This window comes from Arctopsyche grandis, chromosome 2, assembly GCF_051622035.1.
Source record: "Arctopsyche grandis isolate Sample6627 chromosome 2, ASM5162203v2, whole genome shotgun sequence".
In the NCBI taxonomy this organism is placed as follows: Eukaryota; Metazoa; Arthropoda; class Insecta; order Trichoptera; family Hydropsychidae; genus Arctopsyche; species Arctopsyche grandis.
In genome coordinates, this window is record NC_135356.1 from 21606366 (window position 1) to 21750544 (window position 144179).

General features: G+C 33.0%; 3 protein-coding genes across 12 annotated transcripts; 2 read left to right on the forward strand and 1 right to left on the reverse strand.

Moving 5' to 3' along the window:
* The first annotated feature begins 13733 nt into the window (after window positions 1-13733).
* LOC143922734 (metallophosphoesterase domain-containing protein 1) lies at window positions 13734-18001 on the forward strand. Of its 3 annotated transcripts, none has more exons than XM_077446071.1 (5): window positions 13852-14177; window positions 14804-15050; window positions 15124-15350; window positions 16700-16781; window positions 16884-17425. In XM_077446071.1, exons 1-4 carry the CDS (start codon window positions 13910-13912, stop codon window positions 16744-16746), a joined length of 789 nt encoding a protein of 262 aa, XP_077302197.1. In that variant the 5' UTR covers window positions 13852-13909; the 3' UTR covers window positions 16747-16781; window positions 16884-17425. The 3 variants fall into 3 exon arrangements, with proteins under 3 accessions (XP_077302195.1, XP_077302197.1, XP_077302196.1); XM_077446070.1 differs by lacking the exon at window positions 16700-16781 and having other exon boundaries at window positions 16884-17054; window positions 17127-17425; XM_077446069.1 differs by lacking the exon at window positions 16700-16781 and having other exon boundaries at window positions 13734-14177; window positions 16884-18001.
* Window positions 17396-20168, reverse strand: Adat1 (Adenosine deaminase, tRNA-specific 1). The gene is made up of 2 exons (XM_077446068.1): window positions 18612-20168; window positions 17396-18444 (listed from the first exon to the last, which is right to left on the reverse strand). The coding sequence occupies exons 1-2, from the start codon at window positions 19475-19477 to the stop codon at window positions 18147-18149; spliced, it is 1164 nt and encodes a 387-aa protein (XP_077302194.1). The 5' UTR covers window positions 19478-20168; the 3' UTR covers window positions 17396-18146.
* An 8541-nt stretch (window positions 20169-28709) lies between these two features.
* On the forward strand, window positions 28710-100952 carry LOC143922595 (ras-related and estrogen-regulated growth inhibitor). Of its 8 annotated transcripts, none has more exons than XM_077445904.1 (6): window positions 28710-28785; window positions 37354-37538; window positions 73549-73605; window positions 95539-95612; window positions 97080-97256; window positions 99978-100952. In XM_077445904.1, exons 2-6 carry the CDS (start codon window positions 37451-37453, stop codon window positions 100212-100214), a joined length of 633 nt encoding a protein of 210 aa, XP_077302030.1. In that variant the 5' UTR covers window positions 28710-28785; window positions 37354-37450; the 3' UTR covers window positions 100215-100952. The 8 variants fall into 8 exon arrangements, with proteins under 8 accessions (XP_077302030.1, XP_077302031.1, XP_077302034.1 ...); XM_077445905.1 differs by having other exon boundaries at window positions 28715-28851; window positions 37275-37538; XM_077445908.1 differs by having other exon boundaries at window positions 28715-28851; window positions 37291-37538.
* Window positions 100953-144179: the final 43227 nt, after the last annotated feature.

The window sequence follows — 144179 nt, forward strand, 5'->3', positions numbered from 1 at the left end:
GAAATGCATGAAAAGCAAATATTCCACACGTTTATGCTTAGCACATGTTGTGTCGATTTAATTGAATCTTCATCGAAAGGTTATCGTTTCAGTGTATAAACAGAAGTCAGCACTTAACATTTACATACATATTGTACAAATATGAGGCTTATAAAAATCTAAGGCAATTTGATAAGAGGCTAGTAATAATATGTAAATTAAAGAAAAAAAAAAAAAATATATATATATATATATATGTATATATACGAGTGTTTTTTAGATAAATTACTCAGTTATATTGATCCTGTCATCGATTTTTATTTTGTGCAAATGTATCTTTAACGATCATTCACCGCTATGACCGAATCCTCGGTAGTCTTTTCACGAAAATGCGAATCAAAGTGTGTATGTTTTTAATTTATTGAGTTACTAGTGGTTTTACCCGGCTTCGCTCGGTATTTGTAATATAAACCGCTTAAACATGACTAATCTAATAGTAAACATTTTATTAAATCTATTTGAATAGTTTTATTTTATATAAATTTATTTGAATATTCATTTGTTTTTTCCTATTAAATTGACTGTCACGAACAAACAAACATATATATTAGGTCTCTTTCGAAGTTATATGTATACCAGAATCCGGCGCCCCCGGAGAATAAAATAAATCGAAAGAATAAAATAAATGAAAAAATAAATCGAATGTGTTGTTTACGAATTAGAAAACAATGTTACATATATGCATATATGTATATCTAATATATAATTTCGAAAGAGACTTTGTATACACATTCGGCGCCGGATTCTGGTATACATATAATTTCGAAAGAAACTTATGTATGAATGTTTTTTTGTTCGTGATAGTCAATTTTTAATAAAAAAACAAATGAGTATTCAAATAAATTTATATAAAATAAAACTATTCAAATAAATCTAATAAAATGTTTACTATCAGATTAGTCATGTTTAAGTGGTTTATATTACAAATACCGAGCGAAGCCGGGTAAAACTACTAGTGTATATATCATATATAATATATGTATGTATATATACAAAGTCCCTTTCGAAATTATGTATTAGATTTTCAATTTAGATCCATGAGTTGTTTTCAATTTAGATATATTTCAATAAGTGGTGGACAGTCGAAGTAATCTGAGTTGGATGTTGTAAAAACGATGATATTACGTCAAAATTGATTTTACTGACTTCCGAAGCCGATTACTCCAATCAGTTACTTTTTAATTCGTTGGAGCTATTTTAAAGATCAAGTTCACGATATTGTGATAAATACAAATTGAAAGCGAATACTTTTATCAGCACTTTATAATATTGATTATATCAACTGATTATTTATTGCAATAAATTATACATGAAGCACATGAAACGCTGAACTTTGATATTTAAAATAATGCAAATACTTTCGTCCACATTTTAGTGAAAAACTATGTAGATAGGATTGGATCGTGACGGTGAACAGTTGGTGCCGTTAAATGAGCCGTTATATTTTAAAGTGGCGTAAGTCCACTTTTCTTAATTTCGAAAAATATTTCGTAAAACATTAAATATAACGATTTGTGTTAAAAAATATTTATAAATACTAGTGGCCTGTAAGATGTTAATTTTGCTTTCCCAAGATTTTGGACATATCGACTTACAAGAAGTGATAACAATTTGTGAATTTAGTCAAACAGAAATAGTGTTTTTGAAACTGAAAATTAGATTTCCGTCACTTGCAAATATGTAGAACATATCTTATTATAATATATGTAAGTCCACTTTTCTTCATTTCAAAATATATTATGCAAAACATTACATATAATGTTTTGCGTTTAACAATATTAAAAAATACTGGTGGCCTGTGATACGTTTATTCTGCTTTTTCGCAATTCTGGACATATCGAATTAAAATAAATGATAACAATTTGTGAATTAAGTCAAACAGATATGGTGTTTTTGGAACTGAAAATGGGACTTCCCCCACTTTAAAATATAACGACTAATATGTTGATCTCGATAAATGTATAAATAAAAAAAAATCACATACACACACATTCCATTTGAATATTTCATATTTTTTCACATACATTATTATTTTCTGTAAGCTAGAAAATACTAATGTCTCGTTTGTATGCAATATTTCTGCAATGAACTTTTGATAAGATTCCGATAAAATTCCGAAATAGTTTTGTGCGTATGTATGTACATATGTACATACAATGTAGTTTCTAATTTGTAATAGATTTGAGTCAGTACGAAGTGGAACAATCTCGTAAACAAATGCAGACCTACATAGTTCGACAAAAGATTTGATAAAAAAATACGACGGTCAATTTAATAATCGTTTGGTGATAAAACAATAATAGCAATTACATTAAACGCTCCATTTCAATATTATAATCATACATATACATTTATATGAAAGCATAATTATTCGTAAAATGTACATATGTTTGTATGCATACCTTTACCGTTTTTAAATGTTTTTTATGTTTTGTTGATCTGCAAATTGGAGTAAATTGGAGCAATTTTTCTTTGTAACGAATTGTCAATATTGGGCAATTATATTCACATTATGAGTTTTTATGTACAATATTGAAATAAAATAATATATATAATGGACGTTAGATTCGTTTTTCCAAAACCAACCGTTGAAATATCAACGGGCACAACGGGTTGTTTGCAAAAATACTACTTTCACATAATAATTATCGAGCAAAATAAAATTAAGCGATAATTACAAGCACAAAAAAAATATTAATGATAAATAACAATAAGATATATGGAATATAAAACATAATAAAAAAAAAATAGTGATACATTGTAAACTATCAACCGTTACCAGGTGAGCATCGTCTTTTAATAGATTATGTATTATGTATTGATATAATTAGCTATGAGGCTATATATTATGTATACATAGCTACTAAGATATATATGTTTACCTAAAAAAATAATTAAATAGATCAAAATTTTGACGTAATACTTTTATTTATATATTTTACATTGAATTCGTGAAATTGCTCATTTCATAAAATTGCCGATTTTATAAAAACATACAGAAATTGGTTTGTTTTATTCAAGAAACAGTACAGTAAATAGCGGGATCTCTTGTACTTTTTAATAACTAATCAAATGACGTTTCTCTATTTCAAAAATTGTCATATTGTGACGTAAAGTGCCATGTTTTGACGTACAGCCTCATTACATTTAATAAAATTCGTATTTTTTTATCTTTACCAAAGGAAGATCTCAATGACTTATATTTTCAAAATAATAATGGAGACATGAAAAAAATTTCGATTTTCTAAAAATAACACTTCCCCCCATACAAACAAACACTCATTGCGAGCGTGGAGCGCTTTGTGTGGGGACTTTCGGGCGAAACGGCAACTTTGAATACCCGTTAATCTACCAAAACTAATCATAAATGACTCATTTAAATTGAAATTGATGACTGTTTAATGTCTATTTTTAGTCATAATACTTAAAAAATCGAAATTATTCTCAAAAAAGAGATATTTTTATTCATGCACACTCATCTTATAGATCGCTCCAATGCAACGAGTACTATACAGACCAAGAAATATCAACTATAAATACATACATATATAATTATTATACATATATTTTTATATTTAACACGGCATCTATGGTCAAACATTGTACAGAAGCATTGTAAGCATTATACAAGGCAAATACGATCAACATCCACAAATACATCAATGGAGAAATTTGCAGCGTTTATAAGAACTCAGATTTTTGTGAGAGAGATGGACAGGGATGTCAATTTTACAGGAACTGTTTCAATGACAGTCAAATAAATTGGCAAACTCTGATAGAAAACGATCGACTTGGAGACATAAACCAAGGTCTGGCCCCCAGCAACCAGCCGGACCACTTAGTTACTACATAGTAGTTAGCATTATATGCTATAATGTTCACGTACAATGTTCTATTGTCTGCACGAAATGCTATTGGTCGAGAGGTGGTGTAGGGGACAGCATGTACGTTTTTCAGTTTTTTCAGTTTCAGTACATTTAAGTGTCATGCTACAGCGGACCAAATACATATAATCCATGCTGCTGTTCTATATGAATAAAACCAGCTTTTTCGTAATTTTCGTCTAGATAAATCGATTGGTTGGAGGCACAAGACATTGTTTGAAACTTACAATTTAAAATTTCCTTGATACTACAAAAGTTTCCATTGTGATAAATCTGAAAGTCACGTTTTTCGCACTGTAAACTCACGTTGCCAAAAAAGTCCATAATAATAGTATATGTATGTAAAGTCATGCACTATGAACTAAAAAATTATTTTTGTTAAAATAAAGAGTTGTAAGATACGATTTTTGATCTAAAGCTAAATTTTACATTAATTTATCGAAATGTCAAAATGACATTTTTTTATTATAAAAATACTAAACACTTACTACACCCAAATAAAGTAAGTGTAATCACCTTTTTTGACATCTTAAAAAAATGAGCAATTTCATAAATCGGGTGTAATATAATGTACATACATTAATATTGATAGTTTCCATGCTTAATTGACCGTTCATTAAAAGCTTTCAAAAAATGAAATGGCGTGTTAGTATTATATTATTAGAATTAAATTATTGCCGCTCGTTGAAATGTGATAGTACACAGTTTTACAAAATGGTACGCAATAATTTCAAGATTGTTTTTTGTCGAATAAGTGAAAATAGACAGTTAGGAAAAACTGCTTAGATATAATTTTATTGAATCGGTTTCGATTCGATCGAAACTGGTCATCGCAAGTCTTGGGCACTAGGATATTGATAGGTCAATATGTTATCATCTCAACCTTCCACCTTTAACTATGTAGATCATTCAGATGCCATTAGGGAACATGCATTTCGTTGTATTTTGCACATTTGCATATCGATACATGCACGCGCAATCAAAATGCGCATTTATTGGCGCCCAACTGCGATCTAGACAGGTTTCTTTGTTCCGATGACATGAAAACTTTCTAAGACGATTCTTACTAGTAAAGGCTTAAAAAAGTGCATATTTATAAATTAACTCAATTTATAAAATTAGTCCATGAAATTCCTGCCCGTCAAAAATTTGAATTCTGATTTTGCCCGTTCTGATTTTGAACCACTTCCACTCTTCAGATCGTTTTTTATATTTTACCGACAAATGGAGGCTAACTGACATTGAAGTAAGCTTATGTCTTCGACATGAAGGTAGAGGAGTTTAAAGATTAAAATTACATATTGTGTCAGATCGAAGCGATGACAGCTAGCTATCCAACCGCGGCCTTCTACAGAAGCTTCACAACCATCTTGAACAGTTAATTTTTTCACTCTCATTGATTTCGATAATGACACTCAGGTACGTGCTTACCATATGTACAAATGTGTGCAACGCACACAGGCGGCCGAAAGAAATGGGAGTCGAAAAAATTATATTCCTTAAAAAATACGAAACTAGAATTCGTAGTTGTAAAAATATAATTTAGGTTGTCTGTAACAAACCCAAACTATAATTTGAGGAAATAAAGGGATAGCAGGTATACATATGTACATATGTAGCTTCGGTCCGCATTCTGTTATATTATCTTTGCGACTGCCAGATGTATTTCTTCAAGGATGATGAGTATTGGTTGGTCATCAAAAGAACAATGTCCTAGATGTAGGATTGGGGGTAAATATACTATATTTTTATGAATGAATTTGAAATCTTCCAGTCTCTCTTGTCGTCTGGCCCTGTTCAGAACTAAACGTTTTGGTTTTCTGTCTGTTTTTTGGTTAATTTTTATTGTGATTAAAATTTTCAACACTATATTTCTCACAAAATATTTATCACAAGGTAAGATTTTTGCACTACTCGCACGCAAATCATTTTTTTTTTATTAATATGATTTATACAAGTGCTGATAAAATTAAAGAGCGACTGATTTAAGTTTGAACACAGGCCGAACTCCTAGGCACGGCCCTGATTATAGTGATCAACAAAAAAAAATACTGGAGCGGAAACTTATCTTTACTTTAAGTTCGACCCATTAAATTCGAATATGACAATGATTTTTGTTGGCTAATTTAAGAGATATGAGCGTTTTAAAAATGGGCAATTTTTACAGATTTTTGGCTTTTGGAGTCTTTAATTCAAAATCTAGTATTACTGTGCCAAAATTAAGTATTGGAATCAATATTGAGATGTTTTTTCTATTGATTGTGATTTTTATTGCTTCCAAATACTAATAATAAATTATCTAGCGAATTTTAAAAGTCAAAAATATACTTTCAGTCCATTCTTTTCGTTCCAGAAGGCAGTGGAAAATCACCAAAAATGATATCTGTCATCGGAACAACTTCACGTTATAGTAATAACACTAATGTTTGACATGGCAAACTCTACTACACTCGAAATCGAGTAAGCAAAAAATATGTAGTTACATATGCATATGTATATTATATTTATGCGAGCACCGGGTTTTAGTTACATACTACATGTACACGTATTCGCAGTTCTGATTTTGCAATTTCACTTTTGTATAAATACTTTCTCATAATAAAAGAGCGAAATCGGATAAGTGAAGTTGAATCTAGAATATTTTGTTTGTTTTGTTATGATATTAATTTTGTATGCAAAAATTGTAAACGATAAGTTTTCGTAAACAATTTGATAGCGCGATACTCACGTGGAAATTCCGTTTGTTTACCGAGAATTTATTAATAAAAATATGATAATTTGCGGAAATCTTCACTTATTATCTAAAAAATATGTAATAAAATGCTCGCTTATCTCGAACGTCATTTCTTTGAAATTATCTGTTGAACTTTTTTTTATTCAATAAACATTGATCTCGTGACGATCAGCAGATCAAATGCATTTGCGACAAGTGAACGTGACATATGTATGTATGTACATATTAATACACTTTAACTCATTAATAAATTACAAAAACAAATGGCGATATAATTAATCTGTGCAAGATTTTCCTCATATCCATACGATAAATGTTGATTGCCCAATATATGTACATACATTTATCAGGCTCATACGGATATCATCACGGTCAGTATGCACTGATGAATGAAAGCCTCTCTAACAATGGCGTGCTTTCATTGGGCTAGAGGGAATAGATTAGTCCCCTGAAATCTTGTACCTAAAATTTAAAAATATCAACAATCCAATTACAGTAAATTTAAATCGTTTTCTATATTGATTTTGTAACGTGGGAACACGGGAGAGTGTTCCCACGTTATTCCCACAGCATTCGGGGGTGGAAAATAGAGACCCCCGGATTAGGCCTAACGGTTGAAGTTTCCGCTAGATTTCTCAGAATCCGGACGAGTGCGTGAGACTCAGTTAAACCTGTACGTGCCTAGACAATAGATACATAAATGGATCGGGGAAGCTGTGGTGAGCAACTTGTCCTTTATAAGGAGGTACATTCGCTATATCAATAAAAACGGACGCGATGTATGTATGTTTGTGGGTATGTGGCGAACGCGTCGACAAGTATTGAGATTTCAAAATAACAAATTTTAGAATACCAGGAGTATATGTATGTTATGCATAGGGGTGTGGCGCAACTACCGGTCGTATCGAGGAGAGGCGAGAGAAGCGGTGAAGTGGGAGAGTGTGGAAGTGGGGGGGGGGGGGTGGAGCGTCTGACATGTGCTCCTGATATTGAGTGCCGAGTGAGTGTTGAAACGGGTGTCAGCGTGGGAGCGTACACACATGCACACATCCACAAAGACACATATGTACACACATTCATTTCGAACGGGGGAATGGGTTGAATCGGCGAGCGTGTAATGCTCTCAACTTGTTACTATTAATACGTGCGCGCTCCAATAAATTACCTTACATTACATTTATATTATAGCATATGTATAACTTTATTTTAATTCGTGTATCAATTATTTTCTGAAACCACCCGTTGAAATCAACAAGCACAACACTAGTAACAAATATTTACACATAACTTTTTGAGTACAAATAAGAAAAGGGACTAGGCTCGCAAAACGATTCCCTCAGAACAACTCAGTGAGGAAAGCGCGGAAACAAACAACGAGGCCTTGGAATGTTGCATTCTCGATCGATTGTTCGACAAATCATTCGGAAGATTTCGTCAGAAGTTTTCGTTGCTATATATGTATATACATATATACAATATATGTATATAAAAGTCATGAATTATGTATGTACATACATATGTATATATGTATGTTTGCTGCTTATTTGCGAAAAATTTCAAAACAAAACAATGTTGAGGCAAATGCGAATTATAAATACTGTTGCCGGAAGTTGTGTTTTATTAACCAATTCAAAACTTACGCAATCGATCATGACGCGTAAATTACGATCTAACGAATTCTCAGAAATCAGACTATTTTTTATGCTCGCTTCGGAGAAAAATTCGGATCGAAGGTCACGTTGCACAGTGGCCTCAAAAGCTGTTTTGAGTTTGAAAAAATTGAGATTATGTTGGGGTCCCAAAGCAGATAGATAAATATACTTACCTGGGTTAAGCTCACTAGTCAAATGTATTCGCAGTCGAATCCTGCCATTTGTGTGATACGCTTGTTTTTGTTTGCGGAATTTTGTTGTTAAACGACCTTTCCTTGTGATTATTTTTATGTTAGTGTTTTCGGTGGAAAAACTTAGTATAGAAGTTGAAGAACAAGATATATTAACTAGATAAAATTAAGTTTAATTTATTTTAAAATCGTATTTTACATGTTTCGACCTTTCAACAAACCCTATTATCTTCACTTAGGTTTTCTTTACTTTGTTTATTTGTACAAATTGATTTTTTAAAGCATATTTTGCTTATTTTAGCAGAATCAAATTTATGTTATTTGAAACTTTCAGATCTCTACTTTTATTTTAGTAAAACAGAGTTTATTATTTGTTTATTAAAAAAATAATCAATAGTAATTAAGCGGATTTTGGAACTCCAATTTTTTACTTCTTTTCATTCTTTATTTATATTCAAGTTTTTCAGGATTCTGTCATGTCTATGACCTGAAAGCATCTACAGGATATAATAAGAGGAAGCACCGAAAGGCTATAAAAAAAACCGAAAGAAAGAAAAAAACTAGTAATTGTTACAAAGTGCCATCCTGCGAAGCTTTCAAAGAGGATTTTCAAAAATTGTCGAAAAATTCCAGGGCAAAACTCACCCCCTGGAATATTTTCAGTGGTATTTTATTCTTGTATTAACATTTGACAGTGATTGATAACTGTCAAATTTCAAGAAACGTAGAAGAAACTTGTCGAAATAATAAGATCGCGTGAATTAACAGAACATGAGGATACGCCCATCACAGCTGGAGTCTCCTAGACAAGCCATGCCGTACTATTCAGTGCGTCTGTACCCTCAAGGGTTTTTTTTTCTTTGTGCACTAACCAACTTTGTGACGTTTCTAAGTCATGTATGAATCAAAATGAATGGTAAACGGATTACATCCCAAACGTGAATCGCTACCAGGATAGTCGCCGCTACGAAAATCGCTCGCGTCTCAGTCTCCTGTTGCACGAAAATTCGTCGTACAGGAAAATTGCCTTACTGAAAACTGCTCAAATATTGCTCAGAAAATGCTTTTCACATTTGGGATGTAATCACCGAACCAAAACGAATAAAGAGTGTACCACTCTAAACTCCAAAAAATAGTCTGATAAATCACTGGCCGTGATAATTTTAGCGAAACCACTTGAGATTCGAATCGGTACCAGTGTGCGTCAGTGGGTGTTTCCCCATTTCGGCAAAATGGCACGTACGCCTTCGCCAAAATTCAATAAAAGTCGTTATCAGTCCCGCTTTGAAGTCAGGTTTACTGGTGATGCAGGCCCCAATAGTAGCGATGACCTTAGCCGTTATCGGCCACAACATTTCGGCGTGACGATTGCGTAATAATTACACACTCACATTGATGAAATTGATCGCATGTGAAAAACTCGACAAGGTCAACGTGCGTGTTTTATCGCGATCTACCTATATAATATATGTATTTATGTATATATGTATGTACACAGTGTCTACGGCGTACATTCGTGCTTCACCTAATCCATTCATACATATGGAGACTGATTATATCTAGATAATTTCTAACTAAACATTTTATAATATAATCTCTTAGAACAAAAATCTAAGCAAAACAAATTTAGGTTATGAAACGTTATCCCACGTAGAGAAATAAATAATATTGTCGAAATGAAAATGTCTATGTGTAATTTAAAGCACTGTTGATTTATAATATTTTCAATTTAAAATTTTAATTTATTATATTTTCAATTTCAAAAAAAATATTCATTTTTAATATTTTCAATTTAAAAAATATTCATTTATTATATTTTCAATTAAAAAAAAAATCATTTGTATATTTCCAATAAAATAAATGGTAAAATAAAATACTGAGTAACTACAAACAAAATGAAAATTTAAAATGTATATAATGAAATTCTGTAAATTATGAAATTAAATTTTCTATCTATTGCTTATACAAAATTAGTAAATGAATGTTGATTTTACCACTAAATTTGCGATACAAATTATGCCGACTATTTTTAGTATAAATACAGAACAAAATAAATAAATATAGTAAACAAGATTAGAAATGTAAGTTAATAAAAATAAGCCAATAGGAAAATTTATAACATATGCATATATATACATATGTAGAAGAGTTCATTATTGCTGTAGATAATTGTTTTAATAAATCTTAAATTCCAATCTAGAAAATATCTATTTTCTTTTTAATTATATTTGATTCATAATTTTAAAGCTTTTGGTGGTTGCATGTATTTTTTAAATTGTCTGAAACATGTCCAGAGTTTGAAATACTCTTTTAACACAATCATAGATTTCAGAAAATTTTACAAACTGAGGAAATATTTTCAAAGAAATTAAGTATGATATGTACAACATAAAGAAAAAAAATCCTTTGTAGAAATTGTAATATGTTTAAGAGAAAAATATTTACGTGTTTGTTTTGTAAATATTTATTTGTTCCATATTGGTTTCCTTTTTTTCATTGTGGTTGAAAAATAAAATAAACAATATTATTTCAATGACCAAATAAACAAATATTAAGGTCATTGCAGTGATTAATAAAATATGTTTCACTGACATCTATTGGAGGAAAATGTTAACTTTACTATGACAAAACTACATATAATGGTAATTTATATTCGTTAACTAGATATGCAGGCAGGGACGTCATTTCAGCTTTTTCTTGGGGGGGGGGGGGCAGGAAAGTTGATTTTTTTTCAAAAAAATATTTTTTATATCAAAATAAAAATAGAAGATATACTTTGCATACACATTATAAGATATAATAACAACAATCAACTTTATTTTTGAAAAATTTTCAAATTACAATATTCAAATTCATATTTTGGATTATGCAAAAAGTTAAAAAGTCGTCGCAGGCGAAAATTTTTTACCACAATCTTCACATCATCAATAAAAATTGTCAATCAAACTGTATCACTTAACTTAATTTCTACCGATTGTCTTTTTACTTTATCTATGCACGTAGTAACAATAGATTAAGTTTTGTGATCATGCTCTTCACGACAAAATTCAAGTATAATCCTTGTATCATTGTGATGAAAATAAAAAAAAATATTAAATTTAACTAACCGGAAGTGGAATTTTTTCCTCTTAAAAAATTAAAAAATGACCGTGGATTTTCCATACCTAAGACCACATGGTTTTTCACAAAACAACATCACGTGGTTTTTCCACACCCCTTATCGTAACAAGTTGAAAATTTATATTTGTATTCTTTATATACTAACTTAGAGTTGATGAGGTTTTGGTCAGAACGCAATTTTATTAAATAACTAAAACTATTTTTTGACCGAGCACGTCACACATGAAGATTAAATCCATCTCACCGAAAGTCAAAAGATCGAAAAATCCAATATCGGAAGGCAAAGATAAAAAAAAGGGTGCATGGTAAACGGTACTATGTATATATAATATATACGAGTGGCATGTGGTGAAATTATCTCTCTTTTTGTCATACAGCCTTGTTTAATGTGCGCGCGCAGGATACGGGAGGAAAATCCTGTTCCTTTTGTATCCTGCTTGCGCAAATTAAGTGAGGATGTACGACGGGGGGGAGAGAGAGTTTTACCGCACGCCACTGATATATATACTAACCGTTTTTCATATGTATGCATGGTAAACGAGCATTTTCGATTTTTTGACTGTCAGTGCGGTGAGGGTCTCCCCATCCATATATCCATAGTATTTCATTAATCATTAAATTCATATTTTTTAAATTCACACTACTTCTAAATTTAGGGGGGGGGGCAAGTGCCCCCCTCATCAAATTAAATCACAGTCCATCATAGTCCAGGACGTCAGGTTACTATATTAATGAGTCTACGTGTGAAAAGTATTTGAATTAAGCAAACATGTTTGTACGAACGCCAGGGGTTCTCAATCGAGATGCCACCTGATGTCATTTTAGCTGTTCAGCGGTAAGCGTGGCGTGGTTTTCCCCCAATGGTGCCTGCTGATCGTCGTCTGTGGTCTGGTCTCTGCTGATGGCTGCTCTGCTCTCTGTCTCCCTCTCTCGTACCGTGTGCGTATGTAAGCGTGATGTTGGGAGATGGAAAATGGTGGGAGATTGTATATAATGACAACAGGTCGTAAATCTGTTTTGTATGCAATTTCAAGTTAAATGTATAGAGAGCAAGCATTGGGGAAGGGAGTTCGTATACAATGGTAGCACGTGTGCTTGAGGTTATGCACCAAGCACGCGTGCTTGAGTTGTCTGCCTTCGAGACGAAGACAGACCAGGCTTCCTCAATACACCCCGGATGAATACCGGAGCTGGTCTCCAAGTATCTTCAAACATCACCAGTCTCGAACTGGTGATTCGGGATTGAGGAAACGCGCCGCTTAGAAGCAGTGTTCAAGCGGCGACGGTTGGAGTGGGTATGACTAGAGGTAGGACCGGAAGCGTGCTATTTCCAGGAAACAGGGCGTTTTGGGTTTATTTTCCAGGAAACAGGGCAAACTGCAAAGCTAGAGTGCAAAAAAAAGGTTCATCATAAAAATGAACAATACACGGCGAACAATGAACAAAGAACCGCGCAAACTTGGTCCGCTCTTTAGTCATTAGTAAAGAGCGGACCCAGAGTGCGCCGTTCATTGTTCAATTGTTGTAAATGCATTGTTAAAGGTTCGCCGAACCTTTTTTTTGGACTCTAGCTTTGTAAATAGAGCCAAACCGCCCCGATTCCTAGAAAAAGCACGGTCTCTATCCGCGCTCTAGGTATGAAGTTGGCTGCGCCTCAGGGTGGCCAGCACAAAAAACATCGGCTAGCTCGTGGGTCGTAAGGCTACGAAAGCCGACGATCAGACAATTGGTCTGAACAATGTTTACATTGAAAGATGCCATATTGTATGTATTTGAAATGGGTTTGGTGCAAACGATTGAAAAGCGCCAGACAGATTGAACCACAGATTAGCTGGATGGCTGCTTCAAACGCAATCCTCGAATTCACGAATGAAAAATTGCACATCAGATGACGAGTAAGCTTTCGATGTGCACAGATGCAATTATTAAAATGGTAATTATTAAAATTGAGTTGGATCTTTCTGGCCAGTTTAAAACGGCAAAATTCGAAACTAAAGTATCAGAAGTACAGAACGTATACAGGGTAGGTATATCGGGACTTCGGGTAGATTTCGCTTAGTGTAAGTGCGAGCAGTGCGCACGCATAAGGTACACGTGTCGTTAATCTGTGGTTCAGTCTGTCTGGCGCTTTTCGATCGTTTGCACCGCATCGTTTTGAAATAAGAATAGAGTGTGCCGATGTAACAATATACTGAAGTTCATCATATAAGATTGTAGGGGAACGCTGTAACAATACCTATCTGTCAAAGTGTTCGAGAGGGTTATTGAAGGGGGCCAAGACGGGGGCGCATGGAGGTGTGCGTGCATCCGTTAAGCGCTTCGCCGTGCCTCGCGTGGCGAGATTTGAGTGCGTCGCAACGCGTTATAAGGGTTGCCGTAGCGCCCCCAGTGGGGCCTGCGCCCCCGGGGGCCGCACGTGTCGTATGCATGAGCGACACGCACGCGCTCACCCCCCACCTTCGACTATCCGTGCCTCCAGGTGACATCTTCATACATGCCGGTGACTTTACGCGCTGCGGACACCCTGACGAAGTTGCCGACTTCAACCAATGGCTCGGTATATATTTCATTTATAGAGACTCGTTTTAATCTATCCAGTGGTATTCAATAATTTCACACCTGCATTGAAAATAGGAGAGATTGCTCGCAAGACAGTACGGCGGAAATAAAAAGTGTATTAAAATATTTTGTGTATTTTCAGTTGACCCTAGTAACAATTAAACTTCTTGCAGAAATGGACAAATTTCCTATATCTTGAATGCGACTATTCAAAAAGCTAACTTCTTTTTGGACACATTTATTTTATTTTCAATGTGAAAATATGTATGCAAAACTTCCGGAGGAAATTTGTATGTCCATTTAGCTGTCTATTCCTAATCCAACACAGTATTTCGACGGCAGAATTTTGTTCTTTTATAAATTGATTTATTTCTTCTCAGTTCGAAGAGGCGTAAAACAACCCTTCATCGCAATAGTCGTCTGACTTCTGCACGGAAATGCTGATGCTGCGAGTCCAAACTCTCACTCAGTGTCATAAACATCCTGAATTTTGTAGTCCAACTGGGAATTTCATATAATACATTAGATCTTCATTAGTTTAGTTCAGGAATATCTTGAACAGTACTGGATGACTCAACAAAGTTTTCAAAATGGATTTCACTCATCCGTATTATATTTTTACAGGAAAATTACCGCACAAACACAAAATAGTCATTGCAGGAAATCACGAGTTAAGCTTTGACAAGAATTTCACTCATCCGCTGAAGAATGTGGGATCAGTCTTGGATGATATACCGACACTCGGAATGGCGCGTGATAAGCTCTCCGACGCAATTAACTCCCTGAACGTAAAGAATCTCTTAACCAACTGTACTTACTTAGAAGACGCTTCAGTGGAAATATACGGAATAAAAATCTACGGCACACCATGGCAAGATATACAAAATATTGTACTGACTCCATTGTATTGTGTTTACTTATTTTGATCTATTTGCATGTGATAGGCAGCCGGAGTTTTGGAAATGGGCTTTCAACATTCCCAGGGGATCAGCCTGTTTGGAGAAATGGATGAAGATTCCTTTAGATACCGACATACTGGTGTCGCACACGCCTCCAATAGGTCACGGTGATCTTTGCTGTAGCGGAGTACGTGCGGGATGTGTTGAACTTCTTTCAGTTCTGCAGCAAAGGCTCAACGTCAAGTATCACGTATTTGGTCATGTGCATGAAGGCAAGTGGAATACTATATATATGGCTGGTCTCGAGTAATGGAGGAATTTGTTTATCAATATAAAGATTCTGGAGTATTCAAAAATATGCTTGGGAATTTAACGAACACCGTTTTTTTTATCGATGAAACAAATTGCACCATTATATATGACGCACTTTGGCATTGTGCGGTATGTTGCATTGTACTTGCGTTCTAATTGCTAGAAAATTTTTTTTATGTGTTTGTGCTGCGACTGTTTTAAATAGCTATGTTCCATTTATTTTTTTACATACTTGTTTATTACGTTATTTGTGCCATGACAGGAATTACCCCAAATATGATTAGATTAATTTTTGTACATAAGTACTAACAATCTTTTTAATATAACAGTACATATAATATAAAAAGAGACATCTATGGACAATTAACGAATTTTTGATACACAGCAAATTTGTTAAAAATACATTTTATAAGATTCGACAAATTTAGGATTCCAATAACTCGAATTTGTGAGTAACTGAGGGGGAGAATACTAATTTATTGGGCCCGTCACAACAATTAGGCTTGAAAAATCGGTAAATTTTAACGGTCGACCTATCTACTGGTATGCAACAGCTCTACTAGTGTACTAAGCTATGGCTTTGTCAAGTGTTCAGCTCGAAACTGAGGTAAAAAGTAAAAAAAAGGTAAACGTCTGTGGAAGAAGTTGTCCCATTTACTAAAGTGTAAAATTTGTATGGAATCAAACTCATTATTAATATATTTTTTAATTAATTTAATACTTGGGAAAGGAGGCATAACCGATGGATTCAATTTCGAAACCAACAACCTCTTGGTGGCTAGGAGTGATGAAACCACCAAGCTATGTATGTATGCTGCTGGTTCATTACATCATCATGTATGTATGCTGCTGGAAATTGGCTAAATATGTAACTAATGTAATGATAACCCTTGTTAACTTTACTTGATTCTATATAAATTACATTCATAATTGGAGATGTAAACGATATATAATAGCCGATGGATTCTAGCCAGCACTGAGAGATTTCTGGGATCGATCCCGTGCTAATTTTTAATAAGGCTGGTTAGACTTGGATATTTTTGACTCCAAGTCAATCGTCTCTTATCAGAATTTGCCAATTTATCTGATTTGTATTGTTGAAACGGTTCCTTAAATTGGCAAAAATCATCCTACCTGTTGTCACAAATATCTGAATTTAATTCATGTACAATATGTACAAGTCTAAATCCATAGATGTCTCAATGGATTAATTAATTAATTGTTAATTTCTTCATGTTCTTCAGCCTCTCGAAATACAGTGATATTTATGTAATAAAAATTGATGCAATGTTTGTAATTAATTGTCTAGGAAGGCGCATTCCTGGTATATATCTATGTAAAAATAAAATGTTCTAACCTGGATTATGGTTGGATATGAATAGAACAAAATTGTATGTAATTTACCAACTATTGCTGTGCTAAAAATTACGATATAAACTGTACTTTTCCAATTACACGGATTGCTGTTAAAATTGTATTAATTGATTTTTCAGGTTATGGCATATCGTCCGATGGCAAAATCATATTCGTCAATGCATCCACTTGCGACATAAATTACTTGCCCAATAATCCCCCTATAGTCTTCGATATCAAAATGCCTCCCGGTGCTGTGAAAGACTAAGCACATTCAACGATTTTAATTAAATCGGTTTCAGCTAAAGACAGTAAGTAATATATTATATATGCTATATGTAAGTTTATGCAAACGAATATTCATTTTTGTACGTTGTTGTTAGGTGTTGTGATCCCATTATTATTTATTTATTTATTTGTCTATTAAGTGTGTAAAATTTTTTGGAAATTTACTTAATGTATCTGATTTACAAATGCATAATGTGATCTATTGTATGTATAAAGTATTTACAATCTCTAGAAATATTTTTTTGTATCTTTTGTACTTTGTCTATGTCTTTTATATGTGTCGCACATCCTAATGTGATCGTTATATGTTGCATATTTTTTTTATTTTTATAAATATCGTAAGTAAGTTTTATTCTTCCTTTTTGAGTTGTATGGCAGCGAAATTTCTATCAGTAAATAAAATAAAAAAAATTGAAAAACAAAAATAGGTATTTATTTCTTTACATCCTGTAAAATTCATATTTTTTAAATATTAAATATACGTACATATACATATTTCCATGTAGGGAATGGACGAAAACCCCTCCACGCATCTACACGTTTTTATTTTATCAATGCTGACTTTTAGCATAAATGTCAAAATAAAAATTATAATATGAATTAGTCATTATTTAATTTAAAACAAACACGATGATGAGGTAGTGTGAAAAAAGTAACTGTTATAACTGTTCAACTACATATGTAACTTGTGAAGTTAAGTAGGGGCGGCGAGTAGGCGCTACTGATAGCTAGCTGTCATCGCGTCGATTTGACAGATAATTGAGATGTAATTTTTAATGATTTGTTTGGTGATTAAATTCATCTATCCCATCATTGTAGTTTTATGTTAGAGCCAAATGGCAGCTACCCACGTATGTCGGTAAAATATCGAAGCGATCAAAATAGTATAAGCGGTTCAAAATCAGCTCACAAATTTCGTACGCTTAGGAAATTCACTTAACTTACCAACTAATAAAAATTGTAAAAATGATGAATTAAAAAAAATATATAAAACTTAAAAAATTTAAAACAAGCGTTAAAAATTCGCAAAGTTGTACCATGTCAAATCATAAAAATTAAGATGAAATTTTTCATTATTTTCATGCACGAGAGTTTTAAGACACAAATAATTTTTTTTATAAAAAGAAATCTTGATCTGGTTTTTCACACCACACTTTAAAAAAACTATTTTTGATTATGTTCCACTTATTGTAATAACGATCTGACTTTCTTTTTATTTTCAAATATGATGTATCGTTGCTGTTTAATTGTTTCTTCATAACATTAACTTTCGACGATGCGCTAACTTGATTCGAAACCGATAAGAATTTATTAAACAATCCTTTTTTAGAAATCATCATGAAACATTTATCACTCGAAGCATTCTTCTTCGTAACTCCTTGCTTTTTTCCTTCTACTGCAGCTTCCAGTGGACTAAAAAAGAAAATTCAAATTAATAACTTAAAAATAACAAATACATATAAAGTGAGATCGTCTTATTCTTAAAATGTAAGTACATACAAATTATAAAGTAACCAAAAAAGTATCTTTTGGCTACAAATTTATATTTCAAAGGCTTAGGAAGTTGTACTAAAACTCACCGCTTCTTCACATTGCACCAAACTATACTAGACGGACATGGCTCTTTGGACAGCTCCTTTCCATGAGCGAAAGCTTTGCTCGATTGCAATAAGGTCGGTGTGACTATCGGTGAAATATTATCCAGTGTAGTTGTAGTTTCATCAGACGATCGACTGATCAGTGCTCTATGTAGGGATATGCCGCACGATGGGTTATCATTAGCAATGATAATCGTTTGTACGGTTATTGGCTCTTTTAAGAGCATGTCGATAAGAGCACCTTGTAGGCCTAGGCGTATCCATCGGGCCAATTTGTCACTGCATGATATGGAAAGCGTTGGATCGCCTCTTCCTGGTTTCTTTCTGACCTGACCCAATATCGGGTTGGAGCAGTCTTCGCTGACATCGAGACCTGTATCGATGCATTTAGCACCCGTGTTCTGTAACAGCGATTCGTCGGTCTGTTTTAAAATAGCAGCGTCTCCGCATGGCAAATGACTGGAGAAGAAGTGAAAGTGAATGTTTGGCAGGAGACTGAACGTTCCCGTGTCATCTTTGAGGAAGATTGACTGCGTCGATTTGCACGCAGACTCCATCTGATCGTACAGATATCTGAGGAAACCACGTCTTGCCATAACTTCAGCGTGGCTATCGTTTAATATATCGCCGCTTGAACTCAATTTGTTCCTCCCGATGCATTTAGACCCGGTGCCGAGGGAGACTACTTCGAGGCTTTCGTGGTTTTCTCCTGTAGATTTAATTATGCAAGACAGCACGGTCCATTCTTCCGAATTAGGTTTTCCGGTTTTGGGCAGTTTCTCATAAAAATCGAAGCATAGTGTGGCTATATTGTCGGCGAAATTTGGTTTGTTGAAATAAAATACCATTTTGAAATTATGTCTATCCAAATGAGGGCAAGTATATGAAAGTAATATTAAATAAAGGTAAGTATGCAATATACAAAAGTCTATAAGGTTATGTTTATTCAATGCAGACTACAGATGGCGAAGGATTAGGGCTACCAGGCGTCCCGGTATTTATGCCTCTGGTTCCAGCGTCCCAAAGGGATGTTTTGGAACAGTTAAAAATCGCAGTCTCAGATAAATTGCTTGTTGATCATGACACTTCTTATTGTTCCGAAATGCCGTAGTGAAATCATAAATCATTAATCGAAAGGTATAGGATGTCACCTATATGCTGCTCGTCCTCTTTTTCTCCCACGTCTTTCCACTTGCTTCTCAGTTTTTTATTGCTGTAGAGGCTTTGAATTTCAGCTTAAGGCTTTGTACGGTTTCGGATGGTATATAAAGGAACAATAAAAATGCCCTGGTTTGGATGTCAATAAACCTGGCAGCCCTATGAAGGATACATAACCTCAATTGGTGTCAAATTGAATCCTCAGTATTTAAAACAAGAACAGCACAAAAATATAGTTAAAATTGCAATAATATCAACTTTAAATCAATATACACGCACATATACGCTTAGTTTTTAAAATCAAAATGTTTTGAACTTATTTATAGTAAGAATAACAGTACGTAAGTCAAAGTAAAATTAATTTGACACTTGACAGACATCATAGAACTATGAAAACCGACCATATATTTTTTTATTTATTCAAAACATCTAAATATTTTTGGCTTCTTGTAGTAAGCTGTATTGATATTATAGGGGCTTATATTTAATTGCTAAGTAAATTAAAATGTTTGATCAGTTATTTTACGTGGAAGTGAATCGTAAACGTTAAAAGAGTTTTGAGAAGAATTAAAACATTTGAGCTTTGGTGATATCGAAGAATGCTCCATAAATTCTGTAATGAACGAGTGATAAGCGACACTGCTTGACAAAGTATGAGTATAGGAATAGTCTCATTGAAAATATTGAAATATACCTACTTCGGGCATTAAATCAGAAGCCCAAAGTTTTATCGATTCCGCACTTTTATGGTCGTTGCAGAGTGGAACATAAATACCTGTCATAAATACTTGCAGAAAATTAATTGGAGATATTTCAGTGGAAAAGATATTTTACCCGAGATTGGGATGAGATTGATGCCTAAATTGGGTGACAGAAGAAAATTAAATTTAAATTCTTTTAGTCAGTTATTATAAATAGCCAATAAATATAAAAAGCTGTCAGTATTATAAATAAATGGTGAGTTTATCTTGACAATTGGTTCGTAATTTGATATATAAATTTTTGGGGTTTGGTGCAAACGATCGAAAAGCGCCAGACAGATTGAACCACAAATTAACTGGATGCCTGCTTTAAACGCAATTCTCAACTTCACGAATGAAAAATTGCACATCAGATGACGAGTAACCTTTCGATGTGCACAGATGCAATTATTAAAATGGTAATTATTAAAATTGAGTTGGATGTTTCTGGCGATTTTTTAATAATTTAATAAGGAAAGATTCGGAACTAAAGTATCAGAAGCACAGAATGTATACAGGGTAGGTATGTCGGGACTTCGGGTAGATTTCGCTTAGTGTAAGTGCGAGCAGTGCGCACGCATAAGGTACACGTGTCGTTAATCTGTGGTTCAGTCTGTCTGGCGCTTTTCGATCGTTTGCACCGCATCGAAATTTCTGTTGTACTGAAAGGCTCGATGAAATGATTTTTTGAAGTCGAAAGTCTATGAACTGGAGTATACTGGTACCGGTAAAGATTTGTTGATTTGAGATTAAGTTTTCAAATTAAAAATCAATGCTAATAAGCGATCAAAAGTATTCATTGAAATTTAAAGGCTAAAATAAAACAAGCTCATAGCTTGGAAACCATAAGAGATTGCAATTTAATGAATGTATGGAGGATGAACGAATGAGACGACTGGCATGTTAATGCACGTGTTTATTATATGACAGCTGAAGACAGAGTGAGTAGTAGCTCTCCGAACCCAGCCGAGTTGGTTCCCACTCGCAGGAAGGCAACCAAACTCGACCATGTCGTATAAGCGAGCCGCCACATCACTCCCCCCCCAGCATCAGCGATACCAAAATTACAAAGAAACAAATTTTACAATAGAAAAAAAATTATTGTTACACAAAGAGAAAAAATTATTACGTGGGGAGAAAAAAAATTGTTGACGTGGGTCATCCGCTGTGTACATAGGTGTACCGCCCTGAATGGTCGGTAGATTCGAGGGCGGTGACGTCGCGAGCAGGACAGTGGCTGGTCCGATGGTCGCGCCGATGCGATGCGATGCTGCGGCGGCGCCGCTCTTCCGAGGCTGATGTCGGTTGGTGGGGCGGCGGGGGCGGCAGGGGCATCGATGTGGTTGATGATACTCCGAGCTGGACTGTGAGTCGTTGTGGCTCGTGGAGGTGTTGTAGCGCTACCGCCCGTCTCGGCGTGACGACGCTCGTGGGGACGGACGGGGCCTTGATGATGATGATGATGATGGTGCTGAGGTGGTGTATGTCTTGTGGTGCTGGATGACCGTTCTATGTGTAGTGGATCGCGCATGACTCCACATCCAGCTGTCAAGATCGTCGTCTCATTCGCTCCCCCATTTTTTTATAGCACCTTTCGTCGACGTTGTTGCTGGACTCCAGTCGATAGGTAGATAGGTAGGTAGCCGTGTCTGCTCGTTTATTGTCACCCGCGGGCCGCGACGCGTGTTGATGGCGATGGGGGCGCGGCGGGTAGCTTCTCCCGCCTGGCTCGGCGAGGCAGGGATGAGCGGCATGTTGAAATTGATCGAGGCTGCGTGGCTCGATGTCGGGGGTCACCAGTATGGAGGATGAACGAATGAGACGACTGGCATGTTAATGCACGTGTTTATTATATGACAGCTGAAGACAGAGTGAGTAGTAGCTCTCCGAACCCAGCCGAGTTGGTTCCCACTCGCAGGAAGGCAACCAAACTCGACCATGTCGTATAAGCGAGCCGCCACAAATGTAATAGTTTCAAAAATAAGAAGTAGTCTCACTGTATGTAGAATGGCGGAAAAATTCAGTTGTTATCAAATATGTATAATGTAGTTTATGTACAAACTAGTGGTTTTACCCGGCTTCGTTCGGTATTTGTAATATAAACCGATTAAACATGGCTTATCTAATAGTAAATATTATTTTTTTTTATTAAATTTATTTGAATCGAAATAAAAATTTAAGGACAGTTAATTTGAAACGAATGTTTTTTTAAATATAAGGGAATCGGAACTGAAATTGGAACCGGGAGTCGGAAACGAAATCGGAATTGAAACTAAAACAGGAATCTGGATCCGGAACTGAAACAGGAATCGGGATCCGGAACTGAAAAAGGAATTGGGATCCGGAACTGAAAAAGGAATCGGGATCAGGAGTCCTGATCCGGAACTGAAAAAGGAATTAGAATCCGGAACTGAAAACAGAATCAGGAACCGGAACTGTAAAATTTGAATTTAATAAATTTAATTCACTTGTTTATTTTTATTAAATTTCAGTCAATGAACAACGGGCGATTCTAGCTCTAGGCAAAAACTGTTGGCGAATATTTAACGTTTCAATTAATTATCAATCAATACAGTGATATCGTTCCGAAGAGTATTATAAAATCCGCGTATTTTGTTCAGATAAATTCAGCATTTGCACCGGATATAAGTTATTACGTATTGTGTTGAAATTTATCTTCGCGTGTGAAAAATAAAATCATTTGTTTTATATAAAGTGGATTTAAATTTTAAAAATAAACTATGTATATAATTCTTAATGGTATCAAAAATAAATATCAGTGTTCGTTAAATTCCGTGTGCTATTTTTAAATATGTATTGAAGAAGATGATTGGCAAAGGAGCTTAAGCTATTGTTCTGGAGACTACATAAAGCTGGTGAATTTTCACGTTGTTTTATATTGTTGTGTAACTTTATTAAATAATGCCTTTATGTTAATTTTAAATATTACATTTGAATTTTTCAGGTGGCAGTGAAGGTAGATTTAATTTAATTCGAGGAAAAAATTTATCTGTAGGTATAGTCAATTTAATTTTATAGTTATTTATTATTAGTTGTTTTACCCGGCTTCGCTCAGTATCTGTAATATAAACAGCGTAAATATGGCGAATCTAATAGTAAATATTCAGTTATTTTTTTTATTAAATTTATTACTTAAATTAAAGTATTTTCGAAAAAAATTTCGCCCGTCTTTTGACACGACTGCCTTTTCTAAGAATCTACTTTTGATAGTTTAAGGTTTGCCAAAAATAATATAATTTTCAGTGACTGGCGAAACCAATGCGTATGAAGATATTCACTAATGACTCTTTTTCTTATAGTGTGAGAATTTTATTTTGAGTGATAGCTTAAATTCTAGATGACATTCATTACTATGATGTCTTTTCTAGGGTGTTTGGAATTTAATTGTGTTTTTTTTCTCCTAATCTTAATATATATGTATGTAATTTCGAAAGAGACCTTATATGTACATATGTATATAAGAAAATATGTAATGTTGGTTGGGAATTGTTGGGAAAGTTTCTATGACGACATGGGGAATGGAGACGGGGGGGGGGGGGGGGGGGGGGGCACCAGAGGGCGGGGGGCGGGGTGCGGGGGGACTTAGTAAACAAGGCAAAATTTCTATGTCGACAAGTCGATTTTTTTTTTGATTCAAATAAATTTAATAAAAAAAACAATGAATATTTACTATTAGATTCGCCATGTTTAAGCTATTTATATTATAAATACTGAGCGAAGCCGGGTAAAACAACTAGTCATATATAGTTTTGAAAGATCTGCACAAATACATAGAACTCTTGAATTATTTTGGAATTGGGATCGTAATCGTTTTTTGAACGGCTGATAAATCTTTTTTTTGTTATTTTAATATCTTCACATGTCCATACATACATACATATAAGTGACTTGTGGTGGAAATTTCTCTGTTTTTATCGCACAATTTTACCAAGGTGTGCGTGAGTATAATATAAGAGCATGCTATGACTTATCATGCATATACACATGTTTTAATCAGCAACATAGCTCAATGGTTAAGATTTCAACTAAGAGGTCATGGGTTCAATCCCTGGCTGGTGCTACTGGCCAGGGATTATGTGACTCCAGGATATACTGGATATATGTGACTCCAGGTCGATCTTTCACCAATTTATCGAAGAGTTCACCAATTTATCTGATTTCATTATTGAAACGGTTCCACCAAAATTGACATCCTGTCCCTGTTTCGCAAATTTGAATTTGTAGCATCTCAAATTTGTTGATTATTATAAATGTGCTACCCACCTACATATTCTGTAAAAATGCATATATTTTTCATAAAAATTTGCTGTGTATTAAATTTTTCCATCGATGTCTCTATGGTATTATTCAAATATTATTGTATTACATATGTATATTATATTTGTAATGTTTGGAATTGTTAGTACTTATGTATGTAAACAAAAATGGGTTTACTTGTAACAAAAAAAATGTATAGGTACATTCATACACAGGATTTGAAATAAAGATATCTTCTGGTTCGTAATCCGTGGGAAGATGGAGACGATCAGTTGGTAGTTTGAATCCGATTTGTGTATTCGTCTAGTATTATAGTCCATGCGTTGTTTTTGTAAGAGACGTTAAAACGCATATGCTGTCGTTTATACTCATTTTGACCAATAAATAGCATTCCGCGCGTACAATGTTCTACTGTCTGCACGAAATGCTATTGCTCGAGAGGCGGTGTAAGAGACAGCATGTACGTTTTCTCTTGTCTTTGAGAGTCTTTCGCAAGTCTCTCATTACAACGGACTAACTATTGATCCGAAATTGGAGGCATGCTGTTGTATTGACGTGGGAGACACACAGCGGCACGTGTTTTTTAACATACATAGTTTTACACTGCAACACAAAACCGCTGCAAGGTGAAATCTGTACCATCGCTTTCTACGTTAGCCCTATTTTGACAAATATAGGTTTATAATTTGAAAGTGATCGATAGCGGTGATAATCATATTGGGAAGAAATTAAATATGTAATAAGATCGCACGAATTAACAATGACACGAAGATGCGCCCATCACAGCAGGAAACCACGAGCGCGTCATAATTTTGACGGTGGCGGATATTTCTTATTTGCAATGAATGCGCAAACATATTGACAAATGTAGGTTTAAAATTTGACAGTGATTAATAACGGTGATTCCCTAATTTGAAGAAATGTAGGAGAAACGAAATATGTAATAAGGTCGCATGAATTTACAACGACACGAAGATGCACATATCACAGCTGGAAACCACGAGCAAGTGGTTCCCATGTCGCACTTTTCAGCATAGTTTTGAAGGTGGCGACCATTTCTTATGTGCAATGTGCAAAAATATTGCAAAGAACAGAGATGCAAGTATGAGGATGGATACATACATACATACGTACGTACGTACATATAGGCAACGGGATTAGGTTGATGTTCATGTAATGACGTGACAGACAGTGTATTGTGCGAAAGTGTCGGAAGCCAGACTCTGTTGATAGTATTGTTTGACAACAATCATGGCAATTTACACGGTTCGTGAATAGACCGGTGGTGTTCCGGTCCGGATTATGGATTCAAATCCGCGATGGGACGATTAAACGTCGCCACCGGTGGATGGGTGGGCGGGTGGGTGGATGGGGTGTTTCAAACCCCGGTGACATTGCCAATTCAAATTTAGCACCCACACACACACACACACACACACACACACACACACAATGCATACCTTTAACACCGTGTATACGACTCATTTAACGTTTCCCGGTGATTTCACCTTTCACACATTCAGCCGATTGACAGGTGGATGTGAATAGAAAGGATCGAATTGCATGCTTGCACATTGGGCTGGAGCGAAAAACGCAAATTTTGCATTTGGACCCATTCATTGGAAAACTTGCATCATATCAAAGGAACGATAAATATAATGATTCTATGTATGTATATACAATATACAATCTATCAGTGAATTAAAAATGTATATGAGAAAATGTGACGGCTTGTGATATAACGTTCTTATGAGATAGTGTGAAAAAAGTGAGGGCGAAGTCACACAGGGAAGAACGGCACGTCGTGTGCATGGCTCCTTGCTGTGGGTGGTCTCCTACCTTTCTTCAAATGTGGGATACACCGTTATCGATCACTGTCAAGCAAAGATACAATTTAACTGAAAACACTCGAGAGGGTCATTTTGGGGCGGGGCATGCTGGGCGTTCCATGAATATGTGCAAATCACCGGCCATTTTTTTCGCATGTTTAAAGTATCTAAAAAAAATCCACGTGCTACGTGCATCACTGTGTGTTTTCACCCTGACTGTTATACTAGGACTGTGGAATCGGAGTCGTAAAAATCAACCAACTCTGACTCCTTTTTATTATTTTCTTTAATTAATAGTATTACGGTTATAAAAAATATTATAAAGTTACGGCTATTATAAAATTATAAATTCTATTACGTGTAAAAAAATTTAAGTCCGATTCAGTTAGCGGTTTGGGAGATAATTGAGTAGAAAAACTTAAAAAAAGAGGACACCTACATATAAGGGGAGGTACTATTTCCGGTCAACTTAAAAATTTGAAAAAAAATTATGTCGTGTCGTTTAAGTTTCAGTTCGATGGGACTAACGGTGTTCAAAAAATCCCCAAAATCCCCACACGCACACACACACACACACACATTTTTTCTAGATCATGAAAACGTGATCAGTGATCGATTGAGTTCTAATCAGTGAAAATCTCGAGTTCGGATTTTTGCATGATTAGAAAAAAATTTTCACAATGAAAAAGATTTCACAAAACTTCATCTATTGTTATTACGTATGTACATATGTACATACATACATAGATAAAGTAAAAATATAATTTTTTTGACATATTTTTTACCTCCATTGAGCCAGTTTTACATTTCACTACGTTTACAAGGATTGGTTTTTTTTGATGGAAGGAAGACAAGAACGTATTAATTCGAGCGTTAAATGATTTATCTACGTTTAGCAAAAATGCAATACACACTATTTTGCACACAAATCCAACCCCAAACATACATATGTATTTCAAGTTCGAAAACGGTCATGTCAGATTTGGGACACTTTTCAATACGGGACACACCACTCAAATCCGGAACTGATCCACACAATCCGGGACGTCTGGTCACCTTACTTTTATCGCAAACTCTATTTTTATTTTAACAAACACACTATTTTTAATATGTAAATATATCATATGCCAATATGTAATATATGTATCTTAATTTCAATACAATTCGCACAGCGGGGCATATTTTTTTTGTCAAAAAAATATTTATTTAACCTACCAAAGGTCACTTGTATGCATACGAACAATTGGAATCAGGCGTAGCTCGTGCTGACGGACTGAGGTACTGCAACACCCTAACCAAACCAGTTTTTACAGACGTCTTTATTAGTCTGCATATGACTGAACTGCACACGGGTACATGCAGCACCTGCAAAAACAATTTCAACGAACCGCCACCGCTTTCAATGTATACGTATTTGTATACATTTAAAACCTGTCCAATAAATGAACATACATATGTCTTCTAATATTGTCAAATGAAAAACTTCGCTGTGACGTAGTCGAAGTTGTCGCTATGAAAGTCAAGGAAGGCCTGCCTAGGATTGAAAGTCATGTGATAAATAAGACTCACTTCGGTGGACGATTCTCGCGATGGAATCATTGGTGGGTCACCTTCTGTGCAGTGGCGTAACTAGGAATTTCCGTCTGGAATATCTGTTTCCGGCATTTAATAATTTTCTTAGGTTCAAGAAAACCAAATTAGTTTGTTCACTATCTACATTCCCGCAAAATGTGTCTTAATTTGAATAGCTATTTTGTCGATTTATGCCCCCCTATCTGTGTGGGCCCGTAAGCATTGCTTACCCTCGATACGTAGTAGTTACACCACTGCTTCTGTGGAGCTCGGTTTCAAGAATCCTGACTTGGACGACTCATGATGGTATGAAAGTATAGTATGGTACGTACATACATATGTACATACATATATTGTTTGACTCGTCTTCAGTATGCCCTCACGAGAGGCCGTCGGTCCTACCAATTTTCAGATCGCTGCATCCACAGCTGCCGCAATCTGCGTCGGTAACGCAGGCGTCTGCTGCGTCTGTTTGTATTTTTAGACGTTTAGACTGAGATTTGGTCTCAGTGTCGGGTTGGCTGCGTCGCGTTTGCCATCTCGGATCTTGTGTTTCGGCCTGTCGGTTTCAGCGTTCCGGTTCGTAGTACCCAAAACTCGAACGGTCTAGTGTTTTTACCCCATAAACGTAGTTTGATGCTCGATGTTAATAATTCCGTTTGATTTTATTTTTCGTTAAATATTTGTTTACTTTATCATTATTTTATTTGACGTTTGAGTTGAATTGTATTGCAGATAACGTATTCAATGGAAAGCACAATCCAATGCGCGAACAACATTGTTGGACGGATTAAACTTATCACGGGAAGCTCGATCAAAAGATCTGACCATAAAAGGGCTTATTGCTATGAAACTAGATTGTTTTGATCCTGTTTTAACATGTGTTGCAAATTATTAAAAGCATAATTGAACATACTGCCAATTATGTGAATTTCTACTAATGAGTAAGGGCAATCTAATGTAAGACAATTGAGGGCTTTTAACAAATTTTTTCACACTTCTATTCTATGTACACGATTTTTACCAACGCCTACCACTTTTGATGCATTATTCTTATTCCAATTCGCTTCTTTAAACAAACATTGAATTGTACTGTAATCCAATCGTTGTTGATCCACACAGTTTTTATCTCTCGATTCGCATTGACAGACTGTTTTCTCCTTTCGATAAGAGCCTACAACAATGTATTTATAATGCATTATTAACTGATACGGTTTCAATGTGTGCGTATTTGATTACTGTATTTATCCAACAGAATTATCTAAATAAGCCTTTGTTAGAATAAAAAAATTATCAACTAGGTATGTAGGTACTTCAGTTTAATCAAATACATCTGTTAACATTGGCAGTGTTCCCCAATTTAACGCTTCTTGGTCGTGTGTGCATTTATACTGTAAGAGTATTCTGGGTCCAGTACTTGCATTGTGCAAATATATATATATAGTATAATACAAGCTCAGTTAATGGTGAATCACTACTTTTGTCTTGAACCGCTTCAGCTACTGTCAAACTAACTGGGCTGGGATAATTATTTACACGTGTAAACAACACTCGGTTGGGTGTACTTGCAATATGTAAACGCATGATTGAATCTTTAGTTGAAATCGGCAAACATGCATTAAGTTCTACATTTTTGAGCTTAAATTTAGAGGTTTGAGTTTTTAATATGAATTGTACCCTTCGTGTACGTTTATAGTTTATAGGTGACTAGACAGGATACATGTATGTATATACAGTGGCGGACTGGGACTGAAATCAGTGCATGCCAGGAGTCAAAGGGGGCCCCCCAGGGTTAAAAAATTTGCCCCCCCCCCCATATAACAAAATTTTCTTCTTTCCATCACGCTAAAAATCAAGGGAAAATTTTTTTTTTTTCAAAAATGGGAATAAACAAATTTAGGTAAAAGAAAAATGGCAAAAGCAAAATAGATCCATAAATTACATTGTATATTTCGTTTTAACCCTTGTCCTAGGTAAATAGAATGCATCATAAAAGAATCAGGGACTTCATTTCAGCTTTTTCTTGGGCTGGCAAAGATTGGTCAAATTGAATATTTTTTCAAAAAATCTTTTTATATCGGAATAAAAATGGAAAATATTCTTTGAATACACCTTATTGAGTTATAAAATATGAAAAAAATAAGAATATATTTGAAAAAATAATTATAAAAAAATATTATGTAAAAATCGAAAAAAGCGCCGCAGGCGAAAATTTTTTTCTAAAAATCTTCACATGGTCAGCAAAAATCGACCATCGAACTGAGTCACTAAAAAACTATCAATTAACTTAATTTCTACCGACTGTCTTTTCACTTTATCTATGTACATACATACATACATATGTACGTAATAACAATAGATAAAGTTTTGTGATCATGCGAAAATCTGGATTTTGGGAAGGGGGCCCCTATCCTATATTTCATGGATGTGTCTAGATTAGGATTAGATTTTATATTCGGAAACTGTTTACAATTGTATATTTAAATCTTACTATATCGTCGAAGTATAATCAAATGTTATTTTGAAAGTATGAAGTAAATTTAAATAGCTGGTTGATGATGAATCATCCTATCAAAATTGTTTTAAGCAATTCAGTTTATATTATTCACGGAAATTTGTTTATTACCATTTTTATTTCAGTAGGTAGTTGTAACATAGGTATTGGTATATACATAATATTGACGTTGGAAATGGGCCCGGCAAAAGGGCCCACGTTGAAATGTTGAAACTTACATTTCGAGCCTAATACAAAAAGTTAACCAATCTTTGGGCTGTTATTTAGATATTTGTTTTGTTGAAATACCCAAACTTTAGGTCCCAAAGTGCAATATCCTATAAATTTTTACACACGTGAAATAGATAAAAAGTTATTTAATTTTACTGAGGGCCCATATTTTCTAACAGACAGTGGGGCCCACATGCCATCGGGCATGTTCGCTTGTATGGCTAGTCCGCCACTGTGTATATATATGACCCGTCTATTTGAAAGTGGCGGAAGTCCAATTTTTAGTTCTAAAAACGCTATTACTGTTTGATTCACAAATTGTTATCGATTATTTTAATTCGATATTTCCAGAATATCGGAAAAACAGAATAGACGTATTACAGGTCACCAGTATTTATCACTGAACGCAAAGCATTATATTTAATGTTTTGTTAGTATTCACAGTATTATATTATTGTAATGTTAATCTAAAGCATAATAGGAAGAAGTGCTCAAAAACCTATTTACAATCTCGTTTCAGTTTCGAATTGCATTTTGGTATAGACATACAACATTGTTCGGTAAAATTTGACTTTTATTTTTGCGACGGCATGCTCGATTCTCGTAAGTTTGTAAATTGAAATTATTCTATGGCGTTAGAATCTTTATAATAACTTCAGAATGGACCACCATATCTCGACTGAATACCGGGTTGTCATGATACGAGTAAAACCGAGCTTAGGATTTCACTTGTAACGTGGCAACGTCCAAATAACGTCCGAGTGACCAAATTAGTGCACTCATATCGTGTCACCCGGGAAACGTAATATCATCCAAATAAGTTTAAAAAAATTAAATTACATATATTTTTCAAATTAAAATATCTATCTATGTATAATATTGTAATTAGCTACGATTTTTTTCGTTTATTTCATATTTTTGAAGGAGCGACATTTTGAACTTTGTTTAAGGGCGGCATATATGTAGTCTAGGGACGTCACTGATAATCATCTACGATTTATGAATGCAATTTTCTTCGTATTTTCACACAATGGTAATTTTTTTTTAAATAATGTCATATTTTTTTTGTCAATAGTTATAAGTAGAGGTAGGACCGGAAGCGTGCTTTTTCCAGGAAACAGGGCAAACTACAAAGCTAGAGAGCATAAAAAAGGTTCATCATAAAAATGAACAAAGCACGACAAACAATGAACAATGAACGGCGCCAAGTTGGTCCGCTCTTTAGTTATAAGTTTGTGTGTATCAAATTTAATGGAAAAAAGTCTAGTGGAAAATAAAGTGAATTGATTTATAATTGAAGACTACAACTAAAAATATATTATTATTTATTGCAATTTTAAAATTTGATTATTTAGGTCTTCTACATATGTGGAAATGTTACCATTATGTAATAGGGACACGATTTGTTGCCTATGAATAAAATAAAAGTTCAGATTTTTGTTATTTTTGAATAAATCGTATTTTTATATTTATAATTTACACAGTGTATACATATGTACATATGTGTTATGTATAACGAGGAAAAAAGTGTTTCCAAAATTTTGTAAAGTTCGCGAGACAATAATCGAAAAGGCTCAAATGCGGAAAGTACATACATACATAATGCGAGTTCGCGGTTAGGCGAACCCTTCGGCACTATGTTAAGTGCTAAACTTTAACTACTCAACTTTACTTGACTCGAAGTTGAAATTTTGCACATATTTTCGTGACGCACTGGTATTGTTCTAAGGGCGTCGCGGCACCTAAAGGGTTAAGAGCTCAAAAATTCGCATAATTGCGACGCGCGAGTCGAATGCTTTAAAAATAGCACCGACAGTGTCGTCGTCTCGGTATCTAAAAAAATGCGAAGCGGTCAACATTCACATATTATAAATACCTATTATATGTATGCAGTGCATACGTACTTACATACATATATTCCTTTTCTTCGTGCAAGTTTGCTCTGCTTCTCATTACGGCTTAACCTCTTTAGGCCGCGGACTCGTTAAAGGAAAACTTAACGAGTTAAATAAGAAAATGCTCTTAAACAGCCGTTTTGAAATATGCAGAATGAAATTTTGTCTATTATTCTTTCGTCTTTATATTTCATTGCAGTATTCTTTGCAGTAAGTACATTTTAAATCTCGATTTCTATTGGTCGAACAGCTTAAAATAGAATAGAAATCCCGTATTTTTCTCTCTACTGCAAACAGTCGTAAAATTTAATATAAATATGTATGTACATATATATGTATAGTACATATATGTAAGTGCTAGGCTCAAGAAATAGTGTGTTGGAGTATTATAAATCTTAGTTCTTTCTCGATATACTATATATAATATACTTTTTTCAACGTAAACCTAATTACAATATAAAAGCTCAAACACACTGAATCCTACGACATGCCCGTGCTTGTTTTTTTCCAGCTGGGAAGGTTTTTTCTTCAGGTCATTGTCGATTCGTATGATCTTATCATCTCGACAAGTTTCTACTACATCTCTTCAAATATGGGAATCACTGTTATCGATCACTGTCAAACGTATGTTAATACAAGGATAATATATCACCGAAAACACTCCAAGGGGTCAGTTTTGGGAAGATCGCAACGGCAGAGATTAAGCCTGCTAGCGTTTTTTATGTACGTGCATAAAAAACCTTAAGACTTCATCATGCTAAACATTTATGCTATATGTATTTGCCACGCAAATTAGTCGTATTGGAAATGGTTTTATCTCCAGTAGTTTCTCGTTGCATTTTACTTCCCGAAGAACCAATTCTGGAAAATTAACTTATAAATAATAAACCAAGGAAGCACAGATAAATAATAAACCAGCATCATAGGTCAGTGGTTAGCGCGCAATGCTTTCAATTGTGTGGTCACGGGTTCAATCCTTGGCTTAGCGCTGCTGGCCAGACCTCGGATATGTGACTCCAAGGTCAATAGTTTCCTATCAGAGTTTGCCGATTTATCTGGTTCGAGTTTACATCTCATCTCGAATTTGTTGATTTATAAAATTTGCATATTTGCCCATAGATTTGAATATGATTGTTAGTTGATATTTGTAATTGGCCTTGAATAATACTTAATGTACAATTTTGACCGGTTTGGTGATTATTCCGCACAAAGAGATCTCACACACGTCAATAAAATCTCGATCACGGAACATCTGGCACCCGAAAATTCCATCCATCGTACTACTATATCATACTAACGATAACTCAAGAGCCAGATATTCCGTACTCGTGATTGTTTACCATTACAGTAAAATTATAACAGCATTGAAATTATAAATAAAAAATACAAAGCAGGTACTGTTGAGTGATTGTGTAATAGAAACATAAGATTATTTTATAGAATGTTTTTCAATTGAATAATTAATTGATGTCTATATACAAACATAGTAGGTAAAAATTCAGATTACAATGACTCAAATGACGACTTTACATTTACCCACTCTATTTCGATTTTCCAATAACTCGCATTGGTGTCTTTTTGTATTTTAATATCACAAAAAGAAATGTTAGCGCACCTATTTACGAATCATTCGCTTCTCTTACATTGAGAAGTTAATTTGTGATTCTATTGTTAGATCCATGTTCACTACCCGAACTAGGGAAATTATTATATCACTAGCGAAATTATAATTTCGTGTGTGTAAATAATTAATATATTTTCAAGTGGAATCGACACATTTCACTGCCATTTAAAAGGCTCATGAACATATACGTTTCTTGTTTAAATAAAACCGTTTATTTTACGAATAGTATGTACATATGTAGTACCTAGGTGCGCGTAGTTGTAACGTCGAATCACGTGTGTTCGGCTTATTTGTTCACCTGTCTGTCTGTCTGTCTGTCCGTATGTGTCAGTCCGTCTGTCGGCACTGTTGCTTATTACGAAAATAGTGGAAACGTGCCGGAGAGTCGGAAAAGCTGGAAAATCTATAGTCGCGATTTTAAGTCCAATAGTATCTACCATACATAAAGATAAATAAACGGTACTCACAAAAGTATGTACGATTTTAAACAGAAAGAAAGAAAACAATGCTGATTATAATAGCTTTTGAAAAATAGGTTTGCATTAAAATGTCATTAACAAACAACATATGATTAGTCTGCAAACTTCGTAAATATATTATATGTACTTTAGATCAAAATCGATATATGTATTTTTATACTACATTCCAGAAATAATCAAAATCCATTTCTTTGTAGAATGCTTAAAACTATACTAGTTGTTTCTGTCGCAGTGGTTTTGACTACAATGTTTGTCGTAGCTAGAGATGCTACGACACACAGCCGTGGACAAGTGTATTTGGGCCACTTGTAAAAAATGCTTTTGCCCAAAAATACTCGGGAATTTGAAAAAGTCACTACCTGTATCTAACTAGCAATTATTATATTGTTTAAACCTTAGTTTCTCTTCCTTGGTTGTTTATTATTTAAAAAAAAAATAGAGAAATTGTCTATGATACGAAAATCAGTGTTACGTGAGAAGTGATTTCGTCGCGTTGTTTTTATCGTTTTCGGGTCTGTTTCTTTTTTTTTATTTTTAAATGAAAAATTTATTTTATACATACATATATGTATATGTATTATATATAGCAGGAAGGCGTTACCGATAAACTCCAATGCCCCATCCCGGCCAATTATAAACATCGATAAACAATCTATAGAGCATTTTTTTTAAATTTAGCAAATTTTATTATACATATATCAGCAAATTTGAAATGGTGAAAACTCGAATTATACGAGAAAAATGATAAGGATGCTAATTTGTTGGAGCCGTTTCAATTATATCACATAAATTGGTAAACTTTGATAGGAAACGATCGACCTGGAGTCACACAACACATCCAAGGTCTGTTATAGCAGCACTGGACAGGGATTGAACCCGTATAAGTATAATATAATATAATAACAAAAAAAAATTAAATAACCTCTTAAGAATACTAAATTATTTAAATAAGAATCCGAAAGCCTATTTATATGTAGATTTGGCACACATATTTCCTGCAATGGAAAAAACTCTTTGTTTCAATCGTAGTTGGTTTTATACTTAAAAGGGACGAAAACAATTGTTTTTGTATTCGTTAACACCTTATTTAACTTTTCATTAATAGCCAAACACACAATTGTCTAATCTTCAACAGAACCTAAGAGTCTTTTCCTTTGTGGAATCGTCAATACGAGAGGGATACATTTGACACATATGTACATACGTACATATAATAGTTCCACCGTAGGATATACATATATGTACATAAATTCGCCTTTATTAAACAATTTAAAGAATGTTTTGATTGAAATATTTTTACCAGGATTCGAGATAAAAATTCCCGGGACACGGTACATCAAAAATTCTATCCAGAGTTCCCGGAAATATAGTAAAAAACTTAAATTATCGCGATGTGTGGTCCAAACAAAATTTAAAGGATACATTGAGATTGGTTCTATAAAAGATCAATCAAAAACGGAAAGAATATGGAAGAGAGTGTATGATAAATTTGTCTAAGGTTGTACATACATATTATACGGTTCGGTGATCATTGGTCACAAAGCGCTCCCCCAAAAGTCACTAAAATCTCTATAACGGAACATCTGGCAGCCGAAAAGTCCAACATACTAACGAAAACTCGAGTGTCAAATACTTCGCATTCGCGGTTTTCATAGCAAAAATTATCTTTGTGACCATCGCAATGTGACTAATAATCCAATTACCATATTATACATATGTATGTATATCAAGGGACAAATCTCTCGACCTCGTCTCTGAGAATCTTTTAGAATGTCGAATATAATAGTCCATTTTGTATTTAATAATATTTTGAAGTTGTGAAAATCAGCGATTACTATTAAATAACCACTCGAATGATTATGTATTCTATTCTGAACATAAGTTGCTGAATAAGTTATTTATTATCTACGCAGACATGTCTGCTGATTTGTCTGTAGACAAGTCTTTACGGCAATGGTCACCTAACGTATACGATTTCACGCCCAATACGTGACAAATATGTACATTTTTGACCAATTACATTGTATAAAACTATAAACCGGCATACCAGTTAATTGTTATTCTCTTTTGCACACACGTTAATGTAGGATCAAGCGCGTCTTTGATCTGGGAATTAAAATTACGCCCATCACTTATTTAATTTAGGACTATCGCAATAAACGTCCGTCTAGTATTAAATATGACACGCGAAAACTTTGCGAAATAAGCACGTAGTAACCTAGCGCCCCCTACTGGCCGGTAACGGAGAGTAGCCGTATGCGTGCAAATATGGCCGTAGCGAGGATTATGTGATTTAGACCGTTCGAGTTTCGAGTGCATCATCAATCGAATGTTTGCGTCATCAGTTTGAAGTGCATCCAGATACATCCAGACTCACTTGCGCATATGTATTGTATATGATACTATAATTCTTGTACGGTTCAGTGCCAGTGTCTCGATGGCGTTTGGACGCTATGGATCTGAACATGAGGATCGCACATCTGAGTTGAATTGAAGTCCATGTATCGTCTCGGATTCCAGGATGACTTCCAGGGGCATACGCAGGAAGAAGTCCTCTTTGTCCGAGGTGAAGGTCGCCGTCATCGGAGCACCGTCTGTCGGAAAAAGCGGTAAAGTTTCAGCGATATGACATTAAATCGCACAATGTTTGCTGCGATTGCGATTTTTATATGTTTGTAATATTCCGTTTTGTAATTTTATCCTAGGTGTGTGTAGAACTCCTACGAAACATCCAGCGTCTAATTATACTTATGTACATATTTGATGAAAATATTGTTTTTAATGTGTTTGTATGTTCATTGCATGGTTTTATTTAGCATGAAATTACTCTTTGTGTGGTTCAAATCTTTATCATATTCACAGTGAGCTGATTATTTGATATTTGATGAAAACTTTAGTTGACCCCCAACCCAAAATTAATTTATAAAGTGCAAGAAAATGTTAATTGTAGCTTCATATGCTGAAAAACGTTAAATATCGTGACCGAAGACGTTATTTTGCGGTGCCGGTTGTTAGCGGTCAGCCTACATACGACGCCAATAAGTGGAGCCGGCCGGTATACTATTAATATTCTACTCAATATAACTCGCTTTGAATCGGAAAATTGATTAAAATTTAATCAAATCTCCACCACGATACTCTTTGACCAATGAAAGCTTTCTGAAATGTGTCAGTTGGCTCTACGTTGAACTGACATTGACGTCTTAAACGGAACATTAACACGTTGGCTAAGTTTACATTACAAACGCTCGTGCAAAATGCGAGCTGTTTGATTTCCGTCAAAATGTTACACCCATAGCTCTTTGGCTAATTTTCGGTTGCCAATAAAAACTAAATATGTATGTTCATAGATCCATAAGTACATGTAAATATTTATCTTTAGGAAAGGAAGTACGATAAACAAAAACACTTAAATGTGGACGTTTTCTTATGTTTGATTTATGAATGTTTATAGTACTCTACTCTAGTATGTTTGATATTGGAATTGTAATGAGTTTGATTGTACACAGAGTCGTAGCATTATTTTTGGTGCCCTTGGATAAATGTACCAAAGAATACTTTTCGTAGTTGTTAGTTACGTGCGGTTGCTGGTCTGTGCTGTGCTAATATGAATAGACTTGTATTCGTACGATCTTATCATTTCGACAAGTTTCTACTACATTTCTTCAAATATAGGAATCACTATCATCGATCGCTGTCAAACCGATTTCAATACAAGGATAATATAACACTGAAAAACAACAGCGGGTGCGTTTTAGGAAGATCGCGACGGCACAGACTAAGCATGCCAGCGTGTTTTTGAATCTGGCACCCAAAAACTCCATCAATCCATCAAGAAATATTGCACTAATGAGAACTCGAGTGCCAGATATTCCGTATTCGCGATTTTTGTGGCAATGATTTTCGCGGTCGCAATTTGCGCAATAATCCGTTTACCAACAAAAAAAAAAACACGTACCGCGTACGATTCTGTGTGTCTGCACCTTTAGGCCTTAGGTTTGCAGTCTATCAAGAGCTATTATACCAAATTTGGTGATTCTAAATTGAAACATTTATATTTGCTTATGAAAAAAACGTTAAACTTTATCTACGTATATAGTACATACATATGTACATAGATGGATTGAAAAAAAAAGTAAAAAGAGTGGGCAGTTTCAAATATAGCTGCTTATTCAACTTGTCTGGGACTTTCAAATGAAATATATTCTTGTTTTCTTTTGTTTATTGGGGTAAGCCACAAAGAGGGATGGGACGAATTAACCCTCAGCTTTCGGGAAGTTGTCCTGTGGGAGAGCCTGCCGTCACACAATTTCAGTGCGATTTTTAAAGGGAGCCAATTTTGAATTTCCCCATTCGACAATTTTACGGAGCGACGCTTTTTTTCTTTTTTTTTTAAAACAAAACCGGAAAGAGGGGGGGGGGGTGGTGTATTATTGTATAAATGCTTGTTCAGAATGACACCGAAGTTTTTGTCGGTCGTGGTAGGATGATTGTTTTGGTCAACAAATTCTTATTTGGTTACAAATTCTTTGATGCGGTTCCGACAGTTTGGCGAAAAGGCAATTTAAGATACATTTATAGGTATTTTGAGGCAGAAATATCATTATTACATTGTATATAGGCGTGTTTACATATAAGTTTTATGAATTGTCAGTGCCCAATATTATCAAATATCTTCTAAATCGAGAAGAATCTACAAACAGCATCGTCGTCATCTATCCTTTGAATTTTCTTAGCACTGTCAAATATAATTTACTTGATTAAGGTCGAAAACACCTTGAGTTGTATGGGACGTTACGTGTCCTTGACTTCCCACTGTGACCGTAAACAGCAGTTGTTCGCAATTGTTTGAGAGGTCGCACGTGTATGCAAATCCATTTGCAGCTGATAAGTTTCTCATACATTTCTTCAAATATGAGATTCACCACATACCACTCAGTGTGTTTTCGACCTTAGTCAGGTGAGATTATTTGTGTTTACAACTAAATTCGGTTTGGCAACACCTTCTGTTTACGGACACAGCGGGAAGCCAAGGACACGTGACGTCCCATACCACCCAGTGAGTTTTCGCCCTTATCGATCACTGTCAAGTAAGGATAAAATATCTCCAAACAAAACCCTCCAGGGGGGTGATTTTTGGGATTGTGTACCATGTACACGGGCTAGGGGTGCTGCGTTTTTTCGCATGTTTAAAGGTATCTAACGTACGTACCACGTACTACCCAGTGCGTTTTCACCCTTAAAGGTAGTTTCATTTACGAAGGCCCACCCCCACTTCATAGAGTACGTGCGCACACTAGAACCGTTGCTTTTTCGAAGAGTGGGGATGGGCCTTCGTTATTGGAAAGATCTCCATATTTAAAACGAATACAATTCACTGATCTTACAACTTACAACGGATAATTCGATAGTTTTGCATTTCCATTGAATATCCCGCCATAAAACTGTAAATTAGTATTGTAACTGTAACATTTCTGAGAGGACTTTCTCTAGTACATAGCTTGAAATGGGGATTATACCGTCTATAAAGCTTCGGGAACGGATTTTAAATAGCATATATGTATGAGTGTGTGTGTGTGTTACACGTGCAGGCATTTATTTGAGTATACAAGCCAGATGCGCATGCAAGTTAATGCATGTGCACACGTGCGAGCGCGTACACCGTACGTCAATGTACATACATACATATGTGGCGAATATTCAAAATACCACTAAAATTTAATTAACTATACGATTTGTCCATACTATTATGAAATATGTATATAATTACATACATATGTATAGGTATATACTTAGCTTCGCTATTGTATGTATGTATGTATATAACAGAATTGACAAATGCCACAACAGACTGATGTTGTTTATGAACTGAGCATTTTTTCGTCAATTTTATGAAATGAGCAATTTCACCACTGAATTGGGTATAAATATATATTCACATGGCACCCCGACAAAGCCATGCACTACAATGCCGCGCCGACAAAACTGCGTACGAAAATACCGCACCGATTTTGCCGCGCAGAACAAAAGTAAATTTCTATGTATTATATTTTATACCCAAAAAATTAAAACATATTCATAATTGTATATCCTTTTTGTATATTATAAAATGAGTTTTCAATTTTCCCGACTTTAACAAAAAATTATAAAATAATGAATAATAGGCGATTTAATCGAAGTCTTTAAAATATTGAATAGTCATTACAATTGTCTTGTGTCCAACCTCTTTATGTTCACCGCTTTGGAATAGTCTTCCCAACAATGTAGTAATTTCTTTAAAAATATTAAAACCTTAAAAATCAGCTAGATTCTTAAACTTCTTTAAAAGAGTATAATTATAAGTCTTCTTTCATTTCTTTCTATATTTTCATTTTTTAGTTATCGTTTTAACGTCCTATTTTTTATCTCCTGTATTTTCATTTACCTTGTTATTTATTTTTTTTGTTTTTTTTCCTCTCGTATTCTTATTCTTACACATATCTTTATTTTTATCTTTATTCTATTTATTTATATTGTTTTTTTTTCATTTAATTTATGTATGTACATATATTATGTGTAAGTAAAACACCTTGGGTATATTAGATTTGTCGCCTCCTCCAAGTATGCCAAATAAATAAATATCTAATTGGATTACATGTCAATTTTTAGTGATTTTTTAATTCCTTTAATTTTTATTTTCTGAAAATCGCTATTATTTTCAATAATAACAATTTTATACGTTGGCAAGTCAACCTTACTATGATCGTTTAAGTTGGAGCTAAAGTTTGCATCATAGTCGGTAAATTTTGAACCGACTCCACAGCCCTAATTTGAACTTTCATCCGTCTGAGTAATGCCAGCCACCCCTGGACAGTGCATACAACTGTGTTTTTTTTTTTGACATAATCGGACAGTGTTGCCAGTGCAGTGAAATATTTAATGTAAATTAAAAAAAAATCGGTATTTACAATATTCTATATTTGTTTCAAAATAAATTCCAATTCGAAGAAAAACAATTTTGATTTTAAATTATAAAAGAATAATAAAAAGTTCCAAATAACCGAAATTGAAATCGATGCGTAGATTGATAAATAAATATATAATATGTATCTCCATTTGCCTAAACTGACACTCCAGTTTTTGGGTCTAGAACTCAAACAAGATCGACAAAAGAGCAACGAATGCTTTATTAATTGAGTCTGTTTCGCACAAAACGGTAAATAAACAACCGCAAACTAACTCGTCCGTCGCAATGGGCGAAATTTAAACTTGAATTTACTCGGAGAAAGTTGAACCGTATTATTTGTTCAATTGTATAATGGAAGCAGGAAATAATACATATGTATATTATATGAGAGAACACGCACTGAGCACGGTTGCAGTATATGTATTTATTTACACATGGACCAGAATGTCCATGTACGGTTTGGAATCAAATATAACTGCTGTGTTGCAAAAATAAGATGCCGGTCGTATGTACATACATATGTATGTCCTTGTAAGGTACAATTCGGATCGATGCGACTGCGGCGTCAAATGTTGACAGAGCGTTTAAAAAAAAAATGTGATACATGTTATGATATGTTCAGGAATACAGTATAGCAGAGCCAAGTTATTAAGGCCAAATATATGTATAAAGCATATTAATTATTTATTTTGGCTTGAGTGATGCTGGGAATATCTGCCAGTAACTAAAGCCAAATGACAATGATGTATGTAAAACGAGATATTATATTGAAAATTATTGTTATACTTAGTATTAAGGAATGCAACACCAGTATGCCGATTTACGGGTTTATCGGTAAATAAAAATAAATTTGGCCATTACCATCGGTAATTACCGGTAAATTGGAAAATTTACCGTTAATTATTTTATCACGAATTGAGTGCATATACATGCATACATACATACAGTGGTGTAGTGCTAAATAAAAAAGAACCAGGTCGGTGTTTAATTTTTATAGCCCCCCCCCCCCGATTTTTTTTTTCCTAAAAAAAAAGTTGTATTATTGGTATATTTAAAAAAAAATGTTGTATTATTGTATTATTGTATATTGGTAGTTGAAATATTTATAAAAAAAATCAAATAATAATTAACAAATATTCTTGCTTGTTTGAAAATATGATGTATTTTTTATATTTTATAAAAACCTCCATGATGCATCCTCTTCAACGTCTTTGATTTTGCAAAACCCGTGTTTGTGTGTCAACAGCAACATTTGCTTTTATCAATGCTAAAACCATGTACATATGCAATGCAAAATTTTATATTTTAGCAATGCTAAAACCATGTACCATGTATACATATGTACATACATATGTCAAAAAACTATCAAATTTTAACATGTGAATTTAGAGATGACTATTCATTTAAGCCGAGTTCCCTCATTTTATCTATCCTCAAGTGCGTATGGTCAATAGTTTAAAGAATGTTTTCTTTCGAAGTTTTGGGTGGTTTTACTTCCGATTACTATTCGATTCTGGTCATCGAGTGTCTGCTCACAATATTTGGAATACAAAATTTTGTATGAAATTTTAGTCAAAATATTTTTTAATTGTACTCGAAAAACAATGTTTATATCAATCAAAGTGCCAGGTCGGCGATCTGGCTCAAAAAGAAGTACCAGGTCGACGACCTGGCCAGACTACACCACTGCATACATAAATATTGCATATTGTGGATTAGGTAGTTTAGGATTTGTTTATTTTTAGTATTAATTGTCTAAAAAGATGCATTCGAACCAACCAACCAAATTTTAATTAATGCGATTAGACGGTTGCTTCAATTATGATTCAAACTTTCAAATGGTCCAAACATTAAATTAATAAATACAATTGGTTAAAACGTTAATAATTACGAATCGACTTTATGTATTTACATATACGACATTATTCATCTGAAGTATTTATGATTTAATTTACGCTGACGGTTTTAAGAAAAGTAACCACATGCAGTTATCTATTCCATGATTTTTTTACCGGTAAATACCGGTATACCGGTAGTGGGAAAAAATCTTTACCGTTTACTGGTAAATAAAATTTGACGGTTAATTGTAATCCTTACTTAGTATATATGAATTAAAAAGTTCTTGTATACATACATACATATATGTATTTGTATGTAAAACATGATGTACATATAAAACCCCGAATAGACATATGTGCATACATATGTATGTAGATAAATATTTTAATTTTTCATAAAACTAGTCGGATTCCCAGGCGTTGCTCGGTCAGGTAAGAGTTGAAAAAAAATAGAAATTTTTCTGAAAATGTTACTGTAAGATGAAAAAATTGCAAAAAAGTATTGAATTGTAAGTCGTACGTGTATGTGGTCGTGGTATTGAGTTGGGAAGGGCTATTTTTCAGGTCATTGTTAATTCGTTCGATTTCATTATTTTGACAAGTTTTTCCTACATTTTCTCAAATATGGGAATCACCAGTTTCGTGAGGGGGTTGATGGCTTTATATAGAGGGCTTTATTGGCCATCTTCATTGACCGTTAAAGTGGGCTTATATTGATCACTGTCAAACCTATGTCATAAGAGGATAAAATATTGTCGAAAAAACTCCAGGGGGTGATTTTTGACATGGGTGCCATATCATAGATCAGGCGTGATAGCGTTTTTTTGCACAATACACGCACATTCACAGCTGGGGTCATCTAGGCATGCCATGCCGTACAATTATGTGTATTTGCGCTTTAAGCCGTTCGACCGTTTGTGACGGATACGATATTGACACTTTTTAATAATTGAAATAAGAGCGCGTTTCGCATATCGTGAAAATAAACCAGTAGAGACACAGTGCGCTTTTTGGTGGGGGTGTGGCCGTTGAGGACAGAGGGGCGCGAAGCGTGCGTGCAGTCTGACAAACATTTTGATTCAAATAAACTATACTTAAACAAAATAAATCTAATTATATGTGTGTTCGTAACGGGTCTGTTTTTTTGTTTCATTTACAAACATGAATTTTCGTGCACCAGGCCACTAGTACTAAATAAAAGCCATGCCTGTACTGGTTGCGCCCGATTTTAAAGCTACTGTAAAAAAAAGTGCGTGTGATGTGTACGAGGTGGAGAGAATAGTAACGTTTCTCCCTTCCTTCACTTTCGATTTCTGGCTTTTGAAACGCTATACTTTTTACAAACCTCCTTTACGTTTCACATTATTAGCTTCTACACCACCGTGACATTGTTTAAACAAGTTTGATGTTTTCTGATAAGATCATGATTCTCATGACCAATCTCAGCCAATACAATCATTCGAACACAACTGAACAACATTTTGGATGTGGTTACGTCACATTGCCTGAAAATTTGATATAAAAATAAAGATAATACGATAAATCGGCTATTGATGTCGTTGTCCAATGCATGGCGTTTTCAATATTCCATTATGAATGCGATACTTGGGTATTTATTTATGGATACTCTCAAATATATGTATGTATATACCAATATATTATATATAATCTCAAGGAACCATTCAACATTACTCTTAAGCGGAGACCGCAAACTCCACCCCGAGACGACTTTAACTTTCAACTATAAATTTAAATCGTATCCATGCATGTGCATACATACATATGTATGTAAATATCTACAATGGATATTTGGCGATTTACACATGTTTCAAACTATTTAGAGTGTATGTAAATATATACATATACATACATATATGTAAGTAATGATAGTTTATTGCTTTTGGTCAGTGGTTCTCAATCTGTGTGTTCCTAATAATTCGTTAATTGAAGTGAGTATACGTGTGAAGTGAGTATTATAAATTATAGTCGATCTGATGTAGCGTGAGACTAACGAGAACCGAGTTCAATGTGTTGTAACATTACAAAGATGTAAAATATATATTTTTTAATTATTTATTTATTAACTATATAATATTATTACAATATAATCCAATGCAAGGTCTTTGATAATATTACTGTAAGTTTTTCTGTCCATAACATAACGTTGACAATTACTTTTATTGTTCAAAAAATATAAATGTCCATTATTATAAAATATATACGTATTCTATAACTTACGTATGTATTTTATAATAAAATTTTATTAGTGTAAATATTTCGAAATACGAAACACGACCTCAAAACTAACAAAACTAAAAGTCAAATTCTACCGACCACTATCCGCACGAACAATGTTGTATTTCTTGATTAAAATACAATGTGAAACTGAAACGAAATGTAATTGGCTATCGTGAATGCGATAGCATGTACGTTTTAGTCTCATGCTAGATCGGTTTGATTATAATCGAAACAATTTGTTGGTAGCTTGATATAGTACGGTTGATGCTCAAACATATGTTTAATTGAAAGTGACGTTTTGGGTCAGGTTTCTTTGAAATAATTACTCTAATTTAAAAAAATTAAGCTTTTGCTCTTGGAATTAATTTTTAACTTATTAGGAGTGGGAGAAATCGATATTTGAAATTTTTTATGGATCATTTTTGTTGACCAATCATTTGCAGCAAACCCATTTCTGTCAACATGTTTACAACGTGTGTGAATTATCGGTCCGATGTAACTAGCAAATTAAACGTGAATCGCAAATAAAATGATTAATTCTGGCATGCAAAATATAGTATCCTGTGATCAGAATTAACAAAAAAAATTAGTCCCGATTTACTTATTTATAACATTGGTTTATATTATTAGATGTTAATTTTATACGTAATTTGTATATAAGCCTTTTTTTAAATAATTCGATCATAGCCGATTCTTATACTAACCAAATAACTACAGTTGCTTACATTATTAAACAGACCAGACTGCTATCAGAACAGTCAAATATTATATTTACAAGGCTGTGGAGTCATGGATTTTTGGCTGTCGTATTCAATTTCGCGTTTATATTGCATTTATTTTTTTATTGTATTTAATAATGTATGTGTATATATAAATAAGGCCAAGATGCTACACAAAGTCCAATGCACTCAAAGAAATATGGAACGCTATATGTTCGGCATAACGAGGAAAGACAGGAAGCGGAACACGTGGGTGAGAAGTATGTCAAGGATAGTGGACATAGTGGACAGCTCTAAGGGATTGAAATGGCAATGGGTGGACAACGTGGCTAGAATAATGGACGAAAGATGGACAAAATAATTGCTAGAATGGTACCCGAGAGAATGCTGAATGAAAGGGTAAAAGGAAGACCACAGGGAAGATAGGTAGACGAAATTATGAAAATGTATGGGGTGAGATGGGTGAGAGTTGCGCAAAACTGAGACGAGTGGAAGCGTGCTGGAGAGTTTTTCATCCAGCAGTGGATGGCGAGCGGTTTAGATGATGATGATGATGATATATAAATATTGAATTACTAACTGGGGGCAACTCTCCAATTCCCAATGTATGCAAATCTGAGATGCAATGTTTCTATTGGATTGAATTGAATTGAATTAATAATTAATTTCAAAATATTAAAAAATAATGACACATCGGCTCATAATATATGAGTACTCCAGAACTATTTAAAAATATTTTAAAAACCCAATAACAAGAATGGAATCAAATTGTGGGAATTTTTCTTTCAGTCATGTTTTCTTTTAACGACTCCACGGCCTTGATTTAATATACTTCAAGGGGAATCTTTTGTTGACCATTTAAACATCGCAATTAACAAACTGTGAGAAAAAGGTTGAGAGCCTTTCGCTGGTTTAGGTAGTTGTATAGGGGATGTCAATCGCGGAGGCAGATCGCCCAAGTTTCCACAAGGAAGTGAGTGAACTGTGAAAGCATTCGGCTCATTGTGACGTTATGGGTTTCCTCACAGTCGTGTCATGCATTCAAATAGGATTTCACGACTCGACTATAAATACTTTGCTTAGTAAATCTCGTTTAAACGATCGCTTAACAGCATTCTGTACCACTTTACTCGATGTAATAAACCAGTATACAATGTACGTTTGTGTGTAAATACATATGTAGTGCATACATATTGTGTATGTACATATGTATGAATGCTTCCGCATACTCCTTTCGAACTCTCAAAGGTTCATAAAAGGAACTTTTATGAACTTTGAAATGTTGTTATTTTGATTATTAGCTAGTCGCTATATGTAGGTTGTGTCACAAATTATCTTTGGTAGGCCTAAGTTGAAATTTTTTTAATTTTATAAAGACATAAATTTGTAAATAAGCCCCAGCCCAAGGATATATAGCGTTCAAGTTTTGCAAGTAAAGTTTTCAGCGTCCCCATATTTTTTAAACAATAGTTTTATAAAAGGCACAAGTTGAAGAAGGTTTTTGATGCCCCAGGTCAACTTTCCGATTGTTTGTCTCTACAAATAAAAATACAAAATCTTTCGAAATAGTTTGAAAATAAGTATCGAAACATTTATATAATATTATATACTATGTATTTATATAAATAAATAAAAATAAATTTATGCAAAAGTTTGAATAGATTTTTCGTAGGCTACAACAATTACAGGAATAAAATAGAATTCAGCGCTGCAGCTGAAATTTTTTTGAAATGTCTAATTTATATCTGCAGACATATGTACATGTATGTACATATATATGCATGTATATAAAACAAAACTTCATCTATTGTTAGTACGTACATAGATACAGTAAAAATTTGCCAATTTTTCTGATTTTCATTGAAACAGTTCCTGTAAAATTGACTTTTCCTTCCCAATTTTCGGTTGCAAACCTTGAGTTATTGTTATATCTCAGGTTTTGCCAGATTTATCACTATAGATGTCTCTTTGGTTGTTTATTGAATGTAAAAAATTGTATTGTTACATGAAAAATGTCATTGACCGTATTTATACGATGTTTGTAATATCTAACCATAGATATCAGATATTGTTTCGATTTACATCTGTATGTAATTGGCCATGAGGGCGTATTGGGGTTTACCTGTCAGGGCTTCCTGGTATAATATAAATAAAAATAAAATAAAATATGTAGATACGTGTAAGATTTGGTTTTGAGCGTGCAGGGTGCATATTACAGAGCGTGTACAGAGCGAGTATTAGTGTAATACTTAGCTTTTAACCACTTGCCCTTTGCTAACGCTGTCTGACCTAATCCATGGTCTTCATTTATAATCCCTTGCATCTTGATCCTACACATGTATGTCCTTATTAGTGGCGTACCAAGAAAATCTCCCCAAATTTATCGCACAGCCTTATTTACGTGTGCGCGAGAAAGATAAAGGAGGACTAGATGGCGTCATACTCTCACTCAATTTATATACAGACAGGTTTAGGTGCAGGTCCGTCTTAGCTGGAAACTTGAATACTATTAGCGCTGCTACAATGGACGGGTTATGGAGGGAAAAGACTGTATTTAGCTGGAGATTTACTCTAGAAATGAACAAAATATTGATAATAACCGTCATGGGAATGGTCCATCGCAATTAAATAGATTTTTCTACCCTCAATTTCATTTTTATAAAATTAATAAAAACATGAAGCATCAAGCATACAACTCTTAATTAAATCCTTTTTTTTTGAACTCCCCTTCGGCTTACTTCTTTCAAAGTTGCAATTCAATTTTATAATGAAAAAGAGGTTTGTATCATTAATCAATTATTTAAATTAATTTTATTTTATTATTAATGCTATTGTTTTTAATGATTATTTATAAAAGTATTTTTGTCTGTATAATTAATTTTCTCTTCTCTATTATATTTTCGACCATTATGGCGCATTAGGGATTGCTGTAATGCCACAATGGTACAAACTTAATAAATACATAACTATTAGCTGTTGCCTTGGACTTATAAATATTGGTCGAAGGGAAAGTTTTCCAACACGCAGTTATTGAAATGTTCACAGTTAAAGAATGGTGGAAGTCAAAGAATTTATTCAATATTTTCGACTACATATAACATTTCATTTTAGTAAACGGTTCTAGTTGCGAATAATTAATCGCCATATAAAGACTAGCTTTTGAAATTATTTTTTATATTTTGGTACGTTCTGTGTTTTATAGGGCGTTTGTCGCGCGGCTATTTGCGGTTTTGAATAATGAAGGGGAGTGAACGTTTGTCGGGAATGTTGGCAAGTGTCATTTTTCAGGTGGATCTCTGAAAAAGTGACCGTCTATTTCAGCAGGCAATTATTTTCGGACGAGGAAGTGTGAAGGACATGGCTCTGACCCATTTTCCATCGACAAATTACTCTGGAATCTGACATGGGATCGAACAACACACACCGCCGTGTCAAAGTGAACCGAGGACTCATATTAATTCACCCATGATAAATAAATACCTACCTTCTACTATTATATATGTCCATATGCACATGGGGTAAATGCAATTTCGACATATCTTACTGAAGTAGATTTTGTAACTACATATGTATTGTATGTATTTACTTTTCAAAAATTTCTATGTCCTATAAACATTTTAATGTCGGCAAACATTTCAAGTCATATAAGTTTATGAGCAAAATTTCAAATGTGCAATAAGTGAGTGGTGCACTGCTTTGTCTCGCATTACTATTGTGTCGTTGAACTTGATGTATGTATATGTATACATATGTAGGTACTGTTTTGTCTACATAGTAATTCTTTCGCCATTGTGCTACCACTCTTGCGAGATGTTTCTTGCCCGTAATAATATTATATGAGTGTATAAAAGTTAAAACTTTATAGTACAAATTGAGTGAGAGAATGATTAACTGAATTCTGTTTTAGTTACAGAGACAATATCAGGTTTTATACTGTAACTTAGTGATAAGGCAAGTGGCGGTCGTCTAGCATTAGTTTACTATCGCTTTCGTGCCAAAAAGCCTCGGCGTATAAACGAGCCGTATGCAACAACCAATAAGGTATCGCCACCTATCGACCAATGATCTCTCTGTATTGATAGGACATTGTAGATATTGGAAACCTCTCTATACGTCCACACTACAACGCTATCGATTAAATTTTATTTTATCTAAATTTCATTCCCTAGCCGGGTGTTGCTGGCCAAACTTTGGATATATGTATGTATGTGACTCCAGGTCAATCGTTTCTATTCCTACTTCGTTGTTGAAACGGTTCCACCAAAATTGGCAACCTATCCTGTCTCTCGCAAATTCAATTTTATGGCATCTTTGTTTCAAATTTGTTGATAACGATATAAAAATATGCTACCCACCCTGTAAAATGTATGTATTTCTCGAAATATAAGCTTTGTCGAATTTGTCCATAGATGTCTTTATGATACTGTATAAATATAATTGTTATCAATGTTTGTAATTGGCCAGAAAAATCATATTGGGTTTAGCTTTTCGACCTTTCATATAAAAAACTGAGTTCAAATTAGTCAAAATCTCGAGTTCGAATTTTTGCATGATCACAAAACTTCATCTATTGTTACTACGTACATAGATAAAGTAAAAATGAATTGATTTTTGTTTTCATGAGAAAAGTATCTCCCATTTTTAATGTTTATTTATGTTAAGTAAGTTAAATAAGTATGTTAAGTAAATACCGCTTCCCCCAAAGGGAGGCGTTAAAGCCGTGTTCGGACATTTCATCGCATGACCATTTCATCGCGGGAACAACTCACTGACAGATTTTATGCAAATATTTTTATCCACAATATTAATCTTTTTAAATATTATTTTGTTCAAAAATTTGAATTGCCGTATAGTATAATTAAAAAATTATTGTATGAAATCTAACGGCGATTTGTCCCTACAATTAAATGTCCTAGAATCGGTAAAGGCTATAGACCCAAGGGGTTAGACATATATGTATATAAATTAAAAGAGAAAAAAAATCAAGGTAGCAATTATAAAATAAAAGAGGAAAATGTAAACATGAAAAAAATTCTTAATGTAAATTTTAGCGATATATGTATGTATGTAGGATCTGGTTGCTAGGAGACATACATACATATATTGGTGGTAGACATATGTACATAGACGTTGAGTGGTTTAAAACATTGTTTATTCGGCGGAGCGCCACAACGATCCGACTCGTTCGACGCTTCACATGGTACAATATGACAACTTAACCATACTTCAAATTATGCATGCCAACCTAATCATTAATATATGCATTCTTCTAGGTTATGAAAACTAAATTCCAGATTTAAGTTAGGTTGCAAAAAAGATATCAAAACTTTTATTTTTTGATGAAAATACTAAATATATGCGCCATTTAATTCGTCGATGTGCACGTATGTACATATATATGCGTGTTACTAAGTGAATTTTGTTTTTGATACTGAATATAAAGATATTCCTCAAATAAATTTGTACGTTCATAGACAGATTATGATTATAGTGTATACATACATATATATGTATAGTATAATGTGCAGAGTGGGCCACAAGTGCGAACACCTGATATTATAAATCTCAAATCAATTATAATATGTATATATGTATGTAATTAAAAATTATAGGTATGTAGGCGATTACTGATAAACCGGTTTACCGGTAAATGGACCAAAAAATAGCTCGGTAAATTGTAGCTTTAACGGTAAATCAACGAAAAATTTGCTGCTTTTTATCACATTTCTTTATTTATCTTCTGATACAACCCAGTGCTTCATCCAGAAGAAAAATATGCAACGATGAAAATTATAGTAGAAGTTATAGAACGGATTTACAGGGAAGTTGTAGTAAATCTATCAGTATCAGATTCCGATGGTGATATTGTAGTATGTACATAATTCCATCTACTACTAAATGTGTGCTATTAGTAAAAGAAAAGCTTCAGTTAGCTATTAGAAACATAACTGAAATCAGCTTGGGAAATGAATCTGCTCAGTAGAAAAAAATAAAGAAATTAAGGGAGAGGAAATAAAATTCATAAAATAGATCAAAAATATCGGAAAATCGTGTGAATATATCATGTTTTCTTCGCTGCTATTTTCTTAACCGAAGAATAAAAAAATAAATATTTTTTTAGTCCTTAAAAAAATATTAAATATTAAATTTTAAAGAATTCATTACCACTATGTATTTATACCACTAAGAATTCATTATATTTTTTTTGGGCGATATATCTTAGTATAAAATATAAAATGTTTATAAGCGTTTGGTTGAATACATATATGTATTAAGTACAAAAAAGTGGTTTATTTTTTTAGATTGAAAAAGTTCGGTAATTTACCGGTAATCCAGTAATTGGTAAAAAAATTATCGGATTACCTACTGGTAAACGGAAATTACGGTAAATTGGACTCCTTAGTATGTAAGCATGCTAAATACGAAAGTATGAAATCGTGGCTTATTACCAATATAATATTTAGTAATGGTCGGTGTTATAATTTTTATTTGTAGGAATATGTACATGTGTATTGGAAAAAGATCCGTAGAATTTGATTCGAAATAAATTGTTACGCCACTTATTGCCCACTCAGTATGTATGTGAATGTAACAAAACACAAAGATATATTATAATGGTGTGAACTGGTACTGAAATTCATTCGCAACTTACACTTCATGAAACTGACAATTATGAGTATTATTTAGAAGCGACAGAATATGTTGGCTCCAGTTTGGACATTTATCGTTAATAAATTACCTAAAGCTCCTCTTTGCCCGGCTGATCTTCGGGAGATGTTGTGCAATAGAATAACTTGTTGGCGTTCTTCTGTTCTTTTTGAAGTGAAAAAGAAGCGTTAAAACTTTATTTACTTCGTTTACTTTAGGTATTCGTGCACGCAATAAAATTAACGTGAGCCGTTTTGTTTTACACGTCTTTTTATTCCAAGCATACTTTTTATTGGATTGTTATTAATTTTCTTTCAAATAAAAACATCGATAAAGAGGTAATCAAAAACAATGATTTTTTTTGGAAATTCCTGAGAATAGATTAATTGATAGAATTAGATTTCCCAATATATATTCTGTATTATTTCGATAAATATATTTAATATTAATAATGGCGTTTTTTATATATATTTTAAGTCGGTATTCTTGGTTCTTTGATCTTATGTACATATATACCGACTAAATATCGATATATGTAAATACAGACTGCTTAATATTTATACTGGCTTTTCATATTTTATACTGACTGTTTCATAAAAATAAATGGGGGTCAATTTAAATGCCTTTTATAAAACAAATGCACATTTATCGTAAGCATTTCATAAAATTTGTATGAAGTAAAAATTATATTATAGCATTTAAAAATATAAATATACAAATTAAAAATATTTCTTTTTATGTATGTGTATGTAAAAGAAAAAAAAGCAATTGAAAAAAATTATGAACAGATTATAAAATAAAAAGCAACCTAAAATGAATGAAATGTGCATTAAAACATCCTATAAGCGCATCTCGCATATAATCACTTTCACGATGTTGCAATGTCTATCGAGCGTTATAATGATCAAGCAACGCATTTTTCATTTATCATTCAATGTTTTTTTAACTACGCATCTTTTCTTTTTTTATTTTATACTACAAATAAAACATTGCCCAATGATTTTATTAAACAGAAATATATTTATTTAATGCGCAATTTATTTTATTCTAATACGCAAATGATTCATTATAAGGAGCAAAGTTATTTTTCTAAATTCACCGTTAAATCGTACTCAAATAAATCTGACAGTTTTATAAAAATTATACATACTTGATCGTTACGCAAAAATAATACTGACAGTTTTTTATTGGTCACAGTGATGAGTTGCGATTAATATGAAAAATAAAATGTTTATTATTAATTGATATCAATTCTGACCATTTACTTTGTATAAACGACTTTGTTAAAATAATAATTATCGGCTCTAATTTTCCAAATGTGTTTATAGTATAAATTTCGGAAAATGTTGTGGCTCGCTATCAAAGTTGGATTTGAATATGAACGTATTTGAATATCCAATTATGAACGTATGTACGTACATATGTACATATGTATGTACATACAAATTGGTGCCAGGTTATCGTTTTGATCGACATCGAGTCTAATTATAGAGGGCGTTATTGTCGTTGGCTTTTAATTTTGAACGACAATACTGGCACGTGCACGCCATCACAATATAGGCTGATGAATTTCGCAAAATTGATTTTAAATGCAAAAATATAGCTACCATTCCCAGAGAATTCCATTAGCGGTTTGAATAGCGTTTGTTTGAATACGTCAAAAATGTAAAATAGGTTAATAATAGCATAGTGCCACTAAATGTCAAATTCCGCTATAGCGAAGACCGAATTAACGAAATTTATAGTCCCAAGCAAAATGACTAAACAGTAGTTTATAGGTTTTTTTCAGTTGAATTATAACGAATTTTCAGCATAATGAAATAATTATTTAATATAATTTCGTATATTGATGTTAGTGTTTATGGCATAATAATAGAAAAAAAAACAATAACATACGTACATATATCCAATTCTTATAAATGTTCGTAATACATTTTAAACGTACGCATATGTATATTGTTTTTAATTAAATTTTCTTAAAAGTCGAAGGTCTAAAGTAGATATTGATTAGGTTTTTTGGACTTATATGTACTTACTTGAAGGGTATAGACAAGGGTTGCCAATTGGGAAGTAAAATAAGAGCGCATTTTTGAAAAATATTTAATTTTATTGGAAAATTACAATAGAGCCCATAATTAAGATATTCAACCTTGTGGATTGCAAGCACCACTAAATAAATAATTTAAAATCACATGATCCACTTATATGAATTTTTGAAAAATATATATTAGTACCTACATATACATACATATGTACATGTGTACAATAATGATCAAAAAACTTTCATTTTATTATAAATTGCATTCAGTGTCGTATCAAGTGTTGGCCTTGGTGCAAAATTTAAAAATTGTGCTTCTTCCTGTTTTTTTTTTAATATAATAATAAATTTAGCTCATGTGAAATCATTTGTAGGTAACTTTTATGAATTATTTACATAAAATATGTTTAGAAGTCATAAGCGGCCGTGACTTTAAATCATGAGAGTATTGCAACTTTCAAAATATACGAAAATTCGAATCGGTTAAAAAATTTAAAAATTCAAGAATTAATAAAAATAAATGCCATTTTAATTAAATACAAATCCAAATTTACAAACATTATAGTCTGAAAATAGCATTTTCAAAGGTGAATTTTTTCAAAATAGTTTAACGTGAATTATATAGTAGGTTACTCATAAATTAAATGTAATCTATAAAAGTCAACATTGGTTAGATCAGATTTTAATATGAAATATATACTTAAATTATGCTCTCGTTGATTTTCAACAATTCTAGTAATCAAACTGAGTAATTCAAACGATCCAAATTAAATATTTTTTTTAAATGCTTATTTAATCATTACAAACTATTTAAAGTCGTCTAAATCAATAAAGGGAAAATTATGTGCATATTGAAAAAAAAGAGAACAAAAAACGTTCTGTTAAAAAGTGGCCTGTTGGAAACCATGGTGTAGATATCTTTTTGTAATCATTGAACTTTTCATATAACGAGCCAATAAAAAGACTCAAGAGAGGTTGATCCCTTGGACCTGTAACAGAGAGTGAATTGCCAATGGGCATTTCACCCACAAGCTAGGGAATGAGAAAGGGAAGAAGAAACGCGCCGAATGTCCCGAGGAGGACAGATAGCTGCATGTAAATTGGAGAAAGAAATTGAACTTTTCATAAGTGTATTAGTATGGTTGTTAGTGATTCTTTCATATAATTTCTAAGTTTTTTTAATACATGTCGACGTACTTTACTTTCACACTGTATGAAAGAGATTTGTAAACAATAGTACATATTTTGATTATAATTTAATTTAATAATAATAATGTTACAATTCTTCAATGCTTACTATTCGAAATGGATCATTTTGCTTACAAATTTCACTTTCGACCGAGAAGGGTTAACACGCGTAAGTGTTCAAGTGTGCCAAAATGGTGTTGCATCGCGAACATGGAAATCCTTTTAACATACTGCATTAAATATTATGCACAGTGAAACATCGTAGCGATGAAAATAATTGTACTCAATTCCATTAATTGATTCGCATATGTGGAGAAATCTCTATTATTAAATGATAATTGAACTTGTATAATTATGTATTTTACGTATTATATATCTTATCACCGTACACAATAATGACCCTCAATAGAGGTTGGAAAACTTGAAGCATAATCAAAGCATTTATTTCTATACTTTTACTAATACGATGATGATATTGTGTATCAAATATGTATAAATATATACATACATATGTATGTATATAGATGAAGAGTCTGTTTGATGAATTTTCTCAAAACATCACTACATACAAATTTATTTAGTATGGAATGTAGAAGTGAACTTAATATATGTACGTAAATTCATCCGGAGCTGAATGCTTTCGTTATTATTGAATAGAGATAAAACGAATTTTAAAATATATGAATATATATTTTTATCAAATGTCCATCAAGTTAGTAAAATTATGAAATGAAATGATAAATGTGATAGTAATGAATGAAATTTTGGCACTGACGTTTTATTCGTTTTCTGTTCGATAATAAGATGTGTCATCTTCTTGTAGAACGGTTCATTGATTGAATTGTCCTCGATGAATCGTCCTTTGGTGAACAGTTCAACCTATAATTAACTGATTTGATCAGTTATTATAATGAATGGTTAGTTATTATATTAAATGGTTAATAATTGTATTGTTATGTATATTGTATGTCAGTGGTAGCCAAAGGGCTTTTTTTGGGCGTGCCTCATTTTTCCAGTATTATCCTATTGGCTGATTTTTTTCTATAGATACAGTTGATAGGGGTTTACAATATAAAATAAAATATATATTTTAATAAAATAAATCACAATAAAAAAATAAAAATGTACTTGATATGTAGTGTAATAAAATAAATCAATAATATTGTTATATTTTAGATAGGATTCGTCATTTCCTTTTTCTCTTCATCGGGAAGGTTCATACCTATTTTTGTATTAAGGTTTGCACTTTCATTTAACGAAATCGGTCCGTCAGTCCGTAATTAACATTATTTCCTGTTTTCAACTATTCGGCTCCATTGAGATTGTTATTTTTAAATAAAATGAACATCCCTGCTGGTAGCTAAATAATGTCTTGCTTAAAGAAAAAAATATTCAGTTAACAGTAATTTCATATAAAAATAATCTCAATGAACGGGCATAGAAGATATTTACATATAAACCATAAGTATTAATTGCATTCATTTCTTTTTGAAAAGATGCGAGAACAATATCAATTTCTTGACTGGTATTCGTAATTTATTAGTCGAAAAAGCGGTTCATGTCCCAAAATATAAACTTTGCCTGAAAAGAGCTCACTTGGCAAACACTGTATGTGGATTGGAATATTTTAATGAAATGGGCAGTTTATTTTGATTAAATCATAATTTGACATGATGAAGTTATCTTGTGTTATTTACTAAATGTACATTTTGATCTAATGAAAATATTTAACTGACTAATTCGTATGTGTGTAGTTACTGATCGACTGTATTTATGTTTAATGATTTATCAAAATTTTAGTTGCCTTTGAGAATCAGATGAATATTTGTTTAGTTGTTTGTCTGTCCGCTATGCAAATCTACATGTTTCAATTTAGAATCACCCAATTTTATAGCTGATTTTCAAATCAATTTCTGAAAATGTTTCTTTCAACTTTCCAAATTTAAATTTATCTTCTCAATTCAAAACACACAGTAAGAAAATTGCGGCTTTACATATTATAGAGCCAACACTTAGTGCTTACCACATATATATAGAATTATTCTATATCTATCGCTTACCACCGAGAGGTTGCCAGGTTCGATCCTGTGGGTTGACCGATTGAAAATAATTTATTCTGAGTATTATATGTAGCGCTGCTGGTCAGACTAAGATATTTGTGATCGTTTCCTATTAGAGTATGCCAATTTATCTGATTTCATTTTTGAAATGGTTCCTCATTAAATCTATCCTACTCACTATATGAATTTGATTTAAAAACCGTTTAATCTATAAATTTATATATGTACAAGTTTATTCCATAGAACATGAACCTCTACAGATCGCTCCAAAGCGACGAGTGCACTTATACAGATACAATACAATCAATATACATAAGCATTTTAAACAATGCGAATTTATGCAAACATCCATAGTGACATCTATGGAGAAATTTTTGAAGCATTTTATAATCAAATTGGTGAACCTCAAGACGCTGAATAGCTTGGAATTAGCAAGAAAAATAGGAAAAGAAATGCCAATTTTTACAGGAACTCAAAAATTGTCAAACTCTGATAAGAAACTATCGATCTGGAGTCACAAACCAAGGTCTGGCCAGTAGCGGGACTCTAGTGGGACTCAAACCCGTGACCACTCTGCTCGAAAGCATAATATGATAACCACTAGTCCACGCCATTGGTTATCGATTAGGAGTCACTTGAAGAATACAATTGGGTCCATCGGCACTTGGCATTGCATAGTCAGTTAATATATCTCAAACAGAAATTCTCGTCCGGTCATGGTTGCGATCGATCTATCAATTGAGCGCACTTCCGATGATGTATAAAATAGAACCGAGCCGCGAATCGGTCAGTGAGGGGTTAGGGGGTTGAAAAATCACCCTAGGCATGTTTGATAGAGGGGAAAAACGAGAGCTCGCGTTCAAATCCCCCAAGACCTATGAAAACTTTATACCGGGCGGTTCGATGCTTGGTTTATGCGGTAATCAATATTGTATAAGAGAATCATATTCGAACGATACAAAATGTTTATTTCATAAGAGGCATCCAACTGAAAAGCAACCAGACTCATTTTCGGAATCCGTTTGCAGCTTTATTGAATTTCACAGTAAAAGCTATGTTTATGATGTGCGTTCAATTCCAAGAATATCTCAGTTTGCTTTGATCTTACAATTTGATCAGTTAATAAATGTACGGATTGATTTACATACATATGTATACGTGATGTACAATAATTCCGTCAATGATTGAAAATCCCACGAATTAGCTAATTTTAGTTCTAAATGCGATTTTCATATTCTGTTGGTGGAAATCTATAACTTTTATTCAGACGTATGTAATATGAAGAAATATTAAGTCTTAGCTTTAATTTAAAATCGCATTTTTAAAACCATTCATTGAAACATCATCGGAAAAAGCATTAGTAGAAAATAGAGGCTTAAGTAATATAAAATTTATATATATTCAAATACAACCAACAACATATGTAGTTCAGTGGTTAGCGTGTGATGCTTTCAACTAAGGTATCGTGAGTTAATTCCCTAGCCCGGTGTTGCTGGCCAGACTTTCGATATATGTGACTCCAGGTCGATCGTTTCCGATCAAAGTTTGCCAATTTATCTGATATAATTGTTGAAACGCTTCCTCTAAAATAGGTAACCTATCCTATCTCTAGCATGTTGATTATGATATAGATATTTATTTATTTATTTATTTTATTAATTGAAAAATCAACAGACAGGATGTACAGAGATAGGTATAAAAAAAACAAAAAGTAAATAAATAATATATGTAACATCCGAGTCCAATAATAGATTTTTACAAAAATGAAAAAGATAAATATAAGGAAAACAAATTAAAAAGTAAAGAATAAAGGCATGACAAAATATGTAGTACATTGCATAATTAAACTATAGTATTAAAATATTTGGAAAAGGTTATAAGATAGAATATAAGAAGAAATTGAAATTTACAAATATAAAAAACAAATGAAAAAGGTAAATACAAAATAAACAAATGAAAAGGAAAAGAATGAAAGCTATAATATGATTAAATAGCACATTACATAACTAAACTAAAGTATAAAAATAATGGAAATATTGGAAAAATAGAATAGAAGAAAAAATGAATCAATCGGTCAAGATTCTCTTGATGTTAGACCTGAATTGATGTAGGGAAATACCAAACAGATCAACCTCATTCAGCTCTCTGTTAAACATACGATAAACGCGCTGCAGATAAAAATATTTTTGGGAATTAGTATTGAAAGGATCAAGTGAAAAGAGTGCAACGCGTCTAGAGTATCGAACTGGGATTCTGAAATTAACCTTATTCAGTAAATCAGAACAATCAAGGAAACCATTTATGAGCTTAAAGAAGAATATAGCATCAGAATGTCGTCGCCTGACAGAAAGATTGTTAAAAGAAAGGATTTTTAAAATGTCGGAAACAGTAGAATGGGTATAGGTAGGAAAAAGGTAGCGTAAGGATTTAATAAATTTAAGTTGAACTTTCTCAATACAATTAATATGGGATAAATAAAAAGGTGACCAGATAATTGAGGCAAATTCAAGGTGAGACCTTACAAAGGAAAAATAAAGTAATTTTAGTACGTAAGGATCATTAAAGGGTTTTGTTGAGCGGAGTAGGAATCCAAGAGATTTAAATGCTTTGTTGGTAATAAAAGAAATATGTTCAGAGAAATCTAGTTTATTATTGAGTATTACACCAAGATCCTTAATAGAAGATGACGTGTTAAGGATTGAATGATTTAATTGATATTGATTAGTAATAATTGACTTATTTCTAGTGAAATTTAAAATAGAGCATTTTTCTAGATTAATAAAAAGATCATTATTTAAACAATATATAGAGAATCTATCTAGATCTTCTTGTATCTTATGACAATCGTCTATGGTGTATATAGGTTTGTAAATTTTTAAATCATCAGCGTAAAGAAGTATAAAGGAATGTTTGAAGATGTATGAGATATCATTAATATAGAGTAAAAAGAATAAGTGACCTAAATGCGACCCTTGTGGGACATGCTACCAACTATGTAAAATGTATGTATGTATTTATTTCTTGAAATATTAGTATTATCTAATTTGTCTTTAGATGTCTCTATGATACTGTGTATGTATGCACATACATATATGTAATTGTTTATCGATATTTGTAATTGCACAGGAAATCGCATTTGGATTACTTGTTTGGACTTCCTGGTGTATATGTATGTATATAAATTACATATGGAATTTGGAAATACCTCTAGTTGGAAAAGATGTTCTGTATCAAGGCGAATCCGTAAAAAATAATATAAAATTTAAACGGTTCCTGTAAAATTAGCATCCCTGTCCCATTTCTCTCGCAAAAGTTCGATCTACCCAGTATCTTGATTTTTCGTTGGTTTCAATAAATGCTGCAAATTTCTCCATATACATACATAAGTCTCCGTGGATGTCGATCGTATTTGCCTAGTATTATATAATGTTTCTGTACAATGTTTTACCTTATATGTCGTGTTTAATGTAAAAATCTAATATATAATTTCTTGGTGGTTATTAAAAGCACCGATCGACTGTTTCCTGCTAGAATTTTCCGATTTGGCTGGCTTAATTATTATGACGGATCCAATAAATCGGTATTCTTTCCAAAGTTTCTCGCAATTGTGTGTCTATTTCGAGTGTCTATTTCGAATTTGTTGATTCTTATAAAAATATGTTACCTACATACATACATACTCTGTAAATAATGTATTTTCAGCGAATTTGCTGTGTCAGATTTTTTTTTGTTTGTATAATTTGAAATTCTTAGCACTTGTGTACTAAAATAATCTAACCGTATTTTTGTCGCCTTGGGGTGATTCCTGTCATGGAATCTATTTATGACAGAAATGTACATACATATGTAATAAAATAAAATATCAGTTATTTAACTGCAACATCAAATTCCATTTTCCAATTCGTATTTTTATTTTTTAGAAATTTATAGGGTACTTGCAGAACTTTGAAGTGAAGCGTATTTTATAGTGGTTTCCCATCATGTTAGCTACTGGATGGATGGAAATGGAAAGTGGATAGGTAATTTGATGTTACAACAAACATGTACATATAAAATAGGTTAACCTTTGTGTAACGATGCAAGGCCTTTGAAAGCTCTCATATTGGAAACTTTATGAAGTTGCAATAATAATTCGATAGATTATGCATAGAATGGGCCAAGTGTTATTGTCAATAACTTATTGAGTAAAAGTGGTGATAAGAGCCAATCTCTATTTATCTGAAATGAAAAATTGTTTTTTATCAATCACCGTTTCTGTTTTCTGCCTTCTCGTATTCGATCGCTTTTGCAGTAAGTTTTTGTTTAATGTTCGGAACTCATAAATATCAAATAGAGCTACTATATAAATACCACATGTTCCAAACTACGAAGAAGATTAGACATTACATATATTGTATATTAGGTATACATATGTATAACATATATGTATATTAATCATCGAATAATGGGATAATATGAAATCAGCTGTAGCTAAAATCGCGCCAAGGTCTTCGTGTTTAGTGTGTTTTGATTGCAAATTTTCGAATGCGAAAATAAATCCGTATTCGTTATTTAAAATAGGACATGCGTTGCGCAACGTCTTTCAAAAAAATGTTTTCGGCAGTGCGAGAAATAAAAACGTCGAAAATATATGTATTTTTTTTTTTGATAATGTTAAGTGTTTTGGAACGTTCAAACGTGCCAAACCACTTAATTCGAAACACTCGAAGGATATTCGAAACGCTGAAATAACAAAGTGCGCCGGCCCGTAACGTCTTAAGCGCCAAAGCCGAGTCGTTCGAATCGAGCCGAATCGGCTTCCTTCCTTTCTGCGAGCTTTCGTTATTAATTATCGATATTAAAACAAACAACCGCGCAAATATGAAAGCGGCTTCCTTCCTAGACGGCCAATGTCGTCAACGCACGAGAAGACCGTTTGATAACCTCCTCCGGTCTCTTTGCGTGATATCCGTGCTCGATTTAATTAAATAAATCGATATCTTTTGATGTGTTTAATTAAAATTATAATCAAAAGATCTTTTGAGATTTTTTTTGAATTATGAAAATTTATAACCCGTATGTATGTAGTAATAACACCAGTTACCAAAAATATTGAAATTAAATTTCCATTTGTTTAACGACAGTCAAGATAAGAAAACACGTCACAAAACATTAGTGGCGCTTAATCTAATACTACATAGCTTGGACCGAGTAAATTAAACGTTACTCGTTGCGTGGCAATAAGTGATCTGACCGTTTTGGTTGTTCGAGTTACTCTCAATGTGTCAACCCGATATAAGGCGCGTTGACTTGAATGTTGAGAAATATATTCATTTTCAATATTCCCACACAATTTAACATTTACTTCAATAATCTAATATATAATTTCGAAAGAGACTTTGTAAGTATGTATGTATGTAATGTTCGTTGGTAACATCGAAAACAAATCAAAGTTTCTATGACGACGATTCGATATATATATTTTTTTTCGATTCAAATAAATTTAATAAAAAATTAAATGAATATTTACTATTAGGTTCGCCATGTTTAAGCTGTTTATATTGCAAATACTGAGCGAAGCCGGGTAAAACAACTAGTATAATATATTTATATAAAAAATGGACAGGATGTTTGTGATTATGTGTTTTTGTATGTTTGTGTGTTATGTATGTATGTATATGGCGAGTGCATCGACAAGAATGGAGATTTCAAACAACAAATTTTATAACCATCAAATGTTAATTTTAAGGAAAGTCTTGATTTTGCCCAAAAAAAGGGTTCACTATTGTCAAAATTTTTTTGCACTATTGTCAAAATGGAATTATATTGATTTCGACTGCGATTTCGATTTCGATTTCAATTCGGATTCCGGATCTGGTTCCAGTTTCGGTACAAGTTCCGGTTTTGATTTTGATTCCGATTCTGATTTCAATTTCGATTTTGATTCCGGTTCAGGTTCAAATTTCAATTCCTATTTCAGTTCCGATTTCCGATTCCTATTTCGGTTCCGGATTCCAATTTCTATTTCATTTCCAGTTTCTATCCCTATTCTGGTTCCAATTTCGATACCGATTTCCGATTCCTATTTCAGTTTCAGTTCCGATTCTGATTCCTAATTCGGTTCCAACTTCGGTTCGGACTTCGGATCGAACTTCAGTTGCGACTTCGGTTCCGACTTTGGCCAGCATAACGAGAAGAGATAGGAAATGGAATACGTGGTTGAGAACTATGGCACGCGTAGTTGATATAGTGGATATATTGAAATGGAAATTAGTGGGTCACGTAGAATGGTCCAAATGAAAATGAAGAATGGTCGAAAGAAGTTATGAAATGGTACCCGATGGAATTTAAACGGGGGAAAGAATAGCCGAAAGAAATATGAGTGGGTGAAATAAGAGAATCGATTGAGGTGTGATGGATGAGAAATGTGCAAAACAGAGATGAATAAAAGCGTGTTGGGGAGGCCTTCGTCCAGCAGTGGATGGTAAATAGCTATAGTTTTGCCATTCACCATCCACTGCTGGACGAATTAGTTTTGCTTCAAATGGAATTTTTGGTAAAAGTTAAATAGTATGGTGCTCAAAATGTGAAAATACGTCTTTTGTTCCGATTATAATAATGCCTGCTTTGTCATTTCGCTTGCCAAACGTTCAAAATAGACACGTTTGATCTCGAGATTAGGCATACGTATTTAAAAGCCACTCATAGTTACATACGTGTGTTGAATTTATTTGAAGTGGTATGCGTTTTGTGTAACATTCGATGTGTACCAGCCTATTCGCATTTTAAATAGAGTCGAAATTTGGACAGGACGTGTGCAAATGGGCGGTTCAAAAATTGCATTAACGCACGCGCTCGGTTGCAGATTTAAAACGAAACCGAAAATAATTGAATTGCGATCGGTTTATTGTCGCCAATTTTGTTTTGGCGATAATCGATAGCGCTATTAGTAGGGCAGGTTAAAGGTTAATCGAATTCGGCTTACGTGTGCTCATTCGAGTTTTCCCCCACAAAGCTTTCGCCCGATAGTGGACTAACGCCGTATGTTTTTTCTGGCGAATGCAAGATGTTTAATCTCGAATTCTCCAATAATATAATTATAATTATTATGTTTGTTAGAGCCGATTCGTGAAATTTAAAAAAAATGGCCATGAACGTTGTTAGCCTGTTGCTTCTTTCTTGAGTTGATCAGTGTTCCTACAATATATTGCAGTTGAAGTGTATCTTCCAGTTGAAATATATTTCATCTAACCTGTTACCAATTATTACAGTGTGTTTTTTCAGTTGTAATATAGTTATACTAGTTGGAATATATTCCGTCTAACCCACGTAAGTTGATTCATATGGCGAATTATTTTATTTTTTTTATTTTATTTTATTTATTGAAAAATCAGCAGACAACAGGATGTAGATATGTATAAAAACAAATAGTAAATTTATAATATATATAACATCCGAGTCCAATGACAGATTTTTACAAAGATTATAAAAAAAATGAAAAAGATAAATATAAGGAAAACAAATGAATTATATTACAACAGGTTAAAATATATTACAACTGAAAATACAGTTCAACTATAAGTTGGTACCAGTAATACCTAGCAAATATTAACGCATTATTGAATTCTAAAGCATTCGTCAAAACATCAGAGTTGTCAAAACTCAACTGTTATATTACAATTGGCTCATATTATTGAAAGTGTATTTGCGCTTCTTGGTATATAATTTACTGGTTGAACTGTATTCGAGTATGAATGATCTAAAACGCCAGTTGGAATATATTACAACTAAAAATACACTTCAATTGTAGCACATGTATAAATACACTTCAATTGTAGCACGAGTATGTACATATGTAGATGAGTGGTATTCTCAAAAATAGCATTGCCTGACATTTTGACATTTAGATAAATAAATGTCAAATTTAGTTCTAGGCCAAAAATTAAATTAAATTAAATTTGCTCATTCACAGTGCAGGTTGACATATTATGCCAATTTATAAGAATTACAAATTTATATACGTATACAGCCGTGGAAAAATGTATTAGAACTCTTGTCAAAAATGTTTTTGATCGAAAATACCCGAGTATTTGAAATAGTCACTACCTGTATCGGATTTTAATAGGATTTATTCTGTTGTTAACGCTACTTTCTCTTACTTGGGTTGCTTATTATTTTTTTAAAAATATATGAAATTGTCCAATTTACGCAAATCAGTGTTTCGAGACTTGTTTTTATTTCGTTTAGATAAAACCCCAGCTGTATATAGGAAGTTTAGCCATACGTATGTAGGTACATAGGTTTGCATACATAAATACATTTGGGGCAACATGTTATGGCTCCAATGCTAAAATAACTTGTTTCATTCAACATAAAACAAGCAGTAATAGTAAGCAGTTCTAAACGTTTGGAAAAATAAAAATATTAAAATCAATCGGTATGGGTAAACGGATTATTTCGAACATTGCGATCGCGAGCACGACAATCGTTGCCACAAAAATCGCGAATATGGAATATCTGGCTCTCGAGTTCTCATTAGTACAATATTTCAATTGATGGAGTTTTTGGGTGACAGATGTTCCATGATCGAGATCGCTTTTTGCGGAATATTCACCGAACCATCGGTATGTATCCCTAGAGTACTCGTCACGTGCCTCAAATTGGGAATCTTTGTAAAGCAGCAAATTGGGTAGCTTTAATCCAAAGCTAGGACGTACGTAATTCTACGCCTAAGCCCGACTTGATAATTTGTATTTTAAAATACACACATTCAGCGCAATTTTTTGTCACACCTCGTATGTATATGCTGATATAAATCACGAGTTTGACTTTTGTAGTTGAATGACGGCAATAACTTTGAGATCAGTTTCCAGGGCCGCACTCCGGAGGCTAGGTTTCTCTTCCATTACAATATATCTTCTCTTTTTAAGAGAGAAAGAGAGAGAGACTTTCCCGGCCAGAGGTCTTATATTTTCACACTGTAACGTATAAACATCCAGGGGAGAGAGGTAGTAGTGTGTTTGTCGTGCCCTTCTCGCGGCCATAACTCAAACTTTCTGGATGTAGCCGTTGCCCAGAAGAGATTTGTTTTCACGGACATTAACCCGAACGTCGTCGTCGGGAAAAAAAAATTAATAGATTCTAGACCCTACGGCTGCCGTGTCTTTCGACGTGCCGGAAAATGCCGGAAAATGTGTGAGTCAACTACGTCCGTGGTGAATTAGTAGAGTGTGCGGATTGCAGCACATATGTACATACATACATATGTATGGATTTAGATTTATAATATTGATCGCAGTCACAAGCTGACTGCTATGTAAGTCGTCTTACGGGTGGATTACTGAGAGATAAGTTGATTTGTACTTTGAGAGTTCACTGTTAGGTGAACCCGATCTAGATGGCCAATTACATTTCGTTTCAGTTTCGCATTGCATTTTGGTCAAGAAATACATCATTGTTTGTGCATATAGCGGTCGGTAGAATTTGGCTTTTATTTTTTGTTAGTTTTGAGTTCGTATTACGTATTTTAAAATATTTACACTAATAAAATTTTAATATAAAAAAAGTAAGTTGTTCATATTATTCATTTATGTATGGAATACATATATATTTTATAAAAATAGAAATTTATATATTTTAGACGATAAAAGTATGTAATTGTCAACGTCATGTTATGGACAAAAAAACTTCTAGTACTATTATTTAAGACCTTGTATTGAATTATATTGTAATAATATTATATAGTTAAATAAGAAATAATAAAAAAAATACAGAAATTATTTCACGTCCTAACAATGTTACGACACATTACACGAATGCGAAAGCATTCTCGGTTCTCGTCTCACGCTATATAGTCTTCAATTTATATGTATACATATGTATGTAGGTTCATATTAATTTTTATGTTAACTTTTAACTTATTTTAGAAATTCAAAATATTTCAAGGTTATATTTACTCTAGGATTTGATTGTAATAATCGACCAAAATCCAAAAAATGAATGAATATGTAGGGCCGACTAGGGGGGGGGGGAGTCAGGGTACGGTTCCAGGGCCCTGACTTCTTAAGTTATGCTTTTAAGCCCTGACTTAAAATTTTTTTAATGAAAAAATTGTTATTAAATTATTATTTGATTTTTAAATGCTTTTCATTATTACTAAATTATGTTCACAATACATCTTATATATATATGTATATATATATATATATATATATATATATATATATATATATATATATATATATATATATATATATATATATATATATATATATATATATATATATATATATATATATATATATATATATTAATAACTACTGATCTACTGATCATTTTCTGTTTTACAATTTTAATTTAATTTAATGATAAGTAGCCGCCCTTTAGCTATAATCAAAGCTCGGTGTTGGGACGATACTTTTGGCATAAAAAAATGGTTAAATATTGTCAACCATACTTTTTTGCCAGCCAGCCAACGCCAAATATTAGTTATAACTTGATTTCGGTGTCGGCCGGGTGCTCTTCAAATAACAATAAACCGCTCCACTAGTAATTAAAGCAAGAGATAAAAATAATAATGGTTGACAATAGTAATCGACAACAGTGATCCTTTTTTTGTGCCAAAAGCATCGTCCCAACGCCGATCTTTGCTTATAACTGTTCAACTATGTAAGATATAAAGTTATGTGGGGGTGGCGCGAATGTCGCCTGAAAACTAGCTGTAATCACGTCGATCTGACAGATGATCCTAATGTGATTAAATTCCTTCTAGCGTTGTTGGAGGTATTTGTCTATTTTATGTATGTATTGATAGCTAGCTCTCATATTTCGATAAAGTATCAAAGCAATCTGGTTCAACAATTGGCTCACAAATTTCGATTCTATAAACCAGAGATGCGAAATTGTTGTAGGTGGTGGACTAGATTGGTTTTAACCAGAAAAAAATCTTAATATTCACATACATTATTGATTAAAAAAAATAAATACGAAATCGGAGTCGGAGTAGCTCAATTTTTTCATACCTCCTTTAAGTTTCACTTACGATTACAATTCAGGAAAAGCTTGCCTCTTATCCGATCGTTTTCATACTTTACCATATTGCTCATTTTGGTCATCAATATAAGTAAATGGATCGTCCGCCATTACGATGGTACAAAAATATCGTGTAAGACGCGTTTGAAATTAGAATTTCTGAAAAGTGACTGACGTCTATCCAGTTCTTCGTTTTAAAAATAGATGGCGGTAGTAAAATAAAATAATTGGTATTTTTATTCAAAATAATAATTTTTAACTACTCCTACTCAGACTCGACAGCCCTGGACATTATTTTAATAAATAAATTACTTTGTGGCATATTGTTTATATTACATAGTTAAGCTTTATTGAACTAATGAATATTTATTTTTCAATTTGTGTTCACATTTGATATGAAGATGTTTCCGCCTTATTCTGTACGTATTATGTATGTATGTATGTACATATGTATATATTATAATATGTATGTGTCTATTGAAGAACTTTTGATTTTATAATAAACTGATATATTTAATTGTAATTCAAAATTATTTAGAAATTGAAGTTTATTTACTACATAAATGCGTTTCAATTCAATTAAATTTTATAACTGTTGGATCTTGTTGTCAGGTGACATAAACGGTATATTAAAATGAGACTAGTGGGTGACTTACAGAATTTACTACTCGGAGAGCCACAAAGAACTGAAGAGACTGTTCCGACACATTACATGGCACCAACTTTATCATTCATTCTACTCATGCATACCAATTTAATCATTTATACATGCATTCTTCTAGGTTATAAAACTAAATACCACATATACAAACATACGTAGGTATTTTCAAAACAGATTGTATTCTCACACATATGAAGAAGCCGAAAGTTGTACGACAATTACGATAGTTTAGACACTGTTTTTAAATAAAAGGGAATTGAATTTTAATTCACATCTAAGATTTTCATAGCCAGAATTATTTATTCGATCACATTTACTTATTTATTTACTTTTTGTAAAAAATTCTGTTGTGAAACTAGGCCACGACCCTCGAACGGGTCACACGTTCACCAACTATCTAGCCAAATGTTATTTTTGATCGGGAATACGTATAGAATATATTTTATATAAATACACACATACACTTTACGACTGTACAACTTTATGTATAAAATAGATAACTCTGAGAAAATATGCCCTTTATATGTACATACATATGTAGATAGTACAATACTCTACATACTAAAGTATCGACATATAAATAGTTCAATATCCGCTTCGTCGATTTCTATCAATCTTTATAGCAAATTTAAAAAAAAGTAATGTCTGAAATTTGCAAATAAGTTTGTATACATTGTGCGAGTCTTATTTATAGTTGGGTTTATTCTTAAAACCAATGCAGTGAATTTCAAATATTAGTGTAACTCATGGGGATGGTATTTATAGATCGGATTATTTTTAAAATCGACGTAGTGTGTTTCAAATATTAGTATAACTCATTGAGTTTATACAGAGTGGGCGATAACAATAGAACAGTTCGTTTCCCGTTTAATTTTAAATGTTTAATATTTAAAAAAAAGCTTAGTTTCTTGAATTTATCAGTGGAATCATTGCATATGGTAGTTGTTCCTCGATATTTAAAAAAAATGATTACAATAGTAATTATAATTATTCTTAATCTGAATACAATCTGTTTAGACGAATGTGCATGATTGATTGTAATAAAATAAAGTAAAAATAAAAAATAAAAATCTCGATTTCTTGTACAGAAGTTGAATTTAAATATCAATTAGTAATGGTTTAACAAATTTGGTTTAAAATAAATAACTAATAGTGTACTTTATTATGAGAAAAGAAACTGTGCTAATTGCACTTTTTATAAGTACAGATGCAAATCGGCTTTCAGCGATGCAATGAAATTTTCTTTATTATAAAATACAAAAAAGGTTTGTTAGAAGTAGAGGGTGCCTCTTCGTTGTCATATTTAATCTTCTTATAATATTTTCCTAATGAGCTGATACTCTGCATCAATTTTTCTTTCATAATTTTGCCGTAAAACTTGTCAAAATCCATATTACAATTAACATTGCTTTCATATCAATTTTTTTTAGGACCCTGAAGTGGACAAAAAATTCCACCCCCTCTTCCAATTAATCATCAAATTAAATTTATAATAAAATCCCACCCACGGTTTTGACTCTTTGTTCAGTTTTTTTCTCAATTTACTTTTCTTCTTTGATTTTTTGTTCAGTTTTTTTCTCAAATATCAGTGAATTTTTCTATGACTTATTTCCTAATTTTACACAATCACATCCTGAACTAAAAGTAAATAAAGATTTTGAAAGATGTCAGTTACTTAAATAACAACTCAACTTTTGGTAAACTATATGTATGTATGTAGTACATATATATTTGTATGAGTTTTCTTCCACCGAAGAAATTTTCCAATTAATCTTCGCGAAACGGTTCGGAAATTGATTCGTTTAAGGGCAGAAATTTTCCACATACATATACATATACCTACATACATACAGTAGAAAGTTCAATGCTTTTATCGGAACAGAAACTAATAATTTGTTATTCATCAAAAGGCATCTGCCCGTACAATCATTTCGCTGATATCCGATCGATTTCCAATGCCAACTACAAATGTAACTGTTAATTGTAAAGGCACGGAAGTCAATAGAAAAGTTGCGAGACTCATTTAAAATGTATTTATATAATGTTGTATAATCTCATTATTTTACGCTTACTACATAATTTCAATTTTGAAAAGATTCATTAGAATTGACAATAGCTTTGTCTATATTGTTTTTTTGATATAATGAAAATAATATTTCAGCATAATTTTGAATTGTACGTCACCAGGCCAACAAATAAATATTCTTATAAATTATTATAAATATTCCTATGAATATAAATTTTCGATGTATTTAATGATGTACGTTTTATTGCTGTACGGGAGATAATAATAATAATAATAATCATTATTTTCATAATTGAATGAGATGTATGAGTGGAATTTTGATCTTCTCTCTTCCATTTGGGCCTCGTAGGGATGTTTTGTATTTGCGGCTGGTTCTTATATGTATATTGGTGCTGGTTATAGGTGCACGACATTCCCTACTTGGTATTTTATTATTTGGTATTTTTATTTTATTTGCTATTATATTATAATGCTATTGTTTTTTTATGATTATGTATAAATATATTTTTGTCTGTGTGTATATGTATATATTTTTATTTTTGTCATCTCTCTGTATTACTTCAACCATTATAGCGCATTAAGGACTCCTGTAATGCTACCATGGTCCAAACTTAAATTAGAAAAATAAAAAATAAATAAAAATAATAATCTTATATTAATTGAGATTTTCAATACAACTTAAAGTATCTAGAATGAGTGGTTCTAAGTCTATTATATGTATATATGGAAGTCAAAATATTACTTACGCGAGTAGTTTCATTAGTAAATAGAATCAATTCTTATTCAAAGTCATAGTATTGTATGGTTTGGTTCATTGTCGATGAGAAAATCATTGCATAAATGTGAGCGTAATTGTAAATATATTTTTTGTTTCGGATTTGTTCTACATTTATACATGTGAAAAAATTCATGCATAGTATATAGGTATAATATAATAAGCGTGAAACAATAAATGATTTGTTTGCTAGAAAAGTAGATTTTCCATACATTTTCAGTTTGCTCATCGACATGAGTGATGTTGCTTGCAATCCAAAATCAAACATCGCTAATTCGATTGGCGTCGAATTGAAAGCTGCCCAATGTGCGATTTTTATAATCAAAATTTGATTATCGTTGCTGTTTGCGAAGCTGTTACGTTATTTGTTTTTTTGCTTGCGTAAATTTTGATACTTTGGTTGATTTTTAATTTACTGTAATGTCTATCTATTGCGTATTTTTAATTGTTGCAATTTGCGTTTTTTTTACAGCGTTGACAGTGCGATTTTTGACAAGGCGATACATCGGTGAATACGATCATCAACAAGGTGAGTTTTTTCATTTAAATATAATATAAACTTAATCTAGAACATACAATACAGAGTCTGATATGATATACAGTAAAAACGGTAAAAATAAATATTCTTGTTCTTTTTGGCGGTCCTTAACAATAAACAACAAATTTGTGTTAAATATTGACCATCGTTCTATCTTTTCTTCGACGATTAAGACTACTTAGAGACTACGATTTGTCATTTGAAAAAAAAACAGTTCATTTAATTGAAAAAATCTTGTATAACTTAGAGGTTTCATTAGTAGAATTTAAATGTTCAGATCAGTGGAGTGCCGTCATTGTACTAGAGGGAATAGGCTTGTCTCCTAAAATATTATGAATTCAATTACAATAAATAAAAATCGAAGTGAAGCTCAGAAACCGAAAAAGGCGAAGGTCAGAAACCGGAGTCAGCTCCGCCTGAGGTATTGGATTGTTACGGTATGGTGCGTCGCTTAGTTTGCTTGCACGGACTCGGCGTTTCAATCTGTTCTCTTCGCAGTACTGGAAAATTGTTAGGCGTTCCATCCAAGACATTTTTTTAATTTACTTGCCTCTTCGAGTTCTCATGGAATTTTTTCTAAGAATATTCCGATTTGTGTCTATCAAATATCATTCTGAACATTTTTTTTGATAAAATAACACATATTTACACACAACTTTTTGAGTAAAAATTTGGCAAGGGACTCGGCTCGCGAAATGATTCCCTTTGAACAAATAAGGGCGGAACACGCAGGAATAAATAACGAGGCCTTGGAATGTTGCATTCTCGATTGATTGTTTGATAAATCATTTTAAAGATTAAGTTTTGAAGACAAAATATATGTTATTAAGATATGTAGACTACTTAGGATATTTCTTTTAGCACAAAAAATAAAAATTATACTCACTGCCACTGATTAATTTTCCTGTTTTGAGTGTATGCATATGTACTTGATGATGGTTCTTAAATTTAATGAATATATGAATATACATATGTACATACATATGTTCGTATGATATAAATTTGAAACACCCTATTAGTGAGTACTTGCTTCTTCTTCAAATTTTAAACTTATGGTAATGCGGTAAAAAGTTATCGAATATAATTTCGCACGATACGAGCGTACGTTTCCACAAAGGAGAACAGAGTTTTCGCATTTTTTTTACTACCTTTTTTAAAGTAACGCGTTTCGAAACTGAAAAGGAAAAGGGGGGGGGGGGAAGAAAAACTATGAGGCGCACATTACGTATAAAGAAAAGTTTTCTTGTGCAAGTCGACTTTACAAAGGAATAATAAATAAATAAATGTACAACATATATGTAGAATGCGGTCAGAGGACGGGCTGGTAAGTTAGTAGATGTTTTGGCTGGTTGAGGGGATGTTCAAAGGTAGTGGAAATAATGTACCTACATAAGTAGTGACATTTAAAAGTGCAGTGTTTAAAATTTGGCGAAACAAAGAAAACCGAAAAGAACAAAAACAAAAAGACTTATTACCTTTGCGAATGTTGTGTTCTTGAATATTTATCGTGCAAATAAAATTTATTCATAGAAAAACCGATGCACAAAACAGGAAAAAAAATAGACGGAGAACGAAAAAGTAAATAACATAAGGAAATAATCCGAATGTACGGTCGGTGAAGAGTGTGAGAAAAGGAGATGAGGAGAGCGAGATACGAAACGGGAATGCGAAAATATATTATAATATTCGTAGGGAAAATGCGATCACATTTTCCGATACGAAGCTATCGTCGTTCCGTCTTATGTGTAGAAGAAATGCATTTGAAAATGATGAAAACTGCACAATCTGAGAATTTATAAAAAAAATTTAATATATTTTTTAAAAAGTATACATATCACAAACGTTTTGTCATTAAAATTCTACTCTTGTTGAAACATCCTATAGTATAATAAGCGCATTTTGGCATTTTTTTTTTGACAGCCATATCCTAGAAAAATTTATCATAGAGCGCTATACAATCGCAGAACGTTCACAAATCATTGAATATTATTATTTTACTAGTTCTGTACCCGTTGATATTTCAACGGCTAGTTTGAAACGGAATTTATACAAAAAAAAACAAATTCTACGTCTCTTATTGAAACAACCAGGGCTTTGGATCGATTTTCCCTGCCAACGTATAAAATTATCAATATTAAAAATAATAGTGGTTTTCTAAATACGTAATTAAAGAAAATAATTAAAAGGAGTCAAAAGTTGGTTGAATTCCTACTCCGGCTCCACAGCCCTGGAAATAACATTTAAGAATCATAAGCTATTTTTAAAGTGGAACAATGAAATTGATTATGAAATCGTTTATGGAACAATTGTTATCAATCAAACTGCAATCGGCAAAAGATTTTTGCAGTAAACGGATAGTAGTCAACTTAATAAAATTACAATCCAATTTTTTTTGCCACGATAAATAATATATGTAGGTATTATATACATTTTTTTCAATAAAATTTATATTTTGCCCATTATTGCCACTTAGCGACGCCTATGTTATTTAACTTATACATATATACATTTATAAATTTATATTTTCATTTGTGAATATAATATATTCCAAATTTTGAAATTATGTTAAAAAAATGGTGAGATAGTGAGTAGGATGGTTTTGCCAACTTCAAGGATGCTTCCAGGAACCGCTTCAAGAATGAAATCAGATAAATTGGCAAACTCTGATAGGAAACGATCGACTTGGAGTCACAAATATCCAAGAAATACTTCCGAATAAATTTTTTTCAATCAAGGTTAATCTTGGGCTGGAACCCCGGAAACTCTGAGCTATGCTGCTGGCTACATATTAAAATCTACATTTAAAAAAAAATTACAAAACGCATTGTTGCAATGTAAATCTACATTGAAAACTGTAGGTTTACATAGCAAACGAACGTACCAAATAATGTTTTCCGTACTTGCTGGCTACGTGTACCTATATTTATACTGTGCTTATTATGAATACATCTTTACAGTACTAAATCAAACGAATCAAATACTAGAAATAAACATCCACTTTCATGTTTCATTTGTGTTTGATATTTGAATGATTATAATTTATTTTTATTTTCATAACAATTTCTATTGAAACGGAAACATGCTATTTGAGAAGTTGACTCACTAATTATGTTAGACAAAGCCGTTTCAATTTGGCAATAGTTTCGAGTTAAGTATCATCGAAGCATTGCTAGATGCACCAACTTGTGCCGTGCTCTTACTAGCTAATTGTTGTATCAAAGTTTTCACAAGTTTCAAGTTCTAGAAACATTCTAGAACTCACCAAAAGAGCTGATCGATGAAATATCAGCGGTAGACAGTCGCTTTGAAATTGGCGAAAGCCGTCATTTTTCAAATGAAACGGTCGCGTTTTAAAAAAGCGCACGTTTCGACGCACGCGAAATAATTCATCGAATAATGAGAATAGGCGAGGGGTGCCAAAACCACGCATCGTCGCAAAAAAAGTCGATGGTCAGAAAAATGGTCGTTTGTCACCGCCAGGGGTCACAAAGTTGATACTCGAGCGCCATCCGGAAAATTCTCGTTCCGTTTTTGTTTTTGTTTTTTCGTCGGACGTTAGTTTTCGAAACGATAAACGCGACCCACTCTTGCGGCGATAAATTTCAATGAAAAGGCCGGCCCACCGAAAAAGACGAGTGTGGCGCCCCTGGCCGAAGCGATTATTCCAAATTTTTGCCTACTTTTATTTATTATAACGGCGTGTTGACAATTCTACCAATCTTTGCCTTTTTTTTTATATTTAAGGGGTTTGTATATGCGGCAATTTTTTGAGCAATAAGAAAATACTTTATAATTATATACAAACATATATGTATATGTATGTATTTGAATTGTAAAAGAACTATTTTTTTGTGTAAAAAATGTATGTTCGAGTCCAGTGGTAGTTAATGCATCGACTAAGTGATTCATTGCGGCATGAATAGTGTTATTTTTTGTGTGTAAAAGCATTTTTTCGGGAAATTTATGTATGTACATATATGAAATAAATAGCATGTTCCGGCTTGTATTTCAATACTAATAATGCTTTTCATAAAAAAAAAGAAAGGTTATGTATTTGCCAGTATATAGCTCGCGGGCAATACTTTGCCTAGGCTTTATACATACATACGTACATATATGTATGTAGGTATGTATTATATTTGATACATTTTTGACAAGGTCTGTTTTGAATTTTGCGTTCATTCAAAAATAAATCGAAGGAAAAGTGGAGCTCGACTCGATTCGGTTTGCCAAACTTATTGGACCGTAAAAAATGTATAAATCGTTCGATGAAAGATCGACTAAATAATCTATTTTCGGTCTAAATATTTATACAGATATAATTCGACAGGGTCGTTTACATTGACAGGCGTTTCAAAGTTGTTCAAAAATCATAGCATCAAAGAAATTTACATACATGTTTGGTACTATGTACATTGCATGTGAAGTATTCAATCAAAATATGTATAATAGATTTTTCAGAATATATAGAATTTTTGCTTGAATTAACATTTTTAAATCAACGAAATGTTCATTTTACTCGATACGTTACAGTGACATGTACTGCTGTATAATACGAATAGATTTTGTCGGCTACTGCTGTTACATCTACACCACGTACATATTAATGTGTCCATATACATAGAATGTACCAAAGGATACATTTCGTACTGCTGTTTACGTGCAGTTGTCGTTTTGTGTTGTACCAGGATGAATAGACTTTCAACAATGACATGAGGATACGCCCGTCACAGCTGAAGTCTACCTAAACAAGCCGTGTCACATGATTCGAGCCAAAATGCAGATTGAATGGTAAAAAATACCATTTTATTTTACTTTACTTCGTTACCTTATTATAAATATGATTAAAGTGTGAAAATTTTTATGTTAAGTAATGTTTTTATTTCATTTTTATCACATATGCTATGATTGTATAAATTTACATATAATTGATCTGTACAGGTTTGGGGTTTTTTTTGGGCACACTCTGTAGATTAATATACCTATGTATATATGTATGTATATATAGGTACATACATATGTATGTATTAAGTATTGTAGGCGATCGTTTAGTTCGCGTCAAGAAATCACTCGCCTTTGGCGTTATTATCGCTTCCGTTGAAAAGTTTTTGACCACTCGTGATTGATCGATCGTTTCGACTTGTGAAAAGGTTGTCGATCGCTGAAATTCACATCGCCGCTGTACCGAAGAGAGATGCAATTTGCTTTTAGCAATGTTTTGGCAATGTTTGCTCGTGTGTTTATTGTTATTGTGATAACGAGGAATCGCCCGCATTCGAATTTTAGCCACGAAACAATTTGAACGGTTCGTAATGTTCTATTGGAGACTAGCTTTAAATACCAGGCTCAACCCTGGATATGCTAATGGAATTCATTTCATTTTAATTCACGCTGTTAAACTTTTAAAAGGGTGTAAAAAAACTGCTGCTGTATAATATTCTTAGCCATACATACATATGTACATACATTACGGAGCATATGAATGTCTCCATATACAACCGGTGTGCAGTGGCCTGTCTGTGCTGTGCAAGTATGAATATACCTTTTTCGTTATCTCAAAAATTAAAAATATTAAATAAGCATGAGATAATTAATACATATAACAAACTTGGTGTTTCTAGAGTTAAAACTGTAGATTTACATAACGGATCAACTATTAAACAGTATTTTTTTATTTATATATTCAGGCATAAAATTATTAAAAATGATATATTTATTGTATAGGTACAAATGTGTATTTTCTTTTATTTTGTTATTTATTTTTCTTGTTTACTTTTTCCTCTCATTGTAATTTTTATTTTTATTTTATTATTATTTTCTGGAATGTTTTATTTTTTTCATTTAATTTATATGTATGTATGTATATGTGTCACAGTGAAATTATATTTTCACTGACGTTTCAGTGAAATCATAACAAGTTACATTTTCAGGGTTGGGTTTATTCATTTAAGATAAGATTGCTAGGGTTAGTATTATTTAAGGGTAAGGATAGGTTAGGTTAAGTAAGGGTTGGCTCCATTCATTTAAGATTGGGTTGTTAGGGTTAAATTTATAGAGTTAGAAGTTAGATTCATTGTTTGATACATTTTCACTGCTTGAAATGGTGAAAATATATTTTCACTTGAAATATGCTTTCACTGTAACATATGCATAAGTCAAACCCTTTGGATCTATCGGCTTTGCTGCCTATGTTAAATAAATAAATAAATGTACATATCTACGTATGATTGTTTGTAAATTCAAGTTTTGCGAATTTTGATTATTATTAATAAGCATTAGTGTTGTATTAATAATAATAAATAGTAAGTTAATATTTCAACTTGTAATTTTTGGAAAGAAATTGATACATGAAGCACACCCGAGGCTATTGTTTTATTAATACAATTTACAATTTTCGTTTGAAGATCGTTCATGGTCTCAGGTTTAAATATTAATTTTAATACCTTTTGAAAATTTAATACCTTTTGAAATTTAATATAAAATAACCCTGTCGTGTAGTTTTATACATGGATACCATTTAAAGCAAACAGCAATACTAACGAGTTGTTTGGTGATGCTTCGTTTTGAACTGTCCGATCGTTTTGTTTTTATTCTCTGCGAATTGCGATAGATTAGTGCCAGTCTTCATGGGATATATACATATAATTTGTGTGTTTTCGCACAGAATTCCGATCGATTCTCAACGGTATGTATGTAGATAGCTACAGTGTGGTCGAAAAATTTGAGTCGGGCTCGACGGCGCCGACATATTTATATATTACGATAGGATATCGGCGCTCAAACTGTGGTTCGCAAAGTCTTTAACACTTGCTGCACTGTGATGCTATCTCTATCGAGTGACCAGAACTTATATTTTATTTTATTTCTCCAAATATACTGAGTCTTCATATGTTATGTATTCCTCATCAAAACCTCTATGATTCAAATTATATAACTACGAAATACAAACATTGATCAATATCAAGAGAAATAATTATTTTAGCGGAAAGTCCCATGTATACGTGCTTCACAGATGTGATCTAGTGGGGAAAATCAGTACGCTGCGATCAACGGTCAGGGTGAGAATGATATTCACCTTGGAATGACGGCTCTGCTTCAGTCGTTATTTCTCGCACTTATGTATTTTATATTATTTGTTGTTTAATACACGATGAAATGATTTTTATAGATAATTAAGATAATTAAACTCGCAGATTTTGCATTATTTCAACATAAAACACAATTTCAACTTGGCGTCCAGCACAGTGGCTAGCGGATTTTTTTAGCACACTAAGACAAGTTTTAAACAGTTCCTGTTTTATATTATACTAGTGGTGCTACCCGGCATTGCTTGATTCCATTTTTGACGATCTATTCCATTTTAGCACGGATATAATAAAGTAACTAGAAATGGAAATGCAACCTAGTAGTGAGAATACCGTCGAATCATTAAAAAAATCTTCATTTTTTTTTGTTAAATATATTTGAATTGAAAAAAAATGATTTAACGACCGACCAATCACAAACGTCATTGACCAATCCAGCCAATCAAAAATGAATTACAAACGCCGTTTCGCTTTTATATATATAAGATAAGGCTATGTACATATAATGTTGAATTTTACTCAATTGGCCTTTGAGCTTATGAAAGTGTTTCGTACATTCGATAAAATATTTATTTACCCGTAGAACATGACCCAGTCATCTTAATTGATGACTCTCTTATTGATCTTATGAAGTGTACTTGAAATTGACGACTGCTGTTGCCATGAATGTCATATTTTTTGATTAAAGAAAATGTTCTGAAATTTCTTCGGAGATTTGAAAAATTCTGAAGGGGGTGGAAAATAATGAAATGAGTATTCGACTAAAGTATCCATATATTAATAAACGATTTTTATTTGAAATGCCTAAATTTCATCAAGATTATAAAAAGTTTGAAAGCCCTAGCGATCGTCACGGTGAGATACGTCGGAAAAAATGGGACAACGAATTCGTTCCGAAGCGATAATTCGTCGTAATGTCGCAGCAATGCCGAATCATTGTATGGATGTAACTGACTCCGTTTAAACGTACATATCTATAATACATTTATGTAGTATGTATGACCTGTTATATTTCAAAGTGGTGGAAGTCCAATTTTCAGTTCTAAAAACAATATTTCTATTTGACTTAATTCACAAATTGTTATCACTTCTTTTATTTCGATATGTCCAGAATCTCGAAAAAGCAGAATAAACGAATAACAGGCGATCAGTATTTTTAAAATATTGATGAACGTAAAAAATTATATTGAATGTTTTCGAGATACATATTTCTCGAAATGAAGAAAAGTGGACTAATACCACTTTCCATTATAACGGCTCATATGAACATAGATATCCAAAAATAAGCAATGTATACTTTACTCTACATATACTTTATTCTTTTTGACGATACCTTACCTAGCCTCTTTACTTTTTTTATTTTTTAAATGCTTTTTATTATTACGAAATTATGTTCACAATACATCTTATATCTATTTTAATAGCTACTGATCTACTGATCATTTTCTATTTTACAATTTAATTTAATTTGGTAAGTAATCATAGTATTATAATATATTATTCTAATGTTAATCTACAGCATAATAGGAAAAAGAGCTCAAAAACCTATTTACAATCCTTATAAATGTTTATTATACATCTAATACACAATATTAACTAAAGACTCTCTAAAGTCGATGACCTAAAGCAGATTGTGTTTAGGTAATCTGTGTGTTATACCTGAAGGGTATAGACATTTTGTTGTAATCACCGAGACTCTTCACAAGTGTGTTAGTATGGTTATTAGTGATTCTGTCATAGAATCTACTGGTTAGTTTGTTAGTAATGTCGGAATATTATATATGGCATGCAGTTTTTTCAAGTTCGTATATATGGGTGTTTTCAAGTTCGTATATATTATAAATTATTTTACAAATTCTTACACGTATACACAAATACACATACATACATTCATAAATATAAAAATACACATATATACATATACATACATACATACACACCTACACATATATACATATATATATATATATATATATATATATATATATATATATATATATATATTCACATATATGTACATACATTCACATATACATATACATATACACATACACATACATTACATACATCCATAAACATACAAACATTATACATGCATATACACATAAACACATAAATACACATAAATAAAGATAAATTACTCATATATATATATATATATATATATATATATATATATATATATATATATATATATATATATATATATATATATATATATATATATAAATAAAAAATAGCACACATAGATAAATAAAGATAAAACCAACATACATACACATTATGCTAAATAATAAAATTACAAAATGAAAACAACATGTGTAAATATGTATGTAGCTAGAAGTCATTTAAAATATGCTGCCTGACAGAACTGTATGATGAAGTAAAAACATCAAGGCTCCCAGAAAGCAGGTTAAATAGAGGTTAAATACTTGGAGCTTGGAAAGATTAGTATTCGAGGCGTTATTCCATACAGGTTAAGCATAGGTTAATAATGGTAATATGAGCGCGCGATATAATTTTATTTTATTTTGAGTTGATCTCTTTACTTTACTTTATATGTATGTACCTATATATAAATAAGGAATGGATCCACCGGCAATGCGATCCATATTCAATTAAGCCACGAATGCGTGTAATTACAGTATGTAATACGATACATTGTATGTAGGAAGATGCAGAATCTAATCAATCGAATCTTGTTTATATATATATATATGTATATGTACATACATATATACATACATATATTATACATTTCACAAGCGAATTCCTACTCCTTTGTATGTGAAATTATGTACTAAGGTACATTTCCATACCATGTCATCATCGAATGTATTATATATGTACATACATATGTATGTATGTATTTATGTACGTATTAGGGAATCCAATTTACTGTAAAATTTCATAAACCGGTAAACGATAAATGTTTTTTCCTACAATCGATTTAATTGTACATATATACCGGTTAATGTACATATGTATATCGATATAACGGTATATACCCTAAAAAATTATAATATATGTACATGCCAACAGAATTACATACATACATACATACATCGCGTCCTTTTATATATATATATACATATATACATATATATACATATATATATATATATATATATATATATATATATATATATATATATATATATATATATATATATATATATATATATATATATGTATATATATCTATCATCATCATCATCTACAGCCATTCACCATCCACCGCTGGATGAAGGCCTCTCCAACACGCTTCCACTCATCTCTGTTTTGTGCCACTCTCATCCATCTCACCCCACGCATTTCTCTATCTACTATGTCCACTACCATTGTCATACTTCTCACCCACGTGTTCCGCTTCCTGTCATTCCTCGTTATGCCGAGTATACCGCGTTCCATACTTCTTTGAGTGCATTGAATTTTGTGTAACATCTTGGCGTTCAGTGTCCAAGTTCCACATCCATACGTTATCACTGGCAAAACGCATTGATATAAGATCTTTTTCTTCAGGCAGAGTGGCTTTTTTAATTTAAAAACAATATTCATTCGTCCAAATGCACTCCATCCTAATTTCATACGTCTCTTTATCTCTTCATCTTTACTACCGGACATGTCAATTATTTGACCTAAATATAAATATTTTTTTTCTACTTCTACTGGTTTATCATCTAATGAGATGCTATCAGGCATGCAATAACTATTGAACATTAGTTTGGTCTTATCTACGTTTATTTTTAATCCTACTTTCCTACTTTATCTATCCATCTGGGTTAGTCTGTTGAGTAGGTCAGCTGGGTCACGAGATATTAAAACTATATCGTTTGCGAACCGAAGATGATTCAAAAAGCGACCGTTGGTTTTTGCTCCTGCTACGTCCCACTCCAATTCCTGAAAACTCCATCAAGCACCGCATTGAATAGTTTAGGAGATATGGTGTCTCCTTGTTTTACCACTTTTCCTATGCTAAATGTATCTGTACCTGAAAAAAGTTTAACCGAGGTTGTGGCGTTCTTATATATTGCAGCTAAGGCTTCCAATCCCGGGATCCCGGTGCTGGCAGAAATTTCTTTAAAAATATTATTTTACAAAAATAATATGGAAAACAACATAAAACAACATTAAATAATGAACAATGGTGGGATGAGCAATGACAGTCATAGTCCATTTGTTTGCCACCCGTTTCCACGAAATGGTATGAACGGCCTGTATTGTGTCGCAGATATTGTGCTCAACCGCAATGATATTTGAAGCATATTTTAACTGATTCGAACTCAGAATCGACCACTGATCACGTTTTCGTGATCTAGAAAAAACTTGAGTGTCTTTATGTTTATTGTGTGTCAGTGTATTTTGGGTATTTTTTGAACACTGTTCGTCCTATCAAACTGGAACTTAGTATTGGTTACTGACATTTTTATCGATACACTGTAATTTTTTTTAAAATTTTTAGTTGACCGGAAATGGTACCTCCCCTTATAGGTGCCTCTTTCTTTTTATGTTTTTGAATTAAATTATCTCCCAAACCACTCATCAAATCGGACTGAAATTTCTTATTTGTAATAGAAATTATTAATATTATACCCCAATATTTTTTCCTAAACCGAAAGTACTTTTAATTTAGAGAATCAAGGTTTTTTTTATGTTTTTCTAAGAAATCCTTTAATTTATTGAACTGAAATTTTACCAAGTTATGTATAAAAGTTGGTAAGCCTCTGTCAACCAGGAGTGGCAATGTACTCTTGTTCAATTTTTTCTTCCACTATTTTTTTTGACCCCTTTAACATGTGTGCTCTTCACGTGAAAATTCAAGTATAATTGTCCAATAATCAAGTTCAAGTATCAATGTGATGAAAAAAAAATCATTAAATATAATAAGCCGGAAGCGGGATTTTTTCCTCTTAGAAAAGTCAAAAATGTTTTGACAACGATTCTTTCCACGCGCTGAACATATTTAGCTGAAAATTTATATTTGTATTCTTTTTGTACTAAAATAGAGTTGATAAGGTTTTGGTTGGAATTCGTAAGCCGGAAGTAGAACTTTAGTCTTGTGTAAGTTTTCCTACATTTGTGTTCAATTTGTATTGAAAATGCTCACAGCCGGTTTGTGTGAACGTGTATGTACATACATACATACATATGTTCGATTATCGAATTTTGTGTTTTATCCTTCTTATATTCCCCAAATATATAGATAAAGTCGTAGGTTGGTCACATCCGAATTTTTTACATAAAGTAAATGTAATTGGAGTTTTTTTGTATTAAGTGGAGTGTTTCGATGAATAATTACTAGACGGTACAAACTATTTGTAAAAAACGAATCAATGTATCAAAGCGATGTTTTTTACTTTATTTTATTACATTTTCGGATGTGTTTTATTTAATCTTAGAAATTTATGGATGCGAACCGAAAATTAAAAGAATGTAGCCAAACTTTCAAAATTAGTACGCCAATATGGGAGTATTTTTTGCGTGAAACATCGGGAGAGTTTACGAAATGCAATTGATCGTTTTTGAAATATGAAAACATGCAATTGAACTTTTTTTCTTATAAATTTGAAATCCCAGTGCTAGCACCGGGATCCCGTGATCGGAAATTCCCAGCATCGCAATCCCGGTGCTGAAGTAACCTTCCGGGATTGGAAGCACTAATTGCAGCTAACAGCCTCACATAGGGTTCCGGCATTCCCTGTGTTTGTAGAGCGTTAAGTACTACATTATGACTAACTGTATCGAAGGCTTTTTCATAACCTAGGCACAATGGCCGTTGATATTCGTTGGCGCGCTCGATTAGTTAGCCAACTACTTGGAGGTGGTCCATTGTGCTGAAATTTTCCCTAAGCCCTGCCTGTTTTATAGGTTGGTTTTCGTAGAGGATATTCTTCAGCCTTTCTGTAATAATCTATGTGAAGAGCTTGTATACCGCTGAGAGTAGACTAATGCTTCGGTAGTTCTTGATATCGCTGTTATCACCTTTTTTGTGGATTAAAATAATCGTTGCGTTGTTCCATCCTTCTATAAGATCTAGCAGAATTTGAACTATTTTGAAATATAAATCTAGACACTCTTAATCGTTGAGAAAATGAAATGATCACAGTATACCTATATATGTATGTACATATCTAGGCCTAGTAAATATGTGCTATGTACATAAAGGGGGCCATGCTCCAGAGCCCTCGTGCCACAAGTTGTATAGTGAAATCAAACACCAGGGGTTTAGTCGAGGACCTTGCAGTTTATAATCAAACGTTCAGTCTACTTTAGAAAAGCACTAGAGTGGTGCAACGTTGTCGAGCATCATCGTGAGAGACGGAGCCACGTGGGCTTTGAGCAGTGACTACTTCACCACGAACTAGGATATACAGAGTTTGGAGCGTAACCAGTGCGGCGTATGATACGATCAAAGCTCGTCGTTTGTACGAGCTTCCGAACTAAAAACTTGATCGAGCTTTCCATTTACAAATGGACTGCTGTCTCAAATCTCCTCCCTTTTACATCCAACCTTGGATTCGCCATGCTTCTCGCATAATGCATGTGGTAGGCATATTGTTTCAGTCTCTTTATATGTATTATTATATACAGTGGCGGCTCCTGGATAAGATATCTGGGGGTGCAGCGGTTGATTAAAAATAAAAATAAATGTTTATTTGGATAATATTTTACTATTAACATCAAAATTATCAAAATTAAACATTATATGTATGTATTTTATTTCATTAAAAAATTGATTCTTCTGTCTTTTTTCCTTTTCCTTGAAAAAAGGTCTATCACCTATTCGTTAAATTTTTCACTGTTTATAATCATTTTTTTTCAATTGACAGCATAGACAAAGCCGTCAATCTTTCCTGAATCATTGTGTTTCTTATATATGTATGTCTTTATTCTATGTATTGATGAAAAACACCGTTCTGGCTCTGAGGTAGTTGAAGTTGTAAGCAGAATTTGAATAAGTTTTGTTAATTCCACACGAACTTTACATAAATTGATTGCAAAAATAAGTTTTAAAAATATTAATAAATCATTAATACTATGCATTTCTTTCCTTGAGTAAAACACTTCTAATTCAGTTTGAAGTTTTTCTTTATCTAGCATTGGATATGATTCAACGGTTAGTAGTAGATCTTCCATTGACATTTTCTTTCAGTATTTTTCAAAATTTTTTTTATTAAATAATTTCACAGCTATTAATCGATTAGAAAAAGTATATTTCTCTTTTATATCCTTAATAATAACATCGCACATATTTTTGGCTTCTTGAGACTGAGATGAAGACAATTCGCTGTAATAATCTCGTATTTGTATAATGGCATTAGTAAAGCGTTTTGAATAAAAGTTTTCTTTAATTTAAAATGCATCGATATTACTACATAGATTGCATTTGGTTGTAAATAATTTCTACATGCGGTATTAATTTGTGAAAAAGTTTTAACCAAAATAAAAAATTGTCATCATTTAATGTATTCAGTAAATTGGTAGAATCTGTTATTGTTTTATCGGCATTTTCGGAAAAAGATTTAAGGTCTTGAAAATATTGCCTCAATTTCTCTTGATTTTGATACACTTAATTAACAGTTAGAGCCAAGATTCTGTTTCGAAAATAGGTGCAAATATCGCTTTTAAAAAAATTAGTTTGCCAAATAAATGAGAAATAAAACTGTTACAGTGAGGTTTAGAAGGAAGAGTAGAAATGTAGAAAGTGTAAGAGGTGTAGAAGGAAAGACGAAAGCAGAAGGAATGACGAAAAGTGAGAGGTGTTGTCTCGTACAGCCGGGAGTGGCAGTACGAGACCAAGCTTCTAGCGCGAGCTCCCTCCCCGCGCCCCTCTTTCGCCCACTTGGCATATTCCAACGAAAACCGTACTGCACACAATCATAAACGATGCCTCACTCTCTGATATTAGTACCGCGATGTATGATCATTATTGGATGTATCGGTGTGCGGGTGAGCTTAATAAACGCTTAAATAATATTGATATTTTCATATAATATACATACATTTATGTATATAATAATATTAATTTTTTCTCAATTTCCTTGGGGGTGCTGCAGTACCGCAGTGCGTATGGACGAGCCGCCACTGATTATATATATTTTTATTTTTATATACATATGTATACTCAGGAAGGCCTATAGTCCATCCGATTTAGTGTGAGACTTACGAGAACCGAGCATGCTGTCGCATTCGTGCAATGTATTGTGTAACATTGAAAGGGCGTGAAATAATATATTTATTTTTTATGAATTATTTCTTATTTAACTTTATAATATTATTACGATATAGGTCTGTGCAAGATCTTTAATAATATTAATGTAAGCTTTGCTGTCCATAACATGACGTTGACAATTAGTTTTATCGTTTAAAAAACATATATTTCTATGATTTACTTCGCTAATATTCCTACATTCTTCCGATCGCCTTGAGATGCACGGTTTGTTCACCGATAGAAATTTAAATTACTTCGATTGTTCCATGGTGAAAAATAATCGTAATAAACAGGATTAAGAATGCAATAATTTTGGAGACGATGACATTTCGTGGCCAGTAGCCTTGTTTCTTTGACTTTCCACCTTCCACTCGTTTTGTGATATTTAAATTTTTTATAACTTAAACGCCTATAACTTTATCTTTTTCACTCATATATATATATATATATATATATATATATATATATATATATATATATATATATATATATATATATATATATATATATATATATATATATATATATATATATATATATATATATATATATATATATATATATATATATATATATATATATATATATATATATATGTTTACTTCATAAAAAGATGAAATAATAAATGTTATTTTTAACCATTTCTAATTTAACTGTATAATATTATTACAATATAATTCAATGCAAGGTCTTCAATAATAATACTGTAAGTTTTGCTGTCCATAATATGACGTTGACAATTACTTTTACCGTCTAAACAAATAAATTCCATTAATATAAAATATATACGTGTTCCATAAATAAATTAATAATATCAACAACTTTTGCATTGTGTATTAAAATTAATGAAAATATTTCAAAATACAAAACACGAACTCAAAACTAACAAAAAAAAGTCAAATTCTACCGAACGCTATACTACGTACAAAAATTTTGTATTTCTTGACCAAAATGCAATGCGAAACAGAAACGAAATGTAAATGGCCATCGAGGGTCGAATGGTTGGTGAATGAGATAGCATGTACATACATACATACAATTTACGTAAGTCTCATCTGCATCTTTAAACACTTCTCATTTCATTTTTACCAACACTCATTAGGGGAAGGGGGCTTTTATCCTTGGCAGCTTATCCACGGAGTGAATATTTTCAGACTCTTTACTTATATCTCTGTTCCGCAAAATTGAAATGTTACTAGGTTGCTTTTCGCGATCTATGAAGGATATTTTAAAAATTTTGCCAAAGTTTCTCTCGATTGGTTTTGTCTTTTTTGTATTTAAAGAAGGGTAGAGGGGGTTATGGCGGATCACGAGTAATATATTGTAATATGAATATATGTACATGTTCCGAGTAATAATTACTCTTATATACGTATACATAATGAAGATATATATGTATATTTAGGGGACCGAGAAGTAATCAAAAATTTTCGACGAGCTCTTTCGCAGTCAGTTTGTGTCGAGACACAGTCCAGTAAACACTTAATTTTTGTTATTATCTTGAAGTTATTGTTGTGAATTTATTGTTTCTGTTTAAAAAAAATCTACCTGCGGAAGGATGTCGAGACCAATAATAGAGGAAGGGCACTTGCGTCATTTTATGCTGTTTATGTTAGACCAAGTAATAAAGGCAAACGAAGCAGTGAAAAAGCATAGAAAAGCTTAGTAAAAAATCACCGATACTTCCGGGAATATTCTGACACTAAACAAGTGTCATCGGTGGTATAAATTTTTTTAAAATGGGAATAGGGACAGGAAGATCGCATGAAAATGAGAGCTTAAAAATTAGATGATGATATCCTGGCGTCAATGGTGGATTCAGATGCTCGTCAAACCATCGAGGAATTATTGATGAATATTGGTTGTCCATAGTCTATAGTTCAGGATCATCTTCATCGCATAGGAAAATTTCACAGACAGGGAATTTGAGAATGTGTTTTTGATTACTTTTCGGTCCCCCTAATATAATATGGAGTGCAGTGGGTCACCATTCTCGTCGATTTCATCTCTGTCGATCACCAGTCTTTATGTACATATGTTCAGTTAAGTTGAGAGAAAATAAAGGAGCGATTTGATTAGGAAGAGTGGCTGGCGCGCATCCCTCTCGTAAAGCGCGTCGTCCGATTCGATTATTTCGTTACGTCGAGAAGTCGAGTTTGAAAAAAAGTGGGCTAATGGCCGGTTTTTGCGAACGCGTTGAATTCTCGTTAGCTCACTGTGACACCACTCTATTACCATAGCGACACATTATGGGGTACGTAATGCTTATATAAACGCCTGGTTGTGGCCAACAGGCGACTTTTTCCCCGGGAAAGCCGCAACGGCCGAACTGCGGTCCGGTAGCCTCATGCGATTACTCACATTCGCTATGCATATATTATATCACTCAATCACTGGAGAATTATATATTTATGTACACTGTTTTCATTTTATGAAGGTGAGTTTTATATTAAAAAACGGGGCGTATTTTCTTCGATTGATAAAAGTCTCAATTACCGCCCAGTCAACTCTTCTATAACGCTCAAGATCTGTTCCGCAAAAAAAACAATTGAAAATTAGTACGAAGGGAAATGGAAAAAAGTCGGACGTGACAAACCCATGACTTTATATATGTATTATATTTGGGAAATATAAGATGTACATATAAAAAAAATTCATATCTAGAAGTTTAAGCTTAATATCAAGTTATGTTTAAAATTTGGTAAGCGTCTGTCAACCGGTAGTCGCAGTTTACTCTTATTCGATTTTTTTTCCACTATTTTTTTCGACCCCTTAAACATGTGTGCTCTTTACAAAAAAATCAAGTATCAATGTGATGAAAATAAAAAAAAAATCATTGAATTTAATCAACCGGAAGTGGGATATTTCCCTCTTAGAAAGGTCGAAAATGTTGTGATCACGATTTTGTCCACACCCCTGAACGTATCCAGCTGATTATATTTGTATTCTTTATGTAATCACTTAGAGCTGATTAGGTTTTGGTTAGAATTTGTAAACCGGAAGTAGTATTTTTTTTTAAAACAACATTTCATTATTTTATTTTGACTTTTTAAATTATTTTAATCTTCCTAATATTTTTTTTGTATAATACTGATAGTGATTTTAAGTAATAAAAAAAATTGAACAAAATCCGACAACCGGAAGTAGAACTTTTACATTTGCGCTCAATTTGTATCAAAAATGCTGTCATAGCTATTAGTATTTCATAATGCTGCCGGTATGTGTGAATGTGTCTGTACGGTTCAATATCGAATTTTATTTTAAGACCTTCTTATATTCTTCAAATACATAGATAAAGTCATGGGTTGGTCACATCCGATTTTTTTTGGTTTTGAGCTAAAGCTAGATATGAAATTTCAATTCAATACATTGAACGATTTCGGAAAAAAACTTAAAATGCCTCGATATTCGAGAGTTTACGCACTACTTCTGGTTGTGTTCAAAATATTTTTTTCATTTTTAAATGCTTTTTATTATTCCGAAATTATGTTCATAATACATCTTATATCTATTTTAACAGCTATTGATCTACTGATCATTTTCTATTTTATAATTTTAATTTAATTTTGTTAGTAATCAAAGTATTATATTATTCTAATTTTAATGTAGAGCATAATAGGAAAAAGAGCCCAAAAACCTATTTACAATTCTTATAAATGCTCATCATACATCTAATACATAATATTAATTAAAGACTCTCTAAAGTCGATGACCTAAAGCAGATTGTATTTAGGTAATCTGTGTTTATACCTGAAGGGTATAGACATTTTGTTGTAATCACCGAGACTCTTCACAAGTGTGTTAGTATGGTTATTAGTGATTCTGCCATAGAATCTACTGGTTAGTTTGTTAGTAATGTCTGTAACAAACGGAATATTATTTATGGAATGCAGTTTTTTCAAGTTAGCATACATATATAGGTGTATTATAAATTATTTTGTATTACTTGGAGCTTGGAAAGGTTAGTATTCGAGACGTTTAAAAATATTTAAAAAATATTGGTGTATGAAATTTATTATTACTATTACATGTTAAAAAGTTTCAGTCCGATGCATTGAATGGCTTAGGGGATAATTTAATCCAAAAACTGAAAAGAAAGAGGACGAGCATAAGGGGAGGTACTATTTTCGGCAAACCTAAAAATTTGAAATAAATTTACTTCGTATCGATAAGCAATTCAGTAAGCGATACTAAGGACAGGACTAACGGTTTTCAAAAAATCCCCAAAATACACAGACGCATTGATAAAAATACACACTCATATTTTTCTAGATCATTAAATCGAATTTGAATCAGTCAAAATCTCGAGTTTGAATTTTCGTATGATCGCAAAACTTCATCTACATAATCTTTCATTCTACGTACATATGTACATACGTATAATAGATAAAATAAAAATTAAATTGTATGCAAACATGATACTGAATAAGTAAATGTATATGTAAAGCTTTCTGTATTTCGATACTATAGTCTAATACTGTAATATGATAATTTTTTGAATATATTATGAGATTTCAACGAGACCCATTTTAATTAGAATGAGATTTCAAAATCGTTACTCCATTGTTCAAGATAAAGTTGATAAACATACAACTATAAAAATCATCTCGTTTAATAGTATACGATCATTATATGTAATAAATATAATCTTAACATTGACTAATGCAATAATTAGATTATAACGCGTGCAACCACAAAAGGGCATATTAGCGTATGTAGCGCGGCTATACGGGAGATCTAATCAGTCAGTGGTTCCAAAAATTGGTTTCCCGTCCAACCGAAACCACTATCAGATGCTCCTACCCTCATCCTCCCGTACCCCCTACCCCATCCCCATTCAACCCCGGCTCGATACACCTGGCCGTAATTAAAATTAAAACGGCGCGGGAAAAACAGATTCGCCGGATAACCCGAAAGCCCAGAGTTAACCCTTAGAGCGCGGGCGTTGGCGCACTTTTTTAATCGAAAAGCAAGGAAAAAAATACTTCGGTATAAACATCGCGCGTTACGACATCGTGTCGTGCACAACTGCTGGTTTTTGAGTCGTGATTTTCAGTTTTATATATTTACTAGTTGTTTTACCAGGAATCGAACTCAGAATCGATCACTAATCACGTTTTCATGATCCTTAAAAAATGTGTGTGTCGGTGTATTTGGGGATTTCTTGAACTTTTTACACTGATTTTATTATCTACTTGTTGTTTTACCCGGCTTCGCTCAGTATTTATAATATAAACATTGTATAAATGGTGAATCTAATAGTAAATATATATATATTTTTTTTTATTAAATTTATTTCGATCGAAAAAAAATATATGTATGATATTTTTACATTGTTTAATAGAGGAAAGCGAAATAAAAAGTCGTTAATATTTTATGCAAACAAACAAAGTTAGCAAGGTCATTCTAGTACAGTTCTTTGGCCAATTTCTTTTAGAAAATATGATGTACTGAATCATACATATGTAGTTTGGTGCTTACGTTAATCGTAACCACTGAGAAGAGAATTAATCCAGAGTATTTATGCAGTGCTGCTGGTCGGACTTGGATACCTTTGACTTCAAGTCAATCGTTTCTTATCAGAGTTTGTCAATTTATATGATTTCATTTTTGAAACGGTTCCTCATCAAATCAGCAATACCATCCTACCTATTATTTGTCACCACTATTTGAATATTATTTCAATTTTATAATCTATATATGTAGTTTAAACTCAAGTGTAATAACATAGGTGTCGCTCAGGGGTAAATCCCGTAATTGTAAATGAATATTTTACCTTGGGAACAATGGCCAATGATGTTTATTTTGATTAATAAAACTGCTTTATATTTATATTTATATATGTATGTATTACAATTTGTTGGATGTTTAAAGCAATAAGGCAACGTTTGAGGCAACGTTCGATAAAATTTAATCAAAATATAAGGTTGCCGATGGATGTTTTTTTTCCGAATGACCTTTATGGAAAATCCCATATCTTCCGTACCTGCGAAAATACCCTTTTCATAAAAAAAAGATAACGCGCCTTAGATAACAGAACATTTGTGATTTGGTTCCGGAACGAGCGCGCTTGTCATACCTGTAATTTATGGACCTTTTTTATTTTATTCCAGCCGCTTTTCCTCTCCTTGCGATTTTAATTCCGGTGCAGTGAAAACCTGGATTTTTCGCACGCGTATTTCCGAACAAATGAACCAACCGATAATTCGAATTCCATAAACCACTTTCAATTTTTATCAACTTGTGCTGTCTGTGAGAATATGTAAAGAACCGAACCTATAAATAAGAAACATATTCATGAACCTAAATGTAAAAAAAACAAGAAATATGAATCTGAAAGTCTGATTTATATCTCAGTTATACATTTCAATACGGTCATTAAACTATATTGATCATTTTTCTAAATTCAATAAAATGGATTTGATTCAGCTCTGGATATTACAAAACGTAAAAATCACATATCATACTATTCACGAAACATTCACTCGATGAATGATTGTAAACAAAACCGTGATAGTTGTATAATATTGTGTTTCATGTAAAATTTTATGCCAAGTCCGTTATGTATATTTATATCAAATGTAATAGTTTTTTGTATTTTTAATCATATTTGTGTTGATTTTTCAGATAACCGGTACAAACACGAGGTGCTAGTAGACGGCGAGCCGGTTCTGTTTGAAATTCTAGACACTTGTCCGAAGGTAAAGACACATTTTTCTTATTTTAGTTCTCTTTTGTTGTCTCGTCTTTGTGCAATATCGTTTTACACGTTAAACCGACCTCACATTTAGCTAAAACGTATGTGTAATTCCAAATTGATCTCCCGTATAATATACATAATATATGACGGTTGATCAATGTATGCGAAACTAATTTATCTCACATCAAAACTCATAATAATTATTATATTTCAAATCTTGTAAGACGAAGTGTCAAGTTGTAAAATTTAGGTTCAATTTTTCGATTCGTAGTGTTTGTGATTAAAATGTTGTGGTGAGAGATGATCTAACTCTTTTATTATTCTCCAGAAAAGTGCTGGTGTAGTTTGAAGTTTATCGGTCAAATAAAGTGGATGTAAAAGACTAAGTACCTTAACCTAAAGGTGTAAACACACTGAATCGTACGGCAATCGTGCGTTCAAATTTCCAGCTGGGAAAGGTGGAGTCTACTTAGGTAAGTCCTGCTATATGATTTAGTGTGTTTGCGCCCTCAATCGAAACTTATCTTTAATACACAATATATTAAATGTAGGTATACAGATAATAATTACAAACCGCAACAACAATCAATGATTTTAGCGATGCTGATTTTATTTGACCCATGATAAAAATTAGACGAACGCTAACATGAGACGGTGATTTGGATTTATTAACTAAGCAGATCGTGCCAGCGGCGATAGACATTACTCGTAATCATCTAGAAAATTTAATATTTTTTTTATTCTAGTCTAAATTTGAACCTATGATGTTTCTACCGTTTGAACAATTGCTAAACCAGTGAGATATATTTTGGCTCATGTTGAAATGTTGCAAATAAGTCTTTGATAACACTGAGCAATAAAATATCACGTTTTTTACCTTACATTTGCCGGTCAAATTTGTGCGTTTTGGTAAAAAAAAAAATAATGATATAAAAAACAATCTTTATAAATTTGGTAAACATAAAAATTTTGCGAAATTAGCTCATTAAACTCAAAAAAAAAATGTGTAAGAAAAAAGTATATTTTTGAATTTTTAAAATCGCTGGAAAATTTATTATAAGTATTTCAAAGCAATACAAAATCACAATAAATAGAAAAAAAAATATGACTATTGATTCAAATACTTACTTTTGGCACAGAATAGTTGATCCGCTGTAGGAAGACACTTATGTACATACTGTTTTCCCTTACACTGCCTCCCGACCAATAGTATTTCGTACAGACAATAGAACATTGTCTTGTGTTTTATTTAAGTGTCTTCCTACAGCGGATGAATTAAAGATTTCAAAAGCCAAAAATCTGTAAAATGTCTCCTAAACGAGAGCATATTCTAACTCAGCGATTCAAACTTAGTAAAGATTCGCTTCGGTAATTTTTTTTGTTGCGCAGTGTAATTCGTCCAAAAACGTTCTACCAGTATTTCTTCAATATATATTATATATATGTGTTATATCTATTTTTTTTTTAGAATTCAGAAGAGTTGCCGTCGTCGGATATAATTCAATGGGCCGATGGTTTATTCATGGTGTATTCAATAACGGACAGGGGATCTTTCAACTACGTCCGCAGGGCAAAGCAACAGCTTCAGCCGGATATACCCTTGAGCCTGGTCGGCAATAAGGGTGACATGGTGCACTTGAGACAGGTGAGGACAACTACGAAATTATTATAATGCGAGCGAGTGACAGCCCTGATGCGAGTTTAATTATATTGCATATACGGGCTGGGTCATAAGTTTCCTTTAATTCCGTCATACATTAACCTGCGCCCGAGGCGGTCGACGAGCCAAAGCCTTACCAGATAATACTACCCAGTGCTACTTTTAAAATTGCGAAGAAACTCATCTTCATTATGTGAAACTTTAAACTAATTTTGGCTTGTCTTGCTGGCCTTCCACTAACCACAATTCTAGTAACTTTTGTTTAGATATGTACATACATATATACATATACGTTGAAGAGATGGTAACGATAGTTCCATAACTCTTTCCTAATACAAAGTCTGCTCTTAAGCTAAAACTCTATCAAATCAGATTCTAAATTAATTGATTGTGACATGGTATTAGGCACTGTTCTACATAGTTCTATGACTTTTTTGATGGGTGGAAGTTTATTGAAGGCCGTGTCAATATGGGAAGTAGCTGACATAGGGGACTGCTTTATTTTTTATTATTTTTAAATGCTTTGTACTGTTTATACATTATGATAGCAATCAATGGCGTGCCGTCATTAGAGTAGAGGGGCTAGTCTAGTCCATCAAAATCTTTTACCTAAAATTTCAAAATGCTAACAATTCAATTACAATAAATTCAATACGTTGTCCATATTGATATTGTTCAATCGGATTAGCCAAGTTCAGAAACCAGAATCAGCCCCACCTGAGGTAGTGGTAGTGGTTGTGGATTGTTATGATATGGTCCGCCGCGTAGTTCGCTTGCACGGATTCCCCGTCTCAATTTTGTTCCCTTTGTGGTACTGGCAAAGTGTTATATATAAAAGTTCAGTCAAAGACAAAACATTTTTTAATTCATTCAAAGCAAAAACAAAGCATTTATATGTAGAATTTTCACTACGATATATACTGGTTCAATCAAATTATCATTCTGAACTTTTTTTGTTTGTTAAAATAACACATATTTACACAGAACTTTTTAAGTGTCTTCTTACAGCGGGTTTACTATATATAGTATTTATATAGTTTTGATATTTTATAACTTCATCTATAAATACATAGTATTTATAGATGAAGTTTTGATATTTTATTTAGAAAAAGTACATTTATACATGTTTGATTTGCTAAATAAAATTTAAGTTATAGAATCTTTTCATAGACTATATGCAATGCTTTCTGGCTTCGATTCGAAAGCCATTGCAGAATCCATTTTTGTGTAGCTCGTGGACCATTCTGAATATTCGAATATGACAAAATTCGAATATAAAAAATGCTATATGTACATATATACATACATATGTAAGTACCTACATATGTACGTATACTCAAGTATATACATATACATATGAATCATTTATGAAAAATTGAATTTTTCATTTGAGTGACGTTCCGAATGCAATTTTGTACGCTATCGAATGCTTTTGTTGTATGTACGTTGATTTACGTAGAATTTTAATTGAACTTTTTTGTTTATAGTACAATATTCGGAAAAAAAATTTTGATGATTTTCGGCGTTTTTGAGTGACGACTGTTTGATATTGTCGAGCGAAAATATTATATAACGCAAGCGAAATTATTGTATATCAATATGTAATGTTGTAAATATTTGCTCATTAGCGCTCTTGTTTGTTCATTTCCTATCACTTTCAGAGAGCCAATACGGCGATTGATAGACATATGTAGGTTACACAAGTGCGGGTGTGTTTTCACTTGAAATAATGCAAAATCTGCGAGGTTAATTATTTTAATTAGCTATAAAAATGTACTAAATGTCGAATAATATAAAATCTGAATAAAAAAAAATGACAGCTGAAGGAGTGCCATCATTTCGAGGTGGATATCATTCTCTCACTGACCGTTGAGTGCGGCGCGTACTGAATTCCCCCTCTCTCTCCCCCTTCTGTGAGGCACTTGTACAAGGGGCTTTTCGCGAAGATAATTCAATTTGTTGATATTGATCAATGTTTTTATTTCGTCGTGACATTATTTGAACCGTACAGGTTTTGATGAGGGATATTTAAAATATGAAAACCTTGCATTTAGTATATTTGGAGAAATAAAATAAAATAAAAGTTCTGTTCACTCGCTATCCATCACAGTGCAGCAAGTGTTAAGATAAAACAAAAGCTCTTTGACCAATCAAGGAATCGATATCTTGAATTTGTCTACTGCCAAGTAAACTGAAATGAAGCATTATGATAACATTTATTATTGAAAATAACCTATATGTACATCTTCTTATAAAAATACTAATGACAAAATAATTAAAAAGTAATAATATTAAATACATTTTTAATCACAGGGTTCTAATTATGGCATGTTCTATAAATAAATATGAACATATGTATGTATGTCACAAATTTATCAAATCTTCTTTCTATTTATGTTGAAGTACAATTTAAGATATATAACAACAGCTTATCGCTATACTAATTTGTGAAAATCTTTATTAAAAGAGTATTATACATTCAGTGAAAAATAAAACTGTTATTAATCTTTATACTGTTTATTACTTCTTTAGATTTTGTCTAAAGATATTAATATTAATATTAGAATAACGATTTATAAAGCGTAACGAACATTAATCATTTAATTATATTATTTGTTTGTTACTATGTATGTATATTCGTATGTGAAGTGTCTTTAGATAAATTCAGTTTGGCTCACTGATCTAATTTTATCTTCTTTGCGACAGGTGAGTCAAGAGGAGGGTGAAATACTGGCCAAAGATTTCGAATGCAGTTTTTCCGAAGTGGCAGCCGCCGAACAGGTGGCTCAAATAGGCGAAGTTTTTCACGAGCTATGCAGAGAAGTGCTGGCCGTGAGAAGAAAATCGAAGCAGAGCCTCTTGGACCGGATGCTGGGAGGAAAATCGGCAGCGGCCAGGGCGTATTCGAGAGGAAAGAGCGACAGCGCTCTGCCAAAAGATTGATTCTTATCTAAAATAAAATACGATTTTATGTAATTCAATTCATAAATTTTGCTTTTGTATACATATTATTTGAAATCAGCGCCTCTTATTGAAAACGTTTTGTATGAAAATGTAATCTATATATTATTTTTCGATGAATTTATATTGAAATTTTTTGATTTATTATATAATGTACAATGTAATAATAGCGTATCCGTAGGTGGGAGCGGCGAGAGATGCTAATTTTTGATATAAAAGCGTTTGCTAGGTGTATATTTATATAAAATGTTAATTAACGACGAGTGTTCGGGATAGGTACGGTTGGGTTGGAAGGGGATGATATTGTACATTTGCGAAATTATCCGGTAGATGTTATGTTTCATTACGCGAATTTATCTAAAGCGTGCAAAATACACACATACAAATATAATACCTTTACATAATCCTAATAAATAAATTCCTGATATTCGCTGTATTTAATATTTTTCAGTTCAATATTTGTATACATATGTTTGTGTAATAATATAAGGAAAAAATAATAATATAATAAAAAAAGTAGGCTTTTTTTCGCTCTTGCTGTATGTTGTATGTGAAAAGTACATATGTAGGTGTTGTATCGATGATAACTGTATGTAGTTTTAAATATTATTGTATTTTTTGTTAAATGTCCTGCTAAAATTTTCAAATGTTTCATTGATTTTTAATTATAATACATATCTATAACGGTTCCACTTAATGAAATAAAATAATCTTTACATGAAAATTTTCGTCATTTTTTTCAACAAAAATAATGTATGATGAGAACAATTAAAATTAGCATAAATAAATATTATGCAATATACTAGTGAGGTTAGTACATATTTATATAATACAAAATCAGTGCAGTGGCTTCCAATCCTTTGAGGCTGCGGAACACTATTTTACTACACGTTTAATAATTCTATCAATTATTGATATATCAAGGTTGTATAAAATGTATTTTCATAAGTATTTTAAAGCAATAAATGTAAGTAAGATATGCTTTGGCTCATGTTGATATATTGCAAATAGTCTTTGATAACACTGAGAAACTTAAAATCACGTTTTTTACTTACCGGAGAATCACCTAACGTTTACCGGTCGAATTTGATAAAACAAAAAATACTGACATGAAAACCAATCCTTATAAATTTGATGAAAATCATTTTTTTGCGAAATAAACTCAAAATAATACAGAAAAAAAATGTGTAAAAAAGTATATTTTTGAATTTTAAAATGCGTGAGATAATTAATTATAAATATTTTATAGCAATACAAAATCACAATCAATAGAAAAAAATCTGAATATTGATTCTAATACTCACTTTTAGCATAGCAATACTAGTAATTGAGTTAAATACTGCAAAAGCCAACCATATGTAAAAATTGCGCTTTTTTAACGCTTACATCTCATAAATGAAAAAAAGTCAACAAAAACCATTGTCATATTTGAATTTGGTGAGCCAAATTAAGTAAACATTGATTATTTTTCCCTCCGCCAAGAAAAAAAAACGTGATTTTTGTTGCTCAGTGTAATCTTGTGGAGCACCAGTTGAGAGCCGTTGTCACAACTGGTTTATTGATTTATGCGTAATATAAATGCATTTAAAATATTTTAAATCAAGTAAATATGTTAAATTTGACGAAATGACATCTTAAACCATCAGAAATGAAGCATCAAATACGTTTATATTTGGACGATTTGACGGAGTAAGACTAGGAGCGATAAAACGAAATAAAGATAAAAGGCAAGTAGTATTATTTATAAGGCATATTTTGGTATGTGATAAGGTTGGGTTACTATTGAAGAGTATTCAGAGGTAAGTGGAGTCAGGTCGAGGTACAAAAAAGTCTTTATTGCTGCTCGTCCGGTGGAGGTCAGGATCCGAATGCCACCGTTCGAGAGCGCACCATACTTATAAATATTCAGCGCTCAGCGCATACACGTTATGACACGTAAACATGTATAGTCATTGGTCAAGGAGTCGGGTGCAGCCATTGGCCGCAACGCCCGACTCCACCATTGGTCGGCGTCACCATGACGTCACCGGTCTACGGGGCGTCTCTCTATGTAACGTTACACTATTTAAAAAAAAACGTTTGGATGGAATGGAATATGCTTTAAACATATTTATTTATTAAAAATAGAAACATACAGTATTTAAATTTTTTACCAAAAGCAATTATACCAAAATAATTTTTGCATATTTATTTATTTATCCATTATACATTAACCCCAACCAACCAGGTGCCATACAGGTCTCCTAAGGCAAAATCTATGATCAAACTATTGAGTATAAGTACCAAACACCATCATTACACATAATGATTATACACAAAATATGAGTTGAAAACACTGTGCCACAACCTCTGCCACTCAACTCTTCCACTGCGGAAGCTACTATGTACATACATATATCAGTTCCGTCTTATGTATGTAGACGTTCCACTTCCCAACCCAAGGAACGAAGATAAAGATTTGATTACAGTGTGAATCAATATTTGCTATTTCACTCTATTCTATTAGGAAGGTCGATTGTCCCGACATTCAATCGTCATCGTCATCGACTAGTTTTGCAAAAATGTTAAGATAATTTATGCGAATTCACAATTGACAAACATTTTATTCAATCAATTGAATAAACCTTTCACTATTACCTGTTTATAATACAATCTATATACATATATAAATATCAATTTTTGTCTGTCTGTCTCGAATAGACTCTTAAACCAATGAACCGATTACGATGGAACTTTCAGGATTTGTTGTATGCAATTCTGGGAAGATTACTGTGAAAAAAAAATCGCCCAAAAATGGGAATGAGTGTCATTACAACGCATTGTTCCGTTGTTAGGGTAAACATTGCAAAACCTGCGTTGTTTTGTAAAATAAACAAACAATTGAATTTTTTAAAATGTGTTCGCTGCCTGCGTTTTTCCGACAAATAGGAAAGGGAATGAGAACGGGAACGGGAATTGCATGCGTTATTGTTGCGTTGCAACGCATGTCACAAAAGAAAATCTTTCAAATAAATTTTTATACAAAAAAAAAAAAACAAATGACAATGCTTTTTTTCAAGCTAATTTTCGTTACAATTTTCAGAGACAAATTTAAACACATTACAATTAAATACGTCCAATATTTATATATCCAAAATTAATATATATCCACACTGTTTATATATTAATTTTGACGAAACACAGACACTTATGCATGACTCTAATATTGTAAAATTTAGTACGAATATTAAAAATAATACAATGTACATACATATAAGAGTATGTACATATATGATTTAAAGAATCGTTGATGTAATATTTGAATTTGATAAACATATCATGAAATGATCCAATACTCAATTGTAATATTTTATTATTAATAAATTGAATAATATGGCTTAGCTAATAAATAATTTGGAAAATGTAATTTTTTTGGAAATAGTTTTTTATAATCGATTCAATGTAGCGTAAGACTTACGAGAACCAATCATTCTGTCGCATTCGTGCAATGTATTGTAACACTGTAAGGGTGTAAAATAATTTATTTATTCCTCATTTCTTATTTAATTATATAATATTATTACAATGTAATTCAATGCAAGGTCTTTAATAATATTACTGTAAGCTTTGCTGTCCGTAACATGACGTTGACAATTACTTTTATCGTCTAAAAAATATAAATTTCCATTAATATAAAATATATACGTATTCCACAAATAAATTAATAATATCAACAACTTACGTATTTTATTTAAAAATTTTATTAATGTAAATATTTCAAAATATTTAACACGAACGTAAAACTAACAAAAAATAAAAGTTAAATTCTACCGACCGCTATACGCACGAACAATGATGCATTCCTTAACCAAAATGCAATACTGTAGGTTGAGTGGGGGGTGAATGCGATAGCATGTACATTTTACGTATAATGTAAATACAACTGCGTACAACTATTTTTTAAATGTGGAAGTGGCTTAAAATCAGCTCGCAAATATTTCACCATAGACAAAACAGTCAGTGAAACTAGTAAAAAGCTCCTAGTAAAAATGTTAATAATTACATTAACAAACTGGTCCTTTGTTGAACAACAATTCGAATAGAATAAGACCACAACGAGCCAGTAATAAAATAACGGGAGCGTGCAATTTCCCTCCCCCTTTTTGCTTTATATAGATGGCGTTAGTTTCGGCACACTCATCTGAAATAAGCTCAGGGGAGAGTGAAGAAGGGGCGGGGGGGGGGAGGCAGGAGAGGCAGGAGAGGGGTGGGAAATAAAAATGATATAATATTATTTCAATAAAACAGAGTCTGCGGAGAAGGATCAGAGCCGGAAGAATAGGGATAACGCGACACACAATACAAACAATAATACTTTTCGACGATATTTGAAGGGTGGTCTCCGTGTATTCAACAAGCAGACCTTTTTCCGCACACAGAAGCCTTTCAATATCAGACCAAACGGATATTAATTTTTAGCTCCATCTCCCGTAAACCAAACATACACATACAACACACACACCAATTGTAAATAAACATAGTATTACGTATGAATGTACATTTGTACGAACTATCACTATAGGAATTCTTCTATAGTGATACACAATTCGATTGATCAATGTCGATGAACCGATGCAATTTTTTTTAATGCAAGTTTCATCATAATATCGCTAGTCTGGCTGTGTGTCTGTGTATCTATATTTCTGAGATAACACTCGCTGTAGTATAATAGTCGTTTCGTCATATTATATGTTTATATGTCACAGTCAAAACACTGCCAACAAAACTTTAATGTACAGCATAATAGGAAAAAGAGCTCAAAAACCTATTTACAATTCTTATAAATGCTCATAATACATCTCATACATAATATTAATTAAAGATTCTCTAAAGTCAATAAACTAAAGCAGATTGTGTTTAGGTAATCTTTGTTTATACCTGAAGGGTATAGACATTTTGTTGTAATCACCGTTAGTTTGTTATTAATGTCTGTAACAAACGGAATATTATTTATGGCATGCAGTTTTTTTAAGTTAGTATACATATATGGATGTATTATAAATTAATTTTAGGCATTTATTTTGTATTACTTGGAGCTTGGAAAGGTAAGTATTCGAGGCGTTATTCTATACAGGTGAAGCATAGGTTAATAATGGTAATATGAGCGCGCGATATAATTTTATTTTATTTCGAGTTGATAAAGAACTACGGCGATTAAATATTTGGTATATAGAGGAAATACCCCGCATCGCTTTGCAATTAGCTACCTCAATTTGAGGGGCCCATCTCATTTAAATTCTATATTAGATATGTAGGTAGGTAGTTAGTTTTTACCATTATTTTTTTTTCATTTTAAACAATTAAATATAAATATTAAATTAAATACACTTCGTACAGCTGAGGATTGAACCCAGGACCGACATATTTATTTTCGTCAAGATACATTGGCCGAGCCGCGGCGATGCGCTGGAGGTATGTAGGTTTCAAATTATTTTCGCGTAAACAATTTTATTCATTCATTTACGATTTTCGTATACGTTTACGATATGTGTACATACATATGTATAAACGAATAGCATCAACAAACGGATTGAACATACATTTCGAAACATTTCTTTTAATTTAAATTTAATTTTATAACTGTTATATATGCTAACACCCATGCGATGATATTTCATCGGGTACAACATTTATATATAACATATAACTTTATTTTAGTTCGTAAACCAATTTCTTTCCGAAACCACCCGTTGAAATCAACGGATACAACACTAGTATTCATATAATGGTGAAAAATGAGGATGGGTTTCCAATATGTTTCAATAATTAAATCAGATAAATTGGGAAACGATCGAACTGGAGTCACATATAATCAAAATCTGACCAGCAGCACCGGGTTAGGGATTGAGCTCATGACTTCTCAATTGAAGGCATTATACACTAGCCACTGAGCTATGTGGTGGTTATAGTTATGCTGTTTACAATTCTAACCTGTGTGGCTTTTATGCTCATTCAGATTGAAATGTTTCATTGACAAATTGCTGTCGACATATGGATGGATTGTCTTTACAAGATTTATTTTGCTTTGAGACAAAACGTCGATGTGTTTTGTGAAGTGGGAGAAATAATAAGCAGACTCTCTGGAGTGAAATCGCAACTAAGTTTTATGGGAGGAGTTGATTTCGTCCGGGTCTCAAAGTTTACGGCTTACTGGAGAGTTTGTTTTACGTCAAAATGGGTTTCGTTTTATATTAAAAATACGGCCGAATCCGAATCTGTAGTTTTCGTGATATACATGTACATACATATGCATTGACCAATGTGGAATTATGGACATAAAAAAAACTGGAATTGGCTATTACTTTATATATGACTAATGAAAAAATTGCCTTCATATTTTGTCTTTTATTTTTGTTGAATTTGTAAGCAATCAATTATTTACATACATGTTTTTCAGAAGGGGTTTTTGATTTTTTAATAAATAATTATATGTATATTAGAAAATCCGTTATTATAAAGTTTCAAACTTTGGGGAGCAATATTTTTTACTTAAACTTGAAACGCACTTGAGTGGAGTAAATTGTGAACAGTTTGTGACAATGATGAGAGGGTAAGCGAATTGAAGTTCTAAACCGTCACAACCAAAAACCCAAGTTGAAAATAAAAGTCACAGGAGCAATTGAAAGATAGTTATTGGAGTCCTGTCCTGCACATTTATATATGACGTTTTTCCGAAGTTGTCATCTTTGCACTTAAAGGACGCAAATTATACATACATATACGGAGGGAGCGAAATGTAAGGCGACGCGGGGTATATCCTGAATATACCCAATATTTAATCGCCATAGTTATTTATCAACTCAAAATAAAATAAAATTATAACGCGCGCTCATATTACCATTATTAACCTATGCTTTACCTGTATGGAATAACGCCTCGAATACTAGCCTTTCCAAGCTCCAAATAATACAAAATAAATCCATAAAAATAATTTATAATACACCCATTTATACTAACTTGAAAAAACTGCATGCCATAAATAATATTCCGTTTGTTACAGACATTACTAACAAACTAACCAGTAGATCCTATGAAAGAACCACTAATAACCACACTAGCACACTTGTGAAGAGTCTCAGTGATTACAGCAAAATGTCTATACCCTTTAGGCATAAACACAGATTACCTAAACACAATCTGCTTTAGGTCATCGACTTTAGAGAGTCTTTAATTAATATTATGTATTAGATGTATTATGAGCATTTATAAGGATTGTAAATAGGTTTTTGAGCTCTTTTTCCTATTATGCTGTAGATTAACATTAGAATAATATAATATAATACTATGATTACTAACCAAATTAAATTAAAATTGTAAAATAGAAAATGATCAGTAGATCAGTAGCTATTAAAATAGATATAAGATGTTTTGTGAACATAGTTTTGTAATAATAAAAATAATTACATATACGGCTGACAGATTATTGTCCGAATAGACACTTAGCCGATGGACATTTAGCCGAACTGAAAATTGACCGAACGGTTATTTGGCTTAATTAAATTTTAAATTATTAAATTCCTTAAAAATATCAAATTTTAATGATAAGTTGAGGTGATTTCTGAATTATGTATCTGTTTTCATTGAGTTTTGAGTTTTTTCGATAAACAATCGGCGAAATGTCCGTTCAGATAAACGTCTGCAGCTTAATGTCCATTCGGCCAAAAATCCGTCGGCTAAATGTCCATCGGCCAAGTCTCCATTCGGCCAAAAGTCCACGCACGACATATACGTTACATATATTTCTTTGCTTAACACCAATACCCAACTCGTTTGAAAATTGTACCATTTTGAAATTCCAGCGTAGCTGTTTTTGCGGAAAATGTTGAGATTTACAAATAATCGGGATTTCACAGAAAAATATAATTTTTGGGACATCCAGTATTTTTCCAAGATTATTTTCGTTATTTTTCGAGGAAATTTCCGCGGTTATTGAGGGATGAGTCTTTACTCGAGGCGATAAGTCGTCGGTTGGGGTTTATTGCAATCGGGGGATGGCTGTGAAGATCCCAGGCAATAAAAGGCGCAGCCCGACGGAAAACAGAAGCCGGAAAGGGGGGGGGGGGGGCTGAGAGGGAAATTCCAAATAAAACAATTGAAATGGCCGAGAAGGTTAACAAACTGTGGGGCGGGAGCTATTTTATATATGTACACATAATATTTCGCATGATTAGATTCACGCCTCTCCACATTGTTATTTTCGTCAGGAATGGTAGAAACGGGAACGGGAACGAGAACTGGAATTGCATGCGTTATTGTGGCAATGCAACGCATGCCGAATTCAGCTAGTTAAAATTAATAATAAAATTTGTAATTAAATTTATAATAAAATTTATAATAAAATTTTTCACTTTTGAAATACAATATTGACTTACTTAATATATTTTTTCTTCCTGAATGGAAATGAAAATGAAAATAAGCTTTTCTTCATTTCGAGAAATATCTTACAAAACATTAAATATAAGGTTTGAATTTTACAACATTTAAAACTCCCCTTTTCTGAGACACTGGACATATCGAATTAAAAGTAGTTAAACAGAAATAGTGTTTTTGGAACTGAAAATTGGAATTTCGCCACTTTCAAATATAACGGCTCATTTAATAACATATTTTCTTTATAAGTTCTTTTTGTAGTAGAAATATGTATATCATATTTTATTTATTATTATTAAATAGCAAATTGCTAATGAATTATTTCAGAATTAAAAATTTTAAACTAAAACTAACAACTAAACAACAACAACTGTAAATAAGCAATGGACAATTATGTTGATGACCAAAATGAGCAATATGGCAAAGTATGAAAACGATCGGATAAGAGGGAAAATTTTTCCTTAATAGTAATCGTAAGTGAAACTTAAAATAGGCTTGTAGAAATAGAAACAAATGATTTGAAACTTGTAAGCTTTTCACAAACTCATAAACTATATTAAATAATTAACCAGCGGCGTTGATTAGTGGTCAGCATATTATGCTTTCGAGCAGAGTGTTCACGGGTTCGAGTTCCACTGCTTCTGGCCAGACCTTGGTTTGTGACTCCATTTGATTTGTTTCTTATAAGAGTTGGGCGATTTTTATGATTTTCATTGAAACGATTCCTATAAAAAAATCTGTGGATGTTTGTATGAATTCGCATTGTATAAAATGCTCATGTATTATTGATTGTATTGTATCTGTATAAGTGCACTCGTCGCTTTGTAGCGATCTGTAAAGACGAGTGATCATATTCTATGAAATAATATAAATTTTTTTTTTGTAATCGACCCGTCGGTCATAAGCAGATTTTATAACAATTTAATTTATCAGAAGATTTGGCAATTCATTAATTGCCAACTTTTTATCCATTACTCGAGCACTCTGCGGCGCTTTAGTCTAGTGTCTTTTGCACTAGACTTTATAAGAGCTTTTACCAGCTCGTTTGAGTGGGTTTCGAGTCTACGCTTGTAGTTTTTTGTATAACTTTCTATTTCCGTTTTAATTGATGGTATAGATACATGTTGATGAATTTCAGTGTTTCTCGCAAACCATGGGGCATTTGTTATTATTCTAAGGGCTTTATTTTGGAATCGTTGTAAGATTTCCACGTTAGAGTTACTACTCGTTCCCCATAGTTGGATACCATATGTCCAGACTGGCTTTAGGATTGACTTATATACTAAAATTTTATTATCTAATGTTAGACTGGATTTTCTTCCTATCAACCAGTTCATTTTGTGTAGCCGCTGGGTGAGTTCCTGTCTTTTATTTTTGATGTGATCTTTCCATGTCAGTCTCCTGTCAATGGTGAAACCCAGGTATTTTGCTGCGGTACTTTCAGTCAGTTCATCGTTTTTCAGTCTGACTACTGGGCAGTTCCCTCGTCGAAGTGTGAATTTGACATGAACAGATTTGCCAGTGCTAGCCTTCACTCGCCATTTTTTCATCCACTCTTGGAAGCCATTTAATTGATCCTGTAGCACTTCCGATGCGAGCGTGGGGTCGCTACTACTTGTTAGGAATGCTCTGTCATCGGCGTACGTTGCTACTGTGACATTTTTGTTTGGTGTTGGGATGTCTGCTGTGTAGATCGTGTATAATATTGGTCCCAAAATTGATCCCTGTGGTACTCCCGCTCTGATTTTGTAAAGCTTTGAAAACGCCTCGCCTTGTCTCACTTGGAATATTCTGTCCTCGATATATGATTTAATAATTGTGTATAGAGTGTGTGGGAGCTCCTTTTTGGCCTTATATAGCAACCCCTTGTGCCAGACTCTGTCAAATGCCTGTTGTATGTCTAAGAAGGCTGCAGAGCAGTATTCTCTATCTTCCAGAGTTTGTCTGATTTTTTGGACCACTCTATGGACCTGCTCGATTGTGGAGTGGTTTTCTCTGAACCCAAATTGGTGTTCTGGAATTATTCCTTCCTCCGTTACTACAGGTAGGATTCTAGTCAGTAGTATCTTCTCAAATAGTTTTGAGTTCAAGGTCAGTAAGCTAATCGGTCTATAAGAGGATACTTCGTTTGGGGGTTTGCCGGGCTTAGGTATCATCATGATTTGAGACACGTTCCAGAGCGCTGGGAAATATGATGTTCTTAAAATACTGTTGAACAGCATAGTTAAGAATACGATTCCCTTCCTCGGTAGTTATTTTAAAATTACCGCAGTGATTAGATCAAATCCAGGAGCTCTTTTAGGATTTAGCATTTTTATGTGTTTTATAATCTCTTGAGGTGTTATGCTCTTTATGGGTTTACACATCTGAAAATCTGTTTTTAAAAAGTTATCTATCTCTTCCTCGGATTCATCTTCTGCTTCATTGGGTTTAAATACATCCTGAAGAAATTCTGCATAAATTTCGGCTTTTTCATCGTGATTTCTTCCCCATCCGCCATTTGGGTTGCGTATTGGTGGAACTGACTGTTGTGGTCGCTTGAAGTTCCCAGTAGCTTTCCAAAGCGAGTATTCATTCGCTTTGGATATCAGGTTGCTTAAATATTGGTTGAAGGATTCATTTTTAATTTCGTTTGGCCTTATTTTGAGTTCTCTTGATGATTTTTGAAATGATTTGCGATCTGCTTGTAATCGGCTTGAGATCCATATTCTTCTTAATCTTCGTTTTTCTTGTATTTTTATTTTTATTGCTTTGGGGTAGTTAAGATTCTGTTTTGTGTTCTCGTTTTGACAGGGCGTAGATTTCCAGGCTGCTATTTGTATTAAGTTAGTTATATATCTAGTTGCATCTTCTATTTCATTTCCTGTTTTAAGTGGTATTTTCAAGTTAAAATTTTCCTCCAAGTATGTTTTGAATGCTTCCAAGTCTGTTTGTTTATTGCACAGTGTTTGTCTTTTTTCTTTTTGAATTAGTGTTGTGCTCAATGTTATTATGATAGGACAGTGATCAGACGAACCGTCCATGCAATTTTCCACATTCATATACAGCGAAGACATCCCCTTGACTATAAAAAAGTCAATCAGGTCAGGGTTTTTGTTTACATCGGCTGGCCAGAATGTATGTAGGTTCTCCTGTCGACAGTGTGTGCATAGAATTCATATCAATGCTATTTTTCAGTTGTCTGCCTCTTGGTAGTGTAATTCTGGAGCCCCAATGAGTGTTTTTTGCGTTCCGGTCTCCTCCAATGATAAATCTATGTCCTAGAGTTTTAAAGAAGTCATTGTACATTTCTGTAGTTATTTTGTGTCTAGGTGGGCAGTAAACTGCTGTGATAGTTAATGGTCCTCTCCAGTCCACCACATTTATTGATGTTGCTTGGATATGTTCAGTTTTATATTCAGATAGTTCGTAATGTTTTAATAATATAAAATAATATAATAATATAAATACCGTAATGTAATAATATAAAATAAAAATAAAATATTACTTGACATACATAAATGCAGTTTATGGATTGCGATTTTCAACGTATCGTCGAATTCAAAGATGATTCGGACATTTGAATATTATAGGATTCGAAATGTCACTTTTATATATATGTATGTATTTAGTTTTCTAATGGTAAGGTACATATATACAATATGTAAAAAATTCTCAAACTTCTTAAACTTACATAGTACATAGGTATATGTAAAAAAATATGTATGTATGTAACCTTCGTTCGTTGGTTCGTAGACGACAGATTCAATTTATTTTTTTTCGATTCATAGGCGCCGATTCGATTTTTATCGATTCAAAGGATTCGAAGTCCCCGGGGCTGAAGGCTCCGGTCTGGTATACATATAATTTAGAAAGAGACAGTATATATGTTTGTTTGTTCGAGACAGTCAATTTAATTAAAAAAACAGTATTCAAATAAATTTAATAAAATGTTTACTATTATATTAGTCATGTTTAAGCGGTCTATATTACGTATACCGAGTGAAGCCGGATAAGACCACTAGTATTTAATAATACAAAATTATTTTATATAAAATTAAATATTACATGACAGATTTATGTTCAATTCGAATGGATTGCATTGGAAGAGTAATGAAATGAAAAGTTTTGCGATAGAGCAAGATTTCGCTTGGAAAAACATTTAGAAAATTTGTATGGAAACTTTTCAATTGTATTAAAAAAAAGTGGGGATTCATTGAATTTTAGCGAAATTGGAAAGGCAACATCCCCGTCAATATTATTTTACGGAGTAATAAAATGATGTTGCATTTCATGCTGTTCGTTCGATCATTCGTGTTTTATTGAGCACGTTTTCAATACGACACGTGCCTTATGGTATCGTTTTATCCGGGTGTCTGTCTAACGCGATATTTCCCCACACAGTTCCTTATTTTTTTTGTCTGTTTTTTCGTCTTATTTTAACCCCCCCCCTCCTCTGTTTTTTTTTCTCGCGAAAATAAATATTCCATCACCGAATTTGAATGCGAGATGGAAAATGCGCACGAATACAAATGTATATACACACACGCATAGGTACACATTGCAACACAATGGAGTTTATAATTTAACGTTTTGCCTTTCGAATTGGTGAATTTTCAAACTTGGCACAGTTGCAAGACAAAATCAATGGTTTTACAGTACACGACTGTTTATAATTTGTATCATTTATACACAGGGTGTTCTAAAAGCTTCCGGTAAGTTGAACAGAAATACATACATATATTCGTAAATATTTACATGTTTATAATGTTACTTAAATTAAAATTATTTAAAACGTGCTTTAATTTCTACAAGGCTCTTCTATATTTCACTTCGCCCATTAGTCTGAAAATATATCCTGCATTCTTCCGATCGTTTTGAAACATCGGTTTGGTTTCGTCAACGATAGAAATTCAAATCGATTCCGCCAGTACGATGGTGAAAAATAATCGTAATATGCTGCGTACGGACCAAACCAACGACGATTTTGGTCCAACGTTTTAACCAGCAGGATAAAACCAGTAGCGTACAAAATATCGAAATAAAAATTAAATTTAAAAATTGAAATTAAATATCAAAATTAAAAATATTATTATTGTATTAAAATTAAATTCAAATATCAAAATAAAATTATAATCAATATATTTAAATTAAAATAAAATATTGAAAGTTAAAACAGAACATGCCCAATTTAAATAAATTTTCGAGATTGACCTAAAATTAGATCATCAACAATCACTTACAGGTAATCCTCGACTTTTGTTTGTCGAAGATGTTTTGACTTACGAAGATACGCACTAAGATCGAAAAAAAATCAAAGAATTATTATTTTTACTTCCCCGTAATGCGCAGTTACTGAGAATATATCATGTGTTAGTATGGGTGACCGAGCGATGGTCCCAACCCGGTACGTTGTCGGTTTATCAAACGAAATTTTTTTAGTCTTCAATTGTTTCTCTCGTCGAAATAAATCAATTAATTAAATCATTTCAGAGGTAAATTTTATCGGATAATGTCTTCAATTGTTTCTCTCGTCGAAATAAATCAAATAATTAAATCCATCTCAGAGGTAAAATTTATCGGATAATGTGTGATTATTAATTTTATTTCGACGAAAGAAAAAAAAACCCTTTGACAAATCACCGACAGTTTTTTTGTTTAATGTCTCATCGGCGGCGGAAACAGTAGTATATCGTGACGACTTTTAATAAGAAATAACAACAAGGTTTTTTTCGCTCGTAATCAGAGAAATTATAATATTTCTCTGGTTGTAATGCGTATCGTCGTAATTCAAAACATTGTTGTAATTCAAAACATCAACGATGATCTAATTTTAGCTAAATCTCGCTCGTTAGCTTAATTTTGATATTTATTTTCAATTTTTTAATTTAATTTTTATTTATATATTTTGTACGCTACTGGTTTTAAAAGTTGGCCCAAAATCGTCGTTGGTTTGGTGCGTACGGACCAATAGACACGTTTAAAAATGCAAAAAATTTGAAGACGTTGACGTTTGATAGTTGGTAGTCTGATATACATATGTATAACCATCAGAATAGACTAGTGGTTAGCATTAAATGCTTTGAACAGAGTGGTCAAGGGCTAAAATCCCACTGGTTTCTGCTGGCCAGACCTTGGATTTGTGACTCCAGGTCGATCGTTTCCTATCAGAGTTTACCAATTTATCTCATTTTCATTGAAACGGTTCCAACAAATTGGCAACCTTTCACATTTTCTCGCAAATTTTGAGTTTTCAGCAATCTCAAATTTCGTTGAATTGTATAAAATGCTGTAAGTTTACAAATCTGACCATTAATGTATCTGTGATTGTTAATTGATATGTATAATATTTACTGAATTTCGCTGAATTCTTTAAAAATGCTGCAAATTTACAAATTTGACCATAGATGTCTATGCGGGTGTTAATTGATATGTATTTACTTTGTATATAATACTTGTATCAAATGTTTCTGGCCAGGAATAGGCCTTCATGGTATATATTAAAAATAAAATATGAATGTAAAAAGGTATGTTTGACTTTCCACCAACCACTCGTCTTGTCAGATTTTAATTGTTTAAACGCCTATAACTTTATCTTTTTCACACTATCTATACATACATATATATAAAATTGAATGTTGGTTTGTCTGTATGCCTGTCTGTCTGTCTCGTATATGCTCCTAAACCACTCAACCGATTACGATGGAACTTTCAGAATTTGTTGTATGCATATCTGGGAAGATTATTAAGAAAAAAATCACTCACAAACGGGAACGGAAACGGGAAAAATGGGAATGAGTGTCATTGCAACGCAATAATTTCAAATGTTTTCGCGTCACGACCTGCGTTGTTAGGGTAAAATAAACAAACAATTGAATTATTTAAAATTTGTTCTCTGTCTGCGTTTTTCCGACAAATGGGAACGGGAACGGGAATTGTATGCGTTATTGTTGAATTGCAATGCATGCATGGGGTTCAGCTAGTATCTTATAAAATTTGCATTATAGGCTCTCATTATATATATTTTAACTTCACTAATAGGTTATATAATGAATTTTAAAATGTTTATATTATAATTCTGATTTACATATCTACATACGATCGTGTTACGGCCAAATTTGAAACGCTCATTTTGACAGCTCGTACTGATTTCGTCTTTCTGACTTTATTTTATATATTTATACTGCGATATTTTACAAACCTTTTATCATACTAGATTTTATAAGCCATTTTTGTCTCGCCCTACTTCGTTTTTGTAATCCCACATGCCGAAGATTATTTAAAATTTCATCAGATACTTGTGACAATGTTACACGACATTCACAATAATCTATCGTTATAGGGTTTTATTTTCCGGAAAATAGTATCGAGATATCGTGTCATATAATGTTTGTATTTCAGAACAGGGTAAAGCAAGGCTATTTCAAGCGTTGTATTAACTAGTAACTTTTCAGACAGACAGGGGGGTTGGTTCAATTTAAAGTCATCCTTTGGTCGAGTCTGGAGTGCAAATTTCGTCCTAGTCGTGAATTTAACTCACACACAAAGTTTTTCCTCTATGCACAAATTTCACATTCAAAGTGACAAACAATTATGTAAATATTAATATGATATTAGTATTTATAGATTGGGTTATTTTATAATACCCTGTCTTTTTTTTTAGATTTTATTGGTAATATCCGAGGTTGTCGAGGAGGTGTGGCTGGAGTCGGAGTCGTTGAATATTCGACTCTACATATAGTCGATTTGATGTAGCGCTATACTTACGAGTACCAAGCATGCTGTCGCGTTCGTGCAATGTGTTGTAACATTGTGAGGACGTAAAATAATTTGTTTACTTTTTTAAATTATTTCTTATTTAACTATATTACAATATAATTCAATGCAGGGTCTTTAATAATATTACTGTAAGTTTTGCTGTCCATAAAATGACCTTGACAATCAAATTTATCGTCTAAAAAATATAAATTTCCATTAATATAAAATATATACGTATTCCACAAATTAATTAATAATATCAACAACTTACGTATTTTACATTATTTTTTTATAAATGTAAATATTTCAAAATACGAAACAAGAACTCAAAACTAACTAAAAATAAAAGTCAGATTCTAGCGAACAATGTTATATTTCTTGACCAAAATGCAATGCGAAACTGAAACGAAATGTAATTGGCCATTGCGGGTCGAGTGGGGGGTGAATGTGAAAGCATGTACATTTGGTAGATCGGTTCGAGTATAGTAAACATGATTGATAATGTATTGGAATTAGCCTGGCAAGTTGAAGTTGAAGAAGTCTATTAGTGAAGTAAATATATATATATATATATATATATATATATATATATATATATATATATATATATATATATATATATATATATATTAATTATTTATTTATTTATTTGATGGAATATTGCTAATTGAACATATAACAAAATATCAAACTATAATTAATAACTAACACAACATAATGCCGAACATGCATTTTATTAAACTTATATATTATAATTAAATCATCTTCCACAGAGGTATCTATTAACACCCTTCAAGAAAGCACCAATGTTATTAGCACCACTAATGCTTTCATGCAGGGCATTATAGATTTGAACACCTCTGTGGAAAACACCTCCTGCAGTTCTCGCTTTCTTAACTCTACCTAAAAATAATTTTGTTCTTATTTCTAGTTCTATGATTAAGCATATCTCTATTCCTAACAATGTATGTAATTATTAAAATATCTAGGTAATAGATTCTTATCAAGACTATATACAAATTTTAAAGTGCTCAATTTAAGACTATTTCTAATATCCAACCATTTCAATTCATCTAACATACTTATAACATTCTTACGTTTCCTTACATTCAAAATATGAGAGATAACGAGAGCCCAAAGATAATATCTGATTGTTTGAAAATAATTTAAAAGTCTTTAATCTTCAATTTAATCATAATTATATGAATCACATGAAATACGATGTATCAAATAAGAATGTTTGTACGGGCTCTGTACAAAACTGTGCATTTAAAAAAAGGAACAACAGATGCCACTAATAATTAAAAAGTGAAATTTGAATTTTCAATTAATTTTTCTGTAATATACGTACATATGTATGTATATGTATATAATACACTTCATAATTATTTTCTATAATCATCCTTTAAATTTAAACGGGAAAAATGTAAGTAATGGTTAAAATGTAATGTTTAAATCTCACTCTTTCTTAAACAAATTTTCAACATTTAACACTAAAAAGCATTTTCATTATAGAAAAAAACTAAAATGAAATGAAATATTATAAAAATTTCAGTTGATAAATTATAAAAGATCTTCATTATAAGTATTTTAAAAGACTTAAATAAAAAGGAAAGTAGGTTTTTGAGCTCATTTTCCTATTACGATGTACATATTAACATTATAATAATACAATACTATGATTACTAACAAAATTAAATTAAAATTGTAAAATAGAAAATGATCAGTAGATCAGTAGCTATTAAAATAGATATAAGATGTATTGTGAACATAATTTAGTAATAATAAAAAGCATTTAAAAATCCAATAAGAAGAATAAAGTTAAACAATGCTAATATCAGAATTTGTTTAAATGCTTGAACTTTAAACCAGTGGAAGGTAGCCGTATGTGGATCATCGTGTGATAAAGTGCAATTTTCAACATCACTTACTCCTTAAAGTAATGTATACTACGTAAAGTAAAGTAATATTTAAAATAGAAAGCGATCATCAATCCTTATTGTGTTCCTATTTTAAAATATAAATACATATAATGTATGTTATGTATGTGAACGAATTATTTGTATGGATGTAAATACTTATATTTTCGACTTAATTATTAGTCATATTGCATTGAATTGTACTTACATACATATATATGAAAAGTCAAAAAACCAGGTCAAATTTAAATCGTATGATTGAGATAATACATGCATATTACAATTTTTGTAGGTTCAGACGCAAAATGTAAAAATTGTTTTCTAATAGAATTTATAAAATTACATAATTAGTTAACCAGCGTGTGACCAGTTTGATGAGTCCAGGTTAGCGTTAATAAATTATCGTTTATTTCATTTTATTCAATCAATCATGCACACTTGTCTGGCAGATCGCTCCAATTCGATTGTTAAGGCATAATTATTATACATTTTTACATTAAACACGACATAAATGGTCAAAAATTGTACAGACGCCTTGTAAGCATTATACAAGGCAAATAAATCAACATCCACAGAGACATCTATGGAGAAATTTGCAGCATTTATACAAACAAGAGAAAAATCGAGATGCTGAATAACTCAAATTTTTATGAGAGAGATCTACAGGGATGCCAATTTTGCAGGAACTATTTCAATGAAAATCAGAAAAAATGACAAACTCTGATAGGAAACGATTTACCTGCAGTCACAAAATATCTGGCCAGCAGCAATTACTCGAACTCGAACCCGTGACCACTTATGTAGTTCGAAAGCATCATATGCTAACCACTAGTAAATGCTATAGTCAGTAAAGTTACTCGTGTATTAAATTGAATTCAATACATTAGTAACTATTGTTGTCATAGCAATAGTAATAGACGATACACTAGTACAAGTCGACGAACAAACAAGTCGAGTGGAGTACACATGAGATATAAATTTCGTAACAATATCAAAATTTCAAGAAGACTTACCCTATTCGAAAGCACTAGAGAGATGGTGAAGAGCATCATAAACTCTACGGAGCTATTATCGACCACTTTGAGAAGGCCTGACGCATAAAGGTTAACCCAACAACAGAGGCAGGGTAATGGGATAAGTGCACGTTGTCAATTTTAGCTATACGTGTGTATTTTGTCGCACATAGTCTCTTCAAGTGTGAAATTGCATAGAATATAATCAGATTCAATATGGTAACATACCAATTTATACAATATGTAAGTTAAAATTACGTTACGATAAATATCTAATATATATAATTTCGAAAGGGACTTTGTATATATACATATATGTATGTAAGTATTGCTCGTTGGGAGTCGAAAACAAATCAGTTTCGATTCTAATAAATGCGCCGGGGCGAATACTATTAGATTCGCTATGTTTAAGCAGGCGCCGAGGGCGCAGGTGTCGGGGGCGCAGGCCCCGAATTCTGGTATACATAAAATTTCGAAAGATACAGTATATATGTTGGTTTTTTCGTGACAGTCAATTTAATAAAAAAAACAAATGAATATACAAATAAATTTATATAAAATAAAGCTATTCAAATAAATTTAATAAAATGTTTACTATGAGATTAGTCATGTTTAAGCGGTTTATATTACAAATACCGAGCGAAGCCGGGTAAAACCACTAGTAGTAGTATTTTTCAAATTTTATTTGATTTATTTAATCAAACCATTTAGATTTTTATTATAAACTATTAACCATTGTTCCAATTTAAGACGCAAAGACTGTTTGAATCTTCTAAAAAAATTTTAGTAAGAAAGAAAGAAGCAGAGCGCACTTTTCATTAACATTTCCATATTGGCCCTTCACCGAATTAATGTCTATTCATACTGTCCAGCATTGCGAGGCAACAGCCCGGCATAGTAGTGCACGGAAAAGAATACTTCTAGTCATACTACACAGCAGGGCACGTTTCGTCGCGTCCAGACTTGTTTTGGCCGAGTACAAGGCAAAATCGGCTTACATATGTGTACATATATTACGGAGCGTGAAGATACGGCGCAATATTGCTTGAGTCATATCTGTCAACACTGTGACAATATGACGTTTCCAAAAATATTCATATGCAGATGCGCAAGTTCGTTAGTACGCGTGCACACGCTACTATGGCGTGAATATTTTCAGTGGCCGAAGAAAACCGGTTTTGCTTGATATATTACGGTAACATGTACTGCTGTGAAATATGAATATATCGTATCGCCTACTGCTGTTACATCTACACATATTACGGATCATGAATGTGTTCATATAACATTTGCCAAATAATACTTTACTGTTGTTTACGTGCAGTATGAATAAATCTTTATACTTCAATATCTCCGAAAGCCATCCAGTTTTCGTCGCACGTTTTTTCAAATGTGAATAAAATTTACCAAAGTCGTAAGTCACGGGCTTCACGTATAAATACTACAAAGCAAAACGTTACGTAAGAGTGGTCGGAAATTAAAGCGTCAACATTTTTGAAAACATATTATGAACAGATTTCAACTACGTATCTGAGTATTTTGTACGTAATGTTGTCACGTGGCTGACGAAGATCCGTACGAAAAACGTGACAGCCTTTGACAACGGGGATTCGGAGATTTCTACACTTTTTGACAAAAAAAATCAAAATAAAATACTTTCAAAAAATAACTTACATAAAATGATAGCCTGATATTTTCTTCAGATGTTCACATAAATAGATTTCTAGGAAATTTTCCAAATTTAGAATGATTGATCATCAAACTTCAAGAAAGAATTCTTGAAATTTGATGTCTGATGGACACTAGAACCGTTACTTGTCATACCTACATATGGATGTACATACCAGTGGCTTGCCGTGACTTTTAAAACAGGGGACAAGGTATGGAGGAAATAATATATAAAAATATGTACTTTGAACAATTGAAATATAATAATCTGTCTTGAAGAGATGGGTAAAATTTTTCATTTTTGTACCAACAAAAATATGATAAGTAGCTTATTTTTCTTAATAACATCTAGTTTGTCTTCAAAACTTAATCCTCTGAATGATTTTTCGAATAATTGATCGAGAATGCAACATTCCAAGGCCTCGTTATTTGTTTTCGCGCACTCCGTACTATTTTTTTCTGAGAGATATGTTTCCCCAACCCGAGTCCCTTGTAATATTTTACCTCAAAAAGTTCTGTGTAAATATGTGTTATTTAAAAAAAAAATCAGAATGATATTCGATTGACACATATATATTTAAAGACGATAATTTGATAAATGCTTGAAGGGACGAATAAATTAAAAAAATGTTTTGTCTTCGACGGAACGTGTGTACATAACAATTCGCCAGTACAGCAAAGAGAACAAAATTGAAACGGCGAGCCGTGTAAGTGAACGACCCGGCGGACCATATCATAACAATCCACTACCACTACCACTAACCTCAGGTAAGGCCTATTCCGGTTTCTGTACTTCGTTAATCCGAGTGAACAAAATAAATGTGGATAACGATTTGAATTTATTGTAATTGAGTTGTTGATATTTTTAAATTTTAGGTAAAAGATTTTGATGGACTAGCCTAGTCCCTCTAGTCCAATGACGACACGCCACTGGTATGTACATATGTATCAATCCAGATGAATACTTACAAGAGTATTGGTTTTTGTTATTGTTTTTTTTCGAATGTTTACACATATACAAACATATATGTATGTGTACTAGGCGTTAGACGTTTAAAAATTTAACGAAAAAACTGTCAACGAGTGTTGGTTGAAAAAAAATCACATTTAAAAAGAAAGTTAAACTTTGCCATTGGGGAATTGTAAAGAAAGGGACTTTATTGACGTGGCGCGAGTGAAAATTCGAAGATAAGTAAACAAAAGAGTTCACCGTCCGCAAAGTCTCCACGGGCGATTTGGAAATTTCCATATATTTGCGGGAAAATTTCTGACGATGAAAATAAAAAGCGATGCAAAAGAAGAAAAAAACCATAGAGATACCGAGCTCCATTTCCGTTGAAAATATTGAGACTTCCGATCCATCATATAGGGCTTTGTTTTGTCGCACGTATGAAAGCCACGGCTTATATTGTGTGCTTCATTGTACTTGTGACGATATTGACTTCTAAATGTACTAATATATTTAATTAAATCATAAAATCATAACTATGAACGGTATTCAAACCCTAACTTGTTATATTGCCTAAAGGCACACTAGGACCAAAAGTCCTAGTCAAGTTTTCATAGTTATATGTGTCAGTTTTGATTACAAATATAATCACATTTTGATTTAATTTAATTTTATGAGAAAATAAAACACGGTGAAAATAATTATTGTAGTATGGAGTAGGCTATTTTTATTTTATTGATGTATAAAATTTATATTATAATAATACATAAGAAATTGAGAATGATTTTTAATGTATGCAAATATGTAATAAATATACGTATGTATTTAAATAAAAATGGCTCCTAAAACATTCAACCGATTACGATGAAATTTTCAAGATTTGTTGTATGCATGTCCGGGAAGCTGTAGCAGAACAAGCTAAAACTAAATTAACAAGACGCTTTGTAAACGTATACACCACAAAGGAGATTCCGAAGGTCCATTTATGACAATATTGGCGAAAGACGAATAATATACGAATCACTAGCAGAACAAGCTAAGACTAAATTAACAAGACGCTTTGTAAAAGTACACACCACAAAGGAGATTTTGAAGGTTCTTTTATGATACTGTTGGCGAAAGACATCAGGTCACTAGGCAAAACGACAATTTTGTCATTCGATCGCAGTGCGTTGACAAGAGAAAATTATTTTATCGCTACCATAAATTCAGCATATTCTGGCGAAGCTATGGGAAGAGTATTGGCAGACAAGTATTTCCGTGAGTGCAAATATTAAAGGTTACATTGTATCTATTTATTTTAATTTGACATGTAACGAAATTTTAAGGCGGTGCTAGACATTTCCACTTGATTGGTAAAATAAATTCGGGAACGGGAACTGGAACGGGAATGATAACGGGAACGGGAATTGCAGGTGTTATTGTGCCATTGCAACGCATTCCGAATTCAGCTAGTAATATTATATATATATTTTATTTTATTTTATTAATTGAAAAATCAACAGACAGGATGTACATATGTAGATATGTATAAAAAAAACAAATAGTAAATAAATAATGTAACATCCGAGTCCAATAATAGATTTTTACAAAAATGAAAAAGATAAATATAAGGAAAACAAATTAAAAAGTAAAGAATAAAGGCATGACAAAATATGTAGAACATTGCATAATTAAACTATTGTATTAAAATATTTGGAAAAGGTTATAAAATAGAATATAAGAAGAAATTGAAATTTACAAATATAAAACAAATGAAAAAGGTAAATACAAAATAATCAAATGAAAAGGAAAAGAATGAAAGCTATAATATGATTAAATAGCACATTACATAACTAAACTAAAGTATAAAAATATTGGAAATATTGGAAAAATAGAATAGGAGAAGAAATGAATCAATCGGTCAAGATTCTCTTGATGTTAGACCTGAATTGATGTAGGGAAATACCAAATAGATCAACCTCATTCAGCTCTCCGTTAAACATACGATAAACGCGCTGCAGATAAAAATACTTTTGGGAATTAGTATTGAAAGGATCAAGTGAAAAGAGTGCAACGCGTCTAGAGTACCGAACTGGGATTCTGAAATTAACCTTATTCAGTAAATCAGAACAATCAAGGAAACCATTTATGAGCTTAAAGAAGAATATAGCATCAGTATGTCGTCGCCTGACAGAAAGATATATGTATATATATATATATATATATATATATATATATATATATATATATATATATATATATATATATATATATATAATATATATAATACTTAAATAGCGGCAAAGTATCCAAAAATAAGGTGAATAGAAGGATACTTTGGGTGAGTGGACTCTTGAAATGACGTTTGTGCAATTTTTCAATGGTCTCATTTTTCCATCGGGGTTGACTTTTCCGATTTTCCGAGTAACGAGTGACACTCGTCAAAGGGAAAAGTTGTCGGCGTCGACAGATTCTATCGTGACGTTCACAGATCGAGAGAGTAGGTGGAGGGGATTCCTTTGACGAAGTCAAAGCGCAAAGCCGGCAAACACCCTCCCCTCGCCCACCTACCTTTAGGTAACATAATAAAAAAGTTTTTAATTTATGGAAAACGATAGCGCGAAGTTGGACTACCCCCACCCCCCAAACCTCTCCACGTGCTTACGGCTCCCTCTTTTTAATAATGGGTCCCCGAATCCGCTTTGAGGGCCACAACGCCCTCTCAATCTGCATACCGGGGATGTTTCTCAGTCAAAAATTCCTCGACGCTTATCCGATCTCAGATCATAAGCCGTCATCAAGGTCACATTTCGATGGGACCCCAAAGGGCTTAACCTCCCACCGCCACCACCCATTCTAGTTCCCTTCGACAAAACAAGCCGATTGTTACACGCAATGATGAAGTCGACTTTGTCGATGTTCTCCCTAATGGCGACAATAATAATGTCTATATGTATTGCAAAAACAATTCAGAAGCTTTCATATTATACATATTATACTGTTTTCAAATGTTTTACTATTAAATTTCACCGATCTGCCATTAATATTTTATGTCAATCTAATATATAATTTGCATATATGTAACCTTCGTTCGTTGGTTCGTAGTTTTTTTTTCGATTCATAGGCGCCGATTCGATTTTTTTCGATTCAAAGGATTCGAAGTCCCCGGGGGCGAAGGCGCCAGTGGCGCAGCTGCCGGGGTTTACCAGCCACCGATTACGAAGGCTCTGGGGGTGCTGGCTCCGGGGACGCAGTCACCGGATTCTGGTATACATATAATTTCAAAAGAGACAGTATATATGTTTGTTTGGTCGTGATAGTCAATTTAATAAAAAAAGAAAACAAATGAGTATTCAACTAAATTCATATAAAATAAAACTATTCAAATAAATTTAATAAAATATTTACTATTATATTAGTCATGTTTAAGCGGTTTATATTACAAATAACGAGCGAAGCCGGGTAAAACCACTAGTATTTTAAAGTGTATAAGACACTTGAATTTGAGCTTTAAACTATTCCGACTCTCATACTGAGGTACGGTTTAAAGTCAATTTAAATTATCCAGCGCGTTACGGAAACATTCCGACACAGTAGTGTACAGAAAAGACTACTTCTACGCACACTATATAGTAGCGTAAGTTTCAGCACGTTCAGTCTTTTTTGGCCGAGTGCAAGGCAAAATCGGCTTACATGTACATACATTACAGAGCGCGGCGGTATGGCGCAATATGGCTTGTGTGGTATCGTTAAGTCAATATTCTCACAATATGCATGTGCACTTTAGTTAATACAGGTGCACTTGCCACTATGATCTCACGTTGTGCCTGAGTATTTCAACAATGTTCAAGAAAACAGTTTTGCTTGATACGTTACGGTGATATGTACTGCTTTATAATATGAATAGAGCGTGTCGGTTACAGCTGTTTCGTCTACGCCACGTACATATTACGGAATATATGTATGTGTCCATATATTATAGAATGTACAAAACGAATATTTTTCGTATTACTCTTAACGTGCAATTGCCATAATGCTATATTCGAACCTTGAAGGTATATTCATATTAGCACAGCACGCACCAGCAGTTGCACGTAACCAACAATATAAAAAGTATATTATATATATATGTATATATATATTTATATATATGTATATATATATATATATATATATATATATATATATATATATATATATATATATATATATATATATATATATATATATTCTTTTTCAAAAAAACAGTTACACTAATTAAAAATTGAATAATTGAAAATACTTAAAATTGAGCTTTTATCTTTTTTTACTCGTACTGAGGATACGGCTTAAGGTCGATTTATATTATTTGTACAGCAGCGCACGTTTCAGCATAGTCAGGCTTATTTTGGTCGAATGCAAGGCAAAATTGGCTTAAATATGCATTACAGAGTGCAAAGATATGGTAAAATACTGCTTGCGTCGTATTGTCGAGTCAATATTGCCACAATATTACGTTTCCCAAAAGTTTCATATGCACATGCGCACTTTCGTAAATACACGTGCACTCGCCACTATTACGTCATGTCATGCGTAAATATTTCCACAACGGCCAAAGAAAATGGTTTTGCTCCATGTATTTTATTTATTTATACAGGTATAAACCCATTTTTATTTTATTTTACACGACATCTATAGTCAAACATCGTACATAAGTATTGTACGTAATATTCAAGGCTAAATAAAAACATCGATTAGCGATCATAGAGACATCTATGGACAAATTGCAGCATTTTATAAATCAGCACTTACATATGTATTGTTTATAGTGAAATTTCTTATTATGTAAACAATCGATATTTAAAAAAAATAAAAATAAATATTCCAAAAATTTTTTACGCCCGATTTATGTGTATGTAATAGAAATTTACACAACTGAATTTAATTCCACTATAAATTTCGAAAGTTACGACCAAACCTAAATAACGTGATTTATTATGATCCAAAATTTAATGGTTGTTGATTTCTCTGAAAACGGTATCTGTCTATATTGTCAGCCCGAAAGCATACAATAATAATTCAATCCGCTGGCGCGTAAAATGATTCAATCAACAAAAGCAACATTGACGATGGCGTAATAATACGTTTTATTACACCACACTGTCTATGCAAAAAATTCGTATACAATAAAAATGATATAATTTTCGCAACATAAATTTTATACTCGCATTTCGCTGCGGTCAATGCGAACGCTCGATCTTAAACTTTCATTCGGTTCGAAAAGTGGGTCATAATATATGTACGATTATATAAATATAATATTTAAAGGCACTCTAATGCGAAATTAATTACTGCATAAAATCAAATTAAATAACCCAACACATAAATTATTCGTTATATGTTTCTATAGAGGATATATGGTGTATATTAAATTGATGGATTTCCCAGCATTGCTCTGGCGGACGAAAGCTTGGAAAATAAGTAAAAAATTCAGATGTGACCAACCCATGACTTTATCTACGTATTTGAGGATAAAAAACAATTTTTTATAATTAAACATACATATAAGTTCACACATACCGACTATGAGAGCATTTTTGATACAAATTGAGCACAAATGTAGGGAAACTTACACAAGACAAAAGTTCTTCCGGTTGTCAGATTTTGTTCAAATTTTCACATACTTACACACAGACACACAAACACATATTTTTTCTAGACCATGAAAACGTAATCAGTGATCGATTCTGAGTTCGAATCAGTCAACATCTCGAGTTAAAATTTTCGTACTTGCGCATTTGATTTCTACACATATTGATGACCAAATCGAGCAAAATGGCAAAGTTTGAAAACGATCGGAAGAGTGTGGATAAGAACTCAAATTTCGTCAGACGAAAATATCGAAAGCAAGCTGATTTGAGGCTTATAAAAATAAAAATAAATTGTAGTCTATGGTCATGTGACCTATGTACATACATATGTATACATAGTATGAGTTGTTCATGAACACTTAATACGTTCCCGAATTACATGATTCATAAATGCATCGTCAAATTCACAATAAAAGATCGTAAAAAATACGATCTATAAACATCGCATACAAAACGATCAATAAACATCGAATACAATACGACAATAAACATTTTTATATAATAAAACAATATGAATTTATACAATAAACATACACAAAAACGTTCATGGAGAGAAACCCGTTGAATCCAATATGACATACAACACAATAACTCAAGATTTCGCGACAGAAATGGGGAAGGGAAAGCCAATTTTGCAGGAATCGTTTCAATGAAAATTGACAAACTCTGATAATAATAAACGACCGACCTGGTTACAAACCAAGTTCTGGACAGCAGCAAGCAGTGTGACTCGAACTCATAACCACACTGACCAAAGTAAGATATGCTAATCACTAGTCCATGCTGCTGGTTATGTATAGTATGGATGCGGTGCATCCGCTCTAAAATCGCCAGACAAATTGAACGACAGATTAACGGACGGCTGCTTTAAATGCAATTCTCGTCTTCTCGAATGATAGATTGCACATCAGATGACGGGTAACCTTTCGATGTGTACAGATGCAATGATTAAAATTGAGTTGGATCTTTCAGGCGAGTTTAATAAGGCAAAATTCAATAAGTTCCGAATCTTGCCTTAATAAACTCGCCAGAAAGATCTAACTCAATTTTAATAATTACCATTTAAATAATTGCATCTGTGCACATCGAAAGGTTACTCGTCATCTGATGTGCAATCTACCATTCGAGAAAACGAGAATTACGTTTAAAGCTGCCGTTCTGTTAATCTGTCGTTCGTTCATCTGGCGATTTTAGAGCGGATGCACCAAACCCGAATAGTATGTATGTATTATAAATAAATAAATTTAATTTTATATAGAAACAGTAATTAAAAATAAAGAGAAACATTTATATTTGTTTAAATTTGCTCGGAAAAAATAGCCTGCAGTTAAAATTTGATAGAACAATATATGTATTTGAAAAATATAAGCGAGTTTTGATTCTGAGCAAAAACTGATTGAAAAAATGCTTTAAAGCGACCAGTCGACATTTGTAAGAAGATAGTCCGTTAAAAGTGAACTGTGGAGCGGATTTTCTTCTGGGATTTTTTCCGAGTTGGCTTTGTCGATTCGCCGATCGTTCCCAGCACAATTTTGAGATGTCAGTTTGTAAGTCGTCGGTCTGAAAAAGCTGGCGATAAGTTATCAAAGTCGAATCCATCACCGTCAGTTTAGGCCCAGTGTCCCAAGTCGCCGATACCGGCTCGTTAACGGAACCAATACTACAGACGTTTCTTTTTACCCCCTATTATCCCTACCCCCTCCCCTAATACCGTTACACCCACAGTAATAATGTCTAAATAATAATAAAAATAAATAAAAAATGTACTAGTGTGATAAATTCATTATATTCAAGCTATTCCGAGTGATTAAATACCGTTGTACGGCGAGAATTCTTGCATTAAATTATGATTTATAACCGACGGTACCAGACGCGTGCGTCGATACTTTCAAATGAATATCGATAAATAATTTAAGTTGTTATTTTAAACAGCAAGGAGAGGTGTTTCAACCTTACAATTGTCAAAAAAAGCCTGGTTCATAAGTGGGGTAAAGCCGGTGTTTTTTTTTCATGAAACATGCCGATTTAATGAAGCATGCAGGAATTGCGTGTTTCATGAAATAAGCAAAGCAAATAGCAAATTCCCAGCAGTACAGTTGGGTGCTAACCACCGAAAGGTTGCCGGGCTCAAGCCCTGGTTTGACCTCGATTGAAAAATAATTTATTTTGAATATTCCTGGTAAGATTTGGATATTTGTGACTCTAAGTCGATCGTTTGTCTCCAGAGTCTGCCAATTGAAATCAGATAAATTGCAAAACTCTAATAGGAAACGATCGACCTAGAGTTACATATGTACATATCCAAGCTCTCGGCAGCAGCACCGGGCCACGGATTAAGCCCGTGACAACTCAGTTGAGAGCATTATACGCTAACCACTGATCTATGTTGCTGGTTAAAATAATATAAATGGTTAAAATGCATAATAAACAAATGCACAAATGTATGTACGTATGTAGTAAAACACATATGTATGTATATGTAAAATACATATGTATGTATATATATATATATATATATATATATATATATATATATATATATATATATATATATATATATATATATATATATATATATATATATATATATATATATATATATATATGTGTGTGTGTAGAGATAGAGTCTGTATTTAATAAACGCATATATCATCATCATCATCATCATTATCTACACCCATCACCATCTATTGCTGAATGAAAGCGTGTTAAATATGCTTTTATTCGTATCTGCATTATGAACTTGCACCCTTTTACATTCTCTCGTGTACCATTCGAGTACTTCTCACTCTCAATCTCTTCAATCCTTCAACTTACACATTACTCGTAAAAATACTCGTGAATTTGCAGTTAAAACAATGACGGAACACTTCACTAAATGGATAATTCAAATTAATCAAACCAAAACAGATGCAATATTCTTTGGTGTTAGAAAGCACGAGTCAAGTTCAGATCTGAAAATCCCCTCTGGAGAAAGTCTGAAATGGCAGTCATTAATAAAACATTTAGGAGTAACGTTCGATAAAAGAATGAGATGGGCACCTCACATTGAGGCAGCGAAATGCAAGGCGATGCGGGGTTTATCCTCAATATACCCAATATTTAATCGCCATAGTTATTTATCAACTCAAAATAAAATAAAATTATAATTATAATAAAATTAAAAAAATATATAAATTATATACCTTACTAACAAACTAACCAGTAGATTCTATGACAGAATCACTAATAACCATACTAACACTCTTGTGAAGCGTCTCGGGGATTACAACAAAATGTCTATACCATTCAGGTATAAACACAGATTACCTAAAAGCAATCTATGTACTTTAGGTCATCGACTTTAGAGAGTCTTTAATTAATATTACATATATACATATATTAGAAGCATTTATAAGAATTTAAAATAGGTTTTCGAGCTCTTTTTCCTATTATGCTGTACATTAGCATTAGTTAAATATAATACTATGATTACTAAAAAAATTAAATTAAAATTGTAAAATAGAAAATGATCCATAGATCAGTAGCTATTAAAATAGATATAAGAAGTATTTTGAACATAATTTCGTAATAATAAAAGCATTTAAAAATCAAATATGTATGTACATATTAATAAGAGAAATGATCAAACAATATAAATTTAAAGCAAGAAAAGGTTCAATATGAGAGGGAACATTGTTAAAAAAAAGCAAGATCAATGTATAGGTATATAAAATGGAAATTATGTCAAGCATATAGCGTTTAGTATGTACATATATAAAAATGAAATTTCGTTTGTTCACTACGAAAATATTTGAACCATTAAATTTGGTAAAACTAATATTATATGTCGGTATTATTTTATGATACTTATGTATATATTAAATAAATAAGAACAGTGACGCTGAGTTCTGAGATAAAAGAGCACTCCCCGCGGAATTCGAACGAGGCTTCCCCTACCCTCCAGAGTGGTCCTCGCCCTCTTCCTCCCCCTGATCGTTTCCATGTCTTGTTCCGCCAACACGAGCCAGGCTAGGCACTGCCCCAGGGCGGCAGTCCCTTACGAACCGGCGCACTAGTGTTGCACTGGGAATACTCAGGTGCATCGACGCTAGTTAAACCCGACCGGAAGCTACCGCAATTTCGCTTTTGCCGGGGTGTTTTTTCAAGTCGCTCGTTAATTTTGAAGAATTTCAATTTGGCCGGGGTTGTTAATTCGCGGGCGGCGCGCTCTAATCAAAACGAAATTGAAGCTCTTCCGGTCCAGATTAAACATCGACGGCTGACAATTTGTACCGGAGAGTGGCGTGGAGAGAGCTTTCGTTTGCCTGGCAACGACCGAAGCTCGAGCTTATTTCGCAATTTTCGCCAACGTTGAAAATTGGTCGAACAAAAGTTTATTGGGCCGTTTTCACCCCGGGAAAATCCCGCAAAACCGACTCGACGCGCTCTGGATGAGGGGCCCGGAAATATTGCAAGATATTTCCTTTGAACATTATTTATTATATTTTTAACGTCGACTCGTGTTCGGCTGCAGGTACATACATATATGAATATGATATAAGATGAATATTTAAAAGCTGTAAAGTATATATGTACACGCATGAACTTAAACATACATACATATGAGCCTTTATATTTGAAAGTGGCATTAGTCTACTTTTCTTCATTTCGAGAAATATTTCGCAAAACATTAAATATAATGTTTTGCGTTTAACAATATTTAAAAATACTGGTGACCTGTAATACGTGTAATCGTCTTTCTGAGATTCTGGAAATATCGAATTAAAATAAGTGATAACAATTTCTGAATTATGTCAAACAGAAATAAGGGTTTTGGAACTGAAAATTGGACTTCCGCCACTTTCAAATATAACGGCTCATATATATAATATTATATTTATCGATATATTATCATTAATGGGTTTTAATAAAAATGTCTGTTGAATTTATTTATATGTGAAAGCGTCCTATGTATAATATTAAACGGGCTAATTTTGTATAATCGTATGTAATATCGCGAATTAAATTAGGTAAAGATGTAATTATGGAGAGAATGTTTATTTGCAACATACATATGTACATATGTATGTACATATATACTAGGGTTTCCAACAGGTCTCTTTTTAAGAGAAGATGTTCTCTTTTTTGACAAAATTATTTTTGTTCTCTCTCTGTTGTCAAATACATATTTTATTTTGCGACGAGTGCACTAAACAGATTAAGAACAGAAAATAATAGAAGAAAAATACATACACATGAATAAATAAATATACGAATTTAATGTAATTAATAATTCTTACAGTTAACATTAATATAATGATGGTGAAATTTTAAAAGCAGCCAAGTTAACAGTTAACAATTAACTTAGGTCCAGTTGGTCGCAACCCCCGTAACCAAGGAAGCGGTGCAGCGAATGAAAACAGATATAAAAAATGTCAATGGCACCATCCAGTGAGTTTAGAAAACGGAGGTCTCAAGGGATGGGAGAATTAGAATATGCCGCGGTTTTTGCTTGAGAAATATGAAATAGGGACGATTGCAGATCCAGATAAAACTCTCAGAAGCATGAAGGCCAATTTCTGCCAGAATAGACTGGCATGAAACAAAACCTCGAAATAAATGTAGAAAATAAGAACTTGATTAGGGCAACACTCCTCCTGTGCTCAAGAGAAGTATTGCCGGCCATACCCATTACAAATCCCGAAGGACATAAAATGGGTAAGTCCCATACTGCTCATAAAAAAGCCGGAGAAAGCGTATTTGGATTAACTCAAGCTCAATAGACTGACTTTTGGCTAAAGGACTCCAGATCATAGATGCGTACTCCATGATACTTCTCACCAGAGCATTGCACAGCAGCCTCAAAATAGTAGGATAATGGAAATGCCGGGAATTGCGAAAAACAAAACCTAACATCCTTGACTGACTTGACTTGTGCTAAGATTTCATCTTGCATCATACTTGCAAACATGGGATTACGATGAAATTGAAATGATATCGGCTTTAAAGATAATATAACCTTTTAAATGAGATGTCTATTTGGTTATGGTATTTAGGTCAGAATTGTAAATTGTGAAAAGATTCGGCTCAATAGAAGTATTATATAGTACATACATTCATATTTTTAATATGATAATTTATTGTACCGTTGTCAATCTTTCATAACGTTGCATGTGAATCACGGTGGATAAGGATCCCTTTCATCGCATATTATATTCGTATAATGTTGGAGGAAAACGCAGGAGGAGACGAGCGAAGGGAAGGTGGTTTTCCCACTGAATTTTCTCGGGAAATAACGTTTGTTTATGTGGTTTCTAGGAGACATTTTATGGTAGCAGCCTTCTGGCGCGAAGTCGTTCATGAAATATGCACTCAAAACTGCACTGTCTGCATACAGCACTGCACTTTTTAACATATTCTCTGCTACTCCCTCTTCTTTTAGATGCTTCCTCTTCTTCTTAACCGACCCTACACGGAGAGAGTAAATATTTTCTCACTTCCGCCGAACATTCTTCAAACATCTCCACTGTTACTTTGACTTCTGTAGCTATGTACATACATACATACATATGTTCATATGTACATATGTATGTAGTTACTTGAGACGGTAAAGAAAGTTTCACGTATCAATAATTACCGGTGTATACGTTTCAAATAGCGTTATCTTCATTCAGAATCTATTATTATGTACTAGTGTTGTGCGCGTGGATTTCAACGGTTTTCTCCGGAAATGAATCAATACACGAATCAAAATAAAATTACATGTTATATATAAAAGTGTAAGGTAATTTATAGGCGTGCGTGCGTATTAATAGTAAAAAGTCGAGTGCTCATTAAACGCTACCCGTACGCCCGCAACAAAATGATGAATGAATATGTGTGTGCGCGTGTCTTCGTGGATGTATGTATGCTCCCGCGCATGCTTAGGCACATTTGACACTGACGTCACCCGTTACAAGTCAGGTGCTTAATATCAGGACCACATGTCAGACGCTCAAAACCCCCACTTCCCCGTTACCCCGCTTCCCCACGTGTCCTCAACACAATCGGTCGTCACACCATATCCCTATGTATAACGTATACTCTTGGTATTCTAAAATTGAAAACTCCATACTTCTCCACGCACTCGCATATACAAACATACATACATACATCTCGTTCGTTTTTTTACATATCTCTTTTATACTTCACTTACGATTACAATTCAGGAAAAAATTTGCCTCTTATCCGATCGTTTTCATACTTTGCCATATTGCTCATTTTGGTCATCAATATAAGTAAATGTATCCTCTGCTATTACGATGGAGAAAAAAATATTGTTTTAGACGCGTTTGAAATTTTAATTTCTGAAAAGTGCCTGACTTTTATCCAGTTTTTAGTTTTAAACATACATAGATGGCGGTAGTAAAATAAAATTATTGGTATTTTTATTCAAAATAATAATTTTATATACAAATTAAAGAAGAGGTATATAAAAAACTTTTTTTTATCATTACTATGTACCATCGGATTTTTCTTAAACATTAGACCTGTTTTTTTTCTATCTCAAATCTTTATATATATATGTATATTATTGGATGTAATAAAGAATGTAAACTTTTATCATGTTGTACATATAATATATAATGCATGTATGTATGCAATGTATAGAGGAGATGCAGTCCATTAGGTTCGTCATTAAAAAGCGGTTGATCCCAGCAGAATTGTCGCTTTTGATATTGACGATTTTACCGGTGTAAAATCGCAACGGACCGATTGGATACATTATTCAACCGGTGTATCGGCAACCGGTTGAAATTAGAGCGGGCTAGCCACTCGTCAACCGGTTCAAAGTCGCCGCACGTACACACAATTTTTAAGCCATCGTAAATTTTCAATGTACGCAGAGTGCACCGGAAAATATGAAAATTGAAATGATTTTTTTGATTTCTACAATTTTCACAATTAGCTTGAAATCGTTGAATCATTTTTATAAAAAATATGATATGACTGAGTAAGATCGGACGATATAATACTGAAAAATGGAAATTTTAGATTGACTTCTAACCTTTCGATGCGAATGAAAATTTTTATTATTATATTTATTTATTTATGAGACATATTTTCTACCATAGGTGTAGTGACAGGTTGCCCCAAGGCGACATCTATGACAATACATTTGTTCAAGTATAGCTCGGTGGTTGTGTTAATGCTAGTCACCGAGAGGTCCCCGGGTTAAGGTCCTGGGTTGACCTCGATTGAAAAGAATATATACGAAATTATTTCTGTAGTGCAGATGTTATTCAGATGTAACTCATAAAAACTACTATAAACCTTGTAATTAACACCAAAAAAGTGAAACAATGGACTCGAACTTGTATTAGAAATCGGCATTTGAACACAAACAATAAATCATTTTAACAAAATTTTTGTTTTATTTCACATTAGAAATTAGAATTAAAGTCACTTGTGAATGTTGGCCTTTGTTCGGCGAGCTCCATCAATTAGATTTTACACCCTAATTCTGATAATTGGCAAGACATCTCTTACCTTAAAAGAAAGGGCAATATTCAGGTTGTTTGAAATATCAACGGGCACATCACTAGGGTGAATAAAGTCACTGATCATTTCATTTAAAAGGTACTGAGCAAAAATTTGGTTGCCATAATAAATATTTTTCACATTGTATTGAATTTAAACTTTGTGTTCTGGAATTAATGAAATCTATTCATAAACGTTCCGAGAATCTCACTTCATTTCATATTATGTGTCTCGTTTTGATGAATGTTTTGATCATAATATATTTTATTTTCAAATTGTATGCATTAATCACAGTATTTTGGCATAAATCTATTGAAAATAATATATGTATATGAAAATTATAATGAAAATAAAATATGCTATCGAGCATTTCGGGAAATTTCTCTCGTGTGCTTTCCAAATCGTGTATTGTTCTGTCCAAAGCCACAGCTTCATTGTAATCAATAAGGTCCATTTCGACAGACAGGTCATTATTATGAATATCAAAAAGCCGCAGGATAGTGGGATTCTAGTGCACATCGAGTATGAACGCTGAATACATAGATTTGACAAATAAATAATCCGACTATTCGACACATTGAAACTATTCTCGACTTTGGGAATGCTCACAGAGTTAAATTGAATTTGTAACTAAATTATTTCTAACTAAACATTTCCTTTTATTTAATAACTTAATATTCCGCAACCCACGGGATGATATTTCATCGGGAACAACACTAGTACTACATACATATATACATAATTACACTTGCAAAAACAAATTTCATGAAATACAATCATTTTTATATGGTGGTACAATTTAGCGCAATGTACTCCCAGGTGGTACGCGAGTGAAAAAAGGTTGGGAACCGCTGAAATAAAAAGCCACATGCATTTCAATGGCTTAAGGGGGTATTCTAGTCTAGAAATTTGAAGAAATCGATTTTTTTTTCTTTCATATTTTCAAAGCTTTGAGAATATGTCCTTAAGAGGATTTTTCAAAATTCAAATTATTTTCGGAGATATAGCTGCTTTAGTGACGTGGCATCTGACTAGCACGTAAGTTAACCCGAAACTTTAAACGCGTTTTTCTCGAAACTACTTTTTTCGAGACGGTTGACATGATATATGAAGTTCTACTAAACCAATTTACTTGAAATTTGGTGTGAGCCTTCTCTATACATTCCTCTATCGCATGAACTAGAACTATGACAAAATTCTAATTTTTAATATTTTTAAAAAATTCGGAAAAGTCAAAAAAACTGGTAAAAAATAGACTTTTTATTTCAAACAGCCGCTATTTTGGGAAAAAACTTTTGTTTGACTTTTCCGTAGTTCATACCATAGCAGCATGTGTTTGGATTAAGAATTAATTTGCTTTTTTGATTTTGGAATACTAGGAGGGTTGGAATCGTGTCAACCAGAGCGCACCATTTTTTCGAGACCCCTCACTTCATCAGCCTGTAAATTTTTGAATTTGGAATGTTTTCCTTTGATTTTTTTTCTTTGTATTCTTCAAACATTAATAAATATTTGGTAAAATAATGGCTACTAAAATTACTTTTGGTTTTTTTTATTGCACCTGAAAAAATACCTAAAATTCATGCCTCTAGACTAGAATACCCCCCCCCCCCCTTAAACGATGAATTGGAAGAGCATCGTTAAATTTGATGAGGGTATGCATTAAATAGCTGCAAACTTCGGAAATCGCATCGTAAAAGCTAGAAAACACATCGTCGCTAAATACATATTCATATACATACCTATGTATATAATACGATATAATTGGGGGATAATTGGCAGGTATGCGAACATGTCGGTTTATTGACGAAACGAGTACGTCGGAGGCTCGCCGCTAATAGATGGATGGTGGCAAACATGGCGGATCTTCATGATTACCTGTGGTCTAATCAAATCGACATTGTTTGGCCGGTAATTGAAGACCGACCGGACAAATGACCGCTACTGATGATGGATTGATTGAAATCTCTGGTACCCCGTCTCCGAACCGGAACGGACAGGATAATGCTTAGCCCTCGCTATACACTGTCCGTGCCCGAGGTAGTACTGTTGAGCCGGTCATGCGGCTCGTCTAATTGGAACTGTTTTGATGGTTCAAATCCGTTCAACGTACGTGAAAGGTCTATTTTAATACAAAGCTATTGATCCACTGATAACAAAATATCACGTTTTTGAGTTACCAGAGCGCAGACTAATCAATCTTTACTAAGTTTGACCCACTGAATTCGAATATGATAATGATTTTTGTTGGTTCGTGATCGTTTACGAGATATGAGTGTTAAAAAAAACACGCAGTTTTTGCAGTTTTTTGGCTTTTGCAGTCTTTAACTCAAAATCTGGTAAAAGTCGGAATTCTTGACAGGGCGGACCCTCTAGGCTCGGAAGCGAGGCTTGGTCGACCCGCTCCTCCCTGTCATTGGTTTGTCTTTGTGAGTACTCCAGTATTTCCATGCCCTGAATTAACTTGATTGAATTAACTGAATTAACTGATGAAATACTCCGACGTACGAATTCCGGTAAAAGCTTTTATAATTTTTTTGGTTATCCAAATGATAGTGGAAAATATGTGAAAAGAAAGATGAGGCGTCAATTTGGCACAACGCGTGCCCCTCTTGATTCATATTTAGATGAATTTGTATTGAACCACAAACGAATGCGTGTATATTCCATTCGCAATATGTGGAACATTTCCGTACGCTGCCCATCCGTCCGAAATTATATGTAGTATATATCGAAGTATTTCATCAGGTAAAAGTCGAGTTAATTCAGGGCACGGCAATACTTAGAATACTCGCAAAGAGCAACCAATGATAGGAAGGAGCGAGTCGACCGAGCCTCGTTTCCGAGCCTAGAGGGTCCACCCTGTCGAGAATTCCGACTTTTACCCAAAATCTAGGAGATGACATGTAGTCCACCTCACAGAGTACAGCGGTCGGACTACATGCCATCTCGTTTGCACCAATGCTATCAGCGAAACAAATGTGTACACAACGCAAGTATTTCTATCGAAATTACCACTCGAGTTAGTACGTTTAGATAAAAAAAATATTGAGATATAAAAAAATTCTTATAAACGTGGAGAAAAAATCCGTAAAAAAATATATATTTTTGATTTTTAAAATTCGCTAGACAATTAATTAAGTATTTTACTGCCATAAAATATCACTGTCAATAGGAAAAACATCTGAATGTCATTCCAATACTTTAATCACAAAATATTAGATTTTGAGTTAAAGACCGCAAAAGCCAAAATAACTGTTAATATTGCGCATTTTTTTAAACGCTCTTATCTCGTAAACGATCATGAACCAACAAAAATCATCATCATATTCGAATTCAGTGGTTTAAACTTAGTATAGATAGATTAGTCTCCGCTCTTTTTTTGGTAATTATCAGTTATACATATTACTTTTCTTGTAACTATTGAATATATGTATAATATACTAGTTGTTTTATCCGGATTCCCTCAGTATTTGTAATATAAACAGGTGAATTTAATAGTAAATATTCATTTGTTTTTTTATTAAATTTATTTGATATTTGTGGAATCTTTCAGTGCATTGAACTGAAATTTCATATCTAGAAGTTTTTAATGCTTAATAGATTTTTCTTCCACTATTTTTTTCAACCCTTTATATTTGCATGCTCTTCAGGAGACAATTCATGTATTATCCTTGTTTCAATGTGATGAAAATAAAATAAAAAAATAATTTAATAAACCAAAAGTGGGATATTTTCCTCCTAGAAATGTCAAAAATGTTGTGACCACACGATTTTTTCTACACCACTGAACGTATCAAGCTGAATATACAATATTTGTTTTCTTTATGTACTAACTTAGAGCTGATAAGGTTTTGGTCAGAATTCGTAAACCGGAAGGAGAACTTGTGTGAGTTTCCCTATCTTAGCGCTCAAACTGGTATTGAAATTGCTATCACATCCAGTATGTGTGAACTTGTACGCGTGCGTCATTATCGAATTTTGTTTTTTATACATCTTATATTTCTTAAATAAGTAGATAAAGTCATGGGTTGGTCACATGCGAATTTTTTCTTGGGTTGCAAGATGAAAGCATTGAGAGTGGTCAGCCAACCGAACATTTTGACGGTACGAATGTTGATTTGATAATTCAACAGTTGGTATGCTGTGCGCTAGAGAGAGATAGACAGAGGGAAATAGGGAGTTTGTAGAGAGGAGAGTACTTGATTTTGTAGTTGAACGTTGTGTTAGAGTCTGAAGCGCCACGAGTGGTGCTCGAAGTTTTGAGCACGAAGTGGAGTATGTATTTCGCTTCGCATAATTAACGAACGTTGTAGTAGGTCTTTGTGCCATTTTTGTGGAAAAATTTCAATGCAAAAGTGCGTTGCCAAGTTTTAAAACGGAAACCCCGTGTTTGCGTGAATCTAAATTAAAAGGGCTTACACTAAAAGTAGATGTATTCAAACTGCAGCACATAAATTTTTGTACTATGCCGAATACAGTCTACATTTTATTACGTTTACGACTTAAAAGTTTACACTCCTATAATGCAGCGTATACTAGTAATACTTCTATATAACCGGCAGCGTGGACTAGTGGTTAGAATATTATGCTTTCGAGTGGAGTGGTCACGGTTCGATTCCCACTAGTAGCTGTTGGCCATTCATTGGTTTGTGACTCCAGGTCGATCGTTTCCTTTCATAGTTTGCCAATTTTTCTGATTTTAATTGAAACTGTTTCTGTAAATTGGCACTTCCTTTCCAATCACCCTTGCAAATCTCAAGTTATTTAGCGTCTTGAGGCTCACACATATCTATATTATATAAAAATGAATGTCTTTGTGTGTGTGTGTGTCTCGAATAGGCTCCAACGCCACTGAAGCGATTACGATGGAACTTTCAGGATTTATTGTATGCATATCCGGGAAGATTACTGTGAAAAAAAAAACGGGAAAAAACGGGAAAGGAAACGGGAAAAACGGGAATGAGTGTCATTCGCTATAATTTCAAATGTTTTCGCGTCGCGACCAGGTTGTTCGCTGCCTGCGTTGTTCCGAAAAATAGGAACGGGAACGGGAACCGGAACGAAAACGGGAACGAGAACGGGAAAAGGAACGGGAACGGGAATTGCATGCGTTATTGTGGCATTGCAACGCATGCAAGGTTCAGCTAGTTTTTATAATAAAAATGCTGTAAAAATGTATGCATAGATGTCACTGTTGATGATTGTTGTATGCATTCGCAATGTATAAATATTTGTATTGGTTGTATTCATTGTATTGTATATTTATTAGTACACTCGTCGCTTTGGAGCGATCTGTAAAAGCGAGTGTATGTACATGTAAAAAAAAAAAACGCGTGGTCTTTCATACATTCAATTTTTTAATTATTAAACGATTTTTAAATAATACATTGATAATAAAAAATTTGATTACATTCGAATTTACATACGGTATGCGGGATTAGTTTTAGGATCACCAAATTTGGTATACTATCTTAAGGTACCCGAACCCTTCGATAACTCATACCATAGAGCCAAGCGTGTATTGTTTTCAACTGAGGGGTCACGGGTTCATTCCCTGGCTCATATGTGTTACTGGCCAGACCTTGGATATACATATGTATTCAACTTCAGGTCGATCAGAAATTGCCAATTAATCTGATTCCATTATTGAAACGGTTCCATCAAATTTGGCAACCTAGTCTGTCTCTCGCAAATTTGAATATATAGAAAATAAAAATATGCTACCCACTCTGTAAAATTATCCAATTTGTCTATAGATGTCTCTATGATACTGTATAAATATAATTGTATATCGATGTTTGTAATTGGCTAGGCATTGGGTTTACCTGTTAAGTGCATTGGGTGTACCTGTTAACCCCTGAATCGAAGGGCTGCAATTCAAAAAGATTGTTAATATAGAATTTTATTTACAAATAATAATCAATTTCCAAAGAACTTTTTGAACATCTACATATTGTTATATATTTTTTTGAGTATTGTACGTTTATATCAACTAGGCTATAGCTATATGTAGATATCACATTATGAAGCTAATGCTTTCCATAATAAGGATACGGTCGACGCGTATCATCTGGACCATGTTTCGATTCTTAACGAAGGATCGACGTTGAAAAAGAAATAATATCTTTCTTTCCTCCCTTTCAATTCCCAAACTCGGGGTGTTTGCGATTGTCGTGGCAAGAGAGGAAGGTGAGAGAAGTATTGTGACCTCCGATCAAATGAAGTCTCATTAAATTTGAAAGGTTGTTGATGTGGGCAAACGGGGGACAGTGGGGTATTTTTATCCAAGGGTAGCACAGACCCCTGCAAAACCCTCTGAATCGATATTGAATGTCAACGTGCTAAAGTGAAAATACGACAAAACTTCGATTTGACGGACCACGGTTTACCCGAATTTTGATTAAGCTGGCACAATTAAATAGGTAATGAAAAGTACGAAATCAAATCGGTTGACGTACTGAATAAATAATCCGGAACAGGAATCCGGATCCGGAATTGAAACAGGGATCCGGATCTGGAACTGAAAAGGAATTCAGAGCAGGAACTGTGAAAGGAATCAGGAACCGGAACGGAAACAGGAATCTGGATACGAAACTGAATAAAGAGTTCAGAACAGGAACTGAAAAAGCCATCCATATCCGGAAATGACAAAATAGTCCGGAACCGGAACTGAAAAAGGAATTCGGATATGGAACTGACTAAAGAATCTGGCATAGAAACCTAAAAAAGGAATCCGGATCCAGAACTGAAACAGGAACCCGGATCTGGAACTGAAAAAAGAATCCGCAACCGGATCTGAAACAGGAATCCGGATATGGAACTGAATAAAAAATTCAGAACAGGAACTGAAAAAGCCATAAAGATCCGAAAATGAAAAAAGAATCCGGATCGGGAACTGAAAAGGTAATCCGTAATCGTAAATAAAATTGGAACTGGGAATCGGAACTGAAATCGGAATCTAAATCTGAATCGAAATGAAAAATGGAATCGATATTGATATCGTCGACATGGAAAATTAGATTTTTTCGATAATTTCACGGATTCTACCACCCAAACCTTACATACATACATGCATTTCACTTTACGTTAAACCTTAAATAAATGTCTGTTTCGAAATTATATATTAGATTGACTTAAAAAAGCTTACAAAGTTAGTCTCGCTCTCCATTGGAATTGATCTAAGATGAGCTTTAGTGGTGATATCTTTTTGAATTACAGCGAGGTGAGCTGCATAAAATCCATACGACTTGGGATAAGCCCCTGTAGACAGTTTATAAAAAAAATGTAACAGTAATTTCTCCGACTCACATTCTCCGACTCTTCAGTTTCGACCCAATAAACCATAAGGTGTAAATGTGACATTCGAATTATTTTTGAAATCTTCAACCAATACGTCTTAGTGAGTTGAAAATACTGTGCGGCAACACATACTAATTAATTATTCCAGTACGGAATTTGCTATAGCAGTTCCGTCATATGTATGTAAATGTTCCTCTTCCCAATTCATCGATTAAAACTAAACAGTTGATTGTATTTTTATACGAAAAAATATGACAGTTCTTAATCGTTTTTTCTAGTGAATTTTAGTCATAATTTTCGTAGACAAATTTTAGCACATCAAAATTAAATACGTCCGATTTATTTATCAAAAATGAAAGCCCACTGTTTATATGTATTTTAAATTTTGCGAAACACAGAGAGTTTTACGTGACTAACCGGATATTGTAAAATTCAGCATGGATAATGGACGATCAAAACTTCGAGCTGTTAGCTACCTCAAAAAAAGCTCAATTGCTTAATTGTTGAGACACGAGAGAGAGAAATAGAGGTAGAGGCAGAGAGTGAGAGAATGGGGGTGGTTTTCATCCTTTAATATAAAGAGTAAAGGGTGCTTGACGACAGCGAGAAATGTTCGCATTATTCTCGGCACGTTTTTTTCAATCCAAAACAGGAAAAAAGTCGTGCCATAAAGTGTATAAATACGCCACTCTTAACCATCTCCTTCGCCTTCTACTACCTCAAACCAAACACTACCTGGTCCAGCAGGGGGTAAAGTAAATGGAAGGTGGGATGGTGGATATAAATGACAGAGAGCGGCCAGAATGGCAAGTGACAGCACACGCTCACCTGGTCGT

Bases quoted from the DNA above. Each gene is read 5' to 3' on its own strand.
- LOC143922734 (XM_077446069.1), top strand. From the start codon at position 13,910: ATGGAGGTGTGCGTGCATCCGTTAAGCGCTTCGCCGTGCCTCGCGTGG. The intron at 15,051-15,123 runs GCAAGATATACA...TGCATGTGATAG, and splicing joins AAAATCTACGGCACACCATG to GCAGCCGGAGTTTTGGAAAT. The intron at 15,351-16,883 runs GCAAGTGGAATA...TTGATTTTTCAG, and splicing joins ATTTGGTCATGTGCATGAAG to GTTATGGCATATCGTCCGAT.
- Adat1 (XM_077446068.1), bottom strand. From the start codon at position 19,477: ATGGTATTTTATTTCAACAAACCAAATTTCGCCGACAATATAGCCACA. The intron at 18,445-18,611 runs GTGAGTTTTAGT...TTTCTTTTTTAG, and splicing joins TGGTGCAATGTGAAGAAGCG to TCCACTGGAAGCTGCAGTAG.
- LOC143922595 (XM_077445904.1), top strand. From the start codon at position 37,451: ATGACTTCCAGGGGCATACGCAGGAAGAAGTCCTCTTTGTCCGAGGTG. The intron at 37,539-73,548 runs GTAAAGTTTCAG...TTTTTTTTACAG, and splicing joins ACCGTCTGTCGGAAAAAGCG to CGTTGACAGTGCGATTTTTG. The intron at 97,257-99,977 runs GTGAGGACAACT...TCTTTGCGACAG, and splicing joins ACATGGTGCACTTGAGACAG to GTGAGTCAAGAGGAGGGTGA.